The sequence below is a fragment of the Bombina bombina genome, chromosome 1 (genome assembly GCF_027579735.1).
Source record: "Bombina bombina isolate aBomBom1 chromosome 1, aBomBom1.pri, whole genome shotgun sequence".
NCBI classification, from domain to species: domain Eukaryota; kingdom Metazoa; phylum Chordata; class Amphibia; order Anura; family Bombinatoridae; genus Bombina; species Bombina bombina.
Window position 1 is genome coordinate 1,105,319,253 of NC_069499.1, and position 144,179 is coordinate 1,105,463,431.

At 37.6% G+C, this 144,179-nt stretch overlaps 1 long non-coding RNA gene across 1 annotated transcript; it reads left to right on the forward strand.

Moving 5' to 3' along the window:
- Positions 1–7,281: 7,281 nt before the first annotated feature.
- Positions 7,282–62,329, forward strand: LOC128641281 (uncharacterized). The gene is made up of 2 exons (XR_008399466.1): positions 7,282–9,466; positions 61,875–62,329. It is a non-coding gene; the product is annotated as an uncharacterized LOC128641281 (long non-coding RNA).
- Positions 62,330–144,179: the final 81,850 nt, after the last annotated feature.

A 144,179-nucleotide genomic window follows, 5' to 3' on the forward strand; every position in this document is an offset into this window, starting at 1 on the left:
TCTGACAAAAGCTGATACTCAAAAAGATAATGAGGCCGATTTATCAATCTCCTTATGGAGCTTGTTGCCCCTGTTTCCATGGAAACAGCAGTTATGAAGCAGCGGTCTAAAGACTCCTGCTCCATAACTTGTGCGCCTGTTTTGAGGCCGCGGGCAGAAATCAACCCGATCGAATACGATCAGGTTAATTGACACCCCCTGCTAGCGGGCGATTGGACGCGAATTTGCAGGGGGCGGCATTGCACCAGCAGCCCACAAGAACTGCTGGTGCAATGATAAATGCAGACAGCGTATGCTGACGGCATTTATCGATGTGCAGCGGACATGATACACTACATCGTAACATGTCCGCTCGCACTATGATAAATCTACAACAATGTATGTATACTGTCTCTGCACGGGAGGCTAAAATGTAGCTGTTGTATAAGGGTTAAACATATAGTCGGGCCATTTTGGACCCTCTGGGTTGTTAGTGCAGCTCTGTGAATAATACTGGGTGACTCTATCACTGTTATAGTGACTAGTATCCAGCACACAAACTTCCAACATATAATCATTATATAAGTTAACTAAATTACTGAAACATGCACTTATTTAAAGAAACAAAAATAGTGACCCTTATCTTATATAAGATTCAAAGGTGAGTGGCAATGAGGGCAGCAGTCAGCTGTGTGCGTGTGCTTGTTTGTGTGTGCTTGTTTGTTTGTATGTGTGCTTGTTTGTGTGTGCTTGTTTGTATGTGTGCTTGTTTGTATGTGTGCTTGTTTGTGTGTGTGCTTGTTTGTGTGTGTGCTTGTTTGTGTGTGTGCTTGTTTGTGTGTGTGCTTGTTTGTATGTGTGCTTGTTTGTGTGTGCTTGTTTGTATGTATGTGTGCTTGTTTGTGTGTGTGCTTGTTTGTGTGTGTGTGTGTGTGTGTGTGCTTGTTTGTGTGTGCTTGTTTGTATGTGTGCTTGTTTGTGTGTGTGCTTGTTTGTGTGTGTGCTTGTTTGTGTGTGTGCTTGTTTGTGTGTGCTTGTTTGTATGTATGTGTACTTGTTTGTGTGTGTGCTTGTTTGTTTGTGTGTGTGTGTGTGCTTGTTTGTGTGTGCTTGTTTGTATGTGTGCTTGTTTGTATGTGTGCTTGTTTGTGTGTGTGCTTGTTTGTATGTGTGCTTGTTTGTGTGTGCTTGTTTGTATGTATGTGTGCTTGTTTGTGTGTGTGCTTGTTTGTTTGTGTGTGTGCTTGTGTGTGCTTGTTTGTTTGTGTGTGTGCTTGTTTGTTCGTGTTTGTATGTGTGTGATATTTCTTTAAATTGTCATAATTCTGCAATTTTAATAAATACACTTACAAGCAATTCAATGCACATCATTTAAAAAAATGTAATAACATCAATGGGGGGGTGCTCATCTTGAAAGCTTCGCCAAAGGGGAGGCCCACTGTGTGAGACTTTGAAAACCTCTGAAGTAGATGAATAAACATAAATAATGTAATATTTTTTTTAACTTTTAGACTTCTATTTTAAACGTGACGATCCTATGGCACCTAAGGACTGGGCAACAGCACTATATCAACCCACCTCATGACCAAGCAATTTGCGCTATTTGGTTATATACAAAGAAGATAAATTAGGAGGAGTAAATTAAAAAGTTGTTTAAAATTGCATGCTCTGTCTGAATCATGAAAGAAAAAAATATGGGTTAAGTATCCATTTAAATTGGAATGTTTTTTTAAAATAGAATTAAATTGGAATGTTTTTAAAATTGTATTCTCTATCTGAAGCATGAAAGGAAAATTTTGGGTTTCATGTCCTTTTAAAGTGTGCTGGTGTGGGGGTGCTAAAAAAAAAAAAAGGCACTGAAAAGTGCCTTTGCATAGTGGTCTATGGGGACTGTGTGTTACCTGTAAATATATACTGTATGTATATACTTATATACATATTAACACATAAATATATATGTATATACTTATACACATATTAACACATAAATATATATGTATATACTTATATACATATTAACACATAAATATATATGTATATACTTATACACATATTAACACATAAATATATATGTATATACTTATACACATATTAACACATAAATATATATAATTAGAAAATAACTTAGGGAGGAGCAATGTTGAATAAATAAAACTTGACTTTTATTTCACATAGTTAAAAACAGCACATGACAAAGCCCAAATCTTCAAAGGAACAGCTTACACATTTCGTCTAGATGCCGTACTCATAGCTGACTTAATGTTCCCTAAAACATGAAAGCTATTTAAAAGGGTTAATATCATCCTATTGGTTCTTCCCAATTGGCTTCGAAATGGGCTTGTCACATCAATTAGCATTAAAGCTGTAGTACATACTTAAAGGGACACTCAATCAAAATTAAACCTTCATTATTCAGATAGAGCATGCTATTTTAAACAACTTTCCAATTTACTTCCATTAACTAAATGTGCAGTCTTTTTATATTTAAACTTTTTGAGTCACCAGCTCCTACTGAGCATGTGCAAGAATAAGTGTGTATGCATTTTTGAATGACTGATGGCTGTCACATGGTACGTGTATGCATTTGTGATCGGCTGATGGCTGTCACATGGTACAGGGGGAGTGGAAAAAGACATAACTTTTAAAATTGTCAGAAAAGTAATCTACTACTCATTTGAAGTTCAGACTAAGTGCTATTGTATTGTCTTGTTATCTTGCATTTGTTGATTATGCAAATCTACTGTGTTGACCGGTCCTTTAATGCATTTCTATAACTCTGTATTCCATTGTCAAATCCATTATACATATACAAATATTCTGAAATACATGGGACATTTATTTTCATCATTGTAAATCATTCATCATTTGAATACAGAGTTATAGAAATGCATTAAGTATGTACTACAGCTTTAATGCTAATTGACGTGACAAGCCCATTTTGAAGCTAATTGGGAAGAACTAATAGGTTAATATTAACCCTTTTAAATAGCTTGCATGTTTTAGGGAACATTAAGTTATCTATGAGTACGGCATGTAGCCGAAACGCGTAAGCTGTTCCTTTGCAGATTTGGGCTTTGTCATATGCTGTTTTTAACTACGTAGAATACAAGTCAAGTTTTATTTATTCAACATTGCTCCTCCCTAAGTTCTTTTCTAATTGTATCGTTGGCCTTGTGAGTGTGGGAGTGAAGCATTTTTGGGGTGATCCCTGACAGAAACGCCATACCTAGACACCAGGATACAGTTTCAAAGCGACACACAGTGAGCACTATACTCCCTGAAGCTGACTGCCGTGAGTGACGTCATCATCCGGAGCGGAGTTTGGCCTGTCCTGAGAGATGCGGAGGATCCGCGCCAGCTGTAGAGGGGAAGCTTATTGAGCAGGAGCAGCTCCAAGCACTCATCGGCCGAGTTAGCCCCAGGATGGGTGTAACCAGGGAGCCAGGATCTTCCAGGTTTGCCAGTACTAACTGCAGTTTTGGGACTGAAGCCGTTAAGTGGGGGTAAGCCGCTGGATTTTTTATGCATAACATGTATCCTTGTAGTGTGGCATATACTTTGTACTGTCTAACGGACATAAGTAGATTTGTCTGGGAACAGGCGCACCCAGGGTCTCCCTAACGGAAAATATTGTTGTTCTAAATAAATATATATGTATATATTCATATATATTTACACTTTGATCCCCATTGCTGCGAGACTTACCCCGTTTACTGCGCTAGGTTTTCAGCTGTGTCTGACGGCATGAGAACGAGGCTCCCTTTGGAGCCTATAGAAGTGCGCTCTTGTGAGAGCAAAGCTTCCATGTAATGTGAACGTGATGTTGCGTTCAGATTGGACTTTACTTGTAAAACCAGTGCATATTTGCGTGCACTGCTATTACTGAGTGGAGAGAAAAAATCAAACTCACATAAGCAATATTTCACGCTCCACTCATAATCTGACCCATTTTCTTACTATATCTTTTGGATCTTATATTTATTAATACCCTTTGATATGACAAGAAGTATTTAGTTTTTTAAATTGATGTTATAATAAAATCCCATAGAAAAGTATATCTTATGATTTATCTATACAAATTTCCATAGTCTCAAATTGTATATTTTTCACACAAAAAAAAAAGGATTTGAATACACCCCCTTTTTTATAAGAGGCGGTGCATACAAATACCATGTGATATAACTATTCCAGACTATTTTACATAAAATAACCAATTTGGTTATAAAAAAAAAAAATTTACATACACCAATTTACCTATTATTGTTACTTTCAAAACTGTAAACACCCATGTTGATACAAAAAGATAACATAGAGGGATTTCTTTATACACATTCAATTGTTTCTACATAATCTGTCATCCTATTCATTAGACTCATCTAGTTTATTTGTTCTTTACCTGCACTTATCCTTTCAGTAATGACTTATCTCAGCAAACACAGGGCTACTCACTTAAAGCTAAAAGCAAGGCAAAGAAAGATGCCAGCAGCCATATCAGTAAGAAGATCTAATGCTGTCTCCTCTTTTTTTATCTTTGTATCAGCATACATTCATTTCTGTATGATAAAAAATAAGATACTAAAGGGACAGTCAACACAAAAATTACTATTACTTATTTAGATTAGTTAATTAATGATCTTTACATCAAGCTCTAGCCCAATTTTCATCTAAAAAAACTTTGGCAGAAAATACACTTACTAGATCTCATGTAGCTGTTTTGAAATGGCCGCCTGACCCCTCCTCCTCTGACGTCTCCCAAAAGCTTGAACTTCAGCACTAGTGTTCAGGATTCTCTGGAGTCTCGTCCCTGCGCGCTCCTTTCATTCAGTTCAGTGAGACACCCCCCTCACACACTATCTCCTCTCACTTCCTTTCAACAGTTCTGTCTGCACAAACACACCCACACGCTTACGAGCAGCAGAAGTATGATGGAGAGGCAGGCAATGGTTGTCTTTATATAATTTTTACTCAAATATATGCTCAAACCAAAAGTAAAGACATGAATGGACAAAAATCGTTACTGTATGTGAACTATTGAAAATATGTTCTGACATTTGCATTGTAACACAACGTGACAGTGACACCCTCAGGGCAGGCAGGTAAGCAGCTCGCAAGGTGTCTTGCCTGGACTTTAGTTTGGGGACACTAGTTGTCATGGGATAAGGACAGACTGACAAGGACACACAACTTCTTAGCTGGTAAAAAACAAAAATAGTCGGTTTGATACATTTACCCAAAAATCGCTTGCACCTGCTGCTATGCAAGTTTGTAAACTCTGTCACCCACAAAGTATGTCTGTGTTTTACATATAGAGCGGCTTTTAAAATCCTTCACTGGAATATTTAGAATTATGGTAATTTTGCTGAAGGATTTTAAAAGCCGCTTCTACAAGGAGTAACAAGGGTAAACGGGGTGGAGGCAACGGAAGGGAATCCACACGCTCTGTGAACAACCAAGGCTGCTAGCTAAACAGATCGCTAAGTGGTGCGCAGCCTGCGAATCTGGTTTGTCCTTGCTAGATGCCGGTAAGTACACAGAGCTGTCACTGAAATACTGAGATATAATAAATAGGGTGTTCGGACTTGTTGTGTATTATTTGCATAATGCGCTCTGTGAACAACCAAGGCTGCTAGCTAAACAGATTGCTAAGGCTGCTAGCTGTAGATGTAGCTGTAAAAAAACAAGGGGCATCAGCCTAACTTCCACTATTAGAGAAATACTGTTTGACAGACAAAAATGCAAATAATACACAATAAGTCTGAACACCTTATTTATTATATCTCAGTATTTCAGTGACAGCTCTGTGTACTTACCTGCATCTAGCAAGGACAAACCAGAGTCACAGGCTGCGCACACAACACTGAGCAACATGTTCTGTTTACAACTGACAAGTGACTGAGGTGATACTGTAATATGAATACAGTAGCTCTGGTAACAAAGTAATAACCGGAGAGGGTGTCACTGTCACGTTGCGTTACAATGCAAATGTCAGAACATATTTTCAATAGTTCACATACAGTAACGATTTTTGTCCATTCATGTCTTTACTTTTGGTTTGAGCATATATTTGAGTAAAAATTATATAAAGACAACCATTGCCTGCCTCTCCATCATACTTCTGCTGCTCGTAAGCGTGTGGGTGTGTTTGTGCAGACAGAACTGAAAGGAAGTGAGAGGAGATAGTGTGTGAGGGGGGTGTCTCACTGAACTGAATGAAAGGAGCGCGCAGGGACGAGACTCCAGAGAATCCTGAACACTAGTGCTGAAGTTCAAGCTTTTGGGAGACGTCAGAGGAGGAGGGGTCAGGCGGCCATTTCAAAACAGCTACATGAGATCTAGTAAGTGTATTTTCTGCCAAAGTTTTTTTAGATGAAAATTGGGCTAGAGTTTGATGTAAAGATCATTAATTAACTAATCTAAATAAGTAATAGTAATTTTTGTGTTGACTGTCCCTTAATTAAATGCTACATACTTGATTTATTTTTTAATGGCTATTTATAGAACACATAATAACAATTGACTGACTTGTTGTTTACAGGGAAAACAAATACTGTCTCACCTTGTTGTTAAACCTTGATATAGTAATTATTGCACTCTTCTTCACATAGTTTAGGGATATAACTGGTATTTGTAAGCAAAAGATACAGGTTGCTGTATATTTGTGAGTCAAGACACTGGGACATTGTTAATTAAATAGTGTAGTGCACAGACACACACATATATACAATATATATATATATATATATACAGAGACACATACAAACACACGCACATATATATACAGTATATATATATATATATATACATACACATATATATATACACATACATATATATATATATACACATAAACACACATATATATATATATATATATACACACACACACATTATATATATATATATATATATATATATACATACACACAAACGCACACACACACACATAGATACACACACATATATACAAACACACACACACACACACATATATATATATATATATATATATATATATATATATATATACACACATACACAAACACACACAGGAATATATATACACACAAACACATACACACACATATATATGTATATACACAAATACACACACACAGTATATATATATATTTATATATATATACACAAATATACACACACACATATATACAAACGCACACACACATATATACATATATATATATATACACACACACACATTAACATATATATATATATATATATATATATATATATAAATATATACTGTATATACACACAGTTGTAATCAGAATTATTCATCCCCCATTGCAAATCAGGTTTATTGTAAAAAATGTCAGACTTTCAGCTGTTAACAATGAACAAATCAACCAAAAGCAATTTAAATAGCTCAGCACAACGAATGCTTCAAGTGGTTTCCCCAAATTCTGCAGTCTCAAAATTATTCAACCCCCTTGATAGAATCCCTCACAACAGCACAAATATGCAAAACAGGTGTTGTCTTAAAGGGACAGTCAACCATAGAATTGTTATTGTTTTAAAAGATAGATAATCCCTTTATTACTCATTCCCCAGTTTTGCATAACCAACACAGTTATATTAATGTACTTTTTACCTCTGTGATTACCTTGTATCTAGGAACCTTCTTCCAGCCCCCTGATCACATGACTGTGACTGTTTATTATCTATTGTCTTAAATTTAGCATTGTATTGTGCTAAATCTTAAATAACCCCCTGTGTCTAAACACAGTGTTATCTATATGGCCCACGTGTACTTTCTGTCTCTTTGTGTTGAAAAGAGATTTAAAAAGCATGTGATAAGAGGCAGCCCTCAAAGGCTTAGAAATTAGCATATGAGCCTACCTAGGTTTAGTTTAAACTAAGAATACCAAGAGAAAAAAGCAAATTTGATGATAAAAGTAAATTGGAAAGTCAATTAAAATTAAAAGTCCTATCTGAATAATGAAAGTTTAATTTATACTTGACTGTCCCTTTAAGCACATCTGATACATCTAATCAAGGGCTTCATTAGTTGCACCAGGTGTGCTTGAGCTAGAACACACGAAATACCTGAACTGGCTAGGGGTTTGTTGAGTGTCACGTTCAACTGCATTTTACAAATACGGCTAAGTCTAAAAAATGGTCCAAAAAGTTAAGAGAAGAGATCATCGCCCTTCACAAACATTGAACAGGATACAAAAAGATAGCGAAGGCACTAGATATTCCTAGAGACACAGTTAGAAGCATAGTTTGCAAATTGAAAGTTAAAGGACCAGTGATTACACTACCTGGACAGGGCAGAAAAAGTAAGCTATCAAAGGCTGCAACCAGATTTCTGAGAAGGCAGGTTACAAATCCCTCAAGTGATTGCAAAAGGCCTGCAACAAGACTTGGTAGCAACAGGCCCTGAGGTTTCAGTTTGCACAGTAAGGCGCGTACTAAATGCAGAAGGTTTCCATGCCAGAACTCAAAAATTTACACCACTACTGACTCAAAAGCACAAGAAAAGTTGGCTCCAATATGCTCAAAAACATATATATAAGCCACATACGTTTTGGGATACTGTTCTGTGGAGCAATGAAACAAAACTGGAACTTTTTCGGCCTGATGGATCAGCGGTATGTCTGGAGGAAGAAGAATGAAGCATACGCTGAAAAGAACACTCTGCCTACAGTTAAGCATGGTGGTGGCTCTGGGACTGCTTTGCATCCTCTGGCACTGGAAACCTGCAGCATGTGGAAGGCAAGATGGATTCATTGAAGTATCATGACTCCTAGGAGAAAACGCCATGCCATCTGTGAGGAAGCTGAAGCTTGGGCATCATTGGACCTGCCAACAGGACAATGATCCCAAGCATACCTCAAATTCTACCAAGGCTTGGTTGCAGAAAAGTAATACTAGGGATGAGCAGCCAGATTCAACACTCAGCCTAAGAGTGTTGAATCTGGCTGCTCATCCCTAGTATTACCGATACAGTGGCTGTGTGGGATTCTGGTTAATCCGCAACCACTACAAGTTTTTACATGCTCATACTTTTTTCTTCTATACATGACTGCTAGAAGATATTTTACAAACATCACATACTACCCAAGTGGAAACTTTTATCACAGTGTGGGACTACGGTCCTTTTAAATGAGATGCTATATTGATACCTCATACAAACTGAGGTCTCGTTTGTGAGTATCATTCTCTTGCTGTAAATAAATTTGTGTTACTTTTAAACAGTATTATGCTATGTGCCATGTCTGTTTCCTTTATATAATACGTTGGAGTTATTAAAGAGGCAAAGAACCGTTGCAGACATCAGCATTGGAGATCCCGGGGAGTGAAGAGATTTGAAAGAGACTTCGCGCTTTGGCTCCAACTGACAAACCAAAAATCTATCTGAGACAACGCACAGGATCACAAGCTTGCTACCGGAGGATCAGCGCAGGGGCCTAGTACGTCCAAAACGCCCGTTCCTTACCTCATACGATTGAGGTCACCTAATGTGAGTAGCCTGTAAGGCCATTTGGGATTGTTGTCATTCTATGTCTGCATTACTGAACGTTCAATTGGAAGATAGAACACCCTTGCTTTTTTAAGACTTTACCAGCATATTTTGGAACTTTATATTCTTTACATATTAGTAACTGTAATATTGAAACAACAGCTGATAAATCATATGTGTTTATTTACTTCTTAATAATTATATGGAAACATTGTAGCAACGCGCTCTCTGTAGGAATCATTGCTTGAAACATTTATGCCATAATACTGTCACACTAGGTGTATTGAAACAGTACACTATATATTGTGAGATTAGCGCTGTGTAGTGAACTCTACTTTGTTTATATATATATATATATATATATATATATATATATATATATATATATATATATATATGTGTGTAGAAGAAGGGAGGGGCGCACAGAAAGACCAGATCCTGGTGCAGTATATTATGGCAGCTTAATTGAACAAACACTTATATACAGATGGGAACTCACTTGGTACAACCTCAATCAGTATGAGGTAAGATATTGGTGTGGAGGCTCTGTATAGCCTGAGGTAGATTCCAGAGTTGTTTCCCTCTGTCCAGCGTTGCAGTCTGCTTCCCCTTTAAGACAGGTGATAACTCTCTCCTTCTGTTCAAAGGACCTGTCCGTGTCTCCTGGATCCCCTTCTGTGAACTAACAGTATATGCAGGAGTTTGGGAGAGGGGGCGCTAACTAGCTAAGCAAACCAGATGGATATTAAAAGGTTTTGCTTTATTGTAGAAAACAGCGTGTATCATACAAAAAACACACTGATAATCACACTGTAAAACGTATAAAAAACTGGTATTGGCATTCCCAGTATAACATACAATGTATTGTGCAAGTTAATCATCGCTACTCCAATGTGCACTAAGCTGAAAGGCTTGTTCGCAGAAGCTTAACCGCATACAGCCTTGTTGCTTACTGTGCCACACTGTCAGAGCGTGTTCGTGTTGGGGGGCGGAGCCTGATGCATTTCGCAATGCTATTGGTCGCTTCTTCAGAGGTGGGGCCGCCCCCCTACATCTCTAAATTTATTCGTGCAGGTCCTTGGTTAATTGAAAAACGGCCGCCATTTTGGTTTCTGGCTGTCACTGATCAATTGTGGGCATCTCCCTTACACTATGTGATACGAGTATTACTCGCTTTGAATCACATTCTATACATAACTATTTGCTGCTGTTAAAAATTATTATATTATTAAAAGCTGGTAATTCATAAAAACTCATATTTGATAAAACATATATAGATATATTATTTGTTAAACAATGTATGATAGAGCTAAAACCTATACCTTTATATTATTTGATGTACGATGTATGATATTTAATCAGTGATTGCTCTAGTAAAAACTTATGTATCTGTATATATATCTACTTAATCCCTAAAAATATAAATGTATTAATATATTAAAAACCTCATCTGACTTAACCCATGAATAAATAATTAGTTAATAAATATATATATAAAAAGGTATAGGTTTTAGCTCTATCATACATTGTTTAACAAATAATATATCTATATATGTTTTATCAAATATGAGTTTTTATGAATTACCAGCTTTTAATAATATAATAATTTTTAACAGCAGCAAATAGTTATGTATAGAATGTGATTCAAAGCGAGTAATACTCGTATCACATAGTGTAAGGGAGATGCCCACAATTGTTCAGTGACAGCCAGAAACCAAAATGGCGTCCGTTTTTCAATTAACCAAGGACCTGCACGAATAAATTTAGAGATGTAGGGGGGCGACCCCACCTCTGAAGAAGCGACCAATAGCGTTGCAAAATGCATCAGGCTCCGCCCCCTGACACGAACATGCTCTGACAGTGTGGCACTGTAAGCATCAAGGCTGTATGCGGTTAAGCTTCTGCGAACAAGCCTTTCAGCTTAGTGCACATTGGAGTAGCGATAATTAACTTGCACAATACATTTTATGTTATACTGGGAATGCCAATACCAGTTTTTTATACGTTTTACAGTGTGATTATCAGTGTGTTTTTTGTGTGACACACGCAGTGGAGGCTCCTCCATTTGTGCACAAGCGCACGTGCCCCCCTGTCAGATTGCTGAGCAAAAAGAAAAAATGTCAGATGAGAAAAAAAAATAAACTGTCAGATGCTGAGAAAAAAAAAAAAAAAAAAATTATGCTGAATAAAATATAATTTTTTCAATGGCCCCCTATTGGAAAAATTATATTTTATTTTTTTAACCCCCAAAAATAACATTCTGCTTGTTTTCTTTTAAAAAGTAAAAAAAAAAATTGTGTGTGTCTGTTTCTTTAATACGAAACCGCACGTGTGATAGGCATGATATAGGGCTCTGTCAGTGATGCCTACGTCAGTCTGCAGGATTTGGGCCAGCCTCAAGCAATTCTAATTGATAGCTTGATCGCACACACTGAACTGTGCGAGTGGGGAGGGACAAATTCCAGCCTGTGCTCTGATAGGCTGCACCGATGACATCACCGGTCGGTGACCGGCTCCTCCCCCGATCAATCAACAACAACAGGGCCAGGCGTTCTAGAACGATTCAACAGACAAGTTCAGCCTGGCTGTGCCCGCCCCTCTCGCTCTCAGCCTCTCTGATAGGCTGCACGGTCTGCAATGAAGATGACAGATACGTCATCACCGGCTCCTCCCCGCATCAACGGCGCGAAAAATTCAGTGTTGAGTTTGCTGTTGAGCGGAGAGGAGTGAAGTAGTAGTCTGCAGCAGAACTGTACTTAACTGAACGATTAATATCTTTCTTGACTTTAAAGTCTTTATATCTATATCGATTCGATCGATACTACCAAAAAATTACTTGTCTGTCTGACCTGTTGAACAGTCAACTGTCTTGAATTACAGACTCAGTTGAACTTAGTTACACAGCAGCACTATTGTGTAATATACTAATATATTTTGAGGCTCTAGAGAGCCTAGATAGGGAGAGTTTTTAGTTAGTGGAGCAGCTTTCACTGACTTCACTTGGGCAGAATTTTTTTTTAAAAAAATAGCTCCAGCCTCCCCTCCTGCTAGACGGTGTGGAGTCTGTGGACCTTTATAATTCTCATAATTTTTGGGGCCCTGTCCCCTGAACAGTTAGATAGTCAGTCAGTCTGTGTCAGTGTAGTAGAAAAAGACCTTTATTTTTTTAATTAGCAGCAGGCAGCAGCCAGATACTTAAATAGATTAGATCAATCATTTGATTATAGGACTAGGGGAGTGCTACTTAAAAACAACTTGCCTTTATTCTTATCTTTTAAGTATTTAGCAGATAATTAATTATATTGCAAGTTTTGCATTAGTAGATTGCAAGTTTTGAGAAAAAATTTAAAAGTTTTTTTTTTCTTCTTTTTTTTTCAACAAAAGCAGTTAATTGATTGCTGCTGCTATATTAACTGTATAATTTATTATAAAATATAAATTATTATAATTATACTAGTTAAAACACTATTTTATTTGAGAATTATTAGCAGTTTGCAGAGAGTCTCAGAGTTTTTAAAACAAATAAACAATTATATATTTTATAACAGCTTCACAGCTACTTACCTACAAGTTATAAAATTATTAGCAGTTTGCAGAAAGTCTCAGAGTTTTTAAAACAATAATATATTTTATAACAGCTTCACAGCTACTTACCTACAGTCCTACAAGTTATATATTTTAGAACAACCAAAAATCTACTTGCCTACTAATTTTAGACTGTAGTTCACCTTGCCCGTTGACGGCTGTCACGGCTGCTGCCTGCTGTAATTATACTAGTTAAAACACTATTTTAGTTTAGAATTATTAGCAGTTTGCAGAGAGTCTCAGAGTTTTTAAAACAATTATATATTTTATAACAGCTTCACAGCTACTTACCTACAGTCCTAAAAGTTATATATTTTAGAACAACCAAAAATCTACTTGCCTACTAGTTTTAGACTGTAGTTCACCTTGCCCGTTGACGGCTGTCACGGCTGCTGCCTGCTGTAATTATACTACTTAAAGTTAAAACACTATTTTAGTTTAGAATTATTAGCAGATTGCTGAGAGTCTCAGAGTTTATAAAACAATTATATATTTTATAACAGCTTCACAGCTACTTACCTACAGTCCTACAAGTTATATATTTTCGAACAACCAAAAATCTACTTGCCTACTAGTTTTAGACTGTAGTTCACCTTGCCCGTTGTTCTTTAAATCCAGGAATATATATGTTTTCATAAATGTACATTCAACATTCTTATTATTTTGCAGCTTTAATTAATCATTTGGTTAATATATATATGTTATTATATAATTTAACTGAGCAGGTAGTGTAGGATCCTCCATTTGTGCACTGTCGCACGTGAACATGGCTGTACTGAAGAGTATGCATTCATAGATTTAAGATGTCTGTGTCCACTATGAGGAACACAGTGAGCAATGCATGGTGAGGATATGGAAGACCACAGGCACAGTTCTTGTTAAGGCCAGAAGTGTCAGGGCAAGTAAAATATCAGAGAGGGCCAGAGGCAAAGGCAAAGGATGGTGAGAACGGTCAAAAACAGCCCACAGACCACCTCCAAAGACCTGTACTACTGGGAATATTGTTGAGGGTCTCATGGATTCCACTCAATATCAGCAGATACTTGAGAATAATGTTGAGGAATCAGTCACAAACTTCAGCTGAAGTTACCCCCAGGCCGGGGCTGGATATTTCAAGAAGACGATGACCAAAAACACTGCTGGTTCAAATGGGCGGGGCCATTTGAGGGGCGTGACTTTCACAAAGGGGTGTGGCTTTTAAATGGGTGTGGCTTGTTAAATGGGCGTGTTTTTTAAAAGGGCGTGGTTTTTCAAAGGGGTGTGTCTTTCTAATAGGGGGAGGGTCTTGTGCACCCCCATCCTAAAAATTCACCAGCCGCCACTGGATACACGCTGTTTTCTACAATAAAGCAAAACCTTTTAATATCCATCTGGTTTGCATAGCTAGTTAGCGCCCCCTCTCCCAAACTCCTGCATATACTGTTAGTTCACAGAAGGAGATCCAGGAGACACAGACAGGTCCTTTGAACAGAAGGAGAGAGTTATCACCTGTCTTAAAGGGGAAGTAGACTGCAACGCTGGACAGAGGGAAACAACTCTGGAATCTACCTCAGGCTATACAGAGCCTCCACGCCAATATCTTACCTCACACTGATTGAGGTTGTACCAAGTGAGTGCCCATCTGTATATAAGTGTTTGTTCAATTAAGCTGCCATAATATACTGCACGAGGATCTGGTCTTTCTGTGCGCCCCTCCCTTCTTCTACCTACTTCAGATTTCACTGAGACCTCCCTTGGGACACTCGATTACTTTGTTTTTGGAGAAAGGCTGCAAGAGAACTTGATTTTACCCTCATCTATACAAAGATTTACTCTTTTGTGGTATATTTAACTGCATTTCAATAGAGAGGACAGTGTAAACCTTTCCTATTCACAAGTCTAATAATTTGGACATTTTACTTTTGTTCTTTAATCTGTTTAAAGTACATAGGTAATGTTAAATAGGTTACACTGAAACCTATGTGTGGTATCTGTTATCCAATCTGTGAGCGCTGATATTTTTTGTGTACTGATATATATATATATATATATATATATATATATATATATATATACACACACATAAATACAAACACACATACACACATATATATATATATATATACAGACACACACATATATACACACACACAAACTCACACACACATTTATACAAACACAGATATCTATATATATATATATATATATATATATATACACACACACACATTGACACACACATATACAAACTCAAATATACACGCACACATGCATATATACATACTCACTCACACACACAAACTCACTCACACACACACATATATATATATAAACACACACACACAGACACACACATATACAAACACACACATAACATACGTATACATACTCATACACACACTCACTCTCACACACACACACATATATATATAAATATATATATATATATATATATATAAACACACACACACAGAGACACACACATACGTATACATACTCATACACACACTCACTCACACACACACATGCATATACAAACTCACTCACTCACACACATATATATATATATATATATATATATATATATATATATATATATATATATATATATATATACATACACACACACACACACAAACTCACTCACAAACATACACACTAACTCAACTTACACTTTGGAAGCAAAAAGATAAAAAATAAATAAAACAGAATTCAAATAAGATTGATAATAATATAAATCAAGCAATAGCTCTTTATTTGAGCTTTTCATGTTTTGAGATTTTACAAATTTTTAACTTATAATAAACTTTCTATAAATTCCTTCACTTGGGTTCCCTGTGAGTATTTTCCACTTTAGGGCTAAATTACAAGTGGAGCGCTAATTTATCGTGTGCCCATAAACTGGAAAATGTGCCCGTTTACGAGCACTCGACAAATAACCAGCCATTACAAGCGACTTGTTATCACAAGCTCGTGGTAGCAAGTAGCATTCCGAAAATTAAGCAAAGATTAGATCTCTGGTTAATTTTTAAAACGTGCTTCAATTGCCTCCAAATTTAAGTGTAGTGTAGTTTTGTTATTTAAAAAAAATGTAGCACAAAGCAGTTTTTAGGGGTTATAGTGAGCGGGTGGGTGTTAGATAAAAAACAGACTTTACATTGCTGCCTATGGGGAACTGTCTGTTCTCTATAAATATATATGTATATGTTTATATACATATATATATATATATATATATATATATATATATATATATATATATATATATACACATTTATGTGTTAATATGTGTATATACACATATAAACATATAATTATATATGTACTGTATATAATCATATACATATATATTTCAATTCCCCCCCTTCGCTGTGCTAAGTTCTCATGCCATGTCTCACAGCATTAGAACGAGGCTCCCATTGCAGCCTATGGAAGCGCGCTCTATTGAGCGCAAAGCTTCCATGCAATGCGAACGCGACCTGCACTGGTATTACAAGTGGAGTGCAAATATTGCGCTTGCGAAAGAGAAATGTTGCGCTCCACTCATAATCTGGCCCTTAGTGTGTTCCCTTTGGCTACACCATTACACTTTCCTATTTCCAGCACTGCATAGGAAAGTCGAAGTTGGTCAGAAGCTGGTGTTTAACCCTTAGAGACTCGTTCCTCCAAGAAGAAACATTGTAAAGTTACTTGGCCCTTTTTTTCTAATTGATTTGACAGTTTCACTAATTGATTGGAATTGCTTTACAATATTTCTCTGGGAGTTTGAGTTCTCTAAAGTATTTGAAGCCAGACCGTAATTAGAGACAGGCATATGTGCAATAATATAATTTTATAACACATTACAGCATTTTACTGCTCTATTATATCACTTTAAACTACTGTACTTACTATGGTAAATACAAGTAAAATCTAAAATGCACACTAGGGCATTTTAAAGGCAACTAGAATCATTTTGTAATACAAATACACTTTATTTGCAAAATTATGCATAGTACGACTTTGCAACATACATTATTTGTTTTGCCCCTTTCTGGTAATTTAAAAGGACATTAAATACATCTTGCTTTTGAGTAAATCTGTGGTTATCCCACACTCTCTAGGAGGCAATCTGCTATAAAAGTTTGTTAAAATGAGCCTCAATGAATTTGGAGCATGATCTCGCTGTAAGAACGAGGTCCCTGGGTAACCTAATTCGTATGCATGAATCTAGTCCAATGTGCCTTTTATACCCAGTTTTTAAAAGAGCCTCTAATTTAAAAAATAGAAGTTTTCAGAGATGAACACATACATTCATCATTAAATGGGTGTGGAAATGCAAGGGATTAATGTGTACAGTTCTGGTGACCATATCTTCAGAAAGATATAAATAAACTAGAAACTGTCCAAAGAAGGGCTACTAAAATGGTACATGGTCTAAAATATAACGTGCAAAGAAAAACTCTATGATCTAAATATGTGTAGTTTAGAGGAGAGAAGGGAAAGAGGTGACATGATAGAGACCTTTAAATATATGAAGGGACTTAAAGGGACAGTTTACTCAAATATTTTCACCCCTTTAATTTGTTCCCAATGATCCACTTTACCTGCTGGAGTTGATTAAATTATTTACAAGTATTTCCATTAACCTTATAATGGCATTTGAAATTGATTTAGCCTGTGGTATCCCCACCCATCCTGAATGTTTTTGGCCGCCAGGCCAAGCTGTGTTAACACAGCCAGTAGAAGAAATTACACTCCCAGTGAGGTATAGAAGATATAAAGTAATAAAATGTTAATTTCCCATTGTTCTCTCCAAGTATTGGTGATTGGTTTATGGACAGATATAAGATAAAGAAGCAGGTATATGTGCACAATGTGATAAAGTAATGAGATCTAATTATACCTACAAGCTCAACCCATTTTATTAGGTTGTGGCTTCAAAACAAAAAATCAGCTAATTAATATACACAAATAAGCCTTAAAAAAGCAAATCTCATACATTTTATTCTATGCAACTGGTCAAAAAAGTAATTGGAAACACATTAAGGAAAAAACTATTTTATAGTATACTGTCCCTTTAAGAAAGTGGAAGCTGAAAGCATTTTTCACAAAAAGCAAACGCAAAACAAGGGGTAACAATCTTAAAGGAGCAGTCTACTCCAGAATTTTAATTGTTAAAAATAAAAATAATCCAGGGGGGGCGGAGCTGGCCCAGCTAAGATGGCTGCTTAACACAGAGGTTCTGAAAATCAGCTCCACACATGTTGCCTTAATCAACTATTGAAAGACACACAGACCCGTTCAGATTGGAACACTGAAATGCCCTAGCACCGGAACATTGATATGCTTTAGCTGAAGACACCATCTGCTTAAGACAGGGCGGGGAAGGCGCCGGACCGCAATCAGCCTCGGCGGCTGTGACGCACTCGACAAATCTAACTCCCGACAGGTATGATAGAGAGCCGGAAAACCCGAACGGAGCAGTGCGATACATACACCGACAAATAAGGTGAAATACCGCCACTACGCTTATGCCCCTGCCTAGTAGTAAGAGCTATACAGAAGCACGCTGACAGACAGAACGTAAAACGGAGCCGGTATAGACCCGCCAATGGCCGCTTGCACAATTCAAAGAGGCACAACTTGTTAAACCTTATTACTGTTTTGCAGAGTCCATAGGTAAAAGGGGACATATTTTAATAAACAATTTGAGGGGGTCAGATGTTGATTTAGAGCCATACCGCAAGCTCATAAAACAGAAACCAGGAGAGGAGGATTAAAAAGAGGTACTGTTTAGAAAGGCCTACACAGCTCATAAAGGTCTAGGAACATTATAGCGCAAGTTACAGCTACTGACAGAGACACTAGCTCTAGCGTTAAACAAGTAGCAATAAACTGTGAATACCCACAGCCAGAAAACACACGCTGAGGCTGCACCTAATTAACCACAAACATTAGATAACACATTGGCTTAGCAACAAGGCCTGGATCAGCAACAAGGCCTGGATCTCTCTGGGCAATTCGAATTGTGAGAACTGTGAGATCAGTTAAGCAGCACAAGCAGCCAAAGACCAAAGGGCACTATGAATCCCAAAAGATTACCGAAGCCCTCCAAACCACACAAATCATCAAGCCAAAAGGATAATTCAGTGGATCAATTCTTCTCCCCTACGGGTTTAAAGCCCAGAATGAGCGATGAAGCAAACGCTCAGCCAAAACACAGAGAACCTACGCAGCAAAAAACACGAGCTATTCAGAAGAAAGCACATCTGTACCAAATACAATCCTTTCCACGCTAGCATCTAAGCAAGATATAGCAGACATCATCCGCTCCTGCATACAAGAAGAAATAGCAGAGATCAAGCAAGACTTACATACTGTGGGCAACAGTAGAAGCGTTGGATGAATTTACAGACCATCTGCAAGATGAAGTGAATACGGTACAAGACACTACCACCCATCACACGACTATAATAGCCGAATTATACGATAAAATAGAAGACCTTGAAAATAGGAGTCGCAGGAAGAATCTCAGAATACGAGGGATACCCGAGTCTGTGCTCCCCAAAGACCTCCCAACTTATCTACCAGCGCTTTTTGCGCACCTGAGGAATACAACACCAACCACGGACATCCCCTGGGTCAGAGCGCATAGGGCACTCAGGCCGAAACCACCAGATACAGCACCTCCAAGGGACATTATTATGAAATTCAGAGAATTCATGGAAAAATAAGAAATCCTGAATCTCTCCCGTTAAAATCAACCAGTAAAATTCAGAGGAGTGGTACTCCAATTCTTCCAGGATTTATCACAACGGACGCTACAGAGGAGAAGAGAGCTAGCACCCCTCACAGCCCTATTATGCCAGAAAAAGATACTATACAGATGGGGTTTCCCCTTCCATCTTTACGTATTACATGGCAACAGAAAACTATCCTGCAGGAATACAACAGACATTGGAGACTTCTGCTCAGCATTGGAAATAGAAGCCCCAAGATTCTTGGATGCAGAAGAGCACCCAGAACCACCAAAGAAGAAACGTGTAGACTCAAACTGCTGGCATAAAGTAGCTTCCAAATCGGGAGGCCAAACACCAACCAGAACACCACGCTCTCCCCTCAGAGACACAGACTGAATCAAAGACTCAATGAGTAGTCCTATAACAAATTAAAATTATGGACAAATAAAGTCATTAGAGCCCAAGAAGAAGAGGGCGAGCTGTGGTAACGTATTAATGCAGAACACTGAACTATGTTGAAACGGATGAGCTAAGGTTATGTAAAATTGTTGATATAAGTTGTTAGACTAGCGGCCCGCCAGCATTATTAACAGTTCCAATTAATGTTGTTGATATAGGTTGTTAGACTAGTGGGATGCCAATATTATTAAAAGTTCCAAAATGTCACGCTAGGCTTAGATTATAGATCAGGTTTATAGTAGTATGTGAATAAGATAGGCAACAGTTAGACTCAGACACAAAAGCATGTACAGGAGCTGGTTAATACCACCTCTCTATTTCTTAACGTCATATGACACTAAGAGTACAAAAAAATATACCTTTAGGATATCCATTATGTAATTTACCTCAATTATGTTTAATGTTCTTCTTATTGTTTTTTTTTTGTTTCTATTGAATATCTGGAAAACAGGCATGCAGATACATAGAGAATGTTATATGGCTACGCAGTTCATTTCAAAGATCATCAGAGGCTGGTCTCCACACATAGACATACAACCGTTTGGTAAGAATGATTTCTAAAGATAAGGTTAAAGTCCTGTTAAGTCAGAACACTAAAGGCTTAAATTCCCCACAGAAACGCTCCATAGCACTCCAAGACATGCGCAGAAGAAAGGGAGATATTCTCTTTTTACAAGAGAGACTCATTTCCTAAAAAATAAAGAGCCTAGATATCTAGGATCCCACTATACACAACATTTCCACAGCTCGTTTGATCATAAAAGGAATGGCGTAAGCATCCTTATAAGTAAACACGTATCCTTCACCCATTTACAAACCCATATGGACACAGAAGGCAGATTCTTATGTGTGATTGGATTACTATACGGCACTCCAGTGACACTGGTAAATCTATATGCCCCAAATTCAAAACAACTACCCTTTTTTAAGAAATATTTCACCCAAATTCTAGACCACACTAAAGGTGCCCTTTACATAGGAGGGGATCTTAAAGGGACAGTATACTGTAAAATAGTTTTTCCCTTAATGTGTTTACAATTGCTTTTTTTACCAACTGCAGAGTAAAAATGTATGAAAATTAGCTTTTTAAGGTTTATTTCTGTATATTAAAGCTCTGATTTTGTGTTTTGAAGCCACAGCCTAATAAAATGGGTTGAGCTTGTAGGTATAATCAGATCTCATTACTGTAACACATTGTGTACATATACCTGCTTCTTTATCTTATATCTGTCCTTAAAACAATCACCAATACTTTGAGAGAACAATGGAAAATCAACATTTTATTACCTTATCTCTGCCTTATCACACTGGGAGTGTAATTTCTTCTGCTGGCTGTGTTTACAAAGCTTATCTATAGCTGGTACGCGCGGCCACAAACTTTCAGAATAGGTGGGGATACCACAGGCTAAATTAACAATTTCAAATGCCAATATAAGGGTAAAGGAGCTACTTGTAAACAATTTAATACACTCCAGCAGGTAAAGTGGATCATTGGGAACAAATTAAAGGGGAGAAAATTTTTGAGTAAACTGTCCCTTTAATATCCCCATACAACCGAATTTAGATACCACAAACCCTAAACACTCTATGTCCAGAGGCACAATTAAGCAATTATGGAAATTAATGCGAGATCAAACCCTGTTTGATATTTGGAGATATAAACATCCTACACAGAAGGATTACACCTTCTTTTCCTCACCACACCGATCCTACAGCAGGATTGACTACCACTTAACTAACCAAAGAGGTATGTCTAATGTGCTCTCATCTAGACTCTCACACACTGCATGGTCAGACCACTCTGCAGTACTCACACAACTCAAATGGTCCTCAGCACCAGTAAGTACTTTTACTTGGAAATTAGACGAGAGTCTGCTAGACTCTCCTAATTTTAGAACCAGGGTTGAGAAATTACTCCTGGAGTACTTCCAATTTAATTCCCTTCCTGAAACAGACTCCTTTACGGTCTGGGAAGCTCACAAGTGCTTTATTAGAGGAGAGTTTATTAAGCCACAGGCATATAATAGGAAGAAAGAACGTATGCAATATCAACAATCGACAGAGTTGCTATCTAAACTGGACTATGCGCATAAACAAAACCTCTCAGATACTCACATTTTAGAAAAATTGGTAAAAGCTAGAAAAGTGGTTTATGACCAATCACTCAAAGAAGCCAACACATTAGCACTAAAAATTAAACAAAAATTTTTCTTTGAAAGTAATAGATCAAGGAAATATTTGGCCCGAGCCCTCAAATTAAAAAAGCTGAAAACCTTCATACATGAAATAAAAACACACACAAAAGAAAAAGTAAACACCACACCAGAAATTTTGTCCCAATTTTTAACATATTATACTAAACTCTACAACATAAATAAAGAAAGTCCCTCAGTAACCACGGAGGATAACATCAAAGCTCACTTAACAAATACCCCTCTACCCCAATTAACCAAATCCCAAGCAGACGAGCTAGAAGTCCCAATATCAGCAGCAGAAATCTTAATGGTCCTTAAACAAATGCCCTCCGGGAAAAGCCCAGGCCCCAACGGGTTTACGGTCCAATACTATAAGAAATTTGCACCTTTTCTGATCCCACACCTATGTCCACTTTTCAATAAAACAGATAAAACCCACCCTTTCCCCTCAGCAATGCTGGAAGCCCATATTTCTGTAATCCCAAAACCTGGAAAGCAAACAGATGACCCGGCCAACTTCCGTCCCATTTCATTACTAAACGTGGACATTAAATTGTACACGAAAATTATGGCAAACAGACTTAATAAATTCCTTCCACAGCTCATACATCTTAACCAGGTGGGTTTTATACCCCATAGGGAGGCGAGGGATAACACCATTAAGGTAATTAATTTGCTAGAATATTCCCAAACTCACAATATCCCCTCAATCTTCCTGGCTGTCGATGCCGAAAAGGCCTTCGATAGACTAGACTGGCAATTCCTAAAATCCACCCTAACCCGATTTGGCATAGGCGAGAAACTTAGACAAAATTTTTGCGTTGTATCATGCTCCTAAGGCCCGGATTAAATTGAACTACTCCCTGTCAGATTTGTTACCCATTTATAACGGAACGAGGCAGGGATGCCCCTTATCGCCCATACTTTTTGTGATGGCCATGGAGGTTTTAGCCGCTAATGTAAGAAACAATAATGAGATACAAGGGATTCAAATAGGAGACACACAATACAAGACAACACTATACGCTGACGATGTCCTTTTCACACTGACCTCTCCACAGCAGTCCCTCCCACCACTTATGCGTGAAGTCAAAACCTACAGCATTTTGTCAAATTATAAAATAAATGTCTCTAAGTCAGAATTTTTAGGAATTGGGATATCAGAGCAAACGAGCAGCTTAATTAAAACGCAGTACCAATTCACTCAGAAACAGAGTTCAATAAAATACTTAGGAATTCAGATAGCCAAATCATTTGACTCACTATTTATACTGAACTACCAAACAATCCTTAAGAGCGTACAAGCAGACCTAAAGACTTGGCAAAACAAACACCTATCATGGTTAGGGAAGATACATGCCTTCAAAATGAGCGTACTACCTAGGTTTCTTTATCTATTTCAGACATTACCAATTCAACTACCTACACATTACATACACGCAGCACAAGCAGCAGCAAATGCATTTATCTGGGCAAACAAAAAACCTAGAATAGCAAAACCGACACTATACAGGAGCCGTGATAGAGGGGGACTGGGAGTTCCTAATTTAGACTTATATAAACAGGCGGCACAACTAGTAAGGATCGTAGACTGGAGCGTAAATGCACATAATAAAGAATGGGTGAAATTAGAACACGACTTGGTAATAAAGAATGGGTGAAATTAGAACACGACCTGGCCAGCACGAAAAGCTTGGGGGCTATGTGCTGGACGCACAAGCAACAGAGGACAGGTTTATCATCTGCCTCTACTCTAATTAGAGACACTTTAAACGCCTGGGAGGTATACACCAATTCACGATATAAAATATCTACAATCCCTTCGCCACTTACCCCTATATTACATAACACAGAATTTCCTGCTTACCGACATATCTGGGCGAGCAATTCATACACCATATCAGCTGGTTTACCATGTAACGCAGTAATAGAACAAGGAACTATCCTAACAAAGTCAGCACTGATAGACAGGGGTATCTCATTTTTCCAGAGATGGTATGAATATCTCCAACTTACGCATTTCATTAATCACAACAAAGATAAGCCCAATCTGGTTAGAAACCTCACTCCCTTCGAGCTATTATGCCGGCCAACCACTTGCGTGAAGGGTTTGCTATCAACAATATATAAGATTTTGTCAGACATACATTCCAAAAACCCTCCCTCCTATACTAAAACCTGGGAATTAGAAATGGGCATTGTTATAACGACAGAGACCTGGGACGTGATTTTCCAGCAGATGGGTAAATCACCTTCCTCAGTGGGCATCACTGAAACCAACATGAAACTTCTGGGACGATGGTACCTCCACCCTAGTAGGCTAGCTAAAATATACAAACAAACGAGCCCCCTCTGCTGGAGGGATTGCAAACAGGTGGGCACACTGTTCCATGTTTGGTGGGAGTGCCCTATATTGCGACCCTTCTGGCTAAATGTACACAAAGAGATACAAATTGTTTTATCTCATAAGATTCCATGCGACCCTTTAATCTTACTGTTCAACAAGCCACCAGGGATTAAATGCAAGTACAGATCCACATTGCTATATATTATGCTCAGCAGCGCCAAACAACTAATCCCACGCCTATGGAAGCAGCAAATGGTACCGTCAATATTGGGGTGGAGGCAGAACGTGACTCACCTCCTAACTTTGGAGAAATACCATTATCATAAAACCAATAGACTAGACTTTTATTGCGCTATGACCCTCTATTGGGAAACATATATCCACACAGTACATGAGCCCCCAAGATCATTAGATAGCACAGCCCTAAATCTATCTCATACAGACACAGTTGACAAGTGAAGACCAGCTCTGAAAAGCTCTGAGTAGTTTGAATGCCTAGATCTCTCATAATATATTAAAATGAATATTTAGCCTGATCCAGTTAAAATATGAAGTTATAATATTGTTAGCTACGTTGAAAGCTTTGTTTTTTCTGTTTTTGATTTCCTTTGTTAGTTTTGAAAAAAAAAAATCTTTTATAGGCTTTATCGGATAGACCCTCTCAAAAGTTAATATGAGTCTCATCACTTTTGAAAGTGCATATTGATATCTACTTATGTATCTCTACTATCTTTGTCACACGAAACTTGTATGATTACATTTGTATATAAATAAAGCTTATATAAAAAAAAAAAAAAAAATCCCTTTATTACCTATTCCCCAGTTTTGCATAATATAACCGGTTATATTAATATACTTTTCACCTCTGTGATTACCTTGTATCTAAGCCTCTGCAGAGATCCACTTATTTCCGTTCTTTTGACAGACTTGTATTTTAGCCAATCGGTGCTGACTCATAAATAATTCTACGGGAGCACTGTTTAGCTGTGAAAGACTGTCAAAATGCACTGAGATAAGAGGCAACCTTCAAGGTCTTACAAATTAGCATATGAGCCTACGTAGGTCTAGCTTTCAACAAAGGATATCAAGAGAACAAAGCACTTTTGATGATAAAAGTAAATTGGAAAGTTGTCTAAAATTGGCTATCCTAAAAAATAAGTAACATGTAATATTGGTAGAATTGTTGGGCCTTTTTGGTTCTTATCTACCTTCAAATTCTATGTTTCTATGTCCCCAGGCTATGTAAATCATTTGCATATGCTACTAGCCGGTAGGCCGTGAATGTATATTTTACTTACCCATCTGCACCTTTGTTTACTGTGCTTACCCCAGCTACAGATGACTGCTGTCAGTAGATGGGCCCATCCGGGGCAGTGCAAGCATAGTGCCAAGGATCTCACAAAGAGCAGCACACTGTAGACCAGGAGAGTGGCAAATAAATCCGCTTATCCAGCACAATGATGGTGGAAAAGACCACCTACTAACAATATAGAAATTAGCACACTTATCCTGCTGTTGTTAGTAATAATAAAGTGTTTAATTCATCAATGGATGTTTTTGGACTGGAGTGTAATCCCACTTGTGATGTCTTGTGGACTCTCACGATTTTATGAAAGAAATTGTATACTCTACCTGAATCATGATAGAAACATTTTGGGTCTCATGTTAATTATCTTAAATACTATAGAGGATCCTCTTCTTGGTAACTTATTTATTGCTATTGATCCTCTTCTTTGCTGCTTGTACTGTAGTAGAGCTGTGAATGAAGAAAGCTGTCTTCAGCTACAGACAGATATAGCACAGCATAGACACTACTGATTTAACAACTGCTTGCTCTGCTTGTTCTGGAGGGAGTGTGCACAAGCTTCATTTTATATTCACACTCTACCTAGCTGGTCACATTCACACTATGCAGGTAACATCACCAGTGACCTCAACAGTTTCCAATAAGCATGCGTGAGAGTGTACATCAACTATACATAGATGTGATGGTGATTGGTTAGCAGTGATCATGTGACACAAGGGATAGGGATAGAAAATAAGATATGAAATTGTTCAGAAGATAGAACAGAATGCTTGTTTTAAAGGCATGTTAAGTACTAATGTATTGTTATATTACTCAGACTATAAATAAACCTTTTTGGTAATGCCTAGGTCATGTATTAAAGGGACAGTTTACTCAAACATTTTCTCCCCTTATATTTGTTCCCAATGATCCACTTTACCTGCTCAAGTGTATTAAATTGTTTAAAAGTATTTTCATTGCCCTTACATTGGCATTTGAAATAGTTTATTTTTCCTGTGGTATCCACACCTATCCTTAAAGTTTTGGGCCTCAAGGCCAAGCTGTATTAACACAGCCAGTAGAAGAAATTACACTCCCAGTGGGTTAAAGAAGAGATAAGATAATAAAATGTTAATTTTCCACTTTTCTCTCCAAGTATTTGTGATTGGTTTATGGGCAGATATAAGATAAAGAACCAGGTATATGTACACAATGTGATAAAGTAATGAGATCTGATAATACCTACAAGCTCAACCCATTTTATTAGGTTGTGGCTTCAAAACACAAAATCAGCTAATTCATATGCACAAATAAACCTTAAAAAAGCAAATCTCATGCATTTTATACTCTGCAGCTAGTAAAAAAAAGTAATTGGAAACACATTAAGGGAAAAACAATTTTATAGTATACTGTCCCTTTAAGTACTATAGGCAGTGGGAACAACTGACTTAATACCTACTTGGGAATATGAGGGAGTCAAGTTTTGCTAATTCATACTTATTCCTTTTTTCATGTGTTTTTTGTTGTTGTTGTTTTTTATAATAAATTTTTCCATTTATGAAAATCAACCAACATTTGTAACCTATAAATCGTGGAGCTGCGACCCCATAAGTTGTAACAAAAGTTTTACTAATAAAGTTGGTTTTAAAAAAAAAAAAATGTATTGTTATATTACAAACTAATTAATAATTGACTTATCTCCCAGTGTTTAGTGGTTCTTTAATACCAGGTGTAATACCAAGTTTTCAAAAGGATTTCAAAAACAGAAAAGGTAGAATAAGTATTTATGTTGCAAAAAAAGAATAATCAGCATGCTGCTACTGTTTTCAATTACAACCATTGATCACAATATATAGGTATTGCATGCATTAAAAACATTTTAACCAACAACTTGTATTGTCCAAGCGCATTATCAATTACGCTTGACTTGGTCATAAATGTTAGGGAGGCAAACTTGCCATACACTAACCTCCATTTGTTACAATAGTTAAATAAATGCAGGTCTCTGTGCTGAAAGTGAAATGTAATTGCAATTATAAAATTGAAAATTGAAGGGTTTATGATGGATGTGCACCAATTCACAAGCTGATAGAGGATTACTCAGTTTGGACATATTGATATGACAATTGAACCTGTAATGGGAAACAGATCAGTAAAGTGACTTGCTTGTTGATAAGGCCTTCAAACTGATGTGTAAGTGAATGGAAAGATTACAATTAAAGATAGTGTACACTTCAACAGTTTTCCATAAACTCTCTCAAAGGGCATAATACAGCATAAATGCTATTTTTAGAAAACTAAATAAATAAGAGCCAGCTCTACAGCACATGTAAATCACTGCAAGTAGCAAATGTCTTGACATACACACACCTCTATAAATAAGGAGATAATTGGGTGCAGAGAAAAGCTGTAAAAAAATCATCAGAGTAATAAATACAATGTGGAGCAGGAAATCCCCCCCCCCCTGAACATTCATGAGAGCAACACGGTGTAAAGTACAGTCTGAATGGAGATGGGCATTTAGCTAGGATAACAACAATGGGTATATCTGTAAGAACAGGAACCACCTACTGGGTTAAGTAACAACACTCAAATGTTCCATTTATTGTTACCCTAAGCAATGCTGGACCTGCAGGTATAATAATCCCCATGCTGTATATCCGTAGTCACTTTTTAATGCATTTCTTTTGAACTGAGTATTAAAATTAGAAAACAAAATTCAGGTAATACCATACAAAGCAATAACCCTAATCTGTCATTTGGAAGGGGCCATTTTAGCTGATATTTGTAAAGACATCATTCAGTATAAATCATATGTTCACTAATCTCTATAAAGCAAGTTTAATTATCCATATAGGTTAAAGACATATACATATATATTATTTAGCAAACCCCATTGCTCATGTGGAGGTGCAAAAGAATAATAATTGAATTAAAGTTCTACATCATATTACATTTTTTTTACTAACATTTACTAAAATATTGTTATAAATTCTATAATTTATATTATATGAATAAATAATATACTATGTCCTTTTTCCTACCTTATTATTGGATGCACATATTTGTATTCTTTTAATAATGTCACTCGCTAGCATGATTTGCTCACATACAGGTTCTAACTTTATTTAGTCCCTCTTGTTCCTTTCTGTTTTGTAATAACAAAACTCTTTTCTGTAGTGTCCATTAAAGAAATCACGAGGAAAGGACATAGGGCGTATTTATAAACACTCACAATCATTAGATACCCCAATTTTTTTAATTTCATGTCCAACACGTTTTCAATGGACATTTATATTTTTATACCAATAAATACCATGAAAATAAAAGGGGGAAAAAGGCACACACAGGTTCTGTTTCATGTTACCATTTACACTTTGTTTTTAGTTATTTGTGTTCTTACTGATTTTCCAACACATATCTAGAGATCTCCCCCTCTAACTTTCTCTTTATCCCTCTGACTTGCACACAAGCCAGGCCTCCTCTGTGGTGCCTGTGCCCAAACTGTCCAGCTGGAATGACAGTCCTAAGGCAGTGACTGTGTGCACACTATAAGCCCTGTCAGGAAGCGGTTATTGATGGGCTGACCCTGTATTGTATGTTCAGTTCTATTGAACATTAAGGCAGACCTAGGGAGCAGTTTTTACTCTATTCTCTTATTCAGTCTTAGATGCACGTATTTAAAAAAAAAGGAAGAAGAATGGACTGGGGGAGTTACGGTTGAGGTGGGATTTGCAATATATCTGCAAATATTCCCAGAGGTTACATCAGATGGGACAAGGTAGTAAAGATAAAAAGTCGTATAGAAATCAAATCCCTGCAACATAAGCAGATGCCTCATTTAAAAGAACCAGATGCAGAGCAGAAATATAATTATACAGTAAAAAAAGGGCCAGTTTTATTCTCCCTCTTTGCTATTCAGGTTGTATTCTAATTACCCTTTATAATAAACCATACAACAGAATGTTGATGCAGAAACTAGAAATCTAAAATATCAAAATTTAAAGCAGCATATCTGTTTGTCTGGATTCAGTTGTTATTTTAAATGCATTATAGTTTTTAAAATGCCAATGAATTGATAAATTTATATTTAAAACAAAACCACGGTATACAGGGAGTGCAGAATTATTAGGCAAGTTGTATTTTTGAGGATTAATTTTATTATTGAATAACAACCATGTTCTCAATGAACCCAAAAAACTCATTCATATCAAAGCTGAATAGTTTTGGAAGTAGTTTTTAGTTTGTTTTTAGTTTTAGCTATTTTAGGGGGATATCTGTGTGTGCAGGTGACTATTACTGTGCATAATTATTAGGCAACTTAACAAAAAACAAATATATACCCATTTCAATTATTTATTTTTACCAGTGAAACCAATATAACATCTCAACATTCACAAATATACATTTCTGACATTCAAAAACAAAACAAAAACAAATCAGTGACCAATATAGCCACCTTTCTTTGCAAGGACACTCAAAAGCCTGCCATCCATGGATTCTGTCAGTGTTTTGATCTGTTCACCATCAACATTGCGTGCAACAGCAACCACAGCCTCCCAGACACTGTTCAGAGAGGTGTACTGTTTTCCCTCCTTGTAAATCTCACATTTGATGATGGACCACAGGTTCTCAATGGGGTTCAGATCAGGTGAACAAGGAGGCCATGTCATTAGATTTTCTTCTTTTATACCCTTTCTTGCCAGCCACGCTGTGGAGTACTTGGACGCGTGTGATGGAGCATTGTCCTGCATGAAAATTATGTTTTTCTTGAAGGATGCAGACTTCTTCCTGTACCACTGCTTGAAGAAGGTGTCTTCCAGAAACTGGCAGTAGGACTGGGAGTTGAGCTTGACTCCATCCTCAACCCGAAAAGGCTCCACAAGCTCATCTTTGATGATACCAGCCCAAACCAGTACTCCACCTCCACCTTGCTGGCGTCTGAGTCGGACTGGAGCTCTCTGCCCTTTACCAATCCAGCCACGGGCCCATCCATCTGGCCCATCAAGACTCACTCTCATTTCATCAGTCCATAAAACCTTAGAAAAATCAGTCTTGAGATATTCCTTGGCCCAGTCTTGACGTTTCAGCTTGTGTGTCTTGTTCAGTGGTGGTCGTCTTTCAGCCTTTCTTACCTTGGCCATGTCTCTGAGTATTGCACACCTTGTGCTTTTGGGCACTCCAGTGATGTTGCAGCTCTGAAATATGGCCAAACTGGTGGCAAGTGGCATCTAGGCAGCTGCACGCTTGACTTTTCTCAGTTCATGGGCAGTTATTTTGCGCCTTGGTTTTTCCACACGCTTCTTGCGACCCTGTTGACTATTTTGAATGAAACGCTTGATTGTTCGATGATCACGCTTCAGAAGCTTTGCAATTTTAAGAGTGCTGCATCCCTCTGCAAGATATCTCACTATTTTTGACTTTTCTGAGCCTGTCAACTCCTTCTTTTGACCCATTTTGCCAAAGGAAAGGAAGTTGCCTAATAATTATGCACACCTGATATAGGGTGTTGATGTCATTAGACCACACCCCTTCTCATTACAGAGATGCACATCACCTAATATGCTTAATTGGTAGTAGGCTTTCGAGCCTATACAGCTTGGAGTAAGACAACATGCATAAAGAGGATGATGTGGTCAAAATACTAATTTGCCTAATAATTCTGCACTCCCTGTATGCCTATATTTCAGTCTATTAGAACTTGAAAGGCTTTTGTTTTCCAAATTAAAATTAACCATCATTAACACAACCCTTTATTGGGTGATTTCTCCCTGCAAAAAAACTTCAAATACTTTGCACTGACAATACAAACCGGCAGTATTCTGATTTTTTTTTTATTCAGATGTTCTATTTATTTATATCACCAGCCTTACAGAAATCCATTTTAACCTGTTTCACAGAGCAAATCTGAGCATTCGGCACAACTTTTTGGGGCCTATAACACTCTTGCTCAACACTTATTATTTAAATGACATGTTAAAATTGTTTTAAAAAAATATCAGAATGTTTGATTATGGTTCCAATCAACTATTTGCTCTTAATATTTTTTTAAAAATTAACATAAAATTATAGCAATGGGTTTAGTACAAATATGATATTGGCCTAAATTCAGCTGTAAAATGTAAAAAAAAAAGTAAATGAGGTAAGTCGTACTCACAGTAGAGAGGGCAATCCTTCACGGCACTACAGGGGATAACTGGAGAGTAGTCAGGCAAGCAGAGTTCGGCAGCAATAAGGCAATCCACGATATCAGCAGTTTAGGGGTTAATCAGAAGAGTGGTCAGAGACAGACAGAGTTCAGCAACAGTAAGGCAATCCAGCCGTTCAGGGTTAAACAGCAGAGTGGTTAGACAAGCAGAGTTCAGAAACAATAAGGCAATCCAGCAGTTCAGGGGTTAAACACAACTTTACAAAGAAGCACTCAGGAAGCACAATGTAAAAAGGTACTTACATAAACCCAGGTTCGCGCCAAGGAAGACGTCCAGGAGTGGTGGTGACATCATGTCCAATGCGCCAGAGCACCGCAGAGTCCATGGCAACTGCCATGGTAACAGGAAGGAGCCGTCTGCATCCATGGCAACAGCCACAATGGAGCGGGTGGTGTGACAGAGCCCCCATCAAAGTGGTACCTCCAGGACCCTAATGCGGCTTGGCGGGATAAGCAGCATGAAACCTGGAGACCAGAGAAGGAGCATGCACATGACGGGCAGGAACCCAGGAATGATTTGCCACAGAGTAACTCTTCCAGTGCACAAGGTTTAGAAGTTGCCTGCATCTGTACCTGGAGTCTAGGATCCTGGCAATCTTATACTCTGGCTCCACCAAGAGTGGCGGAGGAATCTGTGATGTAGGGCTTGAGCAGAGAGAAGTGGAAGACTGGATGAATGTGCAGGGCTCTGGGTAAGGCCACTTTGTAGGCAATAGGAGATAATCTTTTGAGGACCTTGTAGGGACCGATGTAGCAAAGACCCAATTTGTGGTAAGGCTGACGTAAGTGAACATGTTGAGTAGAGACCCAGACTCGCTCACCAATAGCAAAGGCACAAATAGTATCTCTATGATGATTGGCATGTCTCTTGTATCTGGAAACAGCTGAACATAATTGAGAGAGTATATGCTGCCAATGGGTAGAAAGGTCAGTGAAACGATGGTCAGCAACAGGAACTCCCATAGACTAAGCTGAAAGAGGGAAGAGATGGGGTTGATAACCTGCTGTGGCTTGAAATAGAGAGCATCGTAGAGATGAGTGCCAATGACTGTTCCTTGCCAGTTCAACTAGGGGCAAGAGTCCTGACCAATTGGTATGCTGAGAATTGACATAGGCTCTGAGATAGGCATTGAGATCTTGATTCGTCCTCTCCATCAGACCATTGGTCTGAAAATGATGACCAGAAGACAAGGGTACAGGGGTCCCAATCATTTTGCAAAAAGCTCTCCAGAAGTTGGAAACGAATTGAGGTCCTCTGTCAGAGACATTATTTACAGGTATACCATGAAGGCGTACCACATGAAGAAGAAACAGACTTGACAACTCTTGGGCAGTAGGTAGTTTGACCAAGGGCACAAAATGAGCAAGCCTGAAGAATCGATCCATCACAACCCATATAACAGTATGGTGGTCAGAAGAAGGGAGGTCCACAATAAAATCCATGGTTATGTGTGTCCAGGGTTGTTTGGGTATATTCAAAGGTTGAAGTAAGCCATAAGGTAGGGATAGGGGAGTTTTATTGACAGCACAAGTTTGACAAGCCTTGACATACTCTTGAGAGCTGGACTTCATGGTTGGCCACCAAACATGCTGAGAAAGAATTTTAAGGGTTCTTGTCAGACCAGGATGACCAGACAGTTTGCTATCATGATCCCAGGATAACACAGGAGTGCTTATGTTTGGAGGTACAAAAAGGATGTCAGGAGTTCTAGGGGCTTCAGGAGGTTTTCTTGACTGCACGTTGTAATCTCTTCAGTAGAGAGGTATTAAGTTGAGCAATCACACAGGAGGAAGGAATGATGTGTTCGATAGGGGCTTCAGAAGAGTCAGTAGAGTGGGGAAACTGACGGGAAAGAGCATCAGCCTTTTTATTCTTGGTCCCAGGAATATAAGAAACGATAAAATTAAAGCGAAAAAAAAAATAGGACCCATCTGGACTGTCGGGGATTGAGTCGATGAGCTGTTTCCAAGTATGTCAGATTCTTATGATCAGAAAGGATCTGAATGGGTTGGCAGTGCCTTCCAGCCAATGTCGCCACTAAGTAAGGGCAATTTTAATGACTAGGAGCTCACAATTCCCCACATCGAACTTCCTCTCTGCAGGGGTAAATCTTAAGAGAAAAAGGTTACAGGATACGATTTAGAGGTAGAAGGGTCCCTTTGGGTTAAGACAGCATGCTCATGATGCTCCTCCAGGGTAGTGGAGAATAGGAGAATGTCATCCAAATAGACAATGACAGTACGATTAAGGAGGTCACGGAAGACGTCATTGATGAAAGCTTGAAAGACAGCAGGGGCATTGCACAGCCCAAAAGGCATTACTAAATATTCATGGTGCCCTGACCTCATGTTGAAGGCAGTTTTCCATTCATGTCCTGTGAAGATGCAAATGAGATTGTATGCCCCACGAAGATCTAGTTTCATAAAGTAACAAGCATTTTGAAGTGAATCATATAATTCAGTAATCAAGGGAATAGGATAACAGTTCTTGATAGTGATGTTGTTTAGGGCTCTGTAGTCGATGCAGGGTCTCAAACCACCATTCTTTTTACTGACAAAAAAAGAAACCATCCCCAGCAGAAGAGGAGGAAGGGTGAATAAAGCCTTTAGCTAAGTTTTCTTGGATGTATTCCTCCATGGCTTTAGTCTCTGCCTTAGACAGCGCATACATCCTTCCTTTGGGAAGTGGGGTTCCAGAGAAGAGGTCAATTTTGCATTTGTAAGGGCGGTGAGGTGGTAGCACATCAGCTGCTTTCTTTTCGAACACATCCATAAATTCTGCATATACCGAGGGGAGGGTAGAAGAAGTCTGAAGGTTGGCTATAGGGGTATGATACAACCTTAGCCAGGCAGGAGTGAAAACAGGATTTGCCCCAGGAGGACAACTGTCCCTCAGTCCAATCAAAATGTGGATTGTGTTTGCGTAGCCAAGGAAGACCAAGAATAACTAGTTGCGCAGGAGAATGAATAACATCAAATTGCAATTGTTCAGAATGTAGGACTCCCATAGTTATGGTCAGGGGTGCAGATTCAAAATGGATCAGGCCAGATCGAAGGGGAGTGCCATCCAGAGTGGTTATTTTGAGATACTGTTTTTTTCTAAAGAAGAGGCAACCCTGCGTGAAATCAGGAAACGGTGATCTAGGAAATTTCCAGCTGCCCCAGAATCAACAAAGGCTTGTGTGTGGACAGAGTTCTGGAGAAAGGTAAGGGTACTGGGTACCAGGAGCTGAGAAAAGTGACGGGAATTGGTACTGACCATGCTTAGAGGTACCCCCTTTTTTTCCTCTAAGCGTTGGATTTTCCCGGCAGTATATCACAATTCTTGAGTTGGTGTGAATTAGAACCACAATAAAAGCATAGTCTCAACCTCCTTCTTCCCCGTCTATTAGATTCAGAGGACTTACGAGAAGAGAGATCCATGGGTTCCTGTTCAGAAATAACTGGAGGTGTAGGAGGGGTGGAGGACAGTCTAGTTGTTAGATGGGTAGGAGAACGAGAAGGCAGGATCCTGCGAGTTCTCTCTCTCTCAACTTGTCGCTCCTGAAAGCAAGAATTCAGACTGATGCAAAGCTCTATAAATTCATCCAGGGTAGATGGAACTTCAAGATAAGTGAGCTCATCCTTGATGCATTTGTGTAGACTCATCCGGAAAGCCACCCTGTGTAATGCTTCTATCATAGCCTGCCATACAAACATCACAGCACCTCCTATTTTTCAGCTTATGAAAACATTGCATCCTAAACCTGTCATTGCTTGATTATTTTGTTCTCATAGTGTGTAAGTGATTAGTGCACCTGCTCGCTCCTGGGACAACCTTCTGTGAACACTTCCTGTTCCAGACCTATTCAAGCCTTTGCCCTTACAGAAACATCTCACCAACTGACGCAGCCTTCCTCTTCACTACGTCCTCCTTTCAGGTATGCTTTCTACCTCCTTAACAGTTGATCATACCTGAATCAACTTCTGCTACTTTGTAGCATTCTCACTCCAAAGACACACCGGATCCGCTCTCAGTTTTCCTCCTTCAGCAGCTCATATAATTTGTTATTTCTTGGACATCAGCTGACCGCAATAGTTTTCATAATGAACTGTGCTACTGATATTTGCCTTAATAGAATATTTTACAATCACTTATTAAGTTCGCAAACTGAGGATAAATATATTATATCATTTATTTTGGAACAGCTTATTTACTCCACTAAAGGAACTGCTTATCTACTTTAAGGAATCTGCATAATTACTAATCGTTACTGAATTATTCTGATTTGGAACTTATTGCACAAGTCTGGATTTATATTTCTGTTATCTGTTCATTATTATAAATTGATTTTAATAATCTTTGGACTGCCTCTTATCACTTCAAGATTAGTGTTATAAGAATCGTTATATTCACTTCTAAATCAGATTCTAAGCATTTTAACTTATCCTGGCTTTCTTTTTAATCAGGATAATCTCATTCCTTGCCTATTCTCAGGTGCTCCTGAATAGTGGGAATACTCTTGTATTAAATGCAGTATTAATTAACCCATTGATACATATTTAACCTCTGGGTATCAAATACTGCTACAAAACCCTTATTTTCATGCCTTACATTTATATGTAATCAAACTCTTACACCCTGAGAGCACTACAATTCCAACTTGTCTCCTGTGCCAAGGTGCAAAATTTAATGGCATATTGTGCCACAGATCTATTATTCTGGCGGAGATCCAAAAGAGAGTATTCTGTAGCAGAAGTGTGACCAGAGGTCCCAAATACGGAAGACAGTGCAGAAATTAAGGTATCAGTATCGTTCAGGAGTTGAGCACTTTGTTCCAATAGGGGAGAGACCCAGGCTAGGGCCTTATCCTTCAATAAGGATATAATAATAAAAGGTGACCTTTGACTGGAAGATATGGTCATTGCGGAAATGCAGTCTGCACTGGTTGAGAAATCCCCTACAGTCGGTAGTGCCATCATACTTGTCAGGCAATGGTATCCGGGGTATGCTGTCAGAAGCAGGGGAGGAGGTTGCGGTACTAACAGCAGGGGCAGGTTGTGTGGCAACAGGAGCAGTATTTTATTCTGCAACAAGTGAGGAGAGCATAGTGGTAACAGTCTCTAATTTAGAATCCAGACTCTGCAAGCATATGGCATGGTTTCCCAGTGTCTGTCCCTGAAGAGAGACTGCTATTGCTACCTCATTTGGATCCATGGCACAAGTATAATGTAATGCTCGTGGGATATATCCCAGAACAAGAGAACAGATGAGTAAATGAGGTAAGCAGTACTACCAGTAGAGAGGGCAATCATTAACGGGACTACAGGGGATAACTGGAGAGTAGTCAGGCAAGCAGAGTTCGGCAACAATAAGGCAATCCATGGTATCAGCAGTTCAGGGGCTAATCAGAAGAGTGGTCAGAGACAGACAGAGTTCAGCAACAATAAGGCAATCCAGCAACTCAGGGGTTAAACAGCAGAGTGGTCAGAGACAGGCAGAGTTCAGCAACAATAAGGCAATCCAGCAGTTCAGGGGTTAAACACAACAGTACAAAGAAGCACCCAGGAAGCACAAAACAACCTATACTTGGGCAATTTAAGTAAGGAAAAAGGTACTTACATAGACCCAGGTTTGCGCCAAGGAAGACGTCCAGGAGTGGTGGTGATGTCATATCCAATACGCCATGACACCATTGCAACGGCCATGGAAGCGGAAGGAGCCGCCTGCGTCCGTGGCAGCGGCCACAATGGGCCGAGCGGTGTAACACTCAATGCAATTCGTAAAGATTTTGACCCGCCGATTGTCAAAACCAGCAGTTGTGAGATCAGGTCTATTATAATCAATAGAGATGCACTTATCTCACAATTGTTATCTTCTTAATACATACAACGAGTTCCACTGTCAAGGATACCTACATCACAAACTGCCTTTAAAACATTACTAAACAAACACATTAAAACAAAAAAAAAAAAAATTCCTATATAAAAAGTCCAGAAATTTAGATAATTTGTTTATGGGAAATTTGAAAATGTTTACATTTTGTTACAATCATATAACTGCAATATCTAAGATTAAGTAGTTTAGCTATTCACTTCATGACCCATCAACTACACAGCCAATTGTGCATCTAGAGTTCACTAAGCCTGGCTGACATGGAGGGTTGGTGATTGGATGACAAAAAGCCAGTTACTGGGGTTTGCATGAGATCACTAGCTAATAAGACAGGGTTAAAAAAGAGGTTGCATATGTGCGCTCACAGCTATGGGGTATATGAACTAAATGTGTGGTGTTCAAATAACACAATAGGGATATATTGCAGATTCAATTATTCAATATTGACTAAAAACAATAAAACTAAGGCTTATATAAGCATATACACATGACCGGTCATCAATTATTAATTATATATATATATATATATATATATATATATATATATATATATATATATATATATATATATATATATATAACACCAAATATGTCTTAAAAACAAACAAAAACCTTAGGTTAAAAAACAGGTAGCGTGCCTGTGTTAATTAAAAACACTATAGCTGGATGATCTATGTCAAGATGATATCAAGGACCTTGATAAAGCCGTTTTTTACGGCAAAACGCATTGATGGAGCAATAGCAAGTTGCTGAAGAACCAATTTCCTAACAGAGAGCAAGGATTGATACGGATACTAAGAGGAACTATATCGTCAAGTACGAGACTCTGCGCAGATTAAAGACATTATTCCACAGACGGATCTACATATTGAGAGTGACGTCACGCACTCGGGAATCCTACTACACAGATGTAACAGACACCTGTGCACTGCGTAGCTACACGGCAAGAACAACACGTGCAGGTAAGCACTGAAGAGGTGTAACAGCTCGTGAGTGAGGTTTTATCGCTTGGAGTTACCACGGAGAATACAAATACAAATAGACATACATTTGAAAATACTCTTTTTAAGGCATTTTTGTGAATCAGTACGTGTAAGGTGACATATACCTACACTGAGTCGTACAGATTACGATAACGTTGTCATATACCGTATATTGATATCCAATGAAAGACTTCCTCATGTTTGATCTACTAACACTCAAAGGTCATTTACAATTGCTGGACTTAGCACTTTGGAAGTTTTAGATCGATACTATTCGATATACTTGATTATAATTCCAAAAATGTATTAGGAGTATTGGTAGATTTATATATGGATCATCCAGCTATAGTGTTTTTATTTAACACAGGCACACTACCTGTTTTTTAACCTAAGGTTTTTGTTTGTTTTTAAGACACATTTGGTGTAATATATATATATAGAATTAATAATTGATGACCGGTCATGTGTATATGCTTATATAAGCCTTAGTTTTATTGTTTTTAGTTTATATTAAATATTGAATAATTGAATCTGCAATATATCCCTATTGTGTTATTTGAACACCACACGTTTAGTTCATATACCCCATAGCTGTGAGCACACATATACAACCTCTTTTTTAACACTATTCATACACTATTCTGTTTTATGGGAACAGTACTGTATTTGTGCAGGGGTCAGATCAGCGCACCACTTCACTACTCTTTCTAAGCTAATAAGACAGACTCTTCCTAAGCTGTCAGTAGAAGACCAGCAAGCGAGGATACTGTATTGACTTAATTTGCTCAGCACTGGAAAGGTCAGATTATCTAGTTAGAAATAACACTAAATTCATGATATATTAAACCATGCAATAAAAGTGTACCTTGGTACTTGCGATTTACTGTATAGTAAAATATATATTTGCAATTGTAATTTAATTTGCATTCAGCTAAGAAGAAGATTGTTTAGCTGTATTTACTTCTATGTGCTATGTGCTATGACACTTAATCCTTTTTAAAACATAACACAAACACACAGATACATATATGCGCACACAGGCACGCTCACACTCACACTCACACATACTCGTACACACTCACACCCACTCACATACACACTCAAACACACACACATAATCACACTTATTAACACTCATACTCACACATACACACACTCACAGATACTTACACACACTCACACACACTCATACATACTTGCACACTCACACAAACACTCAAACACACACACACACACAAACACTCAAACACACACTCACACACACACTCGCACAGACATTCACACAAACACCTGCACACTCACTCACACATACACACACTCACATACACAGACACTCACACACTTGCATTCACTCGCGCACACACACACACCAGTTGTATCCTCAACTGTAGTGGAACACAAGCACACCTTTGATTATGTATTTAACCCCTTTTCTTAGAAAGCAAGTGACAGTCTCAGCATCTTCCTATCTTTCATTACCATAAACCTTGTGATTTTTGCAACATTTACATCAACTACATGCTATCTGCAGAGGCCTGTGACCCCCTCATTTAAACAAAAAAAGATTCCTCTTTTATGTAAGTTGTCTCCCAAAGTGTACAAATTTATTTTTAGGTTAGAAAGAGGCAAAGTTTTAAAGCCTCCAACATGAATTACTACAAACTGGTGTCTAAAAGGTTAAATATCTGCCATTTTCACAGTGACCCTGTGACAGCTAGACCCTAAAGTGACCACTCAGTTCAAAGATAATTCTACATGATATACCCCTGTAAATGGTGCAGAGGCTAGGTTAAGGGCTATGTTTTTGCCATGCTTAGTGTAAGATTCTAGATGTGCCCAAGCAAGCGAGTGGGGATTTTCCCTCCTGAAGCCTCATTCACACATACTTGTCTTCTGAGGTTGCTTCTTCAAGCTGCAGAGGATAGCCAGGAAGAAGAAAAAAGAAAGTTAAAATGTATACAATATAAACATACAAAAAGGGTTTGGTTCAATGAGATGTCACTCTGAATGTGGTAAATAATTTATTGGAATATGAAAACATTGTTATCTGGCAACAAGAGTTAAATTGCATCCTGGATCCTCAGGCCTAGATTTGGAGTTTGGCGGTAAAAGGGCTGTTAACGCTCCGCAGGCTTTTTTCTGGCCGCACCATAAATTTAACTCTGGTATCGAGAGTTCAAACAAATGCTGCGTTAGGCTCCAAAAAAGGAGCGTAGAGCATTTTTTCCGCAAATGCAACTCTCGATACCAGAGTTGCTTACGGACGCGGCCAGCCTCAAAAACGTGCTCGTGCACGATTCTCCCATAGGAAACAATGGGGCTGTTTGAGCTGAAAAAAAACCTAACACCTGCAAAAAAGCAGCGTTCAGCTCCTAACGCAGCCCCATTGTTTCCTATGGGGAAACACTTCCTACGTCTGCACCTAACACTCTAACATGTACCCCGAGTCTAAACACCCCTAACCTTACACTTATTAACCCCTATTCTGCCGCCCCCGCTATCGCTGACCCCTGCATATTTTTTTTAACCCCTAATCTGCCGCTCCGTAAACCGCCGCAACCTACGTTATCCCTATGTACCCCTAATCTGCTGCCCTAACATCGCCGACCCCTATATTATATTTATTAACCCCTAATCTGCCCCCCTCAACGTCGCCGACACCTGCCTACACTTATTAACCCCTAATCTGCCGAGCGGACCGCACCGCTACTATAATAAAGTTATTAACCCCTAACCCGCCTCACTAACCCTATCATAAATAGTATTAACCCCTAATCTGCCCTCCCTAACATCGCCGACACCTACCTTCAATTATTAACCCCTAATCTGCCGATCGGACCTCACCGCTATTCTAATAAATGTATTAACCCCTAAAGCTAAGTCTAACCCTAACACTAACACCCCCCTAACTTAAATATAATTTACATCTAACGAAATAAATTAACTCTTATTAAATAACTTATTCCTATTTAAAGCTAAATACTTACCTGTAAAATAAACCCTAATATAGCTACAATATAAATTATAATTATATTATAGCTATTTTAGGATTAATATTTATTTTACAGGCAACTTTGTAATTATTTTAACCAGGTACAATAGCTATTAAATAGTTAAGAACTATTTAATAGTTACCTAGTTAAAATAATAACAAATTTACCTGTAAAATAAATCCTAACCTAAGATATAATTAAACCTAACACTACCCTATCAATAAAATAATTAAATAAACTACCTACAATTACCTACAATTAACCTAACACTACACTATCAATAAATTAATTAAACACAATTCCTACAAATAAATACAATTAAATAAACTAGCTAAAGTACAAAAAATAAAAAAGAACTAAGTTACAAAAAATAAAAAAATATTTACAAACATAAGAAAAATATTACAACAATTTTAAACTAATTACACCTACTCTAAGCCTCCTAATAAAATAACAAACACCCCCAAAATAAAAAATTCCCTACCCTATTCTAAATTTAAAAAGTTACAAGCTCTTTTACCTTACCAGCCCTGAACAGGGCCCTTTGCGGGGCATGCCCCAAGAATTTCAGCTCTTTTGCCTATAAAAGAATAAATACAATACCCCCCCCAACATTACAACCCACCACCCACATACCCCTAATCTAACCCAAACCCCCCTTAAATAAACCTAACACTAAGCCCCTGAAGATCTTCCTACCTTGTCTTCACCATCCAGGTTCACCGATCCGTCCTGAAGAGCTCCTCCGATGTCCTGATCCAAGCCCAAGCAGGGGGCTGAAGAGGTCTTCATCCAAGCGGGGCAGAAGAGGATCTTCCATCCGATTGAAGTCATCATCCAGACGGCATCTTCTATGGTCTTCCATCCGGAGCGAAGCGGCAGGATCCTGAAGACCTCCAGCGCGGAACATCCATCCGGACCGACGACTGAACGACGAATGACTGTTCCTTTAAGGGACGTCATCCAAGATGGCGTCCCTCGAATTCCGATTGGCTGATAGGATTCTATCAGCCAATCGGAATTAAGGTAGGAATATTCTGATTGGCTGATGGAATCAGCCAATCAGAATCTAGTTCAATCCGATTGGCTGATCCAATCAGCCAATCAGATTGAGCTCGCATTCTATTGGCTGATCGGAACAGCCAATAGAATGCGAGCTCAATCTGATTGGCTGATTGGATCAGCCAATCGGATTGAACTTGATTCTGATTGGCTGATTCCATCAGCCAATCAGAAAATTCATACCTTAATTCCGATTGGCTGATAGAATCCTATCAGCCAATCGGAATTCGAGGGACGCCATCTTGGATGACGTCCCTTAAAGGAACAGTCATTCGTCGTTCAGTCGTCGGGCCGGATGGATGTTCCGCGCTGGAGGTCTTCAGGATCCTGCCGCTTCGCTCCGGATGGAAGACCATAGAAGATGCCGCCTGGATGATGACTTCAATCGGATGGAAGATCCTCTTCTGCCCCGCTTGGATGAAGACTTTGACCGGATCATGGACCTCTTCAGCCCCCCGCTTGGGCTTGGATCAGGACATCGGAGGAGCTCTTCAGGACGGATCGGTGAACCTGGATGGTGAAGACAAGGTAGGAAGATCTTCAGGGGCTTAGTGTTAGGTTTATTTAAGGGGGGTTTGGTTAGATTAGGGGTATGTGGGTGGTGGGTTGTAATGTTGGGGGGGGGGTATTGTATTTATTCTTTTACAGGCAAAAGATCTGAAATTCTTGGGGCATGCCCCGCAAAGGGCCCTGTTCAGGGCTGGTAAGGTAAAAGAGCTTGTAACTTTTTTAATTTAGAATAGGGTAGGGAATTTTTTATTTTGGGGGGCTTTGTTGTTTTATTAGGGGGCTTAGAGTAGGTGTAATTAGTTTAAAATTGTTGTAATATTTTTCTTATGTTTGTAAATATTTTTTTATTTTTTGTAACTTAGTTCTTTTTTATTTTTTGTACTTTAGCTAGTTTATTTAATTGTATTTATTTGTAGGAATTGTGTTTAATTAATTTATTGATAGTGTAGTGTTAGGTTAATTGTAGGTAATTGTAGGTAGTTTATTTAATTAATTTATTGATAGGGTAGTGTTAGGTTTAATTATATCTTAGGTTAGGATTTATTTTACAGGTAAATTTGTTATTATTTTAACTAGGTAACTATTAAAAAGTTCTTAACTATTTAATAGCTATTGTACCTGGTTAAAATAATTACAAAGTTGCCTGTAAAATAAATATTAATCCTAAAATAGCTATAATATAATTATAATTTATATTGTAGCTATATTAGGATTTATTTTACAGGTAAGTATTTAGCTTTAAATAGGAATCATGTATTTAATAAGAGTTAATTTATTTCGTTAGATGTAAATTATATTTAAGTTAGGGGGGTGTTAGTGTTAGGGTTAGACTTAGCTTTAGGGGTTAATACATTTATTAGAATAGCGGTGAGCTCCGGTCGTCAGATTAGGGGTTAATAATTGAAGTTAGGTGTCGGCGATGTTAGGGAGGGCAGATTAGGGGGTTAATACTATTTATTATAGGGTTAGTGAGGCGGGTTAGGGGTTAATAACTTTATTATAGTAGCGCTCAGGTCCGCTCGGCAGATTAGGGGTTAATAAGTGTAGGCAGGTGTCGGCGACGTTGAGGGGGGCAGATTAGGGGTTAATAAATATAATATAGGGGTCGGCGGTGTTAGGGGCAGCAGATTAGGGGTACATAGGGATAACGTAGGTGGCGGCGCTTTGCGGTCGGAAGATTAGGGGTTAATTATTTTAAGTAGCTGGCGGCGACGTTGTGGGGGGCAGGTTAGGGGTTAATAAATGTAATATAGGGGTCGGCGGGGTTAGGGGCAGCAGATTAGGGGTACATAAGTATAACGTAGGTGGCGGTCGGCAGATTAGGGGTTAAAAATTTTAATCGAGTGGCGGCGATGTGGGGGGACCTCGGTTTAGGGGTACATAGGTAGTTTATGGGTGTTAGTGTACTTTAGGGTACAGTAGTTAAGAGCTTTATGAACCGGCGTTAGCCAGAAAGCTCTTAACTCCTGCTATTTTCAGGCGGCTGGAGTTTTGTCGTTAGAGCTCTAACGCTCACTTCAGAAACGACTCTAAATACCGGCGTTAGAAAGATCCCATTGAAAAGATAGGATACGCAAATGGCGTAGGGGGATCTGCGGTATGGAAAAGTCGCGGCTGAAAAGTGAGCATTAGACCCTTTAATCACTGACTCCAAATACCAGCGGGCGGCCAAAACCAGCGTTAGGAGCCTCTAACGCTGGTTTTGACGGCTACCGCCGAACTCCAAATCTAGGCCTCAGTGTGTTAGAGACATATGTGGAAACACCTACTCTACCGGGTGAACAAACATCATACTGTTCTACACATAAAAGTAGACATATAGCTTATTATTAGAGATGTTACAATAATGTTTCATTCTTCTTAAGCAACAATTCTTGACAAGGTTTGCTATAGTCCCAGTGATGTGTGGTGAGGTCAGAGGCTGGTGAGGTACTGGCTATGATACGCCCGAGAAGCCCATAAACAAACCCAATAGAGGTAGCTTAAATTTACGATTAAATTAGCAGGTTGCATAAGAAACCAATTAAATTCTCGTTATATAGGCAAATACAGTTTCACTATTGATACTCATTCAAAACAAATGAAAAAAAATAGGGTGCATAGTCTTACCTTCCCAGAGGCAGCAATTTCTTCACTTTCTATGAGATTGAAACCTTTTCTGCAGGTCCATTTGAAATAAAATTGTAAAATTAGGCAGTTAAACTAAAGCATTGTTTCTCAACTGCAGTCCTCAAGTACCCCAATAAACCAGGTTTTTATTTAGCCGAACCAGTGCATAGATTAAATAATCAGCTGATGGGTGAGAGCAGCAGGACCGTCTTTAACACAGGGCAAAAGGGGCAGCTGCCCAGGGCCCAGTCTTTGCTATGGGGCCCAAGAGTCCTAAAAAAAAAAATATATATTTTTTTTTGGTTCATGCCAGACTGCTGATGTCAGTCCTAATACTGTCACAGTCAAAAGTTCTCTGCTTATATTTATTTGTGGGAAACTGTGCCAGACTGAGCTGGGATCATGTGACATGCCAAGCTAGCGCGATGTGCTGTTTTAGGTGTGCACTGTGCAGCACTGAATGCTAAGCCTTAACTCGGCATCCAACCAATCATACTGTATAAGAAAAGGTTCTGCTGGGGTTACCACTGTTACCAGGTAACTGCTCTGGTGGTGGGGATTGTTCTGGGTAGGGCATACTGTAGGCGCATGCAGCAGAAAGCTGGAGCGGCAGGCACGTGAGGATTTGAACATCTGTGCAGCTGCAGACACTGCTCTCTTCCGTCTTGAGGCACACATACATTGTATTTTTAATATTGGATTATATATTGGAGTGTGTACATAAATTTGTGTGTGCTCTGTAGTGTGTGTTTGTGTGTACTTGTGTATGTGTATGCTCTGGAGAGTGTGTGTGTGTGTACATGAATATGTATATATTCTGGAGTGTGTGTGTGTGTACATGAATATGTGTATGCTCTGGAGAGTGTGTGTGTGTATATGGGTTAGGGGAGTTTGGTAGCATTCCCTTGGTATTCATGAAAGTGGTAATTTTGCTGTACAGTGGCTGTCTAAACAATAAATATGTAGTGAATATCCCAAAACTGGTGAGAAGCTTTTAGGGGGGCCCAACATTCTTGTACCAGGGCCCTGTAGACATTAGGTCCGACACTGATTTTTACTATGCAATGCCGTGCATTGCATTAAATATTTATGTACTTAAACAAATATATAAATAAATTAAAAACCAACAATTAATTAATTAGTAAATATTTTAAATTACTCCACAGTGGAGGAATGTATATATTTATTTACTTATTAGTACTGCTTAGGTCCAGTTTCACATATTGCAATTTATTTCATTTTTTTTTTTTTGGATGATCCACTGCTGGGCTAATCATTTAAAAAAATTAAAAAAATTAAAATTGATTTAGTTGTTTTTTGGGGTGGAGAGCGAAATTGCATGGGCGGGGGGAGGGGGCAAGGAAATGTTTGCCCAGGGCCCAGTCAGTATTAAAGACGGCCCTGGAGAGCAGGTTAGTAACCATGGTGTTAAGATACATTGCACTAAATCACCAGCTCATCTGCAATATGTTGATTACCTGAAGAATAAAGCAGTTTTTAAGAGTGTGATCATACACGGATGCAGATGACAAATAAATGTAAAAAAAAAAAAAAAAACAATGGGAAAAAATTCCAAAATTGCTAAAGACCCTGTTTTGCTATCAGTATCAGTTTGCACAAGGTCAGACACCTGAGAACAATCACATTGCAACAGCACCGAATAACTGTGATAACTATTAGTTACTATGGCTGCTGAAAGATTATAACTGTGAAAGTATCCTATGCCTGTCAATATTATGTGTGGCTGGCTGCAATTACCATACTAACTGCTTTTCTTGGTGCCTAACCCTAGCCCCCCCCAGTTAATACCTCAAGTCTTATTAAAGCATCTTCTATCATCAACCTCTTTCATCCAACAGCAACAGGATTCCTAGTGGTCCATTGCATTAATCCCAATTAATCTTAAAAGGATATGAAACCCAAAAATTTTATTTTGTGATTTAGGGAGAGCATAGCATTTTAAACAAATTTACCATTTATTTCAATGATCAAATTTGCTTCATTCCCATGATATTCTGTGATCAAGAGATACCTAGGTAGGCATGTGGAGCATTGTGTGGCAGGAAATAGTGCTGCCATCTAGTGTTCTTACAAATTGATAACATTCTTGCAAAACTGCTGCCATATAGGGCTCCAGAAATAGGCTGCTAAGCATACAATCCTGCTTTTTGACAAAAGATACCAAGAGAACAAAGAAAAATTGATAATAGCAGTAAATTACAAATTTGTTTAAATGTGCATGCTCTATCTGAATCATGAAAGAAAAAAATTGGGTTTCCTATCCCTTTAATGTATATGACTAGTGGACCCCCCATCTTTCAAATGAAGGGTCCTATGTTATAATTCAAGGGGGTGGGACTAAGGTCCAAAGCCCTAAAAATAGGGCCAGTGCTGAGAGGTGCAAGTCATTGTTATGATTATCACCTGTTAGCTGGACAAGCACAGGACAACCCTTTAGATATATGAGATTAGAAACAAAAATTCCAGGCTGGCATTCACAGTAAAGCAGTTTAACACGTTTAGCCTTTATTTGGGCTATACGCATAGACCAAACTAAAACAGAGATAACACCCCACATCTGCCAACTTTAACCCCTACAAACTGTTTTGTGCAGTTTATTTTTATTTAACAAAAAGCAATATGCTTTATTTTAGGGGCAATTGGTGGATATTTTGAAAATTAACCAGAGGTCTGACCTCTGGTTAATTCTCAGATCACTTATTGCTACCACAAGCTTGCCGTAGCAATAACCAGCCACTTGTAATGGCTGGTTATTTACCGTGCGCCTGTAAACGGGTGAATTAGCTCATTTACGCAAGTATGATAAATTAGCGCTCCACTTGTAATCTAGCCCATTAATGGATAAATAATTTTACAGATTCAGATAGAGCATGTACGGTCCCTTTAAAATTGCATGCTCTATCTGAATCATGAAAGAAAAATTTGGGGTCTCATATCCCTTTATATTTAACCCACTGCTTAGTACTTTTTTATATATAAGTGTGAGGCACTTTACAATTTAAACCCTAAAAACTGCTTTGTGCAGTTATTTTTCATTTTTAAAAAATGTTAATTTTTTTTAAAATAAAAAATTACAATATACACGTTTTGAAATTTAACCAGAGATCTGATTTTGAATTGCTACTGTGAGCCACTTGCAATGGCTGGTTATTTATTGCTGCCTGTAAACAGGTGATTTTTCCAGTTTCCAGGCATGTGATAAATTAGGCACTCCATTTGTAATCTAGTTCTTATGTACCTAAAGTCTTTTTAGGTGATAATAATATTCCTCAGACAGTCACCAGCACAAACCATTCGTTTGCTACAAAATTATCACTCACTTGTAACCTCTCGAGTGACACATCTGCCTGTGTTTGATATTTTACTTTTGAAGTCCTTTCATTTGCATTGTAAACACTTGTAATCTGGATGGATTACACCTTAACTTCTTTAATGTGTGCATTCCCAGGGGCTATGCAGATGGGCACTAGGACTGCTCTTCCTCACAAATGCAAAGAGATAATCTCCGATTCTCTCTTTCAAAACACCTCATGGATTACAATGTAACGTTGTTGTCAACAAGCACTAAGCCTCTTAAGTACTTATGTTTTTAAGTGCAGTGTTATATTCTTCCTATTATCTGACAGATTATACCTATGTTCAACCCAAAAGTATAAAAATAAAGAATAAATAAATAAATTAGTTATTGAGTTATTTTCAGGTTTTATAAAATATATATATATTTTCTTATCAGCTAATGTTAAAATATACCTTGGTAAAAAAATATATTGTTATTTAAATGCAGGGTTCTTCAAACTTTTTTACCCAAGACCGAGTACAATGATTCCACTTACCTTTGCGCCCCTATTTTTATGCTTGGTTTTAAAACTTCTGAAGTAATATACAACAAGATAGCAGCAATTTTTGGCAAAGTGACTAATATGTGTGCATACTTTCTTTTTGATTGCACATACTCATTCAACATCCACACCACACACACTCTTGAACAACACACACACACCAAAAACACTCTCATACAACACTCACCACACACACACTCTCTCATGCAACACCCACACCTCAAACACTATCATACAACACACACACACCACACACACTCTTGTACAACACACACACTCTCTCATGCAACACCCACACCACAAACACTATCATACAACACACACCACACACACACACAATCTTATGCCCCACACTCACTCTCGTACAACACACTCACACACACTCTCATACAACACACACACTCTCGTACAACACACACACAAACATACCAAACACTCTCTCCTACAACATGCACACAATTCGCAACCCAGTAAACTTGGTGTTGCGACCCAGTAATGGGTCCCGACCCGTGGTTTCAAGAACTTTGTTTTAATGAGTTATTAAATGCAATTACATCATTAATAATTCACAAATGATAAAAGTTTTAAGGTAGATTTTTGTTCAGGAGACTTTAGAGAATGTTTATCTGAAATGTCACTAAAAAAGGCTACAAGGTAAAAACAGTGTAGAGAATTAAATAGTAACAAATGTAGGTAGACAATGGAAAAACAATGGGAAAAAAGAAATAATGAATGTATACTTTGTTACAGCACTCCGCAATATGTTGGAGCTTTACAAATAAAGAATTATTATTATTATTATTTAACAACACATAATTAAACATTTTATATTACGATCTCAAAGTGTTTCATATAAATGTTAGCAAGCGGCTCTAAGAACTTTATATATATATATATATCGTTTCTCACCTAATTCTGAGAGTGGGCATTGGCCTCATGACATCACATCACCTTCATCGTATGGCATCTAATGTCTTGTTGAGCAATGAAGCAAGATTGCCTGCCGATAATACTGGCACAGATCTGTGTCTATAGAAGCACTACAGAGAATACAGAGTGGGGACACAGCACAGATTTGTCACTGTACTTCAGTGCCAGAGCTTAGCTTCAACTACCTTTAAATAATGCCCAAAAGGTTCATACAACACATATTTAAATAGCAACATATTGCTAGTTTATATTGGAATTATAGGAGTAGATATATTTATGATATCTTTACATTTTCTTAATAATGTAGCAGAGGTCTTAATGAATGACATTTTATCTGAAAAAGAAAGCTACATTTTTTAGTGGGAAAATGATGTGAAATAAGCTCAGTACTTTCTATAGCTTACGGTAACTGCTCTGGTATTACTGCAACTGAAGGGACATGGCAATTACACTTTACAGAACAAACAAAATGAGAAGCGATTCAAAGTCAAATCAGATTTAATCACAATTGCTCAATATAACAAACACACATCAAATAGAAAAGATTCATTTTATCATAAAATCCATATAAAAATTAGGACTCTCTCTACACTTCCTCTGTCTTTGCATTTTTCAGCTTGTTAATTGTCAATCAGTTAGTCACAAATCCTCCTACATCTCCAGAGGGTAAGGAGGCCTGTAAGGGACACAATAACTTGACGCGTTTCGTTCTTCAAAAGAAGAACAAGATTGTGCATGAAAATAGGAGTGCAGCTCCTCTACATATAAAAAAATGACTTACAATTGTAATATCTTATATGATGTATAACATGCATATAAATACATATATGAATAATAATTTGAGCAAAAGAATATTAATTATGACATCACTGTCTGTACATATAGATTTTCTAATTAATTTATTGTCCAAAATAACCATAAATAACATAAATAAAATATTTAAAAATACAACCACAAAATATATGTTAATCTCATTAGCAATAAAAGTAGATATAAACATACAAGCATACACTTATTTTAACAAACACTATTAAGGGACTACAATGCTGGGTACTTATTACCATACTTATTAAGTCATATTAATATATGTCATATATTTCAATGGCCTCTATTTATTATCAGACAGGCGGCTGAGATTTGCGGTCATGAACCTTGTGTGCCCAGGTGCTGCTTGTGTAATACTGCCCCATGCTCATGCACAGCCAATAGCGCAAGAGGGGGCTGTCAATCATATCTGATCAGAATGTTTGAAATCCACCACACTTTAGGTGGCTGAGAGGTTAAGTAGCAGTGGTGTTAGCTAGCGTTTCAGGTTCGCATAAGCTATCTCAGCTTGGTAAAGAAAGCCCAATGATTCTAAAGGGCATGCAACCGGACCTTAATTTACCTAAGAGTATCCTGGACCAATCATTTAAAACAACATAATTTGAATCTGCACACACACAAAAATAAATACATAAAAATAATCTACTCAAAAATACTACTGTTAGCAATAATCCATAAAATCTTTACTAAAATTAAGCAGGAATTTGAGATAACAAATAGAGATTTCTATGCCTACTTACAGTTAAGGCATTATGTACAGGAAATCTTGCAGAATAATATAGAGGCAGAGACATGGGATAAACTAGAAACCGCTATAATCCTTTTTAAGGCAGGTAGGTATAGCATTTCAACTATCTACAAAATAATTATTACTACCTATGGCCAGAGTAATTTACAAAGATTAGCAGATATTTGGCAGGTTACATCAGAAAGAATTCAGGAAAGCTTTAATCTCATAGATAGAACAACAATCTCCTCCTCCTGGAGGGAATCACATACTAAACTTATAAATAGAATATATATTACACCCCAGGTGAAGGCCAGATGGGATACAACTTTGGCACGTTGTCATAAATGTAAAACTATAAATGCAGATTTAGAGCATTGTCTCTGGAGTTGTACCAAAATTAAAAATTTTGGTATAAAATAACTAATTGGGTTAACAAAATTAATCAAAGTAATATACAGCTAAAGGATAAGCATGTCTTTCTCCAACATTGGTGTGTCCGGTCCACGGCGTCATCCATTACTTGTGGGAAATATTCTCCCCCACAGGGAAAGGCAAGGAGAGCACACAGCAAGATCTGTCCATATAGCTCCCCCTCTGGCTCCGCACCCCAGTCATTCTCCTTGCCGCTCTGAACAAGTAGCATCTCCACGGGGATGGTGAGGAGTTTGTGGTGTTAGTTGTAGTTTTTTATTCTTCTATCAAGAGTTTGTTATTTTAAAATAGTGCTGGCTTGTACTATTTACTCTACAACAGAAAAGTGATGAAGATTTCTGTTTAAGAGGGCTATGATTTTAGCACAAGTAACTAAAATCCATTTCTGTTACCACGCAGGACTGTTGAAACCAGAGAACTTCAGTTGGGGGTAACAGTTTGCAGACTTATCTGCTTCAGGTATGACTAGTCTCCTTCTAACAACACAGGCTAATGCTAGATGACAGTCATTTTTCCCCTCAGGGAAAACGGTAAGCCATTTTTCTTTTACCTCAGCAAAAAAGATAACAGGCTTCCCCTTTTTGATTTTTATGCTGGTAGACACTGTCAGGGGCCAAATCGATTGTTTTTTATTACAATATGATGGCAATTGAAATGTTTTATAAGCTCATATACACTTGGGGACGTTTTTTATTGATCTGGCTTGCTTTAGACACCTAAATCTAGTCAGGAAGGCCCCTTCACTCTAGTGTACTGAGGGAGGAGGCCTCATTTTGGCACTTCAGTTCATTTCAAGGCAGTGCATGCAGTTCCATGTGAGAGGGTCCTGTGGCTCAGAAAGTGACTCCAGAAGGCTTATTTCTGTGGATGATTGACCCCTAAGAAAGGTAAAAGCTGCAGCAATGCTGTAAGCAGGGATTGTGGTGTATAAAAACGGTTAAATCCAACAATTAGCTCCGGTTTGCTTGTTTTAAGAGCTAGAGTCTCCATATTTGCTGTGCAATACTTTCTAAGCATTAAGACACTGGGGTCCAAATTTCAGAAAAATCGGATATTGCCTTCATAGTTTTTTGAACATTCAGAAATAAAGTGTGTAATTTTATTATTTAAAGAGACAGTAACGTTTTTGTTTAAAATTGTTTTTATTGCATTGTTTGCCTGCCTAAATCTGTTTAACATGTCTGTGCCATCAGATAACCTATGTTCTGTGTGTGTAGAGACAAATGTGGTTCCCCCTTCGAGTGTTTGTGATAATTGTGCCATAGCGTCCAAACAAAATGAGGACAGCTCTGTTACATTTCATAATGTTGCCCAAGATGATTTATCTAATGAAGGTAGTGTGGATAGTTCTACATCCTCTCCTTCTGTGTCGACACCTAGCGCGCCAGTGCTTATTTCTATGCAACAATTAACAGCAGTAGTGGATAATTCTATAGCAAATCTTGTATCCAAACTGCCAGCATTTCAGAGAAAGCGTGATTGTTCAGCTTTAAATACAGATAAAAGGGATGAACAATCAGACGCTGACGATGCTTTATCTATTTTACCCTCACATCAATCGGAATTGGCTGTGAGGGAAGGGCTGTCTGAGGGTGAAATTTCAGACTCAGGAAAAATTTCTCAACAGGCAGAACCTGATATAGTAGCATTTAAGTTTAAGCTAGAACATCTCCGCGCTTTGCTAAAGGAGGTATTAGCTACTCTGGATGACTGATTCTATGGTAGTACCAGAGAAGTTGTGCAAATTGGACAAATTTTTAGAGGTCCCAGTGCACGACGACGCTTTTCCAATACCCAAAAGGGTAGCGAACATAGTGGAAAAGGAGTGGGAGAAGCCAGGTGTACCCTTTGCCCCACCTCCTATATTTAAGAAAATGTTTCCCTAGAAGGGACGCATGGCAGACGGTCCCGAAGGTTGAGGGAGCTGTTTCAACACTAGCGAAGCGCACCACTATTCCTATAGAGGACAGCTGCGCTTTCAAAGATCCTATGGATAAAAATTGGAAGGATTGCTTAAAAAGATTTTTGTTCAGCAAGGGTTCATCCTTCAACCAGCTACGTGTGTTATTACTGTCACTTCAGCGGCGTCCTTTTGGTTCGAGGAACTAGAAAGGTCGCTCCAGAAAGAGACTTCCTATGAAGAAGTCATGGACAGAATTCACGCATTAAAATTAGCTAATTCCTTTATATTGGATGCCGCCTTTCAAATAACGAAATTGGCGGCGAAAAACTCAGGTTTTGCTATAGTAGCGCGGAGGGTGCTTTGGCTGAAATCCTGGTCGGCAGATGTGTCGTCCAAGACTAAGTTACTTAATATTCCTTTCAAGGGTAAGACCCTTTTTGGGCCGGAATTGAAGGAAATTATTTCAGACATCACTGGGGGTAAGGGCCATGCCCTCCCACAGGATAGGCCTTTTAAGGATAAGAACAAGTCTAATTTTCGTTCCTTTCGCAATTTCAGGAACGGACCGGCTAATAACTCCACTGCCGCTAGACAAGAAGGTAACGCGGCCCAGCCCAGACCCGCTTGGAAGCCCATGCATGGCTGGAACCAGGGTAAACAGACCAAGAAACCTGCTGCTGCTACCAAGACAGCATGAAGGGGTAGCCCCGATCCGGGACCGGATCTGGTAGGGGGCAGACTATCTCTCTTCGCTCAGGCTTGGGCAAGAGATGTTCCGGATCCCTGGGCACTAGAGATAGTCTCCAAGGGATACCTGCTAGAGTTCAAGGGACTTCCTCCAAGGGGAAGGTTCCACCTGTCTCGCTTATCTTCAGACCAGATAAAGAAACAGGCATTCTTACATTGTGTAAGAGACCTATCAAAGATGGGAGTGATAAACCCAGTCCCCTCCGGGGAACAAGGTCTAGGTTTTTACTCAAACCTGTTTGTGGTTCCCAAAAAAGAGGGAACTTTCAGGCCAATTCTGGATTTAAAGATATTAAACAAGTTCCTCAGTGTTCCATCCTTCAAATTTAAACCATTCGGACAATCTTGCCGACAATCCAGCAGGGTCAATATTTGACTACCGTGGATCTAAAGGATGCGTATCTGCATATTCCAATCCACAAAACTCATCATCAGTTCCTGAGGTTCGCCTTTCTGGACAAACATTACCAGTTCGTGGCTCTTCCATTCGGTTTAGCCACCGCTCCCAGAATTTTCACAAAGGTGCTAGGGTCCCTTCTAGCGGTCCTAAGGCCGAGGGACATCGCTGTAGCACCTTATCTAGACGACATCCTAATCCAAGCGTTGTCTCTTTCCAAAGCAAGGGCCCACACAGACATTGTGTTGGCTTTTCTCAGATCTCACGGGTGGAAGGTGAACATAGAAAAGAGTTCACTGTCACCGTCCACAAGGGTTCCTTTTCTGGGAACAATAATAGATTCTGTGGAAATGAAGATCTTCCTGACAGAAGTCAGAAAGCTAAAGCTTCTAAACGTTTGTCGAGTTCTTCATTCTATTCCTCAACCCTCCATAGCTCAGTGCATGGAAGTAATAGGACTAATGGTCGCAGCAATGGACGTGGTTCCTTTTGCTCAAATTCATCTAAGACCATTACAGCTGTGCATGCTCAATCAGTGGAATGGGGACTATACAGACTTGTCTCCCCAAATTCAAGTAGACCAGGTAACCAGGGACTCACTTCTCTGGTGGTTGACCCAGGATCACCTGTCTCAGGGAATGAGTTTCCGCAGACCGGAGTGGGTCATCGTCACGACCGACACCAGCCTCTTGGGGTGGGGCGCGGTCTGGGACTCCCTGAAAGCTCAGGGCCTATGGTCTCGGGAAGAGTCGCTTCTCACGATAAACATTTTGGAACTAAGAGCAATATTCTATGCACTCCTGGCTTGGCCTCAGCTAGCGGAAGCCAGGTTCATAAGATTTCAGTCGGACAACATAACGACTGTTGCGTACATCAATCATCAGGGGGGAACAAAGAGTTTCCTAGCGATGAAGGAAGTAACCAAGATTATCCAATGGGCAGAGAATCACTCCTGCCATCTATCTGCTATTCACATCCCAGGAGTAGACAACTGGGAGGCGGACTTTTTGAGTCGTCAGACTTTCCATCCGGGGGAGTGGGAACTCCACCCGGAGGTCTTTGCTCAGTTAGCCCAATTATGGGGCATTGCAGATATGGATCTAATGGCGTCCCGTCAGAACTTCAAGATTCCTTGCTACGGGTCCAGATCCAGGGATCCCAAGGCGACTCTAGTGGATGCATTAGTGGCGCCTTGGTCGTTCAACCTAGCGTATGTGTTTCCACTGTTTCCTCTCCTTCCCAGGCTCATAGCCAGGATCAAACAGGAGAAGGCCTCGGTGATTCTGATAGCTCCTGCGTGGCCACGCAGGACTTGGTATGCAGACCTGGTGAATATGTCATCGGCTCCACCATGGAAGCTACCTTTGAGACAGGATCTTCTAGTACAAGGTCCATTCGAACATCCAAATCTAGTTTCTCTGCAGCTGACTGCTTGGAAATTGAACGCTTGATTTTATCCAAGCGTGGGTTTTCGAATTCTGTGATAGATACTCTGGTCCAAGCCAGAGAACCTGTGACTAGAAAGATTTACCATAAAATATGGAAAAAATATATCTGCTGGTGTGAATCCAAGGGATTCTCCTGGAGTAAGATTAAAATTCCAAAGATTCTCTCCTTTCTCCAAGAAGGTTTGGATAAAGGGTTGTCAGCTAGTTCTCTAAAAGGACAGATTTCTGCTTTATCTGTCTTGTTACACAAACGACTGGCAGCTGTGCCAGATGTACAAGCTTTTGTTCAGGCTTTGGTTAGAATCAAGCCTGTTTACAGACCCATGACTCCTCCTTGGAGTCTAAATTTAGTTCTTTCAGTTCTTCAAGGGGTTCCGTTTGAACCTTTACATTCCATAGATATTAAGTTATTATCTTGGAAAGTTCTGTTTTTGGTTGCTATTTCTTCTGCTAGAAGAGTTTCTGAATTATCTGCTTTGCAATGTAATCCACCCTATCTGGTTTTCCATTCAGATAAGGTTGTTTTGCGTACTAAGCCTGGTTTTCTTCCAAAAGTTGTTTCCAACAAGAATATTAACCAGGAAATAGTTGTTCCTTCTCTGTGTCCGAATCCAGTTTCAAAGAAGGAACGTTTATTACACAATTTAGATGTTGTTCGTGCTTTAAAGTTCTACTTAGAAGCAACAAAAGATTTTAGACAAACCTCATCTTTGTTTGTCGTTTACTCTGGTAAGAGGAGAGGTCAAAAAGCTACTGCTACCTCTCTCTCTTTCTGGCTGAAAAGCATTATCCGATTGGCTTATGAGACTGCCGGACGGCAACCTCCTGACCGAATCACAGCTCACTTTACTAGGGCTGTGGCTTCCACTTGGGCCTACAAGAACGAGGCTTCTGTTGATCAGATATGTAAGGCAGCGACTTGGTCCTCTCTTTTGCCAAATTCTACAAATTTGATACTTATGCTTCTTCGTAGGCTATTTTTGGGAGAAAGGTTTTGCAAGCCGTGGTGCCTTCCATTTAGGTAACCTGATTTGCTCCCTCCCTTCATCCGTGTCCTAAAGCTTTGGTATTGGTTCCCACAAGTAATGGATGACGCCGTGGACCGGACACACCAATGTTGGAGAAAACAGAATTTATGCTTACCTGATAAATTACTTTCTCCAACGGTGTGTCCGGTCCACGGCCCACCCTGGTTTCCTAATCAGGTTGAAAATTTTTTTCTTTATACACTACAGTCACCACGGCACCCTATAGTTTCTCCTTTTTCTCCTAACCGTCGGTCGAATGACTGGGGGGCGGAGCCAGAGGGGGAGCTATATGGACAGCTCTTGCTGTGTGCTCTCCTTGCCTTTCCCTGTGGGGGAGAATATTTCCCACAAGTAATGGATGACGCCGTGGACCGGACACACCGTTGGAGAAAGTAATTTATCAGGTAAGCATAAATTCTGTTTTTTCTTCATTGGACAGGAAGAATCCCTGTTTAAAAATACTCGTCAATTAAACTTGTTGATTATTACGGGAAGATTATTGATCTTGAAATATTGGAAATCTAATAAAGTTCCAAGCTTGAAGGAATTTATACAAAAACTCAAAAATCAACCAATATTGGAACAAATTGATACGTCAATAAATTCAGAGTCTCAAATTAAACACTTTTTTATAAATGGAAAAGTATAATTATTAGTTTTCCTGAAGAAATACAGAAGCAAATAATTTCACCATTTAAGGGTACTACCTATATGGAAATGGCCATTGCAAATAGGGAATATCCTGATTAATAGAAAATCCAAGGGAGGGGGGGGGGAAGAGAGCAGAGACAGTTTTTTTTTTGTTTTTTTTCTCCATTGTTGTTTATTTATGTTTATTTTTATGTTTTAGTTCACCAAGAAAATTACCATTTGGTATGCAAACAAATTTATTTATATTTGGAACTGTAAATATTGTTAATCATAATATTTTCTGCTTAGATAGCGAATATATATGCATGTTAACTATAAGTTAGAGTACTTAATATATTTGACTATATTTCTAATGTCAGGCATAACATCATACAACGTCTAATATGTTTAACTTATTGATGCCAATGTTAGTATTATTTGTCCCTTTTTTGTATAGATGTATATTGAGGCACTGTTAATAATGACGTTGAAAGTAATGAATGTAAAATATTTACAGAGTATTGCCTGTTATTGTTTCTAACTCAATGAAATTGTATACTGAAATGGTCAATAAATATATATATATATATATATATATATATATAAAAAAAGGATTACAGGCACATCATTTATTCACATTCTTTATACTATATATAGTTTGTCTATTAAAAAGTTTATTCCAAATGAAAAAAGAAAATGCTTTACATACTTTCTTAATGGATATAATAATTTCAGTGTAATGTTTTCTTACAAGTGGAGTGGTATTTTGGAGTGGAGTGGTATTTTGTGCTCCCGCTCGAACTCCACTAGAAGTAAGCTGTTTGCACATCGGGTAGCGCTTGTATTACAAGTGGAAAGTAAAAGGTTTTTGCTTGCCTGCTAACCTGACGTGAGCAAGAAGCCGAACTTCGAATATCGCGACAACGTTAACATATTCCTATAGACTTCAATGAAGCAAAAAAATCTGATCGCATTTTCTCAAGCGCGCTAAACGACATGAAAATATTAATATTTCACATTCCAATGTTCTTCACATAGAAGAATATGTTCTATGTATTCAGAAATACATATTCCGATATACTGTATATATATATAAAAGCATCAATCAAAATTCACTTACCAGGACTTGTAGCAATTCCCCTTTTTATTATATGAACGTTTTCAGGGTTTTATCCCCTTCCTCAGACATACAAAAAGTGCAAAGCCTTTGCACTTATTGTATGTCTGAGGAAGGGGAAAATACCCCGAAAAACGTTCACATGATAAAAAGGGGAATTGCTACAAGTCCTGGTAAGTGAACTTTGATTGATGCTTATTTACTTTTTTGATGCACCCAGGACTGAGGATTGTCTCTTCGGATGTGCTAACCTGTAACACTTTATTAAGTATGAATATTTCAGCTACTTAAAGGGACAGTATACACTCATTTTCATATAACTGCATGTAATAGACACTACTATAAAGAATAAGATGCACAGATACTGATATAAAAATTCAGTATAAAACTGTTTAAAAACTTACTTAGAAGCTGTCATTTTAGCTCTGTTGAAAAGGTAGCTGGAAAGCCCACTGCAAGTGGGAAATAAGACACTCCCCCCCCTTCTTTTGCATATGAAAAGACCCTTTACACAAACAGGAGCAAGCTGGAGAAGGTAGCCGACGGTATTCACATAAAACTTTTTGGGCTTGGTTAGGAGTCTGAAAATCAGAGCAATGTTTTTTAAAAATAAGCAAAACTATGCATTTATTTTAAAAAAAAAACTTTATGGGCTATATAAATAGATCATCTACAAAACATTTATGCAAAGAAAAAATGAGTGTATAATGTCTCTTTAACTGCAAAGGGCTCCAATGCACTTATATCTATGCAAATGTATTTATGTGTTTATATGCGTATATATGTATGTATTTATGTGTTTATATGCGTATATATGTATGTGTTTATATGTGTATATATGTATGTATTTATGTGTTTATATGTGTATATATGTATGTATCTCAATGTTAAAGCCCTTTGCCTGCCTTTTTTTCTTCTAACACCAGAGATCTCAAATCTTTGAGCCCTTATAACTTTTTGGCGCAATATTTGTTTTTAATAATTATTATTAGATAGTGTTATTATGAGTGCAACTGTACTTTTAAAAGTATTTATGAAGTATTTTGTGACACTTTTTTGTTTCCCTTAACAGTAAGCTCTAATGCCACGGTAATCATTGTAGCATAAATCGAGATTGCGCTCATGCATTCACATTTACTTTCAACTTATAATACAAGCGTTCTTTCTGACACATGCAAACAGCAGCAATAAATCTGATATCGCTTGCGTGTAACTGTTAGCACGCCACTTGTAATCTTGCCCTTAATAGTTTTAATGAAATGAAAGTAATATGAATAAAAACATAAGTAAAGTGTACTTGTATTTTCACGCAAGGTTATAAAATTGCTTTTGTTTAATGACCACTCTTAAAGGGACAGTAAACACCTTGAAATATTTAATATAAAATGCATAATGAAAAAACTTTGCATTATATGTTAATTATTTATTTTGCCCCTTCTCATGTTACTTAGCTCTGTAACTTGAGCAATTTGAATTCTCAGAGATTAAAATGCACCCTGCTAACTTCTCAAGGCTAACCCGGCTACATATATATCCCTAATTGGCTTTATCAGATGACAACTGCATTTTAAACTTTATGACAGTGACTAGCCTTCTTGTCTGTGGACTAAAGCACAGATTGGCAAATGGTGGGTGGAGTTTGGCTACTGAAAAATAATTGCAGAAAATAGGATGTTACTTTGTTTTAAAAATGTTAAGACTCACTCAACTGATATATTATTCTATAGCAATACAACAGAAATTTCTTGTAATTATAAGGAGTTTACTCTTAATGATGTCAATGTGCTACTTAGGGGAAATGTTATCAAGCTGTATTCCCAGCTTTTGAGGCTTTGAGACGCAGGCTCTAATGAGCAAGCCTGCAACCACAAATTTAAAGGGATATGAAACTCTAAATGTTGTCTTTATATTTCAGATACAGCATATAATTCTAAATAACTTCCCAATTTGCTTCTATTACTATCAAATTTGTTTTGTTCTCTTTGTATCCTTTGTAGAAGGATACAGTGTGCAAATATTTTTCTTTATTGGTATCATCTTTGATTGCAGGATAAGATGGAACCTCTCGGTGAAGGAGGTGGCAATATAATATTGGGAGAGAAAGGCATTTTTTGGATTGCAGTGTGGTGTAGTGGTTACAGACGACTGCGGAGGAACTGGATCCTGTGCTGACACTACATGATTGAAAGATACAACAGAGCGGGCGGCAGCACCACCAGAGACGCTGAAGGACATGCAGCAGCTGTGAGGGACTTCTAGCTACAGAGACATCTGTCTATACTATATAAAGAGACTGCTGATCAATGTGGCATAAACAGAAGAGCAGCTAAAGACTTCCCATGACAGTTGTAAACAGCCCTGGCTCAGACAAGCACACTCACATATACAGGAAATGAGCAGTTAATAATTATGTATGTAATTCTGCACAATGTAGTTTTGCTTACTATAAAGACAACTGTTGGTTTGAAGTTGTTTGCAACAAAATATAAACAGCCAATGAGAAAGATGGTCACTTCATTGATTCCGTATTGATGATGACCGTCTAACATGTTTCAATGCATTTTTTTAATTTATTGTAATAATACTAATTAATGACATACACAATTAACTATTCATTATAATCATGCACACTTTTATATGAACCCTGTTTAAAACATCCGATCATTTAAAAGGAAAGGAAAGTTAAAATTACATTTTAAACAACTTCCCAATTTACTTATATTATCAATTTTGCTTAGTTCTCTTGGTATTTTTTGTTAAAGAGTAATCCTAGGTGAGCTCAGGAGCGTGCACATGTCTTTAGCCATCTGGTAACTGTCGGCTAGATTTAGAGTTCTGCGGCCAAAGGGGTGCGTTAGCTACGCATGCTTTTTTTCCCCCGCACCTTTTAAATACCGCTGGTATTTAGAGTTCACAGAAGGGCTGCGTTAGGCTCCAAAAAGAGAGCGTAGAGCATATTTACCGCCACTGCAACTCTAAATACCAGCTTTGCTTACGGACGCGGCCAGCTTCAAAAACGTGCTTGTGCACGATTCCCCCATAGGAAACAATGGGACAGTTTGAGCTGAAAAAAAACCTAACACCTGCAAAATAGCAGCGTTCAGCTGCTAACGCAGCCCCATTGTTTCCTATGGGGAAACACTTCCTAAGTCTGCACCTAACACCCTAACATGTACCCCGAGTCTAAACACCCCTAATCTAACACTTATTAACCCCTAATCTGCCGCCCCCGCTATCGCTGACCCCTGCATATTATTATTAACCCCTAATCTGCCGCTCCGTACACCGCCGCAACCTACATTATACCTATGTACCCCTAATCTGCTGCCCCTAACACCGCCGACCCCTATATTATATTTATTAACCCCTAATCTGCCCCCCACAACGTCGCCGCCAGCTACCTACAATAATCAACCCCTAATCTGCCGACCGCACCTCACCGCTACTATAATAAAGTTATTAACCCCTAATCCGCCTCACTCCCGCCTCAATAACCGTATAAGAAATAGTATTAACCCCTAATCTGCCCTCCCTAACATCGCCGACACCTAACTTCAATTATTAACCCCTAATCTGCCGACCGGATCTCGCCGCTACTCTAATAAATGTATTAACCCCTAAAGCTAAGTCTAACCCTAACACTAACACCCCCCTAAATTAAATATAATTTAAATCTAACGAAATAAATTAACTCTTATTAAATAAATTATTCCTATTTAAAGCTAAATACTTACCTGTAAAATAAACCCTAATATAGCTACAATATAAATAATAATTATATTGCTGCTATTTTAGGAATAATATTTATTATCAACCTCCAGAGCCAGGACCCCCAACATTAAGGGCCAAGAAAGGGCCCCCAACCTCCAGGGCCAGACCTCACACTCCATGGCCCTCACAGCGACAGACCCTTGGCAGGACCCCCCACACTCCAGGGCCCCACTAAACCCAGACTGAACTGCTTAGTTACTGATAGGGCAAATTCCTGCTGCTTACTATATATATATATATATATATATATATATATATATATATATATATATATATATATATATATATATAATCTATCTACCGGGCCCTGGACATGTCCAGCTAAAATTTACCGGGCCTTGAGGTCACTTTGGTTGAGAACCACTGCTTTAGAGCACAGTAGTTAAGAGCTTTATGAACCGGCGTTAGCCCAGAAAGCTCTTAACTCCTGTTTTTTTTCTGCGGCTGGAGTTTTGTCGTTAGATTTCTAACGCTCACTTCAGCCAAGACTCTAAATACCGGCGTTAGAAAGATACCATTGAAAAGATAGGATACGCAAATGGCGTAGGGGGATCTGCGGTATGGAAAAGTCGCGGCTGCAAAGTGAGCGTTAGACCCTTTCCTGACTGACTCCAAATACCAGAGGGCGGTAAAAACCAGTGTTAGGAGCCTCTAACGCTGGTTTTGACGGCTACCGCCAAACTCTAAATCTAGGCCTGTGTTTGCAACATTGTTTATAGCAATGTTATACATAGTTACAAGCACTGCTGCAATAGACTACTATAGACATGTGCATGCTCCTAAGCTCCAATATAAGCCTATCTAGGTTTACTCTCCAACAAAGGATGACAAGAGAATAAAGCAAATTTAATAATAAAAGTAAATTGGAAAGTTGTTTAAAATTGCATGCTCTATCTAAATCATGGAAGTTTAATTTTGGCTTTACTGTCCCTTTAATTGCAACAAATGAAACATATGATGAGCATATATTAGCTCTTGTACAAGTTTAAATGTTTGATTTGACCTATATCTTAACCTTTGTTAACCAGGAAAAAAACATATTTATTATTATGTGAACTGTGCATAAACAACACTTAAATCAGGGGCGTATTACCACCTAGGCTAACAAGGAAGTTGTCTAGGGCGACAGATTTGGGGATAAGGTTGTTAAAATATATATTTATATGAAGAACAAGGCACATTGTCTTTGCAACATCATTTATTTGAAAAATGCTATCTTCAAAATTATTACATTTTGAGATTACATTGATGGTGGCCTTGTTCATAGCTAAACTAATTTTAGAGCGATTGGAGTGCAACTCTGTTCACTTCTCATTGATATTTTATCAGTATAAAGCAGTTTTGAGGATGCCCCTTTCTTTTCTTTTAAAGGTGCTTGTTTGCATTGTTTTAATATATGCTTCCTGTGATAAAACTTCTGTTGAACATATTTACAATTCATTATGATTTAAAGGGACAGTCTACTACAGAATTTGTATCGTTTAAATGATAGATAATCCCTTTATTACCCATTCCCCAGTTTTGCATAACCAGCACAGTTATAGTAATACACTTTTTACCTCTGTGATTACCTTGTATCTAAACCTCTGCAGACTACCCCCTTATTTCAGTTCTTTTGACAGACTTGCATTTTAGACAATCAGTGCTGACTCCTAGGTAACTCCAAGTGTGTGAGTACAATGTTATCTATATGACACACATGAACTAATGCCCTCTAGTTGTGAAAAACTGTCAAAATGCATTCAGATAAGAGGCGGCCTTCAAGGGCTAAGAAATAAGCATATGAGCCTACCTAGGTTTACCCTTCAACTAATACCAAGAGAACAAAGCAATTTTGATGATAAAAGTAAATTGGAAAGTTGTTTAAAATTACATGCTATATCTGAATCATGAAAGTTTATTTTTGACTAGACTGTCCCTTTAACAATTCAATAAGCTTACAGTCTACACCAGAATTGTTATTGTTTTAAAAGATAAATAATCCCTTGTTTACCCATTCCCTAGTTTTGCATAACCAACACAGTTATATTTATATATTTTTTACCTCAGTGATTATCTTGTATCTAAGCCTCTGCAGACTGCCCCTTTATTTGTTCTTTTGACAGACTTGCAGTTTAGCCAATCAGTGATGGCTCCCAGGTAACTTCACGTGCACGAGCACAGTGTTATCTATATGAAAAACATGAACTAACACCCTCTAGTGGTGAAAAACCTGTTAAAATGCATTCTTAATAGGCGGCCTTCAAGGTCTAAGAAATTAGCATATGAACCTCCTAGGTTAAAGGGACAGTATACACTCATTTTCATATAACTGCATGTAATAGACTCTACTATAAAGAATAAGATGCACAGATACGGATATAAAAATCCTGTATAAAACTGTTTAAAAACTTACTTAGAAGCTCTTAGTTTAGCTCTGCTGAAAAGGCAGTTGGAAAGCCCACTGCAAGTGGGAAATATCAGACACTCCCCCCTCCCCCTTCTTTTGCATATGAAAAGAACCTTTACACAAACAGGAGCAAGCTGGAGAAGGTAGCTGACGGTATTCACATAAAAATTTGGGGCTTGGTTAGGAGTCTGAAAATCAGAGCAATGTTCTTTAAAAATAATCAAAACTATACTTTAAAAAAAAAAAAACTTTATGGGCTATATAAATAGATCTACAAAACATTTATGCAAAGAAAAAATGAGTGTATAATGGCCCTTTAAGCTTTCAACTAAGAATACCAAGAGAACAAAGAAAAATTGGTGATAAAAGTAAATTGGAAAATTGTTTAAAATTACATGCCCTTTCTGAATCATGAAAGTTTTTTTGGACTAGACTGTCCCTTTAAAACAAGCAAGTGATACAGAGGAACGTACGCTGGAAACAAGGAGGTGCAGATCCATTTTTCCATTAGGTGGAAGACACGACTGGCTACATATTGGTAATAATCCAATGCTATCCTCAGTCAATAGTGACTAATAATGGACCTTAGACCCAAGTTACTTGTTATTACAGTTGTTATTTTTAAGCAATTAATGATTATTAAGTAAAGTTTTAAAAAATATGTATTGAACTAAATAGTGCCTATACTGTTTCCCTGACAACACAGAGATACCTAAGCCTGTCAGAGTTAAAGGGACAGTCTACCCCCCTGCAATTTCGCTCTCCACCCCAACATCCCAAAAAACAACTAAATCAATTTATTTTATAAAAATTTTTAAATGATTAGCCCAGCAGTGGATCATTCAATGTTGGGCTAATCATTTAAAAAAAAAAATGAGATAAATTATTAGCAATATGTGAAACTGGACCTAAGCAGTACTAATAAGTAAATAAATATATAAATTCCTCCACTGTGGATTAATTTAATATATTTACTAAGTAATTAATTAATTAATTAAATAATTAAATGTTGGTTTTTAATTTATTTATATTTTTTAAGTACATAAATATTTAATGCAATGCACGGCATCGCATAGTAAAAATCAGTGGCGGAACTAAAGTCTACAGGGCCCCGGTGCAAGAATTTATTTTAGGGCCCCCTAAAAGCTTCTCACCCGTTTTGGTATATTCACTACATATTTATTGTGTAGACAGCCACTGTACAGCAAAATTATCACTTTCATGAATACCAAGGGAATGCCTAACATAACAAACTCCCCTAACCCATATATACACACACTCTTCAGAACATACACATACACATGTACACACAAACACACACTCTCCAGACCATACACATGTACATGTACATACAAACACACACTCTTCAGAGCATACACATACACATGTACACACAAACACACACTCTCCAGAGCATACACATACACATGTATACACAAACACACACTCTCCAGAGCAGCGGTCGCCAACCAGTGGTCCATGGACCATTGGTGGTCCACGAGGAGATGTTGGTGGTCCTTGACACCATCAAGCAGGAATTAATCTCCTCCGCACTGCATCTCCCTACAGTGCCTGGCTGGACATCAGTGAAAACCGACAGAGGAGGAGTTAAATTACAATCTCCCTATGCATATTGCGTAGTACTGCGCAACTTGCGTAGCTAGATTCTATTTTTAACTCCTCCCGCTCAGCACGCTGCTCAGAGGAAGATGCTTCCATTTTAAAGCCAGCAGAGGTTGGTATAGTATCGGCTTGAAATAGTGGAATTAAAGTATATAAAAAAAGAAAATATCTTTTAAAAAAAAATCTCTCATATTTCATTTATTTTCTTCCATTTACCTGTCTCTTTGTAGTAGTTCTAATTCCTTCAGATGGACTTACATCACTGTTTGTCTTCCTTCCCTCCATCTTCTTTTTTTTTTTATTAAATATTAATTATTTTTCATTCTAATAATTTACCCACGCACAAAGCCATTCCACCTTAATTTCCAGTAATTTCCATCCAGCAGATCAGCCATATCCCACCAGTATTATAGTAATTGCCAGTAACATCAGTCGTAGTTAGCTCACATCCATATTGAGAGCTTTCTGATATAAACTTAATTTATGACTCCAATGTCTGTCCATGATCATAAGTAGTTTTGAATAATTCCTAACTGGGAAGGTAACTTGGAAGTCTTGTGGTCCTTTAAAACATAATTCTTTTTTTCCCACTTTCTGCCTCTCTGTTTCCAGCTCAAAAGTTGGCACTCACCCTTCATCTGTCATTAAGTTAATTCCAAAAAATAATTCTTAAAAATGTGTAAATATATACATAATGTAAACTTAGTTATGTTTATACTAGTTATGTACAGTATGTGTGTGTGTATGTACTGTATATATACACACATTATAGAGGTTTGTACCGTTTAAAAAAAAAATCATGTTATTGGTCAACGGGATTCAAAATTGAGAGTTTACTGGTCCCCGTCCCTGAGGTCCGAAAGGTTGGCAACCCCTGCTCCAGAGCATACACATGTACACACAAACACACACTCTCCAGAGCATACACATGTACGCACAAACACACACTCTCCAGAGCATACACATGTACACACAAACACACACTCTCCAGAGCATACACATGTACGCACAAACACACACTCTCCAGAGCATACACATGTACACACAAACACACACTCTCCAGAGCATACACATGTACACACAAACACACACTCTCCAGAGCATACACATGTACACGCAAACACACACTCTCCAGAGCATACACATGTACACACAAACACACACTCTCCAGAGCATACACATGTACGCACAAACACACACTTTCCAGAGCATACACATGTACGCACAAACACACACTCTCCAGAGCATACAAAAACACACACTACAGAGCATACACATGTACGCACACACACTCTCCAGAGCATACACATGTACACACAAACACACACTCTCCAGAGCATACACATGTACACACAAACACACACTCTCCAGAGCATACACATACACATGTACACACAAATACACACTTTCCAGAGCCTACACATGTACGCACAAACACACACTCTCCAGAGCATACACATGTACACACAAACACACACTCTCCAGAGCATACTCATGTACGCACAAACACACACTCTCCAGAGCATACACATGTACACACAATACAGAGCATACACAAACACACACTCTCCAGAGCATACACATGTACGCACAAACACACACTCTCCAGAGCATACACATGTACGCACAAACACACACTCTCCAGAGCATACACATGTACGCACAAACACACACTCTCCAGAGCATACACATGTACGCACAAACACACACTCTCCAGAGCATACACATATACGCACAAACACACACTCTCCAGAGCATACAAAAACACACTCTCCAGAGCATACACATGTACGCACAAACACACACTCTCCAGAGCATACACATGTACGCACAAACACACACTCTCCAGAGCATACAAAAACACACACTCCAGAGCATACACATGTATGCACAAACACACACTCTCCAGAGCATACACATGTACGCACAAACACACACTCTCCAGAGCATACAAAAACACACACTACAGAGCATACACATGTACACACAAACACACACTCTCCAGAGCATACACATGTATGCACAAACACACACTCTCCAGAGCATACACATGTACGCACAAACACACACTCTCCAGAGCATACACATGTACGCACAAACACACACTCTCCAGAGCATACAAAAACACACAATACAGAGCATACACATGTACACACAAATACACACTTTCCAGAGCATACAAAAACACACTCTCCAGAGCATACACATGTACGCACAAACACACACTCTCCAGAGCATACACATGTACGCACAAACACACTCTCCAGAGCATACAAAAACACACACTACAGAGCATACACATGTACACACAAACACACACTCTCCAGAGCATACAAAAATACACACTACAGAGCATACACATGTACGCACAAACACACACTCTCCAGAGCATACTCATGTACGCACACATACTTTCCAGAGCATACAAAAACACACAATACAGAGCATACACATGTACGCACAAACACACACTCTCCAGAGCATACAAAAACACACAATACAGAGCATACACATGTACACACAAACACACACTCTCCAGAGCATACACATGTACACACAAACACAAACTCTCCAGAGCATACACATGTACACACAAACACACACTCTCCAGAGAATACACATGTACGCACAAACACACACTCTCCCGAGCATACAAAAACACACACTACAGAGCATACACATGTACGCACAAACACACACTCTCCAGAGCATACAAAAACACACACTACAGGGCATACACATGTACACACAAACACACACTCTCCAGAGCATACAAAAACACACACTACAGAGCATACACATGTACACACAAACACACACTCTCCAGAGCATACACATGTACACACAAACACACACTACAGAGCATACACATGTACACACAAACACACACGCTCCAGAGCATACACATGTACACACAAACACACACGCTCCAGAGCATACACATGTACGCACAAACACACTCTCCAGAGCATACAAAAACACACTCTCCAGAGCATACACATGTACACACAAACACACACTACAGAGCATACACATGTACGCACAAACACACACTACAGAGCATACACATGTACGCACAAACACACACATGTACACACAAACACACACTCTCCAGAGCATACACATGTACGCACAAACACACTCTCCAGAGCATACAAAAACACACTCTCCAGAGCATACACATGTACACACAAACACACACTACAGAGCATACACATGTACGCACAAACACACACTACAGAGCATACACATGTACGCACAAACACACACATGTACACACAAACACACACTCTCCAGAGCATACACATGTACACACAAACACACACTCTCCAGAGCATACACATGTACGCACAAACACACACTCTCCAGAGTATACACATGTACGCACAAACACACACTCTCCAGAGCATACACATGTACGCACAAACACACACTCTCCAGAGCATACAAAAACAAACACTACAGAGCATACACATGTACACACAAACACACACTCTCCAGAGCATACACATGTATGCACAAACACATACTTTCCAGAGCATACACATGTACGCACAAACACACACTCTCCAGAGCATACAAAAACACACAATACAGAGCATACACATGTACACACAAACACACACTCTCCAGAGCATACTCATGTACGCACAAACACATACTTTCCAGAGCATACAAAAACACACAATACAGAGCATACACATGTACACACAAATACACACTCTCCAGAGCATACACATGTACACACAAAAACACACTCTCCAGAGCATACAAAAACACACTCTCCAGAGCATACACATGTACGCACAAACACACACTCTCCAGAGCATACAAAAACACACACATGTACACACAAACACACACTCTCCTGAGCATACACATACACATGTACACACAAACACACACTCTCCAGAGCATACACATGTACGCACAAACACACACTCTCCAGAGCATACAAAAACACACACTACAGAGCATACACATGTACACACAAACACACACTCTCCAGAGCATACACATGTACGCACAAACACACACTCTCCAGAGCATACACATGTACGCACAAACACACTCTCCAGAGCATACAAAAACACACACTACAGAGCATACACATGTACACACAAACACACACTCTCCAGAGCATACACATGTACACACACACACTACAGAGCATACACATGTACGCACAAACACACACTCTCCAGAGCATACACATGTACACACACACACTACAGAGCATACACATGTACGCACAAACACACACTCTCCAGAGCATACACATGTACGCACAAACACACACTCTCCAGAGCATACAAAAACAAACACTACAGAGCATACACATGTACACACAAACACACACTCTCCAGAGCATACACATGTACGCACAAACACACACTCTCCAGAGCATACAAAAACACACAATACAGAGCATACACATGTACACACAAACACACACTCTCCAGAGCATACTCATGTACGCACAAACACATACTTTCCAGAGCATACAAAAACACACAATACAGAGCATACACATGTACACACAAATACACACTTTCCAGAGCATACACATGTACACACAAACACACACTCTCCAGAGCATACACATGTACACACAAACACACACTCTCCAGAGCATACACATGTACGCACAAACACACACTCTCCAGAGCATACAAAAACACACACTACAGAGCATACACATGTACACACAAACACACACTCTCCAGAGCATACACATGTACGCACAAACACACACTCTCCAGAGCATACACATGTACACACAAACACACACTCTCCAGAGCATACAAAAACACACACTACAGAGCATACACATGTACACACAAACACACACTATAGAGCATACACATGTACGCACAAACACACACTCTCCAGAGCATACACATGTACACACACTACAGAGCATACACATGTACGCACAAACACACACTCTCCAGAGCTTACTCATGTACGCACAAACACATACTTTCCAGAGCATACACATGTACACACAAACACACACTCTCCAGAGCATACAAAAACACACAATACAGAGCATACACATGTACATACAAACACACACTCTCCAGAGCATACACATGTACACACAAACACACACTCTCCAGAGCATACAAAAACATACAATACAGAGCATACACATGTACACACAAATACACACTTACCAGAGCATACACATGTACACACACTACAGAGCATACACATGTACGCACAAACACACACTCTCCAGAGCATACAAAAACACACACTCCAGAGCATACACATGTACGCACAAACACACACACTCTCCAGAGCATACACATGTACGCACAAACACACACTCTCCAGAGCATACACATGTACACACAAACACACACTCTCCAGAGCATAAACATGTACGCACAAACACACACTCTCCAGAGCATACAAAAACACACACTACAGAGCATACACATACTCATGTACACACAAACACACACTCTTCAGAGCATATACATACACAAGTACATACAAACACACACTCTCCAGAGCATACAAAAACACACACTACACAGCACACACAAATGTATGTACACACTCTATATAATCCAATATTAAAAATACAAAGTATGTGTGCACTATACTGAGGTGTGTCTGACCTGTAAGGGGGAATCCTGCCATTTGGGAAGAACAAGATCAGCTATGGATCCTCTAATCAATCAAGCTGATGCTTTTCAATGTGATTCTGGTGTGAGGTTAGCTGATTAAATAGATTTAGAGCTGGTTAAAGAGATTTAGGGCAGCCAATAGGAGCAAAGCAAGGTAAAGACTGTGGAGGTGCAGACAAATATGAGTTTACTGACTGGAACAGCAGAACTACTATGGGAATCTGTAAAACTGAGACAGAGAGAAAAAAATCTATAAACATAATATAAAAAATAAACCTTACCTTAATGTGTGAAGTATCAGCATGACACTAAACATCAGCCACAGAAGCACATGTTGCTTCCCTCTCACCCTGCACTGACGATGCTGCATGGGGGAGGGGCGTGTGTGCACTTATTTTTCCCATTGACACCTTTGTACAAAGCACTGTTCCCCTAACAAACTTCAGTTAGTTGATCTGAGGGCCACAGCAGAAAGATCAGGGCTAAGGGGACCAGTAGGATGCTGTCTAACCAAGGCTGCAGGGATACAGTGTGAGACGAGTCACACAGCCTTAAAGGGACACTGAACCCAAATTTTTTCTATCGTGATTCAGATAGAGCATGCAATTTTAAGCAACTTTCTAATTTACTCCTATTATCAAATTCTTTTCATTCTCTTGGTATCTTTATTTGAAATGCAAGAATGTAAGTTTAGATGCCGGCCCATTTTTGGTGAACACGCTGTGTTGTTCTTGCTGATTGGTGGGTAAATTCACCTACCAATAAACAAGTGCTTTCAATTGTCCTGAACAAAAAAAATAGCTTAGATGCCTTCTTTTTCAAATAAAGAAAGCAAGAGAAAAATTAATAATAGGAGTAAATTAGAAAGTTGTTTAAAATTGCATGCTCTATCTGAACCAGGAAAGAAAAAAATTGGGTTCAGTGTCCCTTTAAGACTAAAGAGAGCAGTGTCTGCAGCTGCACAGATGTTCAAATCCTCATGTGCCTGCCGCTCCAGCTTTCTGCTGCATGCGCCTACAGTCAGCCCTACCCTGAACAATCCCTACTAACAGAGCAGTTACCTGGTAACAGTGGTAACCCCAGCAGGACCTTTTCTTAACCAGTGGGATTGGCTGGATGCCGAGTTAGGGCTTAGCATTCAGTGCTGCACAGTGCACACCTAAAACAGCACATGGCATTAGCTTGGCATATCACATGATACTGGCACGGCCTGGCACAGTTTCTCACAAATAAATATAAGCAGAGAACTTTTGACTGTGACAGTATTAGGACTGACTGTGTGTGTTAGGACTGACATCAGCAGTCTGGCATGAACCAAAAATTATTTTTTTTAGGACTCTTGGGACCCACAACAAAGACTGGGCCCTGGGCAGCTGCCCCTTTTGTCCTGTGTTAAAGATGGCCCTGACCAACACAGTTATATTAATATACTTTTTACCTCTGTGATTGCTGTGTATCTAACCTTCTGCAGACTTATTTCAGTTCTTTTGACAGACTTGCATTTTAACCAATCAGTGCTGACTCCTAGGTAACTCCACGGGCGTGAACACAATGTTATCTATATGGCACACATGAACTAACGCTCTCTAGTTGTGAAAAATGTCAAAATGCATTTAGATAAGAGATCGGCCTTCAAGGGCTAAGAAATTAGCTTATGAACCTCTCTAGGTTTAGCTTTCAGCTAAGAATACCAAGAGAACAAAGCAAAATTGATGATAAAAGTAAATTGGAAAGTTGTTTAAAATGACATGCCCTATCTGAGTCATGAAAGTTTTTTTTTTTACAAGACTGTCCCTTTAAGTACAGGCCTGCATCCTTAAAGGGACAGTCTACACCAGAATATCTATTGTTTTAAAAGATAGATAATCCCTTTATTACCCATTCCCTAGTTTTGCATAACCAACACAGTTACATTAATGCACTTTTTACCTCTGTGATTATCTAAGCCTCTGCAAACTGCCCCTTATTTCAGTTCTTTTGACAGACTTGCATTTTATCCAATCAGTGTTGGCTCATAGGAACTCAACGTGTGTGAAAACATTGTTATCTATGTGAAACACATGAACTAACACCCTCTAGTGGTGAAAAACTGTCAAAATGCCCTGAGCTAAGAGGCGGCCTTCAAGGGCTTAGAAATTAGCATATGAACCCCCTAAATTTAGCTTTCAACTAAGAATACAAACAGATCAAAGCAAAATTGGTTATAGAAGTCAAATGGAAAATTGTTTAAAATGACATGCCCTATCTGAATAATGAAAGTTTGTTTTGGACTAGACTGTCCCTTTAATAGCACTGATCAGAGCTCTATTTTGAGTGAACACACAGACACACCTGGAGCTTGTCATGGTGATATACAGCCTCCTACACATATCAGAGCTGAGATAGGTGATTACATATTTGGCACAGGATAGCATTAGTTGTTTTTGGGATTGTTTATTGTATTCTTTTCTACTTTATATTTGTTTACATGTTATTGGAATAAATAGTGTTTTAAAATATCAAGAAAACAGAGTGAAAACAAATGATATACATATCCTTTTTACGCATTTATTTCAAATGTATTATATAATTATTTTTTTGAGAATTTATTGCACATTTCTAAACATAAGCAGCATTGGGTAGGAAAGGAGTGCAGAAAATATGCTCACAAGATTTATTTGAATTAATTTCACTGCACTTGACATTTTTCACAAGAAGACCTGCTTTGGCAGATGTATTTTTGTGACAATGTACCCGAAATTTGCATCTCGTTTAATTTGTTCTCAGTGATCCATTTTACAAATAGTTTTTTTACCTTTATTTCAGCATTTAAAACAAGGGATTTTGCATGTGGTATCCCTACCTATACTAAAAACATTTAAAGTTAAAGGGATACTAAACCCAAATGTTTTCGTTTATGATTCAGATAGAGCATTCAATTTTAAGCAGCTTTCTAATTTATTCCGATTATCAATTTTTCCTCGTTCTCTTGCTATCTTTATTTGAAAAAGAAGGCGTCTACGCTAAGGAGCCAGCCAATTTTTGGTTCAGATCCATGGACAGCATTTGTTTATTGGTGGGTGCATTTAGCCACTAATCAGCAAGCACAACCCAGATTGTGAACCAAAAATGGGCCGGCTTCTAAACTTACATTCTTGCTTTTTAAATAAAAATAGCAAGAGAACAAAGTAAAATTGATAATAGGAGTAAATTAGAAAGTTGCTTAAATTGCATGCTCTATCTGAATCATGAAAGAAAAAAATTGGGTTCAGTATTGACTACAGAAAAGCTGTGTAAACATAGCCAGCAGAAGGTAGGGGAGATAAATAATAAAATCTTAATTTTCAATTTACAGTAGACTGTCCCTTTAAGCCTCTTTTTTTTGTTAGAGTGATGTTAACAAACATAACCCTTTCTCTTTTCTCTCTGCAAATAGTTTTAGGATTTGCTACAGAATATATGACAGACTGAGTATAAAAACACTGAGTTATTGAGAATATAAATATTGTTATACATACACGTACCCCCTTACCATACATATTACCTCATATTTTTAGAGTTTTACTGTATGAAACTCACTCAATTCTCAAGTAATTGCATTTGAAAAGCACAATAATAACAATAATAATAATAATAATAATAATAACAATAATAATAATAATAATGATAATGATTCATGTTGAATATTTTAGTTACAATTAGTCAAGCATTACTTTACATCCATGATCTGCCAGTAATTTTATGTACGGCTTGTTTAAACATTTAACAAATGTGGAAATCAGGTAAAGTATTTTTACACTGATTGAAGACTGGTTATAGAAAAAACATGTAAACAAGAAGGTTTATATGAAATAATGCTCCCAGTGGGGGTGTGACACAGAGGTACCAAAATGTGCATTTTCCATTCTTCTCTCAATGAGGCCAGACAATTCAATTGCAGATCAGGTGGAGACTGGAGAAGGTAATTTATCTATTTATTTATTACTAAATATGTTTACGTTTCAGATGTAGAAGAATTCATATGTTTAAAAGAACCTCAGCAAGACACTGAAGTTGTATATGATAATGCAAGTATTTGACAAATATCATTTGAGATTTCCGGTTCTGCAAGAAAGTCATTTTTCAATGTAAAACACAATATGTTTGCACATGCATTGTGTTATCGTTATCAAAATGAACTTTGATATGACTTAAATTGATGGTAAACTTAAAATAATCATATGCCATAAATGTAATATTTCCCATTAAAAAAGTATATGTGTACATTTTTTTTAAATCCATTTGTGAAAGGGTTAAATTAGTGCATATAGTAATGCTTCTATTACAATGTTATGCCGGCCCACATGGATGAACTCTTTTTTTTATGACAATTCCAGTGAACATCCAATCAACATGTGTGTCAGTTGACAATCTTAAAGTCCAGCCCCTTTAAAGCCAATAGAAAGCTTATGTAGAGAGTGGATGTGACTGCTGTATACATCACAGCCCAGCCAAAAGAGAAAATGAAGGGGGCGGAGGAATAGACAATACCAATTAGGATTATAAACCTTTTATTATAAAATATATATACACTTTTAAAAAAAAATATTATGTGTTTTTACTTGCAAACTAATATATGTTTTATTGCTACATTCTTATAGTCTGGAATTTACCATCACTTTAACAGTCCTGCTTTTTTAAATAAAGATACCAAAAGAACGAAGGAAAATTGATAAGAGTAAATTAGAAAGATGCATGCTCTATCTGAACCATGAAAGAAAAATTTTGGGATTACCATCCCTTTAAAGTTAAGAGAAGTTTTCTGTTTTAAAGGTATGAATATGGTTGCAAAGTGGTCAGTAAAAGCTGACTTAAAAATGTTATATTCTATAACTTATCCCTTGACCTTCGATCACTATGAGGCACATGTTTAAATACATTTCAATTAAATGGATACTAAACCCAATTTAAGCATTTTTTGAATTTACTCCTATTATGAAATTTTCTTCATTCTCTTACTATCTTTATTTGAAAAAACAGTGGTGTACGGTTAAGAACCTCCCCATTTTTGGTTCAGAACCTGGGTAGCGCTTGCTGATTGGTGGCGATATTTAGCAACCAATCAGCAAGCACTACCCAGGTGCTGAATAAAAAATGGTCCGGCTCCTAAGCTTACATTTATTACATATTATTTATTTTTTAGTCACAATTTATTTGTTTTGCCCATATGTTTTCATTTCCTTAAAAATTTAGGGTCACAAACAGTTATAGCTTTAGAATTTGAAGGTTCACCATCATTCGCATTAGATAAGCGTGAGTGACACTTACAACATGTTTTTTTATATATTTGAAGCCACATTATATGATGCAACATTTGAAGCATTTTCATGTATTGTATTTAATGATTCATTTAGTCATTTTATTTTATGAGTTTCATTTTTTTATTACTAAAAATATTGAAATTTTCAAAATGGAGGTCATTGTGTTGCATTTGCTTATAGCAAAAAAAATTTACATCATTAAAAAATGCTCTTCTTCAGCTGAAACTACTTTTCTATCTTCATGAATATTTACATTATTTACCATTTGTTCAAAATAGATAATATTTGGCTGATCGTTAGGAAACAAATCATCATTTTCACTGTTGCATTCATTGTCAGCTACATATTATTGAAATAGTAATAAATATAAGACATTACATATTATTGTGTTTTAATATATATGTGATGTTCCCAGTTCACTTAAATAATTCTCATTTTCTGTTCTTTGTTTCAAATATTGAGAATTGTCATTATGTTCAGGTAATGTTGAGCTTATTGTATTATTTGAAGTTACATAAAAATGTATAGATGTTGTTTTAAAGAGAGAAAAATATTAATATATAAATATTATTAGTAAATAATAATTCTATGGTAATTTAGTATTATATTTACCTGGATTTGGATTTGATTCAGCTTGATTACCAGTGACCATACTTGAAGCTGCTTAATATATTTTCTGAATTTCTGAAATTAATTGTCATTGCAGGACTACAACCCCTTGTTCATTGATGAGCTTTCATCTTGAATAACTTATTTTTTACTTTAACATTTAAATCATTATATCATTGTTTTACATTTTACTATAGATCATGGAATTACTCCAACTGAAGATACAGAATTTGCTATAGCTTTCCGTTATGATTTTTTTCATCACTTGAGGTATTTATTAGCAGACTGTTTCCAAAACGTTTATAATAATGTTGCTCAATTTTTTTTATCCAATATTTAATTCTCATTTTCAGTGAATAAGAAATGTTTTTTAATTTGATATTTAAAATAAATAAATAAAACAAAACCTTACATATTACATTTATTACATATTACATATATATTACAATTACCTTAGAAATCAATTATAAATGTATAATTTATAAATAAAATACCTTATAAAAAGAAATATAAAATTAACAATAAAAAGTATCTTAAAAAAACAACAACATTTTAATAAATTTTATGGTTAAAAACAAAAAAATATTAGACTATTAAAATATAATACAATAGTATTATATCAGTGGTTGTGTTAGGAGAATTTAAGTTGAAAACTATAAAATGATTGTTAACTTTCTATGGTGTCTAATAAACTTACCATAGTAAGGTATTTCTTCTTGCAATTATGTTTTTAAAATTATGCAAAAGCTAACTATAAAATCTAGATATTTTCCTGACTGCTGTACCTGGCACAATGTATACAGTGACCTTACACATATGCATATGACATAATGACTGTTGTACCTGGCACAACGTATACAGTGACCTTACACATATGCATATGACATAATGACTGTTGTACCTGGCACAACGTATACAGTGACCTTACACATATGCATATGACATAATGACTGTTGTACCTGGCACAACGTATACAGTGACCTTACACACATGCATATGACATAATGACTGTTGTACCTGGCACAACGTATACAGTGACCTTACACATATGCATATGCATATGACATAATGACTGTTGTACCTGGCACAATGTATACAGTGACCTTACACATATGCATATGACATAATGACTGTTGTACCTGGCACAACGTATACAGTGACCTTACACATATGCATATGACATAATGACTGTTGTACCTGGCACAACGTATACAGTGACCTTACACATATGCATATGACATAATGACTGTTGTACCTGGCACAACGTATACAGTGACCTTACACACATGCATATGACATAATGACTGTTGTACCTGGCACAACGTATACAGTGACCTTACACATATGCATATGACATAATGACTGTTGTACCTGGCACAACATATACAGTGACCTTACACATATGCATATGACATAATGACTGTTGTACCTGGCACAACATATACAGTGACCTTACACATATGCATATGACATAATGACTGTTGTACCTGGCACAACATATACAGTGACCTTACACATATGCATATGACATAATGACTGTTGTACCTGGCACAACGTATACAGTGACCTTACACACATGCATATGACATAATGACTGTTGTACCTGGCACAACGTATACAGTGACCTTACACATATGCATATGACATAATGACTGTTGTACCTGGCACAACGTATACAGTGACCTTACACACATGCATATGACATAATGACTGTTGTACCTGGCACAACGTATACAGTGACCTTACACATATGCATATGACATAATGACTGTTGTACCTGGCACAACGTATACAGTGACCTTACACACATGCATATGACATAATGACTGTTGTACCTGGCACAACGTATACAGTGACCTTACACACATGCATATGACATAATGACTGTTGTACCTGGCACAACGTATACAGTGACCTTACACATATGCATATGACATAATGACTGTTGTACCTGGCACAACATATACAGTGACCTTACACATATGCATATGACATAATGACTGTTGAATGTTGCATAACTCATTATGAACATATTATTATAATTATTATTATTATCCTTTATTTGTATAGCACTGCTGGGTACTGAGATATGGGTATACAATGACAAGGGTTTGTGATAAAATACAAAAACATAACAGACTATACAGATCTAGTACATAACGAAGAGGGCCCTGCTCCAAAGAACTTACAGTCTACAGGTTGAGCGTGCAGAGATATACGGTTTGGGGTAGCTTGTCACATGGATTGTAGTAAAAGCAGTAAGTCAGGCACTTTAAGATTTATTTTGGTTAAGATAAAAAGCAGGGGAGAGATGGTAAACCTCTCTGAGTAGGTGGGTTTTCAAAGAGCGTCAAAAGCTTTACAAAGTTTGAGACAGTATGATGGAGCGGCGCAGAGAGTTCCAGAGGACAGGAGCAGTGTGTGAGAAGTCTTGGAGTCTAGAGAGGGACGTATAAATAATAGGAGCAGAGAGACATAGGACAGAGGTTGATCAAAGAGGACATGACAGGCAGTATTTGGATATGAGAGAAGAAATATAGTTGGGAGCGAGGTTTTTGAGTGCTTTATAAGTTAAGGTTAATACTTTGAATTGTATTCTAAAATGTATGAGTAGCCAGTGTAGAGACTGGCAGAGCAGAGCAGCTGATGTAGGTCGGCCACTTTGGTGGATGACTCTAGCTGAAGCATTTATAATAGATTTAAGGGGGAGAGGCGGTGTTTATGAAGGCCAATTATAAGTAGATTGTAGTAGTCAATGCATGACAAAATTAGGGAACTAATTATTATTATTGTAGCGTTTTTGAGTAAGGAAGGGTAAAATTTGGGAGAGGTTGCGTAGCTTTGCACGGCAGGATTTGCCAAGCGCTTGTATATGTGGAGTGAATTTGAGTAAGTGTGGAGTGAGGTATTGCAAATAGAGTCTCCAATTGTCAGAGAAATGTCAGGTGTTGGATTGTAAAAGAAAGAACTTTATATATATATATATATATATATATATATATATATATGTATATTATTATCATTATTATTTATTTATAAAGCGCCAACAGATTCCATGGGTACAAAGATAAAAGTACAGTACAATACAATATAAGAGACACCAGACAAAGTTTAACAAACAAATACAGGGGGAATTGAGGGCACTGTTCCCGTGGGAACTTACAATCTAGATGGGTAGGAGGGTGAGGAACAGGAGGTGGGGACTGCAAAGGTGAGAATGATGTTAGTGTGGTGTTAGATGAGGGCAGCTATTAGGCAAGTGGAATTAATTTGTTACTAATTTGGAGATAGGCTTCCCTAAACAAAAAGGTCTTTAGGGAGTGTTTAAAGGAGGAGAGGTTAGGGGAAAGTCTGACAGCTTGAGGAAGTGCATTCCAGATGGTTGGTGCCGCACGAGAGAAGTCCTGTAGTCTAGCATGGGAGGAGGTGATGGTAGAAGATGCAAGGAGCACGTCATTGTTGGATCTTAGGGGGCAGGCTGGAGTATATTTGTTGATGAGTGAGGACAGGTAGGGGGGGATGCGTTGGTAAGGGCTTTGTAGGTCAGGGTGAGAATTTTTAATTTAATTCTGCTGTGAATGGGAAGCCAGTGAAGGGACTCTCAGGAGGTGCAGCAGATACAGAGCATTGGGAGAGGTGGATTAGCCTAGCAGAGGCATTTAGGGTGGATTTAAGAGGGGAGAGGCAGGAGAGAGGGAGGCCAGTTAGTAGGTTATTACAGTAGTCAAGTCGGGAAATTACCAGGGAATGGATTAGCTGTTTAGTAGTTTCAGCACTCAGAAACTAACACATTTTCAAAATCTTGCGTAGGTACTTGCGACAGGATGAAGAGAGCAATTGGATGTGGGGTATGAAGGAAAGATTGGAGTCAAGTGTAACTCCTAGACAGTGGACTTTGGGTGATGGGGAGATAGTGGTGTCACCAACAGTGATTGGAAAGTTAGAAACCGGGGTAGAATTAAAGGTGGGGATTAGAAGGAGCTCAGTCTTGGACATGTTGATTTTTAGGTGGTGAGAGGCCATCCAAGAAGAAATGCCAGATAAGCAGACACTGATGTGAGTAAGGACAGAAGGAGAGAGTGCAGGGGTGGATAGGTAGATCTGAGTATCATCAGCATAGAGGTGATAGTTGAAGCCATAGCTACTGATAAGTTTACCCAGTGGGGAAGTATAAATGGAGAAGAATAGAGGACCCAGAACAGAGCCTTTGAGGTACCCCAACAGACAGAGGCAAAGGATAGGAGCAGTCGCGAGCAAAGAAAGAGAAGAAAAGGACTCCAAGAACACACTGTCCACACCGCTACAGATCCAGGAAGAGGCTATGATGTCACGGTTGGAGCGGAGGTGGGTTAGTCCAAAAAGACCAGCTGCGGGGGTGCAGGTTGTAAAAGGCCAAGATAGTTTTTGAGAAAATATAAAAAACAAAGGAAGATACAGCAGCACAACAAGAGGCAACAGAAGGGCTGAATAAAAGAAAAATTATTTATTGAAAATCCATTAAAATCGAGGTACAAGGCAGGCAAACGCCCTGACTAGTTTCGTGCTCCCTTGAGCACTTAATCATAGGATGTGTTTGCTGGGCGCAGACTCCCTATTTAAAGGGAGAGAACACCCAATAATTAATTAATTAATTAATTAATTAATTAAAAAGACAGTATAAAAGTACTTAAAAGATATACAAAAAAGTTCTTAATTACATTCACAAATGTTAATAAGAAAAACAAAATCTGCACAATAGAAAACATGATAACCCAATTACTTATGTGGTAAATAGTGTGATTAATGTAGTAAAAAAAACAACAACAATTTCTAGCATCCAACCCTCTATTATGTTGGTATAACCAATGTTATTAAAAGAGATACATATGTATTGTTTTGCACACCCATGTACAGAGAATATATGCATATATATATATATATATATATATATATATATATATATATATATATATATATATATATAAAATATATGTTAGAAGCACAGGGCACACATAGGGCTAGATTTATCAAATCCATTCTCCTTTAATTCCGTCCAAAATAGCTCATACAAACTGATCGTCAAATTTATCAAAGCACTCTGCGCCTATAATTGCGCAAATCTGAAAGAAACTTCTTCGCACTCAGCGTGCATTCGCCTAGGCCTGAGTGCTACAATTTACATTAGTAATAGGCGTAATTTAACAGCCCGACCTACAAATACACCCAGTTTCTTATTTATCATTGCTTTGCGCAGATAGGGAACTGCAATTTCGGCTTCAATTGCGTGTTGTATATTTCGCCATGCAGACTGAGGCGAACACCATTATAATACATGCTTTTACATCTTGTGATGCAGTACTTTCTTCTTTTAACTAAATTTTTCAAAGGCTCAGCGCCAAGAAGAGACTGCTATTGCCAGAAATTTGCCATTCCACTGGCGCATATGGGTACCAACAGTTATATATATAGATCGATATTTTAATATATTTATTTTTTGCGACCTTAAATTATCAACATATATAAAAAACAGCGCAGAAACATTATATAATATTAAATATAAGCTAAATATTAACTTAAAAATACTTTTTTAATAATCAAAACATGGCGGCGTAAATATTTATAGGGATGTACTATGATAAATAGGGAGTAAATGCCGTTTCCGACAGGCGAAATTTATCATTATTACGTCCCAGCTCGCCTGCACAAAGTTACCTCTATTTTTATGATAAATTCAGGCGCACATGTGCGCTTCTCCGGAGGCAAGCTGGGACGCAGTTACAGGCGAAGCACATACAGAGTTCGCCTAGCCTTTGATAAATCTAGCCCATAGCCAAGAGGCTCAAATAGCCTATGCTCAGCTGTATGTAGCAGTGATATATACTATATATATATATATATATATATATATATATATATATATATATATATATATATATATATATATAAAATATATTTCAATACATACTATTGTTCGAAAGCAGAAGTCAAAATGTCACAACAAATATATCATGATATAATTCAAAACAGATGAATGACAAATGAAGCAAATAATGATAATAATGATGATGATGATGATGATGATGAAACGGCACAACTCAAGTAGTTTTTTAGCAGCCAAGAACTTATAGACAATGCACAATCCTTTCTGGAATATGACATTGTGTTTCAAAGATATTGAATGCCAAAACATGTAACAATGAGTATATATGAACATATTCAACAAGATGTACATCCTAAAGCACAACCCCTGCCATTCCTGTATTAGTAGTACAGCTTCTTATTGCATTCATTTTTTCTTCACCTGATCTTTCAAACATCCTTCAAGCACCATTGGTGGAGTTTCACAAAGTGCTTTCTCAAATATTTTACAACCAGTCATTAATGCTTTAAAAAACATGAAAACACTTTAATCAGCTTTCCAGAAACAAATACTGAAATAAATGTCAACACATTTTTTCTATTATTATAGAATTCCAAATGTCATTGTGTGTATTGACTGCACATTTGTGCACCATCTAAAGAACCAAAATAAATGTCAGTAGGAAGGGACAAATGTTCAAATAGTATGTGACCATGAAAACAAATTCGTATTAATACTTTCAGCCTTCCTGGGCGTGCACATGACTCATACATATCAAGGAAGTCATCATTATATAGAGTTATGGAAAGTGCAACTTTACTAGGTAATTATAATTGTTTAAATTAATCGTAAATAACAAATGTTTAAAATAAACTCCTAATTTTACTTTATTACAGGAGATGCAGAATACCAGTGTTACCAATTGTTGATAACACCAAAATCTATTATTATTATTTTATTATTATACTTTATTTATGAAGCACCATCATATTCTGCAGCGCTGTCCATAGATACAATTCATTTAAAAAAAAAAATGATATAAAACTTGTAAGAGACAGGACAAAATTTACAAACACATACAGGAGGAATTGAGGGCCCTATTCCCATGGGAATTTACAATCTAGAAAATCTAATGCAAAAACATCTCGAATCATATTTAGTGTGGCGCAAAGCTCTGGAATTGAACAAACATTTGGCATTTTAAAAAGCAGATACAGATGTCTAGACAAGTCAGGAGAAGCTTTGAAGTACACTCCAAGAAAAACAGCTGACACAATCGCTGCATGCTGTATGCTTTATAACATTGCCATCCTGAATCATGTTGACATACAAAATTAGGAAATAATAATGAATGAAAAGATAAATTATGATGATATGACTGAAAAATCTTCTGTTAATACATCTGTAAGAGGCTATATAATTAATAATTTCTTTTAAAAATCAAATGATATAATTATTGATCAACAATACTTGCTATTTTTTAATTTAGACATTAATTAAACAACATATATATATATATATATACACACTTTACACATGATCATTAATTTATTAATCACTTCAGAATAGAAAACAATTACAACTTAATATAATTCACATCTCATTTACAATAAATTTAAAAAAATTACACCATCAAAAACGTAATAAATATATTTATAACATACATTATAAGTTTTATATAATATAAAATAATTGACTAAGATATACAAAACATCTATTGTAACAATGTCATATAAACCATTGATAATTACAACATCATTTTCTGGGCATCGTAACATATAATTTTACATGTGAACACACCCATTTGTGTAAATATACTTGATCTTAAATATAAATAGTACAGATCATACAACATTCGCAATATAAAAGAATAACCTAACATCATCAAGATATATTAACAACCATTAGATTATCAGACTCTAAGCACAGTTTTTTTGAGTAAACAGTGAAGAATAAGATAAGGAGGACTTTGTAAAATGATTTACAGATAAGATAAGGATGTCTGCTCTCTCTACAAGATCAGCCCATTTAATTGGAGTGTGGTTTCAATTCAAACAAACAGCTTTTCATATACAAAAATTAACCTAAAGGAGCAAGTTATCATACATTATAAACACTGCACCTGGTCAAGTCATTGGAAGCACATTAAAGAGAAACCACTGTAACTGTCCTTTTAATATAAGTTTATACACCCTTAATGTAGTCTGTTTTTCACTATGGGTCTAACATTAAACTTCTAAAATAAATGCTACTCAGATATGCTTACACTTTAGAGGATGCGTGACTCTAATATTAATATAATAATATAAAAACAAGTAATATCTAACCCACCCTAACTAACCCCTTAATGACCACTGGTCTTTAAGTTTTTGTTTTTTTTTTGGTTATAATAGCATGGGTCCCAGAAAGCCTGGTCTTTAAGGGCTTAAAGGGACACTGAACTCAATTTTTTTCTTTAGTGATTCAGATAGAGCATGCAATTTTAAGCAACTTTCTAATTTACTCCTATTATCAAATTTTATTTGTTCAGAACACTGGACAGCACTTGTCTATTGGTGGGTAAATTTATCCACCAATCAGCAAGAACAACTCAGGTTGTTCACCAAAAATGGGCCGGCATCTAATCTTACATTCTTGCTTTTCAAATAATGCATGCTCTATCTGAATCACGAAAGAAAAAATTTGGGTTCAGTGTCCCTTTAAGATTGTTAATCATAATAAATATATATATATATATATATATATATATATATATATATATATATATATATATATATATATATATATAATGCTCAAATGAAAAAGTATTGCAGTATGCAGTGATACCTTTTTTATTGGACTAACATAATATTTCAAAGACAAGCTTTCAATAGATTTCCTCCCTACCTCAGGTCTGAAGCAATACTGATCTTTAGACCTGTGGAAGGGAGGAATACTCTTGAAAGCTTGTCTTTGAAATATTATGTTAGTCCAATAAAAAAGGTATCACTGCATACTGCAATACTAAGTCATTTGAGCATCTTATCTACTGGACTAACACGGCTAATCCAATCTTCACTATATACAAGTATTCTATTTCAGAGTTAACATTTTCGGGGAGTAACCCCCGTCCTCAGACTCTAGTGAATAGAATATATAGTTCTATTCACTAGAGTCTGAGGATGAGGGTTACTCCCCGAAAACGTTAACTCTGAAATAAAATACTTGTTTGACAAGGCGAGTGCATCCTTTGGACTTTTCTCTTAATATTGATTTTTCTGGGTAGCATCCCGGCATTAAGAAGGACTACAGGGACAGTGAGTGCTGGTATATTGAACTGTGTGTATATATATATATACACATATATATATACACAATAATATGTCGTGTCTATTTATAATTCTGTTTTTGCAAACCAACTCTGTACAAACTCATATTCTGAGCAGAGCCACACTACGAGTTTGAATGAATAGCCTTCAATAGATCACACATTTAATTTTAAATTTGAAAGAATAAATAGTAACGGGTTCTACGGTACCTCTCCAATGTAACTGTCTTATAGCAGCACTCTTATCTCCCAACAAATCTCTCCCTAAAATTCGTACAGTCCAAATGTCACCATAAACATTAAGCAGCCCAGCAGAGTATTGAAGATCAAACACTACTAGCCACTTCCTTGTGACACAATGTACAAGCAAGTCCACAAAGCTTTGATATTGAAATGTTTTGGACACCAGGGGGCCACATGTTGTTGTAACTCTGACATAAGAAGAAATGTATACAACTGGGTAAAAAAATCATAGTGTTACCTATAGGCTGTGGTGTTTGAGCTGCCTCAGGTGAAGGCAGCAGGGGTAAGATCCTGCTGAGTATGGCAGGTACTATGAAGGATGGTAGTGATCAATCACATATATAACCCTCATCTGACTGGCCTTAAAGGGATATTCCAGACAAAATTGAAAACCACATGGGTGCATTTCGGTATTGAACAGAAGCACATTTGTAATATACATGTATTAGTAAAAATGCTTCTAATAAAAGCTATAGCTGTTTCAAACGTGTATATAAGTATGCACCGTGCACCAGCATTTTAAACACAGCACTTGCTCAGAGAGCCTAAGGTGCTTGTACCATCTGGTAATGACTCAATTTATTAATTGCTGACATGATACAAGCCCCAGTGATGATCTGAGCAGCTGCGCCTGCAATATTTAAAATGTGGGTGCAGTAACAATATCTAGCTATGCTTCACATGCACGTGCAGAGAAAAATGTTAACACTAAAACAGTGATAACTTTTACAAGAAGCATTTTTGCCAATACTTTTGCAAATATGCTTTCATTCAAAGATGTAATTAATCTATGTGCATTTAAATTTTGACTAGAATGTCTCTTTAAGCTATAAATGACTAAACAGGGACGGCTCTATAATGGGTCCTGATTGAACCATGGGACAGCACATGGGGAGAATATGGTTGTCTTAAATAATATTACAGTGCCAAAGTCACTTGTACATACCTACGTATCCCTTTTGCCTTTAGGAAGTAGTGAAATGCTTGGGGTTAGACTGAAGTGGAGAGTTGGGGGTGTCATTTTATTTTATGACCTAGGCAGCACATTATCAGTACCTAGAGCCTGTGGGGCCTATCTATCAAGCTCTGTATGGAGCTTGACGCCCGTGTTTCTGGCGAGCCTGCAAGCTCGCCAGAAACAGCAATTAAGAAGCAGCGGTCTAAAGACCGCTGCTCCATAACCCTGTCCGCCTGCTCCGAGCAGGCAGGACAGACATCGCCGGAATTCAACCCAATCGAGTACGATCGAGTTGATTGACACCCCCCTGCTGGCGGCCGATTGGCCGTGAGTCTGCAAGGAGCGGCGTTGCAATGCTGAATACGGAGAATGTATTGCTCTCTGCATTCAGCAAGGTCTGTCGGACCTGATCCGCACTGTCGGATCAGGTCCGACAGACCCTTGTTAAATAGGCCTCTGTGACTAAATAGTAAAAAAAAAAAATGAAAACATCCAATAATTTAAGTTTGCTTAATTTATTTAAAAAAAACAGACCTATTGATAGGAATTTATTGTTGTCATTATGTTCCCTAAACTACTAGAAAAGGAAATCAAAACATTTAAAGCATATGCCAGGTATATGCTCATTATTGCATTCTAAAATATGTTCACACAGAGTAGTTTTTAGTTGTAAAGATGGTTCTCCTCTCTGCACAACAACCAATTGCATTGAAACTCACAGACCTTTTGTACTTCTATCCTCATAGATTAAGATACAAACAGCTAAACACAAATATCAGCTTGACAACAGATTGTATAGGAGGGTGTTTCCAAACAAGGGAACCACACAAGTAATAACTAAAATAAATCTACTACAGTTAAAGACAAAGTAAAATTTACTACTGTTAAATGATATCATTAAAAACAAGAAACCACACAGAAAACACAAATAAAAGGTATGAAATACACTGGTAAGGTACCTGAAATCTCAGATGTTGAATTGGACGTCTACCAAAAAATAAGCTGCAGCTAAAAACCAATGTTTAAGGTGTCAATTAAAACATAATAATTACCACTTTAAAAATATATAAACCTCCTGAGGTAACAGTAATAAATATATGCCCACAGGGGCCTGTGGGCTTGGGAGAACAAGGAATCTTATGATACCTGACTGTAGATGTGTATTACAAACCTATGATAAGAGGACAAAGTTTTATCTGGAGGTTAACTTTAAAAAATATTGGGAATTTTGATTTTAATACATGGACTGTTTATATTTTTGCAGGGGTTAAAAACATAGGGTCCAATGATCAAAAATTTGTCCAAACGTCAAAGCCTCACATGGGCAGACCACAAACAATAATCTAAAAAAGGGGGTAACCTGTAATTTTCTGCACGTTTTGAGCTTACCTCCATAGAAAGCAAATAAAGCTTCCTAGATGATTCTCACAGGGGAGAGTGAATGTGATAGGGAGCACCCAACACTTATAGCAACATTTAAAACAAATAAAAAAATGTCAGCTCATACAATCAGTTTACCATATGTTTGTTTCTAGCTTCACAAACAAGTCTTTTTCCTTCACTTTCATAAACACAATACGTGTTTTGAGACAGACTTGGAAGCCAAAGTTCAGTGAGATGAAACTGTAAAACATACAGGCGTAATATACTTGACCATTACGAACAAATTGCAAAGAAACTTCATATATCCCCAAGGAAGTGACTCATTTCACACTAGAAATGTTGACATCTTATTTACGATTTAAACAGCTTTTTTACTTCTTGTTTTTGTAAATTACCTTAAATAGTTTTATCATTAACATTGAATATGATTTTTTTTGCGAAATTTAAGGGCAATTTGTATGTCATAATGATCATTTGTATCTTGCATTGGGGTTTTCACACCTATTTGTATGTGCATTATTTATAAATTTAGTACATAGCTAACAGTAAAATGCGCCTTTGAATCCCACCATGGAATTCATAGCACTGATGGATCATTTTAGATCATTTCATCTGAGTGGAGATCTTTAGATCATCAGGCCCATAGACCTAGTGCTAACATTACAAGCTCTTAGAAATTAAACCATGTCATTTTTGCACTATAATGGGCATTTAAAGGGACATAAAAGTGTAAAATGAAAATGTTCTTATATGTCAGAGCATTTTATTATCACACTATTGCTTGTATTTAACTATGTGTTTAACTCCTTCAAATGGATTAAACACATATGGACGGATTACGAGTGGAGCGCTATTTAGTGCTTTCACTCGCTAACTGCACTAATAGTAAACTTTTTGCACGCATTGGGTTGCGCTCGTATTACAAGTTGAAAGAAAAAAGTTATCGAACGCGCACTAACTCGATGCACACAAAAAGTCAGTTAGAATAACACACGCAATAACCAATTCCCCCAAAGAAGTCAATGGAGAAAAAAAAGTGGGAAAAAACTAACACCCCACTCTTGTCTTAACCTGAACAAATTTTCTCAAGTGCGCTAAGCCGACATAAACATATAAATATTTCACATTCCAATGTTCTTCACATAAAAGAATATGTTCTATTTATTCATAAATACATATATACTGTAGATGGTATTTTGGTACAATGTATATCTATACCTTTGTGTGTGTGTGTGTGTATATATATATATATATATATATATATATATATATATATATATATATATAGGTATATACAGATATAAATATGAATATCTATTTAAAAATACATAGAACATATTTCATTATGAGCAGAACATTGGATTGTGAAATATTTACAGTAAATACATAGTTAAACACTTTATAAAAAAATATTGCATAAATATTTTTTACATGGTTTTTATCTACTTAACTATTAAAGGGCCATTATACACTCATTTTTTCTTTGCATAAATGTTTTGTAGATGATCTATTTATAAAGCCCATGAAGTTTTTTTTTTTTTTTAAATAAATGTATAGTTTTGCTTATTTTTAAATAACATTGCTCTGATTTTCAGACTCCTAACCAAGCCCCAAACTTTTATGTGAATACCGTCAGCTACCTTCTCCAGCTTGCTCCTGTTTGTGTAAAGGGTCTTTTCAGATGCAAAAGAAGGGGGAGGGGTGTAGGGTCTTATTTCCCACTTGCAGTGGGCTTTCCTGCTACCTTTTCAACAGAGCTAAACTGACAGCTTCTAAGTAAGTTTTTGAACAGTTTTATACTGGATTTTTATATCAGTATCTGTGCATCTTATTCTTTATAGTAGTGTCTATTACATGCAGTTATATGAAAACTGAGTGTATACTGTCCCTTTAAGGGCTCCAATGCACTTATATATACATACATAATCTCACAAAAGTGAGTACACCCCTCACATTTTTGTAAATATTTTATTATATCTTTTCATGTGACAACACTGAAGAAATTACACTTTGCTACAATGTAAAGTAGTGAGTGTACAGCCTGTATAACAGTGTAAATTTGCTGTCCCCTCAAAAACATAATTTATGCTTACCTGATAAATTTATTTCTCTTGTAGTGTGTTCAGTCCACGGGTCATCCATTACTTATGGGATATATTCTCCTTCCCAACAGGAAGTTGCAAGAGGATCACCCAAGCAGAGCTGCTATATAGCTCCTCCCCTCACATGTCATATCCAGTCATTCGACCGAAACAAGACGAGAAAGGAGAAACTATAGGGTGCAGTGGTGACTGGAGTTATAATTTAAAATGTAGAACCTGCCTCAAAAAGACAGGGCGGGCCGTGGACTGAACACACTACAAGAGAAATAAATTTATCAGGTAAGCATAAATTATGTTTTCTCTTGTTAAGTGTGTTCAGTCCACGGGTCATCCATTACTTATGGGATACCAATACCAAAGCTAAAGTACACGGATGATGGGAGGGACAAGGCAGGAACATTAAACAGAAGGAACCACTGCCTGTAGAACCTTTCTCCCAAAAACAGCCTCCGAAGAAGCAAAAGTGTCAAATTTGTAAAATTTGGAAAAAGTATGAAGTGAAGACCAAGTTGCAGCCTTGCAAATCTGTTCAACAGAGGCCTCATTCTTAAAGGCCCAGGTGGAAGCCACAGCTCTAGTGGAATGAGCTGTAATTCTTTCAGGAGGCTGCTGTCCAGCAGTCTCATAGGCTAAGCGTATTATGCTACGAAGCCAAAAAGAGAGAGAAGTAGCCGAAGCCTTTTGACCTCTCCTCTGTCCAGAGTAAACGACAAACAGAGAAGAAGTTTGTCGAAAATCTTTAGTTGCCTGTAAGTAGAACTTCAGGGCACGGACCACGTCTAGATTATGCAAAAGACGTTCCTTCTTTGAAGAAGGATTAGGACATAACGATGGAACAACAATCTCTTGATTGATATTCCTGTTAGAAACAACCTTAGGTAAACACCCAGGTTTAGTACGCAGGACTACCTTGTCTGAATGAAAGATCAGATAAGGAGAATCACAATGTAAGGCAGATAACTCAGAGACTCTTCGAGCCGAGGAAATAGCCATCAAAAACAGAACTTTCCAAGATAAAAGCTTAATATCAATGGAATGAAGGGGTTCAAACGGAACACCCTGAAGAACTTTAAGAACCAAGTTTAAGCTCCACGGAGGAGCAACAGTTTTAAACACAGGCTTAATCCTAGCCAAAGCCTGACAAAAAGCCTGGACGTCTGGATTCTCTGCCAGACGCTTGTGTAAAAGAATAGACAGAGCAGAAATCTGTCCCTTTAGCGAACTAGCGGATAAGCCCTTTCCTAAACCCTCTTGTAGAAAAGACAATATCCTAGGAATCCTAACCTTACTCCATGAGTAACTCTTGGATTCACACCAATATAAATATTTACGCCATATCTTGTGGTAAATTTTTCTGGTAACAGGTTTCCGAGCCTGTATTAATGTATCAATAACCGAATCCGAAAACCCACGCTTTGATAGAATCAAGCGTTCAATTTCCAAGCAGTCAGCCTCAGAGAAATTAGGTTTGGATGGTTGAAAGGACCCTGGATTAGAAGGTCCTGCCTCAGGGGTAGAGACCATGGTGGACAGGACGACATGTCCACTAGGTCTGCATACCAGGTCCTGCGTGGCCACGCAGGCGCTATCAGAATCACCGATGCTCTCTCCTGTTTGATCCTGGCAATCAGTCGAGGTAGCAACGGAAAAGGTGGAAACACATAAGCTATGTTGAAAACCCAAGGGGCTGCTAGTGCATCTACCAGCACCGCACCCGGGTCCCTGGACCTGGATCCGTAACAAGGAAGCTTGGCGTTCTGGCGAGATGCCATGAGATCCAGATCCGGTTTGCCCCAACGACGAATCAGTTGAGCAAATACCTCCGGGTGAAGTTCCCACTCCCCCGGATGAAAGGTCTGTCGACTTAGAAAATCCACCTCCCAGTTCTCCACGCCTGGGATGTAGATCGCTGACAGGTGGCAAGAGTGAGACTCTGCCCAGCGAATTATCTTCGAGACTTCCAACATCGCTAGGGAACTCCTGGTTCCCCCTTGATGATTGATGTAAGCCACAGTCGTGATGTTGTCCGACTGAAATCTGATGAACCTCATTGTTGCTAACTGAGGCCAAGTTAGAAGAGCATTGAATATTGCTCTTAATTCTAGAATGTTTATCGGGAGGAGTCTCTCCTCCTGAGTCCACGATCCCTGAGCCTTCAGGGAGTTCCAGACTGCTCCCCAGCCTAGTAGGCTGGCATCTGTTGTTACAATCGTCCAATCTGGTCTGCGAAAAGTCATTCCTTTGGACAGATGAACCCGTGACAACCACCAGAGAAGAGAATCTCTGGTCTCCTGGTCCAGATTTAGCAAAGGGGACAGATCTGAGTAATCCCCGTTCCATTGACTTAGCATGCATAGTTGCAGCGGTCTGAGATGTAGGCGCGCAAATGGCACTATGTCCATTGCCGCGACCATTAAGCCGATTACTTCCATGCACTGAGCTACTGATGGGCTTGGAATGGAGTGAAGGACACGGCAAGCATTGAGAATCTTTGATAACCTGGACTCCGTCAGGTAAATCTTCATCTCTACAGAATCTATAAGAGTCCCTAGAAAAGGGACCCTTGTGAGTGGTAACAGAGAACTCTTCTCCACGTTCACTTTCCACCCATGCAACCTCAGAAATGCTAGAACTATCTCTGTATGAGACTTTGCATTTTGAAAACTTGACGCTTGTATCAGAATGTCGTCTAGGTACGGAGCCACCGCTATGCCTCGTGGTCTTAGTACCGCCAGAACCTTTGTAAAAATTCTCGGGGCCGTAGCTAACCCGAAGGGAAGAGCTACAAACTGGTAATGCCTGTCTAGAAAGGCAAACCTTAGGTACCGATAATGATCTTTGTGAATCGGTATGTGAAGGTAGGCATCCTTTAAGTCCACTGTGGTCATATATTGACCCTCTTGGATCATGGGTAGGATGGTCCGAATGGTTTCCATCTTGAACGACGGAACCCTTAGGAATTTGTTTAAGATTTTTAAGTCTAAGATTGGTCTGAAAGTTCCCTCTTTCTTGGGAACCACAAACAGATTTGAATAAAACCCTTGCCCCTGTTCCGTTCGCGGAACTGGGTGGATCACTCCCATCACTAAGAGGTCTTGTACACATTGTAGAAATGCCTCTTTCTTTACTAGGTTTGTTGATAACCTTGACAGATGAAACCTCCCTTGTGGAGGAGAAGTTTTGAAATCCAGAAGGTATCCCTGAGATATAATCTCCAACGTCCAGGGATCCTGTACATCTCTTGCCCAAGCCTGGGCGAAGAGAGAAAGTCTGCCCCCCACTAGATCCGTCTCCGGAAAGGGGGCCCTGTCTTCATGCTGTCTTAGGGGCGGAAGTAGGCTTTCTGGCCTGCTTGCCCTTGTTCCATGACTGGTTGCCTTTCCAACCCTGTCTGTAACGAGCAGTAGTTCCTTCCTGTTTTGGAGCGGAGGAAGTTGATGCTGCTCCTGCCTTGAAATTACGAAAGGCACGAAAATTAGACTGTTTGGCCTTTGATTTGGCCCTGTCCTGAGGAAGGGTGTGGCCCTTACCTCCAGTAATGTCAGCAATAATTTCCTTCAAGCCGGGCCCGAATAAGGTCTGCCCTTTGAAAGGAATGTTTAGTAGTTTAGACTTAGAAGTTACATCTGCTGACCAGGATTTAAGCCATAGCGCTCTGCGCGCCTGTATGGCGAATCCGGAATTCTTAGCCGTAAGTTTGGTTAAATGCACTACGGCATCCGAAACAAACGCATTAGCCAGCTTAAGGGTTCTAATCTTGCTCAAAGATTCATCCAATGGTGCTGTGCGAATCGCCTCTTCCAGAGACTCAAACCAGAATGCCGCTGCAGCAGTGACAGGCGCAATGCATGCAAGAGGCTGTAATATAAATCCTTGTTGAACAAACATTTTCTTAAGGTAACCCTCTAATTTTTTATCCATTGGATCTGAGAAAGCACAGCTATCCTCCACCGGGATAGTGGTACGCTTGGCTAAAGTAGAAACTGCTCCCTCCACCTTAGGGACCGTCTGCCATAAGTCTCGTGTGGTGGCGTCTATAGGGAACATTTTTCTAAATATCGGAGGAGGGGAAAAAGGCACACCGGGTCTATCCCACTCCTTGCTAATAATCTCTGTAAGCCTCTTTGGTATAGGAAAAACGTCAGTACACACCGGTACCGCATAGTATTTATCCAGCCTACATAATTTCTCTGGGATTGCCACCGTGTCACAATCATTCAGAGCCGCTAACACCTCCCCTAGCAACACGCGGAGGTTCTCAAGCTTAAATTTAAAATTTGAAATTTCTGAATCCGGTCTCCCCGAATCAGAACCGTCACCCACAGAATGAAGCTCTCCGTCCTCATGTTCTGCAAATTGTGACGCAGTATCAGACATGGCTCTCGTGTCATCGGCGCGCTCTGTCCTTAACCAAGAGCTGTCGCGCTTGCCTCTTAACTCGGGCATATTGTATAATACTTCTTTCATAACATTAGCCATATCATGTAAAGTGATTTGTAAGGGCCTTGATGTACTTGGTGCCTCAATCTTACGCACCTCCCGAGCGGGAGACGAAGGTACTGACACGTGAGGAGAGTTAGACGGCATAACTTCCCCCTCGTTGTCTGGTGATAATTTCTTTATCGGTACAGATTGACTTTTATTCAAAGTAATATCAATACAATTGGTACACATATTTCTATTGGGCTCCACATCGGCTTTTAAACATAATGAACAAGCAGATTCCTCTGTATCACACATGTTTAAACAGACTAGCAATAAAGCTAGCAAGCTTGGAAATTACTTCAATAAGTTTACAAGCAATATAAAAAACGCTGCAGCGCTTTTTTTAAAAAACACAATTGAATATCAAAGAACTAGTTCAGTTATAGTCAACAATTCTTTAAATGTATTAATTAGCAGAGGATTGCCCCCATTAGCAAAAGGATGATTAACCCCTCAGTACCCAAAAAACGGATATCAAATTGAGATTTAACGCTTTTATCACAGTCAAACACACTGTCACAGGTCTGCTGTGACTGATTACCTCCCTCAAAAATTATTTTTGAAGATCCCTGAGCTCTCTGGAGACGTCCTGGATCAAAGAGGAAAGAAGCAGGAAGACTGTGCTAGAATTTTAACTGCGCAACAAGGCGCTAAAAAAGGTCCCTCCCACTCCTATTACAACAGTGGGAGACCTGATATAACGGTTTCTATGCAGAAATATACGTTAGCCGTGTGGAAAAAAATCATGCCCAAAAAGATTTATCACCAAAGTACCTCACAAAACGATTAACATGCCAGTAAACGTTTTAAAAAACAACATTTCAGATGCTGTGTAAAGTTATTACTAAGCCTGCTACCAGTCGCTTCTACTGCAGTTAAGGCTCACACATTATATCAGTATTAACAGTATTTTTTCAGTCAAATTCTAGTCCCTAGAAAATAACTCTACTGTGCATACATTTATCAGCCTGATACCAGTCACTACTACTGCATTTAAGGCTGTACTTACATCATACGGGTAACAGCAGTGTTTTCTTAGTCAATTCCATTCCCAGAAAATATTGTACTGCACATACCTCATTTGCGGGAGACCCCGCATGCTATTCCCATTTTCTGAAGTTACCCCACTCCTCAGAATGTCGAGAACAGCCAGTGTATCTTAGTTACGCCTGCTAAGATCATAGAAAACGCAGGCAGTTTCTTCTTCCAAATACTGCCTGAGATAGAAAAACAGCACACTCCGGTGCCATTTAAAATAACAAACTTTTGATTGAAGAATAATTAAGTAAAAACTCCAGCTCCTCTCGCGACCTCCTTCTTTGTTGAGGGTTGCAAGACAATGACTGGGTATGACATGTGAGGGGAGGAGCTATATAGCAGCTCTGCTTGGGTGATCCTCTTGCAACTTCCTGTTGGGAAGGAGAATATATCCCATAAGTAATGGATGACCTGTGGACTGAACACACTTAACAAGAGAAATAACTCAACACACAGCCATTAATATCTAAACCGTTGGCAACAAAAGTGTCAATATTTTGTGTGGCCATCATTATTTTACAGCACTGCCTTAACCTTCTTGGGCATGGAGTTCACCAGAGCTTCACAGGTTGCCACTGGAGTCCTCTTCCACTCAACATCACGGAGCTGGTGGATGTTAGAGACCTGCCGTATGAGGATGCCCCACAGATGTTCAATAGGGTTTAGGTCTGAAGACATGCTTGGCCAGTCCATCACCTTTACCCTCACTTCTGCAACGCAGTAGTGGTCTTGGAGGTGTTTTTGGGGTCGTTATCATGTTGGAATACTGCCCTGCGGCTCAGTCTCTGAAGGGAGGGGAACATGCTCTGCTTCAGTATGTCACAGTACATGTTGGCATTCATGGTTTCCTTAATGAACTGTAGCTCCCCAGTGCTGGCAGCACTCATGCAGACCCAGACCATGACACTCCCACAACCATGCTTGACTGTAGGCAAGACACACTTGTCTTTGTACTCCTCACCTAGTTGCCTCCACACACGCTTGACACCATCTGAACCAAATAAGTTTATCTTGGTCTCATCAGACCACAGGACATGGTTCCAGTAATCCATGTCCTTAGTCTGCTTGTCTTCAGCAAAATGTTTGCAGGCTTTCTTGTGCATCATCTTTAGAAGAGGCTTCCTTCTGGGACAACAGCCATGCAGACCAATTTGATGTAGTGTACGGCGTATGGTCTGAGCACTGACAGGCTGACCCCGCACCCCTTTAACCTCTGCAACAATGCTGGTAGCACTCATACGTCTATTTCCCAAAGATAACCTCTGGAAATGACGGTGAGCACGTGCACTCAACTTCTTTGGTCGACCATGGCGAGGCCTGTGGAACCTGTCCTGTGAAACCGCTGTATGGTCTTTCCCACCGTGCTGCAGCTCAGTTTCAGGGTCTTGGCAATCTTCTTATAGCCTATGCCATCTTTATGTAGAGCAACAATTCTTTTTTTTTTTAGATCCTCAGAGAGTTCTTTGCCATGAGGTGCCATTTTGAATTTCCAGTGACCAGTATGAGAGAGTGTAAGAGCGATAACGCCAAATTTAACACATCTGCTCCCCATTTACACCTGAGACTTTGTAACACTAACAAGTCACATGACACTGGGGAGGGAAAAGGGCTAATTGGGCCCAATTTGGACATATACACTTAGGGGTGTACTGACTTTTGTTGCCAACGGTTTAGACATTTGCTCTGCTCATGACCTCCTACTCTCTTGCTACCTCCTCACACTCCCGTTTACAGGACTTCTCCAGACTGGCTCCCATCTTGGGGAACTCTCTTTCTCACTCCACAAGACTCTTGCTTAGTTTTGAAAGTTTCAAGGCAGGCTCAATAAAGACTCTACTCCTATGCTATGCTATCCTTTCTTTATACCAGTTACTCTCCTCCATTGCTATCCCCTGAAACCCCTTAGCATGTAAGCCTAAGAGTCCAGCTGTTTGTAGATCACCTTCTTAAGAGCTGACTACAACAGTGCAACTCTCGGAAGGGCTATCTACCCGTTTGATCCCTATAAATGTTTTTGTTGTACTCCGCATTTGTTTATAGCGCTGCAGAATCTGTTGGCGCTCTACAAATAACCGATAATAATAATAATAATTTGGATGTTGCAACTTTAAGAAATGTTCTAATTTACTCCTATTATCAAATTTTCTTCATTCTCTTGGTATGTTTATTTGAAAGCAAGAATGTAAGTTTAGATGCATTACATTTTTGGTAAACAACCTGGGTTGTCCTTGCTGATTGGACAGTACCAATAAACAAGTGCTGTTCATGGTCTGAACAAAAAATTTGCTGGTTTCTTAGCTTAGATGCCTTCTTTTTCAAATAAAGATAGCAAGAGAACGAAGAACAATTTTGTGTTGTGTCCCTTTACTAGGAAAGGAAGCTATCATCTCTTTGGGACTTCCCGGGTCTGCCCTTTTTTAGAGAAATAAAGGGACATGATATCTAAATATTTAATCACTTGAAAAGTTCTTGCAGCATATATGTAAAATGCTGACTAGAAATATTAAAGGGCCAGTAAACCTAGAAAATAATGTTATATAATTCTGCACATAGTGCAGAATTATGTATATAACATTATATTAGTGCTAGCTTTATGTAACATAATATTGCCGCTGGAATTTTTATTAAAAAAAGAGGGCTTTTTCAGACCCACCCTCTGTGCTCTACTAAGCAGGTCTGGTTTTCCCTCTGAGCACATATGGGCAGCTGTCTAGTCACAGCCCGTCCCTATCGCGCCATTGCCCTCAATGTAGCTCGCTCCTGCTCTGACAGCTGGAGCGAGCTACATTGAGTGTAATGGCGCGATCGGGCTGGGCTGTGACTAGACAGCTGCCCAGATGCGCTCAGAGGGAAAACCAGACCCGCTCAGTAGAGCACATAGGGTGGGCCTGAAAAATCCTCTTTTTTTAATAAAAATTCCAGCGGCAATATTATGTTACATAAAGCTAGCACTAATATAATGTTATATACGTATGTGCAGAATTATATAACATTGTTTTCTAGGTTTACTGGCCCTTTAAATGAGCAGCTTTATGTAAAAAGGAAGATATTTTACCTTAAAATGCAACATTCCATTGTAAAGGGACTTTAAGCATATAATCAGGATGGTTATCTCAGGACTTGCAAGGTAGTGTGCATCTGGCATGTGCATACAGTCAATTTATTTCCATCCTCAGTTTTAGAAAGTTTACTACGAAATCTCATGAGAATTTAGTGAAATCCCATGTTATTGCAGTAAAGCAAAAGTATGAATCCAGCACTATTTATGTTTAAATCTTTTATTAGGTTTATTAGTTGTACAGAAAAATTAAACAGAATAATACATCAGTAAGGTATATCTATTTAAATATGAGCATAATCAGAGGTCCTGATACCTCCACATGCATCCTTCTTTTAATGAAGACATCCATTCAAGACCTATTATCTCAATAATGATATGCATAGATATACAAAATTATAAAGAGTAAAGAAGACAAAGATTCATAGAGTAGGGAAAAAAAGAGGAAGGAAGAAGAAGAAAGAAGAAGAAACCCCAAGGATTCGGTGGGACTGCATCTGTCAGTATCCAGCTCATAGATATATTATCACTTATCCCCCTAGTATGGGATATCCAAGAGAGTATGAGTAGAGTGGGGAGAGGAGAGGTGGAGTGCGCAGGTAAGAAATAGAAAAGGTGTGAATTAGAGCAGAACAGGACTCCCGGGCTCCCTCCTCCCCCCCCCCCCCCCCCCCCGATCATTGCAGCTTATGGATCCTGTATCTCTAATGAGTCTCATCGGGGACTAAGTAGCTAAGTCATTATTGAGTGTCCAGTAAAACCAGACTCTTTCAAATTGGGTTTGAGTGTCTAGAATTTTAGAAGCTGCTTCATACATACGGTACGTCAGGTTTAATTTATTCCTCACCTCCTCCCACGCCGGGGCCCTCACCTTCCAGTATCTTGCGATACACATTCTAGTGACCGTGCACGCTATCTTAATAAATGTGTTTATCTGTTTGTTGTATTGTGGTAACGGTTCATGTAGTAGGGCCTGTATCGGTTTTAGTAAAATTTGATCCTCTAAGATCACCCCTAGGAGGGAGGACAACCGAGCCCAAATAGGCTGTATTATGGGGCAGTCCCACCACATGTGAAGATATGAACCCACTTCTCCACATCCTCTATAACAGAGTCTGTTATTTGTGATGGTCATATGGTGTGTTCTAGTTGGGGTTAGGTACCACCTATAGATGGTCTTAATAGTGTTTTCTCTAAAGTCGGCGCTAAGAAGGCCAGCGCACGCCGCCTTTAGAATCCCATCCCACTCTTTTTTGAGTTTATGTATGTTTAAGTCTTTTTCCCAAATTAAGATTATTGAGGGTTTTGTAGAGTTATTTTGGGATTGAATCTCCACATATAGTTTAGATATCATCTTTTTAGGTCTGTGAACTGAGTTCATTAAAGACTCTGTAGGTGATGAGGTGTGGGTCCCAGCTATTCTAATGTAGTGTTGAATAGCGGAATTAACTTGGAGGTATTGAAACCACAGCAACCTCTGAGGTGTTATTTGGGTTTGAATTTGTGTGAATGTCTTAGGTTTACCCCCTTCCAACCAATCTGCGACCCTGTAAAGGCCCTTATTTGCCCATTTATCCACCATCAGCTGGGTGTCAGAAGTGAAGAGATATCTAATTGGGCGCATGGTCGATTGAGTGGGAGATAGTTTAAGTTGTTTACTTACTAGGGACCATAGGTGTGTGGTGTGGTCGGTGATATGTGAGCGATACCTAGTTAGTGCTGTGTCTGTCGGTTGTTTGCACCACAATATATCATCCGTATGAGTGGATCCCCTTAGGTCTGCTTCTAACTTGGGCCAGAGAACTAATTTTCCCCTTCCCCCCATGAGCAATGTTTGTGCCAATCTCGCCGCTTTGTAATATTCAACTAAATTGGGAAATCCAGCACTATTTAAAGGGACATTAAAGACTTTGAGATGGTAATATAAAATAATAAATTTTATATATATATATATATATATATATATATATATATATATATATATATATATATATATACATGCAGTGGATATAAAAAGTCTACACACCCCTGTTAAAATGTCAGGTTTCTGTGATGTAAAAAAATGAGGCAAAGATAAATCATTTCAGAACTTTTTCCACCTTTAACGTGACCTATAAACTGTACAACTCAATTGAAAAACAAACTGAAATCTTTTAGGTAAAGGGAAATAAAAATAAAAAACTAAAATAATATGGTTTCATAAGTGTTAACAACCTTAAACTAATACTTTATTGAAGCACCTTTTGAGTTTATTACAGCACTCAGTCTTTTTGGGTATGTGTTTTTCAGCATGGCACATCTTGACTTGGCAAGATTTGCCCACTCTTCTTTGCAAAAACACTCTAAATCTGTCAGAATGCGAGGGCATCTCCTGTGCACAGCCCTCTTCAGATCACCCCATAGATTTTGAATTGGATTCAGGTCTGGGCTCTGGCTGGGCCATCCCAAAACTTTAATCTTCTTCTGGTGAAGCCATTCCTTTGTTGATTTGGATGTATGCTTTGGGTCGTTGTCATGCTGAAAGTTCCTCTTCATGTTCAGCTTTCTAGCAGAAGCCTGAAGGTTTTGTGCCAATATTGTCTGGTATTTGGAACTGTTCATTATTCCCTCTACCTTGACTAAGGCCCCAGTTCCAGCTGAAGAAAAACAGCCCCAAAGAATGATGGTGATACCACCATGCTTCACTGTGGGTATGGTGTTCTTTTGGTGATATGCAGTGTTGTTTTTGCGCCAAACATATCTTTTGGAATTATGGCCAAAAAGTTTAACTTTGGTTTCATTAGACCACAACACCTTTTGTAACATGCTTTTGGGAAACTTCAGATGTGTTTTTGCAAAATTTAGCCGGGCTTGGATGTTTTTTTGTAAGAAAAGGCTTCCGTCTTGCCACTCTACCCCATAGCCCAGACATATGAAGAATACGTGAGATTGTTGTCACATGTACCACACAACCAGTACTTGCCAGATATTCCTGCAGCTCCTTTAATGTTGCTGTAGGCCTCTTGGAAGCCTCCCAGGCCAGTTTTCTTCTCGCCTTTTCATCAATTTTGGAGGGACATCCAGTTCTTGGTAATGTCACTGTTGCACCATATTTTCTTCACTTGATGATGACTGTCTTCACTGTGTTCCATGGTATATCTAATGCCTTGGAAATTCTTTTGTACCCTTCTCCTGACTGATACCTTTTAACAATGAGATCCCTCTGATGCTTTAGAAGCTCTCTGCGGACCATGGCTTTTGCTGTAGGATGCGACTAACAAAATGTCAGGAAAGACCTACTAGAGCAGCTGAACTTTATTTGGGGTTACTCAGAGGCACTTTAAATGATGACAGGTGTGTACTGACTCCTATTTAACATGATTTTGAATGTGATTGCTTAATTCTGAACACAGCTACATCCCCATTTATAAAAGGGTGTTCACACTTATGCAACCATATTATTTTAGTTTTTTATTTTTATTTCCCTTTACCTAAAAGATTTCAGTTTGTTTTTCAATTGAGTTGTACAGTTTATAGGTCACATTAAAGGTGGAAAAAGTTTTGAAATGATTTATCTTTGTCTCATTTTTTTTTACATCACAGAAACCTGACATTTTAACAGGGGTGTGTAGACTTTTTATATCCACTGTATATATACCGTATTTTTTGCTCCATAAGACACAAATTTTTCCCCCTCAAAAGTAAGGGGAAATGTCTGTGCGTCTTATGGAGTGAATGTGTGGACCGCCGGTTACCTTTAGCCCCGCCCACTGACTCTGAGACTTCGGACAGTGCTGCAGTCAGTGTTCTTTACAGATGTCTAAACACAGACTGCCTTAAGAAAAATGAAAAGAGCTCATTGGCTAACAGCATAGGGGGTGGGGTTATATGTCACATGCTGAACACGCTGATTGCAGAAGCCTGCTATGAAAGACACCCCAGAATTCCAGGAGCTGTAGGAAGTGTCGCTACAGTGGTGGTAATCCTGGCCCCCCAGGTAAGAGGCACACTATTCTCAAAGTTTGGTGTCCCCTGTGTGAGCAGGATGTGGGATAGAGACTACATATTGTAGACAATAGTCAGCAATCTTGGTGGCTAAAAACTGAACTTTATTAGTAAAAATATAAAATACAGTTCGGACAGTGCTGCAGTCAGTGTTTAGTTTGTTGCTGTGGTGCCCTGCCCCAGTGTTTGCGCGCTAAAAGACAGTAAAGCTTATTATGTATTTTTTATTTATAGGGACGACTCACTGCTTGTTGTTCTTCCCTCTCCCCAGTCCCCCTTGAGACTAAAGATACAGCCTTACCGTAATGATAATGATAACTAACGGACCACGCTGCACTCAAGGTGTTTAGGAAGTTCCTGAATCCTGAGTGCAGCTTGGTCTGTTAGTTATCATTATCATTACGGTAAGGATATAACTTTAGTCTCAAGGGGGAGAGGGAAGAACAACAAGCAGTTATTAAACAGTTTACTACACCATTTGATTCAGAATATTTTTTTTCTTGTTTTCCTCCTCTAAAAGCTAGGTGCGTCTTATGGTCAGGTGCGTCTTATGGAGCGAAAAATACGGTGTGTATGTGTATATGTATGTGTGTATATGTATATATATATATATATATATATATATATATATACTTTCATTATCTAAGTTGTCCCTTTTTTCTTTTAATTCCTTTCTAAAATTGTGAACTTTTCAGTTCCTGTTTGAAATGCAAGTGCAGAACACTGTTATATTCCACACAGCCATTGGCTGCACACTCTAGGGTCCTATTTATAACTGTCCCTAATTGGCCACAGCAGAGAAGGTAATCTAAGTTACAACATGGCAGCTCCCATTGTTTTATAGACATTAAGGGGCCTATTTATTATGGTGCAAGCGCACATGATCCGATATTGCAGATCATGTCCGCTGCACATCGATAAATGCTGACAGCATACTGTTGCCGGCGAGCCTTCAGGTTTGCCGGAAACACTGGGCATCAAGCTCCACACGGAGCTTGATAAATATGCCCCTAAAAAATTACACTTATTTTGTCAATATTTAAGCAGCTAATGAAACTTTAACCCTTTGAGTGCTAAGCACTTTCTCACCTGGGTGCTAAGGTGATTTAAGTTTTCTATTTTAATTTTTTGACATTTTTATTTTTTAACTTGTATTTTTTTTTTTTCAGATACCCAAGACTTACAGCGTTGGAAAGGTTAGGCGATTACCTTTCCAACGTGGGTCTTGGGGGTCTGTAGCTGCTTAGATGACTGAGATACAGGCGTCTAAGCAGCATGCCCCCTTTCCCTATACTTTGTATTGTAATTTTTTAATAAAGTTGCACGGTGAATCACGTCATGACGTGTGACGTCACCGCGAAAACCGTGAAGCCCCAGCGATGCCTGTCACTATGCATGCCTGATCGCCAGGGTAGGAGCGGGTGGGAGCCCCCAGATCTCCCTCAAGGGGGGAGAGTGGGAGAGGTTAGCACCAGAGTGGGAAACTCTGCAACGGCTCAGAGCCGTCGTTAGCACTCAAGGGGTTAAAAAATACATCTACATATTATTCTCAGACTTAATTTTTCTTTCAATTTTCTTGTCAGCTTTTTACAGATGTCAAGTCATTTAGCATATAGGTATTATCTCCCTTTCAGTAAGGTCTGCCCCTGTGACGTCTATTGCAGTATAATTTCTTTCCAGAGTGTAAAGTTTTTGAGCTTTTGGATCAGAACATACAGAAATAGACTCCCCCTACTGGCAGACACCTGCACTACAGCTAGATTAATAATGTACTGGAGAAGTACACTACTGAATGTGTCAGGTGGTAACATAACTGTATAACCTGCAATGAGGGCTGCTGCAAAACAATAGCATATAAGCATCTGATATTTTATCATCTATCAGTTAGTCGGTCTACAACACCCCACCCCATAGATGGGGATAGCAGTGTATTACCACTTGCAATTTTGAATTGTATAGAAAATGTTTGTTGTACCCCATGGCAACCACTGAGGTACAGATCCTTAGAGTTTGTGAGGAATGTTTACATATATATACACACTTTATATATCTATATATATATATACACTTTATATATCTATATATATATACACACTTTATATATCTATATATATATACACACTTTATATATCTATATATATATACACACTTTATATATCTATATATATATATACACTTTATATATCTATATATATATATATACACACTTTATATATCTATATATATATATATACACTTTATATATCTATATATATATATATACACACTTTATATATCTATATATATATATATACACACTTTATATATCTATATATATATATGTACACTTTATATATCTATATATATATATATACACACTTTATATATCTATATATATATATATACACTTTATATATCTATATATATATATATACACACTTTATATATCTATATATATATATATACACTTTATATATCTATATATATATATATACACACTTTATATATCTATATATATATACACTTTATATATCTATATATATATATATACACTTTATATATCTATATATATATACACACTTTATATATCTATATATATATATATATACACACTTTATATATCTATATATATATATATACACTTTATATATCTATATATATATATATATATATACACACTTTATATATCTATATATATATATATACACACTTTATATATCTATATATATATATATATACACTTTATATATCTATATATATATATATATACACTTTATATATCTATATATATATACACACTTTATATATCTATATATATATATACACACTTTATATATCTATATATATATATATACACACTTTATATATCTATATATATATATATATATACACTTTATATATCTATATATATATATATATATATACACTTTATATATCTATATATATATATATACACTTTATATATCTATATATATATATATATACACTTTATATATCTATATATATATACACACTTTATATATCTATATATATATATATACACACTTTATATATCTATATATATATATATACACTTTATATATCTATATATATATATATACACACTTTATATATCTATATATATATATATACACACTTTATATATCTATATATATATATATATACACTTTATATATCTATATATATATATATACACTTTATATATCTATATATATATACACACTTTATATATCTATATATATATATATACACACTTTATATATCTATATATATATATATACACTTTATATATCTATATATATATATATACACTTTATATATCTATATATATATATATACACACTTTATATATCTATATATATATATATACACACTTTATATATCTATATATATATATATACACTTTATATATCTATATATATATATATACACACTTTATATATCTATATATATATATACACACTTTATATATCTATATATATATATACACACTTTATATATCTATATATATATATATACACTTTATATATCTATATATATATATACACACTTTATATATCTATATATATATATATACACTTTATATATCTATATATATATATACACACTTTATATATCTATATATATATATATACACTTTATATATCTATATATATATATATATATACACACTTTATATATCTATATATATATATATATACACACTTTATATATCTATATATATATATATATACACTTTATATATCTATATATATATATATACACTTTATATATCTATATATATATATACACACTTTATATATCTATATATATATATATACACACTTTATATATCTATATATATATATATACACACTTTATATATCTATATATATATATATACACACTTTATATATCTATATATATATATATACACTTTATATATCTATATATATATATATACACTTTATATATCTATATATATATATATACACTTTATATATCTATATATATATATATATACACTTTATATATCTATATATATATACACACTTTATATATCTATATATATATATACACACTTTATATATCTATATATATATATATACACTTTATATATCTATATATATATATATACACACTTTATATATCTATATATATATATATACACACTTTATATATCTATATATATATATATATACACTTTATATATCTATATATATATATATATACACTTTATATATCTATATATATATACACACTTTATATATCTATATATATATATATATACACACTTTATATATCTATATATATATATATACACTTTATATATCTATATATATATATATACACTTTATATATCTATATATATATATACACACTTTATATATCTATATATATATATACACACTTTATATATCTATATATATATATATATATACACTTTATATATCTATATATATATATATATACACACTTTATATATCTATATATATATATATACACACTTTATATATCTATATATATATATACACACTTTATATATCTATATATATATATATACACTTTATATATCTATATATATATATACACACTTTATATATCTATATATATATATATATACACTTTATATATCTATATATATATATACACACTTTATATATCTATATATATATATATACACTTTATATATCTATATATATATATATACACTTTATATATCTATATATATATATACACACTTTATATATCTATATATATATATATACACTTTATATATCTATATATATATATACACACTTTATATATCTATATATATATATACACACTTTATATATCTATATATATATATACACACTTTATATATCTATATATATATATATACACTTTATATATCTATATATATATATACACACTTTATATATCTATATATATATATATACACACTTTATATATCTATATATATATATATACACTTTATATATCTATATATATATATATACACTTTATATATCTATATATATATATACACACTTTATATATCTATATATATATATATACACTTTATATATCTATATATATATACACACTTTATATATCTATATATAAATAAATGTTAACATCTTTCTAGCCAGGGAATGACCTCTCTAAAATCTTAAAAGGAGAAGACTGTTATACTTCAAGGTATATTTATTAGCACTTTTTGTCTTCCCATTAAATGTTATTCATTATGCTCTGGTGGACACGGTATCTAAGAAATGCCACTCTCTTGGGCTCCCACTCACCTCGATTCCTCCAGACTCACTGCTGCATGAACAGTAGCAGCCAGGGTCAGGGTTTAAAAACAACACTGCAAGGAGAGGGAGATGGTGTCTGGGACTGTAGTCTAGTTTTTAACACAAATTGTAAGCAGCATAACAATGTACCTTCATTTCTGAGAAGAATTTTGCATTGAATAATCCACCTCTATTTTGTCAAGCGAGCATATTGTTTTATGTTTTTCCTTGTCACTGATTTCCTTGTCCCCCAGAATAAAATAACACTTGCTAACCAATCACAAATGAATACGCAGATATAGCATGAACTCTGTTTGCACATGTGCAGTTAAAGGGACAGTCAAGTCAAAATTAAACTTTCATGATTCGGACATGCACTTTTAAACAACTTTCCAATTTACTTTTGTCATCAAATTTGCTTTATTTCCTTGGTATTCTTTGTTACAAGTTAAACATAAGTAGACTGTCCCTTTAAGGAAAGAGACTGGGGTAGCCTGTCCTCTTCTCTTCCCTTAAGGTGGTTTGGCTCTGCTTCAGCTTAGTTAGTTATAATTTATTTAGCATATATTTAAACAAACATATATATTCCTTTCTAATCTCCGTATAAAAGCTGTATATAAATAGTATGCTATTGTAGAATGTTTTCCTATCATGATTGTTGCAGCAAAACTGATAATCCACCTTAAAAAAAATATGACTACAGATAAGGTGAGTTAGGAAGGGGAAAACAAAAGCTCATTTATAAATTAGCTAAAACTATTAATCCAAGCCTCCCTGGAAGAAAGTGGATAAAGTACAATTTTGATGTATTTTAAAGCAAAAGGAAACAAAATAAATTATGAATGTATAATGCAATAATATTTTCTTTTTAATAATGTAACATTTTATTTTATGCATTGTTTAAATGTTGAATTTAATGGTCCTTTAACAAGAATGCAGGGTGTGGTAATTAACTGTATAAACTAGAGATGTGCATTTGTTTCCTTAAGAATCTAAACTCATAACAAAAATCAGATATTAAAACAAAACGAATATCCGAATGAATGCACAAATTAAATTTAAAGAAAACGCAAAAATATTCATCAGTATTTATTCTTTTACTTTAATTTTGTAGGGGTTAAAGGGGCAGTAAACCTACAAAATAATGTTATATAGTTCTGCACAAACTTTATATAACAAAGTGCTTCAGAGATTTTTTATTACGAAGTACAATTTTGCAGAACGCCGCTCCTGACTTTACTAAGGGGGTCTGTTTTTCTCTAAGCGCATTGCGGGCACGCTGTCTACTTACTGCGCACCCGATCGTCCCATCAAACTGAATGTAGCTCTCCTGCTACCAGACCAGAGCGGGAGTGATCGGCCAGAAAAAAACAGACCCGCTCAGTAGAGCCAGGAGCGGCGTTCTGCAAAATTATACTTCGTAATAAAAAATCTTTGCAACACTTTGTTATATAAAATTGGCGCTAAGCTAATGTTATATAATTCTGCACTATGTGCAGAATTATATAACATTATTTTGTAGGTTTACTGCCCCTTTAATACTTCAGAGGGCTGGAGAGCCACACTAACTCGGTCCTCTTTTTAACAGAGCCCAGCCGCGCTAACTGCAGGCTTAGCGTAGCGGCTCCCAGTACTGACACTAAAGGAGAAAACTGGGGCTCTGTGAAGAAGAGGATCAGGTTACCACGGCTCTCCAGTGCACTGAAGGTAACTATAAGCTACAGGTGAACCTTTTCACCTGTAGCTTTTAAACATTTATAGTCATTTTAACTAAAGCAAAGCTAATAAATATTCAGTACTCATTTAGTTTAAAACTAATACTGAATTTCCCTGAATATTCGTTCTGAAACATTTGCACAAAACAAATGTTTAGCGGCTGCACAAGTCTAGTATAAAGTAAGAATGTGACCTCCCGTACAGCACCGTCTCATCAACAACAACCCAAAGTGATAAGATCTGCAAATCGGGCACTAAGTAAAAGGCAGCTCTGACTGTACATCACTAAAACAGCTGTAGCAGTTGGACAAAACAGTATTGAAGTTGCCCTTTTGGTGATACCAGTTTACACATTTTATTTTTTACTTACATACGGCTAGATTACGAGTTTTGCGTTAGGCGGAAAAAGCAGCGTTAACAGGTCCTAACGCTGCTTTTTCACTACCATTGCTATTACGAATCTTGCAGGTTTAGGGGCACCACACACTTCTTTGGCCTTACCGCAAAACAACTTAGTAAACTTTGTAAACCCTTTTTCTATGTGACTTCCATAGCGCTGGTATTACTAGTCTGTCCTGGGAGGCCAAAAAGTGAGCGGTACACCCTCTACCTCCAAGATCCTTAACGCATTTTAAAGTCAGTAGTTAAGAGTTTCATGGTACAGCGCCGTAGCATAAAACTCATGACTAAAGTGCTTAAAAGTACACTGACACCCATAAACTACCTATTAACCCCTAAACCGAGGCCCTCCCGCATCGCAAACACTTAAATACATTTTTTAACCCCTATTCTGCCGCTCCGGACATCGCCGCCACTATAATAAACATATTAACCCCTAAACCGCTGCACTCCCGCCTCGCAAACACTAGTTAAACATTATTAACCCCTAATCTGCCGCGCCCTAACAGCGCCGCCACCTACATTATACTTAATAACCCCTAATCTGCAACTCCGGACATCGCCGCCACCTACATTATACTTATTAACCCCTAATCTGCTGCCCCCAACATCGCCACCACCTACATTATATTTATTAACCCCTAATCTGCCGTCCCCAACGTCGCCGCCACTATATTAAATTTATTAACCCCTAAACCTAAGTCTAACCCTAACACCCCCTAACTTAAATATAATTTAAATAAATCTAAATAAAATTACTATCATTAACTAAACTATTTCTATTTAAAACTAAATACTTACCTGTAAAATAAACCCTAAGCTAGCTACAATATAACTAATAGTTACATTGTAGCTGTCTTACGGCTAGATTTAGAGTTTTGTCGGTAACGACCCGCGTAGCTAACGCTGGCTTTTTTCTGGCCGCACCTTTAAAATAACTCTGGTATTGAGAGTCCACAGAATGGCTGCGTTAGGCTCCAAAAAAGGAGCGTACAGCATATTTAATGCAACTTCAACTCTCAATACCAGAGTTGCTTACGGACGCGGCCAGCCTCAAAAACGTGCTCGTGCACGATTCCCCCATAGAAAACAATGGGGCTGTTTGAGCTGAAAAAAAACCTAACACCTGCAAAAAAGCCGCGTTCAGCTCCTAACGCAGCCCCATTGTTGTCTATGGGGAAACACTTCCTACGTCTGCACCTAACACTCTAACATGTACCCCGAGTCTAAACACCCCTAACCTTACACTTATTACCCCCTATTCTGCCGCCCCCGCTATCGCTGACCCCTGCATATTATTTTTAACCCCTAATCTGCCGCTCCGTAAACCGCCGCTACTTACATTATCCCTATGTACCCCTAATCTGCTGCCCCTAACACCGCCGACCCCTATATTATATTTATTAACCCCTAATCTGCCCCCCACAACGTCGCCTCCACCTGCCTACACTTATTAACCCCTAATCTGCCGACCGGACCGCACCGCTATTATAATAAAGTTATTAACCCCTAATCCGCCTCACTCCCGCCTCAATAACCCTATAATAAATAGTATTAACCCCTAATCTGCCCTCCCTAACATCGCAGACACCTAACTTCAAGTATTAACCCCTAATCTGCCGACTGGAGCTCACCGCTATTCTAATAAATGTATTAACCCCTAAAGCTAAGTCTAACCCTAACACTAACACCCCCCTAAGTTAAATATAATTTAAATCTAACGAAATAAATTAACTCTTATTAAATAAATTATTCCTATTTAAAGCTAAATACTTACCTGTAAAATAAATCCTAATATAGCTACAATATAAATTATAATTATATTATAGCTATTTTAGGATTTATATTTATTTTACAGGTAACTTTGTATTTATTTTAACCAGGTACAATAGCTATTAAATAGTTAAGAACTATTTAATAGCTAAAATAGTTAAAATAATTTCAAAATTACCTGTAAAATAAATCCTAACCTAAGTTACAATTAAACCTAACACTACACTATCAATAAATTAATTAAATAAAATACCTACAATTACCTACAATTACACATAACACTACACTATCAATAAATGAATTAAATACAATATCTACAAATAAATACAATGAAATAAACTAACTAAAGTACAAAAAATAAAAAAGAACTAAGTTACAAAAAATAAAAAAATAAGAAAAATATTACAACAATTTTAAACTAATTACACCTACTCTAAGCCCCCTAATAAAATAACAAAGCCCCCCAAAATAAAAAATGCCCTACCCTATTCTAAATTACAAAAGTTCAAAGTTCTTTTACCTTACCAGCCCTGAACAGGGCCCTTTGCGGGGCATGCCCCAAGAAATTCAGCTCTTTTTCCTGTAAAAAAACACATACAATACCCCCCCAACATTACAACCCACCACCCACATACCCCTAATCTAACCCAAACCCCCCTTAAATAAACCTAACACTAAGCCCCTGAAGATCTTCCTACCTTATCTTCACCATACCAGGTTCACCGATCGATCCAGAAGAGCTCCTCCGATGTCCTGATCCAAGCCCAAGCAGGGGGCTGAAGATGTCCATGATCCGGCTGAAGTCATCATCCAAGCGGGAGCTGAAGAGGTCCATGATCCGGCTGAAGTCCTCATCCAAGCGGGAGCTGAAGAGGTCCATGATCCGGCTGAAGTCTTCTATCAACGGCATCTTCAATCTTCTTTCTTCCGGATCCATCTTGGAGACCTCCGACGCGGAACATCCTGCTGGCCCGACGGACTACCGATGAATGAAGGCTCCTTTAAGGGACGTCATCCAAGATGGCGTCCCTCGAATTCCGATTGGCTGATAGGATTCTATCAGCCAATCGGAATTAAGGTAGGAAAATTCTGATTGGCTGATGGAATCAGCCAATCAGAATCAAGTTCAATCCGATTGGCCGATCCGATCAGCCAATCGGATTGAACTTGATTCTGATTGGCTGATTCCATCAGCAAATCAGAATTTTCCTACCTTAATTCCGATTGGCCGATCCGATCCTATCAGCCAATCGGAATTTGAGGGACGCCATCTTGGATGACGTCCCTTAAAAGAGCCTTCATTCGTCGGTAGTCCGTCGGGCCAGCAGGATGTTCCGCGTCGGAGGTCTCCAAGATGGATCCGGAAGAAAGAAGATTGAAGATGCCGTTGATAGAAGACTTCAGCCGGATCATGGACCTCTTCAGCTCCCGCTTGGATGAGGACTTCAGCCGGATCATGGACCTCTTCAGCTCCCGCTTGGATGATGACTTCAGCCGGATCATGGACATCTTCAGCCCCCTGCTTGGGCTTGGATCAGGACATTGGAGGAGCTCTTCTGGATCGATCGTGAACCTGGTATGGTGAAGATAAGGTAGGAAGATCTTCAGGGGCTTAGTGTTAGGTTTATTTAAGGGGGGTTTGGGTTAGATTAGGGGTATGTGGGTGGTGGGTTGTAATGTTGGGGGGGGTATTGTATGTGTTTTTTTACAGGAAAAAGAGCTGAATTTCTTGGGGCATGTCCCGCAAAGGGCCCTGTTCAGGGCTGGTAAGGTAAAAGAGCTTTGAACTTTTGTAATTTAGAATAGGGTAGGGCATTTTTTATTTTGGGGGGCTTTGCTATTTTATTAGGGGGCTTAGAGTAGGTGTAATTAGTTTAAAATTGTTGTAATATTTTTCTTATGTATGTAAATATTTTTTTATTTTTTGTAACTTAGTTCTTTTTTATTTTTTGTACTTTAGTTAGTTTATTTCATTGTATTTATTTGTAGATATTGTATTTAATTCATTTATTGATAGTGTAGTGTTAGGTGTAATTGTAGGTAACTGTAGGTATTTTATTTAATTAATTTATTGATAGTGTAGTGTTAGGTTTAATTGTAACTTAGGTTAGGATTTATTTTACAGGTAATTTTGAAATTATTTTAACTATTTTAGCTATTAAATAGTTCTTAACTATTTAATAGCTATTGTACCTGGTTAAAATAAATACAAAGTTACCTGTAAAATAAATATTAATCCTAAAATAGCTATAATATAATTATAATTTATATTGTAGCTATATTAGGGTTTATTTTACAGGTAAGTATTTAGTTTTAAATAGGAATAATTTATTTAATAAGAGTTAATTTATTTCGTTAGATTTAAATTATATTTAACTTAGGGGGGTGTTAGTGTTAGGGTTAGACTTAGCTTTAGGGGTTAATACATTTATTAGAATAGCGGCGAGATTTGGTCGGCAGATTAGGGGTTAATAATTGAAGTTAGGTGTCGGCGATGTTAGGGAGGGCAGATTGGGGTTAATAAATATAATATAGGGGTCGGCGGTGTTAGGGGCAGCAGATTAGGGGTACATAGCTATAATGTAGGTGGCGGCTCTTTGCGGTCGGCAGATTAGGGGTTAATTATTGTAGGTAGGTGGCGGCGACATGTGGGGGGCAGGTTAGGGGTTAATAAATATAATATAGGGGTCGGCGATGTTAGGGGCAGCAGATTAGGGGTACATAAGGATAACGTAGGTGGCGGTCGGCAGATTAGGGGTTAAAAAAATTTAATCTAGTGTCGGCGATGTGGGGGGGCCTTGGTTTAGGGGTACATAGGTAGTTTATGGGTGTTAGTGTACTTTAGAGCACAGTAGTTAAGAGCTTTATAAACCGGCGTTAGCCCAAAAAGCTCTTAACTACTGACTTTTTTCTGCGGCTGGAGTTTTGTCGTTAGAATTCTAACGCTCACTTCAGCCACGACTCTAAATACCGGAGTTAGAAAGATCCCATTGAAAAGATAGGATACGCAATTGACGTAAGGGGATCTGCGGTATGGAAAAGTCGCGGCTGAAAAGTGAGCGTTAGACGCTTTTTTGAATGACTCCAAATACCGGCGGTAGCCTAAAACCAGCGTTAGGAGCCTATAACGCTGGTTTTCACGGCTACCGCCAAACTCCAAATCTAGGCATTAGGGTTTATTTTTATTTTACAGGCAAGTTTATATTTATTTTAACTAGGTAGAATAGTTACTAAATAGTTATTAACTATTTAATAACTACCTAGCTAAAATAAATACAAATTGACCTGTAAAATAAAACCTAACCTAAGTTACACTAACACCTAACACTACACTACAATTAAATAAATTACCTTAATTAAATCCAATTAAATAAATTAAATGCAATTAGCTAAAGTGCAAAAAAAAACCCACTCAATTACAGAAAATAATAAACAAATTACAAGATATTTAAACTAATTACATATAATCTAATAGCCCTATCAAAAAAACCTAGCCTAAACTAAACTACCAATAGCCCTGTACCCTAGCCTAAACTACCAATAGCTGATTGGAACAGCCAACAGAATGTGATCTCAATCCTATTGGCTGATTGGATCAGCCAATAGGATTGAACTTCAATCCTACTGGCTGATTGCATCAGCCAATATAAATTTTTCTACCTTAATTCCGATTGGCTGATAGAATTCTATCAGCCAATCAGAATCTAAGGGACGCCATCTTGGATGACGTCATTTAAAGGAACCGTCATTCAGTAGGAAGACTCCGGATGAAGAGGATGCTCCGCGTCGGATGTCTTGAAGATGGAGCCGCTCCGCGTTGGATGGATGAAGATAGAAGATTCCGTCTGGATGAAGACTTCTGCCCGTCTGGAGGACCACTTCGCCCGGCTTGGATGAAGACTTCTCCCGGCTTCGTTGAGGACTTCAGCCCGGTTGGATGAAGACTTCTGCCGCTTCCTTAAAGGATTACTTTCTGTTATAATTTTTAAGCTAAACAACTAACATATTAAAGTTAATAAACATTAATTAAAACCTACTGACCTATATTTTCTCCAAAACGAAGTTTCATAACGTTCTAAAAGTTATATATTTTATTCGCCGATGATGTCACGTTATCCTTCCCACTATTTTCAGCACTGAGTGTTCAAAATACTTAAATCAATAACTTTGTGTTTAAAGCGCCATTTTGAAACCTAGGTATTGTAAACGGATTGGTACAGAGCAAAGGATACCCACGGAGTGGCTTTGGAAAACAATTTAATTTGCAGACAAGATTTCTGATATACGGTAGAGATATGTTAATGAAATGCTATTGATAAAAAGCGTATTGGGGTAGTTAGTTAGTAACAGGCATAGAAAATATTTACTTAGAGTGGCCCTTTAAGGAAGGATGTCCGGTCTTCAGAACAGTAAGTCGATCTTCCGGGAGATAGTGTTAGGTTTTTTTAAGGGTGTATTGGGTGGGTTTTATTTTTAGGTTAGGGCTTTGGCCCACAAAAGAGCTAACTGCCCTTTTAAGGGCAATGCCCATCCAAATGCCCTTTTCAGGGCAATGGGGAGCTTAGGTTTTTTTAGTTAGGTTTTTATTTGGGGGGTTGTTTGTGTGGGTGGTGGGTTTTACTGTTGGGGGGTGTTTGTATTTTTTTTTTTTTACAGGTAAAAGAGATGATTTCTTTGGGGCAATGCCCTGCAAAAGGCCCTTGGTTTAGTTTAGGCTAGGGTTTGTTTTTATTTTGATAGGGCTATTAGATTAGGTGTAATTAGTTTAAATATCTTGTAATTTGTTTATTATTTTCTGTAATTTAGTGTTTGTTTTTGTACTTTAGCTAATTGTATTTAATTTATTTAATTGTATTTAATTTAGGTAATTTATTTAATTGTAGTTTAGTGTTAGGTGTTAGTGTAACTCAGGTTAGGTTTTATTTTACAGGTCAATTTGTATTTATTTTAGCTAGGTAGTTATTAAATATAGTTAATAACTATTTAGTAACTATTCTACCTAGTTAAAATAAATACAAACTTGCCTGTAAAAAAAAATAAACCCTAAGCTAGATACAATATAACTATTAGTTATATTGTAGCTAGCTTAGGGTTTATTTTACAGGTAAGTATTTAGTTTTAAATAGGAATTATTTAGGTAATAATATTAATTTTTATTTAGATTTATTGTAATTATATTTAAGTTAGGGGGTGTTGTTAGATTTAGACTTAGGTTAAAAGGACACTGAACCCAAATTTTTTCTTTTGTAATTCAAAAAGAGCATGCAATTTTAAGCAACTTTCTAATTTACTCCTATTATCAATTTTTCTTCATTCTCTTACTATCATTATTTGAAAAAGAAGGCATCTAAGCTTTATTTTGTTTCAGTACTCTGGACAGCACTTTTTTATTGGTGGATCAATTTATCCACCAATCAGCAAGGACAACCCAGGTTGTTCACAAAAAATGGGCCAGCATCTAATACATTCTTGCATTTCAAATAAAGATACAAGAGAATGAAGAAAATTTGATAATAGGAGTAAATTAGAAAATTGCTTAAAATTTCATGCTCAATCTGAATCACACAAGAAATGTTTTGGGTACAGTGTCCCTTTAAGGGGTTAATACATTTAGTATAGTGGCGGTGATGTTAGGGACAGCAGATTAGGGGTTAATTAAAATAATGTAGGTGTCGGCGATGTTGGGGGCAGCAAATTAGGGGTTAATAAGTATAATGTAGGTGGCAACGGTGTCCGGAGCGGCAGATTAGGGGTTAATAAGTATAATGCAGGTGTCGGCGATGTCGGGGCGGCAGATTAGGGGTTAATAAGTGTAAGATTAGGGGTGTTTAGACTCTGGCTTCATGTTAGGGTGTTAGGTGTAAACATAAAATGTGTTTCCCCATAGGAATCAATGGGGCTGCGTTACTGAGTTTTACGCTGCTTTTTTGCAGGTGTTAGACTTTTTCTCAGCCGGCTTTCCCTGTTGATTCCTAAGGGGAAATCGTGCAAGAGCACGTACGACCAGCTCACCACTGACTTAAGCAGCGCTGGTATTGAAGTGCGGTAAGGAGTACAATTTTGCTGAATGCTCACTTCTTGCCTTTTAACGCCGGGTTTGTAAGAAACCGTAATACAAGCGCTGCAGGTAACTGCTCATTAGCACCGCATAGCTCCTAAGGCAAAACTTGTAATCTGTCCGATAGTTTAGAATTCCTCTGCTGTCTGCAGTTCACTATGGCCATGATTACGAGTGGAGCGCAATATTGCGCTTATGTAAGCGTGATATTGTGACTTCTCTCAGTAATACCAGCACACATAAATGTGCAGTGGCTTTACAAATGAGGCGCAATGCGAACGCAATTGCCTGGAAGCTTTGCTCTCATGAGAGAGCGCTTCCATAGGCTCAAATTTGACCCTTGTTCTCATGCCGTCAGACACGGCAAACCACCTAGCACAGCGGAGAGCAACGCCGCCCCCTGCAGGGGTGTCAATCAACCCGATCGTATTTGATCGGGTTGAATTGCGGCGATCTCTGTCCGCCTCCTCAGAGCAGGCGGACAGGTTATGGAGCAGCGGTCATTAGACCGCTGCTTCATAACTGGTGTTTCTGGTGAGCCTGAAGTTTACTATGAAATCTCACGAGAGTTAAGTCAAATCTCATGAGATCTCAGTAAAAGAGTTCATGACCTCAGCACTGATGATGCTGATTGGTTGCTGTTCATTTTTTCATTATTTTTTTTTTACCTGCAGCTGGACAGCAGCTGAAGTATAACTTTTTACACAGAACTTTTTCTAGTGAGCTGAGGAAATTATGAGGTAAAATATCTTCCTTTTTTACATAGAGATGCTCAGGTGATATTTTCCTGTCAGCTTTTTACAGTTATACGGCATCAGTTTCAAGTGTATTCTGTCCCTTTAATGGTCATGGAATTCTGAGCTAAAGACAAGTTGGAATTAAAGGGACAATCTACTTTTTTAAAAAAGATATATAAAACCTTTACTATCCATTCCCCAGCTTTATATAACCAACATTGTTATATTAACATTCTTAATAACCTTTCAGTGCATTCTTTTTAGCTTTTTTAAAATCTTGCAATACAGCCAGTAAGTGCTAGTTCATGTGTGCCATATAGATACCACTGTGCTCACTCTCATGGATAATAATAATGGGGAGAGATTTGGGCTTTGGAAAAAGCAAATTCATCCGAATTATGTTGATTTGTCAAGCCGTTTGATATAGCAATAACTGAATACTTTATTGAATGAAATAGAGGAAAAATGTATGATTGCTTGATAAAATTGATTTGTTCATTTTTTCATGTGGTTTTTTCATAAAGGTGCAGGAATGAGTGGAAGGAGTTATATTGTCTGTTTAATAAGCTCATTTGTTTGTAATGATGTACAGGGGGTCTGACCATTCATTTGTCCATCATCCCCTGTCCAATCCTGCTGATGAAAGGGACATCCAGTGAGACACTAAATGCTGGAATTTAGTTATACAGGAGTTTTATGTTCCTTTAACATTGAAAAAGAGGTTATTTTAATTGTTTGAATCCTTTTTTGTTAATATTAATTGTCTATATTAGCTTTTCCCTTTGGAAATAATGATAACAAATCCAAATCCAATATTTGTCTGAATCAAATGCCTGCATGGACAAAATTCAGCCAAACCGAACAATTTAAAAAATCTGAAACAAATCTTTGTGACTAAAGAAATGTGTCACGCGTGCACATGTCTAATAATGGTTTCCAGCACTAAAAATGCAAGATTGTAGAAAGCTTTTTTTTTCTTAGAGGCTTAGATACAGGTAATTACAGAGGTAAAAAGAATAATATAAAAGTATTGGTTATGTAAAACAGGGAAATGAATAATAAAGAGATTGTCTGTCTATATTTTTAACTCCTTAATGACCAACGAAGTGCAGGGTACGTCCTCCAAAAAAATACACTTAACGACCAAGGACATATCCTGCACGTTGTCGGTCTTGGAAAGCCATGGAAACAATCCTGATCGTTTCCAGCCGTTTTCTGGTTATTGCAGTGATGCCTCGATATCGAGGCATCCTGCAATAACCATCCTTGGCCATCTCATGCAGAGAGAGCCACTCTGTGGCCCTCTCTGCACCGGACGTCGATGGCCGCAATGGTTGGTGGGTGGGAGCCGACGTGGGAGGCGGGTGAGCGGCCATCAATGAGTTGATGATGGAAGAGGGGCGCAGGATCATGGGCAAGATCGCCAGGGGCATGCACGGGGGGGGAGGCGGGAAGGCACGTGCACGGGATGGGAGCGGGTGGGAACCGCTACACTACGGAAAACTTTTATGCTGCAAAGTGGGAGAAAGGGGGGTGGGAATTTCAATAAAATAAGTTTTCTAGCAGGGGGTAGATGGCCTTTTGGGGGGGGGGAAGCTACACTACAGAAAAAAAATAAAATTGTAAACTGGGAACTTCCCAAGATGGGTCCCAAGAAGGTAGAGGGGGAGGGTTAGAGAGCTGTTTGGGGGGAGATCAGGGAGGTTGGAGGCTAAGGGTGGATCCTAGACAGCAGCATATTTAAATATGCTTAAAAAATAAAAAATAAAAAAGATACCTTTTATTTTAGTACTGGCAGACTTTCTGCCAGTACTTAAGATGGCGGGGACAATTGTGGGGTGGGGGAGGGAGAAGAGAGCTGTTTGGGAGGGATCAGGGGGTGTGATGTGTCAGGTGGGAGGCTGATCTCTACACTACAGCTAAAATTAACCCTGCAAGCTCCCTACAAGCTACCTAATTAACCCCTTCACTGCTAGACATAATACATGTATGATGTGCAGTGGCATTGAGTGGCCTTCTAATTACCAAAAAGCAACACCAAAGCCATATATGTCTGCTATTTCTGAACAAAGGGAATCCCAGAGAAGCATTTACAACCATTTGTGCCATAATTGCACAAGCTGTTTGTAAATCATTTCAGTGAGAAACCTAAAGTTTGTGAAAAAGTTAACGTTTTTTTTTATTTGATCGCATTTGGCGGTGAAATGGTGGCATGAAATTTACCAAAATGGGCCTAGATCAATACTTTGGGTTGTCTACTACACTACACTTAAGCTAAATTAACCCTACAAGCTCCCCAATGAACCCCTTCACTGCTGGGCATAATACACGTGTGGTGCGCAGTGGCATTTAGCGGCCTTCTAATTACCAAAAAACAATGCCAAAGCCATATATGTCTGCTATTTCTGAACAAAGGGGATCCCAGAGAAGCATTTACAACCATTTGTGCCATAATTGCACAAGCTTTTTGTAAATAATTTCAGTGAGAAACCTAAAATTGTGAAAAATTTTACGTTTTATTTTAATTTGATCGCATTTGGCGGTGAAATGGTGGCATGAAATATACCAAAATGGGCCTAGATCAATACTTGGGGTTGTCTGCTACACTAAAGCTAAAATGAACCCTAGAAGCTCCCTACATGCTCCCTGATTAACCCCTTCACTGCTGGGCATAATACACTTGTGGTGCGCAGTGGCATTTAGCGGCCTTCTAATTACCAAAAAACAACGCCAAAGCCATATATGTCTGCTATTTCTGAACAAAGGGGATCCCAGAGAAGCATTTACAACCATTTATGCCATAATTGCACAAGTTGTTTGTAAATAATTTTAAGTGAGAAACCTAAAGTTTGTGAAAACATTTGTGAAAAAGTGAACGTTTTTTTTTTTATTTGATTGCATTTGGCGGTGAAATCTTGGCATAAAATATATCAAAATTGGCATAGATCAATACTTTGGGAAGTCTTCTAAATATATATATATAAATGTCAAGGGATATTCAGGGATTCCTGAAAGATATCAGTGTTCCAATGTAACTAGCGCTAATTTTGAAAATAAGTGGTTTGGAAATAGCAAAGTGCTACTTGTACTTATTGCCCTATAACTTGCAAAAGAAGCAAAGAACATGTAAACATTGGGTATTTCTAAACTCAGGACAAAATTTAGAAACTATTTAGCATGGGTGTTTTTTGGTGGTTGTAGATGTGTAACAGATTTTGGGGGTCAAAGTTAGAAAAAGTGTGTTTTTTTCAATGTTTTCCTCATATTTTATACATTTTTTATAGTAAATTATAAGATATGATGAAAATAATGGTATCTTTAGAAAGTCCATTTAATGGCGAGAAACTTGATATATAATATGTGTGGGTACAGTAAACAAGTAAGAGGAAAATTACAGCTAAACACAAACACCGCAAAAATGTAAAAATAGCCTTGGTCCCAAACGGACAGAAAATGGAAAAGTATTGTGGTCATTAAGGGGTTAAATAACAACCATTTTCAAGTAGACTGTCTCATTAATGTCTTCAATATCTCTAGATATCTGTGATATCCACCTACAATTTGAGCAAATATCATTCTGTCATTGGGAAACAAGTGTATGTGTGGAGGCTTAAGTTTCCAGATGAGGCAGCCTCCCACTATATCCCTCTATCCCTCTTGGTGGTGTTAAGTGGTGACTCAACCAAAAAAAAAAAAAGCAGTGCTATCTCGAATGACACTGCTTTTCTTATTACAACACAAGATGGGGTTGACTTTTACTAAAGGTTTGGCAGAGTTCTAGGATCTCCTATATATGCTGCACTAACAGTTGGTGGGTCCCCGTGAGACATCCTGTGCTCTTCTAACAGCTGTTGACGGCAAACCCCATTTGTCTGGGTGTGAGGTGGCAAAAAGAGGAGAGAACTTGGGTACCACCTTAGCAGTGAATGAAGAGACTTTCCCATTAGCCACAAGGCCTGACTATAATATACTGCAGCTCAATTTACAAGCAAACAAGCCACATAGGTTGATGCCTATAACACCATTGATGGTGCTTAGTCTTGTTTAAGAAATACAGATGGATTTGACTGAGTCAGCAATAGTGGTATTGTTTGAACTTCATCCCTTTTCTCTGATGCTTGGCTCCTTTACATGGATAAAGAATGTAACCCTGTTGTCTGGGATGCTAGTTCAGAGTATGCGTGAGTTAAACTTTACTAGTGTATTTTCCCTTCCTTTTAGTTCTTTTATTTTATTCCTTCTGGGGTGGACAGGATTTTGTATGAGGACTTTCTAATCTGAGAACTGAGATTGTGTTCATCCCTGTTATTCATTTGAGGATTTCTAATTTCCTATGAGAAACTACAGCTTTCATAAATATATTCCCCAATAGAGTAATTCACTAAATTGTTTGATTCACATGAAGGGTTGTCTTGAATGCTTCATTCTGCATTATCTAGTTGTTATATAATGCCCTGTTTGTTGGTACTGCATTGATCAAGAGATTCTTATGTTAGTGTTAAGGGACATTAAACACAAATTGTAAACTACATGATTATCTATATAATAATAATTTTGCAATGAAAACTGCAGCTTTGTTTTGTAAAATAAGTAAATTATTTTAAGTTTATTATTTTTACTGATGTCCCTGTTTTAACCCCTGCTAACCAATCACAAACTAATATTTAGATAAAGCACAAACTCTGTTTGCACATGTGCAGACTGGGGTAGCCTGGCCTCTTGTAAGCCTCTTAAGGAGGTTTTGGTACTGATTCAACTTAGTCACTATTGCAAAGAATGATTTTCCTATCATGATTGTTGATGCAAAACTAATAATCCACTTTTTAAATGCATGTGACACCACAGAAGCTTAGGGAGTGAGGGAAAAGTAAACAAAAGCTCACATAAATTGCCTAAAACTATGAAGCCAAGCCTCCCTGTGAGAAAGTGAAACAAGTACATGTAATTTTAAACATTTTTCAAATTTACTTGTATCACCAATTTTGCTTTGTTCTCTTGGTGTTCATAGATGAAGCTAAACCTAGGACATTCATATGCTAATTTCTTAAACCTTGAAGGCCGCTTCTTATCTGAAAGCATTTTGACAGTTTTTTCACCACTAGATTGTGTTAGTTCATGTGTGTCATATAAATAACACTGTGCACACGCACGTGGAGTTACCTAGGAGTCAGCATTGACTGGCTAAAATGCAAGTCTGTCAAAAGAACTGAAATAAGGGGGCAGTTTGCAGAGGCTTAGATACAAGATAATCCCACAGGTAAAAAGTATATTAACATAACTGTGTTGGTTATGCAAAACTAGCGAATGGGTAATAAAGGGATTGTCTATCTTTTAAAACAATAAAAAATATTGTGTAGATTGTCCCTTTAAGGGCCCGATTCTATAAAGCTATCTGGGCCAGTGAGATTCTATACAAATACTCACCAGACCGTCTATTTTTTTGGTGGAATTCTAAAAAGACACTTTTTACCCTGAAAACAGGGTGTCTCGCTAGTGGGCGTATACTGCATTTTTGTATGAGGCGATGTAGACATTACAAAAGTGCACAATTAAATTTGTAATTTAAAAATTATACAAAACAAATAATTGAACCCTTCAGATAAAAATATGCAGGGGAAAAATTATTGTTAAGGTGCATCCAAAATCGTAACAAAATTGTTTACCAAAAATCGTAATTTATCAAAAATGTAAAATTTGTATGTAAATTACACAGAAATAAATCATATTAACCCTTTAAGGACACAGCTTTCAGTTTGCTCAATTGTTTTATGACGGAAAAATTCCGTCATATGTCCTCAAGAGGTTAAATATGCGCAATGTAAATCATAATTTAAGTACACTGGATGTGCAAAAAAAAAATCCATAGCAATTCATACTTCTAAGTAAAAATTGCATAGTGTAATTCTTGTTTTGCGAAAATTATATTATATTATATATTATATATTAATATAACTGTGTTGGTTATGCAAAACTAGGAAATGGGTAATAAAGGGATTATCTATCTTTTAAAACAATAACAATTCTAGTGCAGACTGTCCCTTTAACAGTTTATCTTCTAACAGTTTTTGTCTTTATTTTGATATTAGTTTTACACTGAGTAACTAAGCTCCAGGATGAACTATTATGTTATATTCAGACTCAAGATGCATTTATATTGCTGCACATATTACTCTATAGAAAATAATAAGTAGTGTAGTCCTTTAAAGTCTAAATAACAGGGGCAAATAATTCTGACTGCATAATGATGTTACGTTAACAAAGATGCTGTTTAAATGTTATTCAGTAAGGAGGACAATTTAAACAATCATTTTGCTCTATGTATAGTTCTTTGCTATATTTACAAATAGAGCTGTGTACCTTCAGTTGGGTCCAAAAATGAATCAATTATTATTATCACTTAATTATATAATGTTGCAACCTTCTGTGGCGCTGGGTACAAATGTAGTGGTGTATAATGACAAAGATTTGTGATAAGATACAAATAAACAGACTAAACAAAACTAGTACATGATGAGGAGGACCCTGCTCTGAAGAGCTTACAGCCTATATTGCAATTGTACTTTGAATTAAATATTGTTCATACTTTTTACATGGAGAGATGATAGGAAGATAGAAAATGAAGCAAATTTAATAACAGAAGTAAATTGGAAAGTTGTTAAAAGGGACAGTAAAGTCAGAATTAAACTTTCATGAATCAGATAGGGCATGTCATTTTAAACAACTTTCCTATATACGTTTATCATCAAATTTGCTTTGTTCTTTTGGTATTCTTTGTAAACCTAGGTAGGCTCATATGCTAATTTCTAAACCCTTGAAGGCCGTCTCTTATCGGAATGCATTTGACAGTTTTTCACAAGTAGAGGGCGTTAGTTCATGTGTGACATATAGATAACATTGTGCTCACGCAAAGTAGAACAGAGCAGGCACTGCTAGGGGTTTGTATGCATAATAAATTCAAGATTTATTGGTACAAAAAAAAAATCAGCATAAGCTGAGCGCTCTAGTGAAGCCAAGTTAAAGGGACAGTTTACTCAAAAAAAATCTCCCCTTTAATTTGTTCCCAAAGATCCACTTTACCTGCTGGAATGTATTAAATTGTTTATAAGTTTTTCCATTAACCTTATATTGGCATTTGAAATAGTTTATGTAGCCTGTGGTATCCACACCTATCCTTAAAGTTTTTGGCCTCGAGGCCAAGCTGTGTTAACACAGTCAGTAGAAGAAATCACACTCCCAGTGGGTTATAGAAGAGATAAGGTAATAAAATGTTAATTTGCCATTGTTCTCTCCAAGTATTAGTTATTAGTTTATGGACAAATATAAGATAAAGAAGCAGGTATATGTACACAATGTGATAAAGTAATGAGATCTGATTATACCTACAAGCTCAACCCATTTTATTAGGTTGTGGCTTCAAAACACAAAATCAGCTAATTCATATACACAAATAAGCCTTAAAAAAGCAAATCTCATACATTTTATACTCTGCAGCTGGTAAAAAAAGTAATTGGAAACACATTAAGGGAAACATTTTTAATAGTATACTGTCCCTTTAAAGCAGACAGACAACAGGCATAGAGGCTGACGCGTTTCACGCACCCTAGTGGCGCTTATTCATTGACAACATTGTGCTCATGCCCATGGAGTTACCTAGGAGTCAGACACTGCTTGTCTAAAATGCAAGTCTGTCAAAAGAACTGAAGTAAGGCGTCAGTGTGCAGAGGCTTAGATACAAGGTGATCACAGAGGTAAAAAGTATATTAATATAACATGTTGGTTATGCAAAACTGGGGAATGGGTAATAAAGGGATTGTCTATCTTTTAAAACAATACAAATTCTGGAGTAGACTGTACCTTTAAATGTATTTGTTGTGTCTGAACCCTGAAAGAAAATGTTTCATGTCTCTTTAACTGCAAAACAATATGCCCCCTTTAATCAAAATTCAACTGAATAATCTTTATTTCAAACTCCCTGCAATGTCTGATGGCATACAGGAAACCGATGCTCCTATCGAGAATTACACTATTGTATGTAAGGATATGCATTTAATTCAGTACATTTTAAATGTTTTAACCAAAAGGTGTATGAGCAAGAGAATAATACCTTATCAGGCTTTATTTTATTTATGTTGGTCTATGTTATCAGACCTCAGAAGGGTTGATGGATCTCAAAACCTTCAAGGAGAAAGAAGCTTACATTTTACCCTTAAACTATTACTGATGTGGATTTTTTGTGTGTTGAGTGGATTACACGGTATTTAGAGTGGTACAAAGGCCACATGACAAAGGATGCATGTGAGATCAACATTTAGTGATTAGGGAAGTATGGTTTATTTCCATTCATATATTAAGCATACGTTTAAAATGGTGTCCTTTATGGAGAATATAAAATCACTGTCAAATAGGCACATTCAGGTCTAGATTAAAAAATAGTTGGTAAAATAGTTTACCGGAAAATGTTAGCTCGGCTGGCATTTTTTTAAGCATTTCCTATACTTTCAATGGATAGAGCTGGGCATGCTAACATTGCTCATATTACAAGTAGGGGTTGCCACCTGGCCAGTATTTTACCAGGCACAACCGGTATTTGGTTCTATAAACCCAGGACCGGTATCATGCCCTTACCAGCAATGTAAGTGCCGGTAAAGTGAAGCCAAGGGATGGAGAAGGTAAAGTCTGTGTGTGTGATTGAGCACTCTGACAGTGAAGCAGGCTGAGCCAGCAGGCAGCCGTTCCATGTGAAACCAGAAATTCTGCAGAACTACCATGACAATGGTGATGTCATAGATTGTGAGTGCTTAGGCGGAGTCTCTGACTACATAAGCCGAGTGACAGCTGCACCATCCAATCACCATTGCAGAAACTTGGGAACAAAGCATGCTGGAACCACAGCAGCAGTTTCTCCAAACTCACCCTCATACTGAACTAACTGCACTGACAAAGCAGCTGTGACAGTTGGTGCTGCACACTGACAGGCAGGCAGTGTACCTGCAGAAGCCTGGAACTTCAGCTATAGCAGATAGGTAATTGTTCTTACACTGTGGCTGTGTCAATCTAAACAATTCAGTCATTTTTTAAATTAAAATTTCCTGTAATTAAAATAATAAAAGTAAATGGTCTATCTTTATATACAAGTATGCATTTATATTATTGTAATTTTTCTAATCTAAAAATATTCTTATTAAGGGCCCGAATCTATAAAGCTATCTGGGCTCGTGAGATTCTATACGAATAGTCACCAGCCCTTCTATTTTTCTGGTGGAATTCTATAAAACAAATTTTTACCCTGAAAGCAGGGTGTCTCGTTAGGGGCATATACTGCATTTTTGTATGAGGAGGAAAAAGTGTACAATTAAATTTGTAATTTACAAATTATACAAAACAAATAATTGAACCCTTCAGATAAAAATATGCAGGAAAAAAAATATTGTTAAGGTGCATCAAAAAATCGTAAAACAAAATTGTTTACCAAAAATCGTATTTTATCAAAAATCTAAAATTTGTATGTAAATTACACAGGAATAAATCATATTAAATATGCACAATGTAAATCGTAATTTAAGTACACTGGATGTCCAAAAAAAACTCCATAGCAATTCATACTTTTAAGTACAAAATACAAAGCGTAATTCTTGTTTTGCAAAAATGGACTGAACTTGGGCACTCCAGGGACATATATGAAGTCTATCTATCTAACTAACTATCATCTATCTATCTATGTATCTATCATCTTTCTATCTATCTATATCTAATATATCTCACTATATCTATCTATCTCTACATCTCACTATCTCTGTCTGCCTGTCTGTCTATCTATCTAGCTCACTATATCATCTATCCATCTATCTATCTATCTATCTATCTATCTTTCTATCTATCTGTCTTACTATATCTAGCTATCTATCTTCTACACTGTTAGAAAAAAAGAGTACAGTTCTGGTCCGATTGTGAACACTTAGGGTACAACTGCTGTGGTTGTACCCTCAATGAGTAATAATTACACCTTAAGGAACTAATATGTACCATTTAGAGGTTAACAAGGTACAAATATGTTTCCAACTGTCAAATGGTCAATGTCTGTACTATCTAATCCACCAAAAAAGGTACAATCACTTATTTGATTGGGAATGGATGGTTCAAAGCTGCCAAGCCCTGAAAGTCCATATAATTTGTGGACCTGAGCGTAATTATTTCACAAGCTGGTAAATGGTTATTTTATACTTAGGCTACATAGTGTTTTCCAATCACCCAAAATTAATTCAATATACTTGTTGTAAAGCAAAATAGTTATTGTTCAATGGTTGTTGGTTATATGCAAGGGATGGACAAAACAACAAAAAATACTTAAAGTGAAGGTAAAGTTTTTCGTTTTTGCAGCCTGTATTCTATTCCTCATCTAATATATAGTATGATCGCAACTTTTTTTTAATTTTTGTTATATATATTATTGTTATAAATACACTTTATATTTACATTCCCAGCCGTTCCTAGCTCCGCCCTCCATGTATTTCCGGATAATTGCCTTTATTACGTACAGAGCGGTCCCACCCGCTCCGTACGTACTTCAAATGCGCGTTCCCGATCGCCGGAACAATTGCGCATGCGCACCATTCCCCATATAATCGATTTGCGCCTGCGTGACCCAAAAAATGTTATGCCTAAAGCGCAGGCGTCAATCGTTACAACATAGTATTCAATGACTAGCTATTCATTCATTACTATGTTGTAAGTGAATTGTGAACGCTGCAAGGGCCCGATCCGATATGCAGCGTCGCCCGCAAATGCCAGCGACGTTGAAATTTGCGCTGGTTTGGTATCCTATATACGGCTTAACCTAGAAGTTACGCTCGTATATTTCTGCCGTCGCCCATAGTTTTTTTGGGCCATAGGCAGGTATACCAAACCAGCGCAGTTTGGTATCCAATATACAGTGTAAGGACTTACGTGGCGAAAATGGAGAAATCTTACTCCATTTTCACCTCGCCACAAAAAGCAGCCGTAGTAAGCCTTACGCTGTCTATTGGAGCCCCGTAACTCCCTAAACTAGCTACAAAAACACCTAACGCATGCGCAATGTCTATCTACCTGTCAACCGCGATCCCCCGCCGCAATCCCTAATAAAATATTTAACCCCTAAACTGCCGCTCCCGGGCCCCGCCGCCAACTACATTAACTACCCCCTAATGTGACCCCCTACACCGTCGCCAACAATATTAAACTACCCCCTAAAGTGAGCCCCTTACACCGCCGCCATCTACCTTACCTACCCACTAAAGTGAGCCCCTTACACCGCCACCATCTACCTTACCTACCCCCTAATGTGAGCTCCTACCCCGCCGCCACCTATATTAAATTAATTAACCCCTAATCTAATCCCCCTACCCCGCCGCCAGCTATATTAAATTATTTAACCCCTAAAATACTAAACTATCCCTACCACTAAACCCAAGTCTAACCCTAAAAATAGCCCTGAAAAGGGCCTTTTGCGTGGCATTACCCCAAAGTAACAGCTCTATTGCCAGCCCTTAAAAGGGCTTTTGGCGGGGCTTTGTCACAAAGTAAACTGCTCTTTTGCATCTAATCTAAATCCCCCTACACCGCGGCCACCTATAATAAATGTATTACCCCCTAATCTAATCCCCCTACACCGGCCCTACCTATAATAAATGTATTAACCCCTAATTTAATCCCCCTACACCGCCGCCGCCTATATTAAACACATTAACCCCTAATCTAATCACCCTACACTGCCGCCAGCTATATTAACTATATTAACCCTAATTATATTAGGGTTAATATAGTTAATATCGTTATTATATTATATATATATATTAAGTATAATAACCCTATCTAACTCTAACATCCCTAACTAAACTCTTATTAAAATAAATCTAATATTAATATTATTAATGAAAATATTCCTATTTAAATCTAAATACTTACCTATAAAATAAACCCTAAGATAGCTACAATGTAATTAATAATTACATTGTAGCTATTTTAGGGTTTATATTTATTTTAAAGGTAACTTGGTATTTATTTTAACTAGGTACAATAGCTAGTAAATAGTTAATATCTATTTAATAGCTACCTAGTTAAAATAATTACCAATTTACCTGTTACAAATACACCTACACTATCAATAAATTAAATAAACTACAAATATCTAAACTAAAATACAATAAAATAGTCTAAACTAAATTACACAAAAAAACAAACACTAATTTACAAAAAATTAAAAAAAATATTACAAGATTTTTAAGCTAATTACACCTATTCTAAGCCCCCTAATAAAATAATAAAGCCCCCAAAATAAAAAAATTTCCCTGCCCTATTCTAAATTAAAAAAAGTTAGCTCTTTTACCTTACCTTAAGGGCCTTTTGCGGGGCATACCCCAAAGAAAACTGCTCTTTTGCCTGAAAAAAAAAAACACAATACCACCCCCCAACATTACAACTTACCACCCACATACCCCTAATCTAACCCAAACCCCCCTTAAATAAACCTAACACTACCCTCCTGAAGATCTCCCTACCTTGTATTCACCCAGCCGAGCAGAACTCTTCATCCGATCCGGGCGATGTCTTCAATCAAGCTGCAGAGAAGTCTTCTTCCATCCGGCGATGTGTTCAAGCAAGCGGCATAGAGTCTTCTTCCATCCGGTGATGTCTTCAAGCAAAGCGGCATCTTCAATCTTCTTTCTTCGCTCCTCCACCGCGGAGCATCCATCTGGCACGACGACTTCCCGACGAATGAGGTTCCTTTAAATGATGTCATCCAAGATGGCGTCCGTCGAATTCCTATTGGCTGATAGGATTCTATCAGCCAATCGGAATTAAGGTAGAGAAATCTGATTGGCTGATTGAATCAGCCAATCAGATTAACTTGAATCTGATTGGCTGATTCAATCAGCCAATCAGATTTTTCTACCTTAATTCCGATTGGCTGATAGAATCCTATCAGCCAATCGGAATTCGACGGACGCCATCTTGGATGACGTCATTTAAAGGTACCTCATTCCTCGTTTAGTCTTCGTGCCGGATGGATGCTCCGCGGCGGAGGAGCGAAGAAAGAAGATTGAAGATGCCGCTTTGCTTGAAGACATCGCCGGATGGAAGAAGAGTTCACTGCCGCTTGATTGGACATCGTCCGGATCGGATGAAGAGTTCTGCCCGGCTGGGTGAATACAAGGTAGGGAGATCTTCAGGGGGGTAGTGTTGGGTTTATTTAAGGGGGGTTTGGGTGGGTTTAGAATAGGGGTATGTGGGTGGTGGGTTGTAATGTTGGGGGGTGGTATTGTGTTTATCTTTACAGGCAAAAGAGCCGTTTTCTTTGGGGCATGTCCCTCTAAAGGCCCTTTTAAGGGCTGGTAAGGTAAAAGAGCTTAGAACTTTTTAAATTTAGAATAGGGCAGGGAATTTTTTTATTTTGGGGGGCTTTATTATTTTATTAGGGGGCTTAGAATAGGTGTAATTAGCTTAAAAATCTTGTAATTTTTTTTTTTTTTTGTAATTTAGTGTTTGTTTGTTTTTGGTAATTTAGTTTAGTTTAATTTATTGTATTTTAGTTTAGATATTTGTAGTTTATTTAATTTATTGATAGCGTAGGTGTATTTGTAACTTAGGTTAGGATTTATTTTACAGGTACATTGGTAATTATTTTAACTAGGTAGCGATTAAATAGTAAATAACTATTTAATAGCTATTGTACCTAGTTAAAATAAATACAAAGTTACCTGTAAAATAAATATAAACCCTAAAATAGCTACAATGTAATTATTCGTTATATTGTAGCTATATTAGGGTTTATTTTATAGGTAAGTATTTAGATTTAAATAGGAATATTTTAATTAATAATATTAATATTAATTAGATCTATTTTAATAAGAATTTAGTTAGGGATGTTAGAGTTAGATAGGGTTATTATACTTAATATATATAATATAATAACTATATTAACCCTAATATAATTAGGGTTAATATAGTTAGTATAGCTGGCGGCGGTGTAGGGGGATTAAATTAGGGGTTAATATTTTTAAAATAGATGGCGGCGGGGTAGCTAAGGTAGATGGAGGCGGGGTAGGTGGGGTAGATGGGGTAGATGTCGGCGGGGTAGGTGGGGTAGATGGGGTAGATGTCGGCGGGTAGATGGGGTAGATGTCGGCGGGGTAGATGGGGTAGATGTCGGCGGGGTAGATGGGGGTAGATGTCGGCGGGGTAGATCTCGGCAGGGTAGATGGGGTAGATGTCGGCGGGGTAGATGGGGTAGATGTCGGCGGGGTAGATGTCGGCGGGGTAGATGTCAGCGGGGTAGATGTCAGCGGGGTAGATGGGGTAGATGTCGGCGGGGTAGATGGGGTAGATGTCGGCGGGGTAGATGCCAGCGGGGTAGATGGGGTAGATGTCAGCGGGGTAGATAGGGTAGATGTCGGCGGGGTAGATGTCGGCGGGTAGATGGGGTAGATGTCGGCGGGGTAGATGGGGTAGATATCGGCGGGTAGATGTCAGCGGGGTAGATGTCAGCGGGGTAGATGGGGTAGATGTCGGTGGGGTAGATGTCGGCGGGGTAGATGGGGTAGATGTCGGCGGGGTAGATGTCAGCGGGGTAGATGTCAGCGGGGTAGATGGGGTAGATGTCGGCGGGGTAGATGGGGTAGATGTCGGCGGGGTAGATGGGGTAGATGGGGTAATGTCGGAGGGGTAGATGGGGTAGATGTCGGCGGGGTAGATGGGGTAGATGTCGGCGGGGTAGCTAAGGTAGATGGCGGCGGTTTAGGGGTTAATAACTATTAGGTAGCGGCGGGGTCCGGGAGCGGCGGTTTAGGGGTTAAACACTTTATTAGGGATCGCGGACCGCGGTTGACAGGTAGATAGACATTGCGCATGCGTTAGGTGTTCGGAATTGTTTGCACATGCGCCACATGTGAACGAGCATGGATTGTCAATGACTATTTGTTAGCGAATGCATGCGTAGTTTGATCGCGTTACGTGTGCAAAAAGGGGCTGGACGCCACGGGGTATGAGCTATAATTCGTTAAGGGCAATGTCAATCAAATTAGATACGAGGGACAAGATGGCAGGCAGAGGAAGAAAGTAAGCGAAGTATGGTTTTAAATCCTTCGATTATGGTTTTAGTCTTTAATTATAAAAAAATGATGAATTAAACTAACATTTATTTTAGGTAATTAACAAGATGAGGAAGAGTGGTGAACGTGACTTGACATTCACTTTAACAACCCATATCTTCACTGACGCTCTGTTGCTGGTTTTAAACAGCACATAAGCACTTAATTAACATTTTAATGTTTATATTTAGTGCATCAAGATGATAACTTTTACACATAAAGCAAATATATTAAGTTAAAGGGACAATCAAGTCCCCAAAAAACGTTCATGATTTAAATAGGGAATGTAATTGTAAACAACTTTGCAATTTACTTTTATCATTTTGCTTTGTCCTCTTCGTAATCTTAGTTGAAAGCTAATTCTAGGAGGTTCATATGCTAATTTCTTAGACATTGAAGACTGCCTCTAATCTGAATGCATTTTTACCACTAGAGGACATTAGTTCATGTGTTTCATATAGATAACATTGAGCTCATGCACGCAAAGTTACCCTGGAGCAAGCACTGATTGGCTAAAATGCAAGTCTGTCAAAAGAACTGAAATAAGGGGGCAGTCTGCAGAGGCTTATATACAAGGTAATCACAGAGGTAAAAAGTGTATTTCTATAACAGTATTGGTTATGCAAAACTGGGGAATGGGTAATAAAGGGATTATCTTTCTTTTTAAACAACAAAAATTCTGGTGTTGACTGTCCCTTTAAATTACAAAGAACTAGTTTAAAAAATAATTTTAAAAAAAATGTGACTGTTCCCCAGTCACATACATGGACATTGTGTAACACAGCGCCATCAGTTGGTTGAAAGTTTCTAGGCATTGTGTAACACAGCGCCATCAATTGGTTAAAAATTCCTAGGAATGGAGTAACATAGCGCCATCTATTGGTAGAAGGTTCATCACCAAAATGTGTACTGGGGGAAAAAGACTCATTTGCAAATATTTTGCATAGGGTGACAATTCAAATCTATGTTTGCGAGCTTTATCGTTTATGCCTCCCCTGAAAAACCCTTCCTTTTGTTAGTTATAATTTCATATTATGTTGTTATTTATATGGTTTCTCTATGTTTATGTTTTATATGGAGTGTGTTACCATAAGTTAAATGGTGTGTTGTTAGAGCCTAGCCCTGAGTGAAATAAAGCATTTTGAGTAGCTCCTTTTGGAACAGTTGCTCTTGTCTGAGTGATTCAGGAGTTCCAGTGGCAGAGGATGCACTTTCTAAAATCATCAATTTCAGTGTGGCTAATGTAAGGTTTTTTAATTTATTTAAATGATTTTTATTTAAAGCTAGACAAATACTTATATACTTATCTTTTTGAGCAAGAGCACAGTAAGTGAATGTATATTTGAATGTTATTTAATACATTTGGTACAAATATAGTACAAATTTCCATCATGAGGTACAAAGGGCTTGTCACTGGGGCAGTACCCTTAAAAGTCCAAATTTGCACCATTTTTAAGGGTAAATTATGTTACCATAGCACTGAGGTCCAATGAAGTCACCAAAGGTACATATTTGCCTTTGAACAGTAAAATCTGCAAGGGTACCAATAAGTTCCCATGTTAAAGGGTACAGCGGGTGTACCTTTGAGGGTACTGCCCCAGTGACAAGCTGTTGTACCCCTAAAGGTACAATTTTTGCACATTTTGTCTAACAGTCTATCTCTTCATCTCGCTATCTCTATCTCTACTCTTCACTATCTCTATCTGTCTGTCTATTTATCTATCTCTCCATCTCACTATATCTGTCTACTGTATCTATCCATCTCACTCTCTCTGTCTGTCTGTCTATCTACCTATCTCTCCATCTCACTATCTCTATTTGTCTGTCTATCTCTATCTATCTCCATCTCACAATCTCTGTCTATCTGTCTGTCTATCACTCTTCATCTTACTATCTCTTTTTGTCTGTCTATCTATATCACTATCTGTCTTTCTATCTTTATCCATCTCACTATCTCTGTATACTGTATCTATCCATCTCACTCTCTCTGACTGTCTGTCTGTCTATCTACCTATCTCTCCATCTCACTTTCTCTATTTGTCTGTCTATCTCTATCTATCTCCATCTCACAATCTCTGTCTATCTGTCTGTCTATCACTCTTCATCTTACTATCTCTTTTTGTCTGTCTATCTATATCACTATCTGTCTTTCTATCTTTATCCATCTCACTATCTCTGTATACTGTATCTGACTGTCTATTTTGTCTTTCTCTATCACTATTTGTCTGTCTATCTATATTTCCATCCCCATCTCACTATCTGTATGTCTACCTCTATCACTATTTGTCTGTCTATCTATATTTCCATCCCCATCTCACTATCTGTATGTCTACCTCTATCACTATTTGCCTGTCTATTTATCTGTCTATATATATATATATATATATATATATATATATATATATATATATATATATATATATATATATCTCCATCTCACTATCTCTGTCAGTCTAAACCTATCTCTATCACTATCTGTATCTATCTGTATGTTCTCTCTATATATCTTTCTATCTATTAATCTTCAGTTTTTCTCATCTATCTGTATACCTACATAGCTTCACAAATCATATATTTTTATTATATTATGTATATGTCTACGCAAAAAACATCAGGGCCTGCAGATACTTTGATTGGACTTTGTTGCAAATGGCACTTCCAGTGTTGACACAGCTGCATAATTAATTATGCTAATGAACATGGCCAGTCTTTTTTTCTAATAAAGGTTGCAACCCTAATTACAAGTGTTGAATTATGTGTAGCGAGCAAATAATAGTACTAAAAAACTTTGCATGGGAGTAAAGTGTTAGTGCTAAAATAAAAGTATTGCTAGTATTAAAAAAGTATGTGTGTGTGTGTGTATATATATATATATATATATATATATATATATATTACACACATATAAAGAAATTAAATATATATATATATATATTAATAAAAGTGTTTAAACAGTGATTTAAAGAGATATGGTATATGGCAAGGTGTTGGACTGGGAAGGGCTCAAAGGTGTGTATATATATATATACACATGTGACTTTGTATGTGTGTGTGTATATATATATATATGTATGTATGTATATATATATATATGTATGTATGTGTATATATATATATATATATATATATATATACACACACACATGTGACTTTGTATGTGTATGTTTATATATGTATGTATCAGTTTCGTAGTGCACCCTACAGAAGTCTATTATGTGAGGGATTTAGCACTATCAGACCTCCAGATGTTAGCTCAACCTAGGCTTTTGCTCAAGCACTAACATTTTACTTGTAAAAATGGGATCACTCTGGATTGCACTCTAGCAATGTTAGCGCAACATAGTGCTACCATTTTTACTCTCCACTTGTAATCTAGGCCTCACTCTTTTGAAAGCTGAGAAAGTGTTTATTCTGCAAACTACAGGTAGCATTATGTTTTTCTTTATAAATAGAATCATAGATTTTGATGGCAGATAAGTTACATAGGCCCAAATAGACTGTCTTAAAATTTCCTTAAAGTGTAAACTTATGTAGTTTGTAGAATAGCCTTATGGTTATCTGAGGCAAAACTCCTTGTTCTGGAATAGTTTTTTAGTTCTGCTGTTAATACATCAGTTGTTTTTTGTTTTTTGGAGAATAATGGTAACATATATTGTTGCATCTGTCCATATTGTTGGAATATAAAAACTATTTAGATTTTTTTTTTCTTCCCCATAACCCTTGGAGACTAAACCAGAACATCTCGGCTTTACTCTTATGCTAGTTATAAGTTAATATTTTGTTAGACAGTTTTAAAAAAATGCTATATGTATGTTTAAATTGTTTTGGTTTAGGTGGGCTGAAAGAGTTAGAAAAAGAAAAAAGGAAAATGTGAGATTAGGCAATCGCATGAACTCAATCCATTCAAATTCCAAGTAAACTACACTCGATGGCTGAATACGGAAACTCCAGTGGTACTAATTACACCTTTGGAACTTGTTTCATACTTATGGACTAACCTATGACAGGGACTCTTTATACCAACACAGATGTCGCTCACAACCTAATGTTTAAAGGTTAATTGTAATTGTACTGTATTACCATGTGATTCATAATAAAAAAAGAATTAAAAAAATATATATATTTTGAAGATATATATTATAGCTTGTGATTGTGCTATATTGAGCTGTTAAGAGTTACAGAGTGAAAAAGGAAATTAAGTTTTAAGTCAATGTTCCATTGATTTAACAAACCCTACATGGAATAGCTAAAGTGAAACAGTGAGGTTGAATTAAGTTATTACTATTACAAAAAAAAGAGATCAAATCAATGTGTACTACTGAGGATTTCTGTAAGTTCTATAATTATCTGGAAACTAAACTGAGCTAAACATTTGATGCCTAGCAAAGTTTAAGGCGGAGGAAGCCTCTGCTTTGCCCTCGTATTGATGCTGCAGTAGTTTTCTCTTAGTTTGGTGAATGTCCTTAAATTCCTGCTAGGGTAACTAGTTAAAATAATGTGACACGAGTCAATAAAAATAGGCTATTTTGCCTCAGTACAATTATTTTTACATCATTGTAAAGTATTTGTTTTACAATTACTTCAAAGACTAGATCCTGGACAAAAAATGTGAGAAAAAATGTGAGAGACCAAAATTCCCATAGGGGGCACTTCCTCGCTAAGGAACAATTAGTCAAAAAGACCAAAAGAACATTATGAGGCCCATTTATCAAGTTCCATATGGAGCTTGTGGGCTTGTGTTTCTGGCGAGTCTTCAGACTCGCCAGAAACAGCGGTTATGAAGCAGCGGTCTGAAGACCGCTGCTCCATAACCCTGTCCGCCTGCTCTGAGTAGGCGGACAGGAATCGCCACAATTCAACCCGATTGAGTACGATCGGGTTGATTGACACCTCCCTGCTGGTGGCCGATTGGCCGCGAGTCTGCAGGAGGTGGCGTTGCACCAGCAGCTCTTGTGAGCTGCTGGTGCAATGTTGAATACGGAAAGCATAGTGCTCTCCGCATTCAGCGAGGTCTTGCATACCTGATCCACTCTATCGGATCAGGTCCGCAAGACCTTTGATAAATAGGCCTCATATACATCAAATGCAGTACACTAAACAAAATAAACACACATCAACCAGTATGAAATGTTAACAAAATGTTAGCAAAATGTCCTTGATATCCGGTGAAGAGGCAGCACTCTGTCGAAAGGATGGTCGATCCCTGGTATGTGGTAATCTGGAAAGGAGAGAACACAGAGGCGCCGAGATGTCCTAGTACCATTAAAAAAAAAAAGAGTAGTCAGTATGATAAATGAAGGTACTCACAAAGGGAAAGCACTCAGTGGTGCTAATGGGGCAGACTGGAACTAAAACAGTGGTCCAGCTCACTGTGTACAAGCAAACCAGAATCCGGTCAGGAGGTAGGCAGGCGAATCCCTGATTCCTAGAAGTGAGAGAGCAGAGCTACTATAGCCTAGTACAGTATAGTCAGGTGAAGTAATGATAATTGGTAACACTTACAATATGTAGCGCACCTCTAGGGGACCTGGGACTTCTCAGCTGCCCAGTAGACTGCACTCTCTTGCAAATAGGATCTGCTCCTCCCAGCTCCACAAGGTAAAGAGTTTCAAACAGGCAGCAAGTGTATCATAAAAACAATTCTTTATTTTAAAAACAGAGCAAGGCGTTTCTCAGCCTCTCAAGGGTTGTTTCCTCAGGCTATACAATATAAAAATGAATGATACCCTTGCTATATAAACCCTTCCCAATCCTATGATTGGTTAATTGACGATCAACATCATCTGTGCAAGAAACATTATTGCAAACTTCATCTTGGTAGCAGAGCATTCCCTGCCAGATCAGTACAAATAATCAAATAATAAACAAATGGTAACATATGTAAAAGTATGTCCTAATTACATGAGCTGCTATGGCAACTTAACAAAAACAATGATAGATAAACAATGATATATAAACACAACATTGGCAATAGTATGTAATTACAGCCTATCTATAGGCCTTGTAAATGTTAGCAATAATTGCTACTAGCAGAGAATACTCATGTCTATATGTCAAAATTTGCAAGCCCAACACAGACAATATTTGAATATGCACATTCACACACGTTAGAAACATAAAGCAAATATAAAGAGCATCACTCCCCTCCTCCGCCTTTCTCCTCTGGTGGCCCCTAAAATATAAAGTAATCATCAACACGCTCCAAGAAGTGATTAGTGACCTAACTTGACGATCAGTAATTCAAATAACTAATCTGTGGCCTGCTGGCTGTAGAGCAGATGTAGTAAGAGTGAAGATACAAATGTTAACAAACCTATTAAAAGATCCAAAGCTAAAGGTTTGTAATATGCAGCAAACTCTCCACCATCACACCAAGTTATTGGGTCCCGGTGAACTCATCACCATCACACCAAACTACTGGGTCCTGCCCCCAGCAGGGGGGTGTGTGTCCTCAGACCCAATTTGGACAATCAAATAGGCCCAGCGTGAGGAATGGTGATTGCATCACACCTCTGGGTAAGTGCCCACCTCCAAATAAGGAACCGTTCTGTGTGTGTGCACAAACATGAAAACAGAGAGGGAACAAGGTCTATAAATAATCAAATAGTACCACAACCTTGTGTGATCATAATATTAGAACGGACGTGGTATATAAAGGGTGAATTGCCCACAAGGTGGTCAATGTAATAATAACGTTATCAGGATATGGTCACCCAATCTCCTAAATGTGTACAAACCTAAAGAAAACACAAAACAATACTATGCATGATCTCGATTATACAAAAATAGGGGATAAATAGTGTAATAATATTCATTGGTATAGTGTGATGGTAAAATCATAAGTGTGGTCTCAACCATAAAAAAATATAATATAAATATATATAAGGATTAGCTACAATGTAGCTAAAGTGTAGTAATAAGACACTCTGTATAACAACAGAATGATAGGGGTAGTGTCACATATTTTAAGATATACTGGCTACAAAGCCTAAACATAAGTATTCCACTTATGACAAATGACATAAATAAAAAAAGAGGGAAAAGAAACACAATATGCCAAATATTGGTTATCAATGAAAAAAATGATGATGGTGAATAATGAAAGTCTCCTAAAAGAAAGTGGAGGATATGGGATATCTGAAGTAATGTGAGAATAAAGAGATATGTATACATATCTAAATCCCCTATGTATAAGTGAAGGTGTCTACACTATATAAGTATATGTGTAATAATAGAAATAAATATGAATATAGTCATGTGAATGAAAATATATATAAATATCATCATATAAATGTTGTTGATAATAAAAAACATAAAACATAACCAAAGCCTCTATATATATATATATATATATATATATATATATATATATATATATATATATGTGTGTGTGTGTGTATCAAGAAGTGTATCAAAATCCTAGTGACTAATAATAGGCTCTTTGTAAAATCATATAAATGCTGCCATGTCTAAGTTCTCCTTAAGACCATTGGGTTGGAGTGTCTGTAGCTTGGTAATCCAATAGGATTCTCTTCTCCTCAGGACCATGCCATCATTAATATGAGATCTAGGTACAGACTCAATAGGCAAAATGCTTATGGG